Source organism: Macaca nemestrina, chromosome 17 (genome assembly GCF_043159975.1).
Source record: "Macaca nemestrina isolate mMacNem1 chromosome 17, mMacNem.hap1, whole genome shotgun sequence".
Lineage (NCBI taxonomy): Eukaryota > Metazoa > Chordata > Mammalia > Primates > Cercopithecidae > Macaca > Macaca nemestrina.
In genome coordinates, this window is record NC_092141.1 from 68,487,008 (window position 1) to 68,625,125 (window position 138,118).

General features: G+C 50.2%; 7 protein-coding genes across 19 annotated transcripts; 3 read left to right on the forward strand and 4 right to left on the reverse strand.

Moving 5' to 3' along the window:
• Positions 1-7,836: 7,836 nt before the first annotated feature.
• LOC105468901 (HIG1 hypoxia inducible domain family member 1B) lies at positions 7,837-13,184 on the forward strand. 5 transcript variants are annotated; one of them, XM_071083274.1, is made up of 4 exons: positions 7,837-7,853; positions 10,803-10,953; positions 11,947-12,081; positions 13,040-13,184. In XM_071083274.1, the coding sequence occupies exons 2-4, from the start codon at positions 10,854-10,856 to the stop codon at positions 13,102-13,104; spliced, it is 300 nt and encodes a 99-aa protein (XP_070939375.1). In that variant the 5' UTR covers positions 7,837-7,853; positions 10,803-10,853; the 3' UTR covers positions 13,105-13,184. The 5 variants fall into 5 exon arrangements, with proteins under 5 accessions (XP_070939375.1, XP_011717718.2, XP_011717723.2 ...); XM_011719416.3 differs by lacking the exon at positions 7,837-7,853 and adding an exon at positions 9,322-9,419 and having other exon boundaries at positions 10,761-10,953; XM_011719421.3 differs by lacking the exon at positions 7,837-7,853 and adding an exon at positions 9,331-9,419.
• A 441-nt stretch (positions 13,185-13,625) lies between these two features.
• LOC105468889 (elongation factor Tu GTP binding domain containing 2) lies at positions 13,626-56,793 on the reverse strand. Of its 4 annotated transcripts, XM_071083271.1 has the most exons (29): positions 56,636-56,756; positions 54,109-54,226; positions 52,012-52,120; positions 47,288-47,453; positions 45,640-45,718; positions 44,053-44,128; positions 43,514-43,579; positions 42,113-42,148; positions 40,981-41,071; positions 40,003-40,085; positions 36,081-36,247; positions 33,004-33,128; positions 30,404-30,467; positions 29,922-30,012; positions 26,716-26,851; positions 25,111-25,238; positions 24,169-24,362; positions 21,868-21,979; positions 21,341-21,481; positions 20,456-20,557; positions 18,498-18,580; positions 17,623-17,709; positions 17,260-17,386; positions 16,973-17,060; positions 16,234-16,352; positions 16,013-16,107; positions 15,122-15,275; positions 14,425-14,532; positions 13,626-14,084 (listed from the first exon to the last, which is right to left on the reverse strand). In XM_071083271.1, exons 3-29 carry the CDS (start codon positions 52,114-52,116, stop codon positions 13,989-13,991), a joined length of 2,919 nt encoding a protein of 972 aa, XP_070939372.1. In that variant the 5' UTR covers positions 52,117-52,120; positions 54,109-54,226; positions 56,636-56,756; the 3' UTR covers positions 13,626-13,988. The 4 variants fall into 4 exon arrangements, with proteins under 4 accessions (XP_070939372.1, XP_011717675.1, XP_011717683.1 ...); XM_011719373.3 differs by lacking the exon at positions 54,109-54,226 and having other exon boundaries at positions 56,636-56,793; XM_011719381.3 differs by lacking the exons at positions 54,109-54,226; positions 56,636-56,756 and adding an exon at positions 56,240-56,635.
• A 188-nt stretch (positions 56,794-56,981) lies between these two features.
• On the forward strand, positions 56,982-60,657 carry DNAAF19 (dynein axonemal assembly factor 19). 3 transcript variants are annotated; one of them, XM_011719368.3, is made up of 5 exons: positions 56,992-57,113; positions 57,980-58,173; positions 58,369-58,514; positions 58,889-59,021; positions 59,735-60,657. In XM_011719368.3, exons 3-5 carry the CDS (start codon positions 58,372-58,374, stop codon positions 60,185-60,187), a joined length of 729 nt encoding a protein of 242 aa, XP_011717670.2. In that variant the 5' UTR covers positions 56,992-57,113; positions 57,980-58,173; positions 58,369-58,371; the 3' UTR covers positions 60,188-60,657. The 3 variants fall into 3 exon arrangements, with proteins under 3 accessions (XP_011717657.2, XP_011717664.2, XP_011717670.2); XM_011719355.3 differs by lacking the exon at positions 57,980-58,173 and having other exon boundaries at positions 56,982-57,129; XM_011719362.3 differs by lacking the exon at positions 57,980-58,173 and having other exon boundaries at positions 56,982-57,113.
• Positions 60,658-60,800: 143 nt separating this feature from the next.
• Positions 60,801-62,461, forward strand: LOC105468866 (family with sequence similarity 187 member A). Its single transcript, XM_011719346.2, has one exon. The coding sequence runs from the start codon at positions 61,193-61,195 to the stop codon at positions 62,435-62,437; it is 1,245 nt and encodes a 414-aa protein (XP_011717648.2). The 5' UTR covers positions 60,801-61,192; the 3' UTR covers positions 62,438-62,461.
• Positions 62,462-63,008: 547 nt separating this feature from the next.
• GFA (glial fibrillary acidic protein) lies at positions 63,009-73,624 on the reverse strand. Of its 2 annotated transcripts, XM_011719296.3 has the most exons (10): positions 73,139-73,624; positions 72,129-72,189; positions 71,829-71,924; positions 71,195-71,356; positions 69,335-69,460; positions 68,901-69,121; positions 68,283-68,326; positions 67,807-67,926; positions 65,444-65,529; positions 63,009-64,767 (listed from the first exon to the last, which is right to left on the reverse strand). In XM_011719296.3, exons 1-10 carry the CDS (start codon positions 73,597-73,599, stop codon positions 64,726-64,728), a joined length of 1,419 nt encoding a protein of 472 aa, XP_011717598.2. In that variant the 5' UTR covers positions 73,600-73,624; the 3' UTR covers positions 63,009-64,725. The 2 variants fall into 2 exon arrangements, with proteins under 2 accessions (XP_011717598.2, XP_011717608.2); XM_011719306.3 differs by lacking the exon at positions 67,807-67,926.
• A 9,462-nt stretch (positions 73,625-83,086) lies between these two features.
• On the reverse strand, positions 83,087-106,044 carry LOC105468865 (kinesin family member 18B). Of its 3 annotated transcripts, XM_011719333.3 has the most exons (16): positions 105,915-106,044; positions 94,339-94,665; positions 93,566-93,723; positions 93,138-93,242; positions 92,814-92,924; positions 92,540-92,737; positions 92,228-92,404; positions 91,250-91,324; positions 91,018-91,118; positions 90,443-90,620; positions 89,988-90,115; positions 87,219-87,424; positions 86,429-86,984; positions 85,358-85,447; positions 84,785-84,870; positions 83,087-84,555 (listed from the first exon to the last, which is right to left on the reverse strand). In XM_011719333.3, the coding sequence occupies exons 2-16, from the start codon at positions 94,649-94,651 to the stop codon at positions 84,449-84,451; spliced, it is 2,589 nt and encodes an 862-aa protein (XP_011717635.2). In that variant the 5' UTR covers positions 94,652-94,665; positions 105,915-106,044; the 3' UTR covers positions 83,087-84,448. The 3 variants fall into 3 exon arrangements, with proteins under 3 accessions (XP_011717635.2, XP_070939376.1, XP_024644503.2); XM_071083275.1 differs by lacking the exon at positions 105,915-106,044 and having other exon boundaries at positions 86,429-86,957; positions 94,339-94,678; XM_024788735.2 differs by lacking the exon at positions 105,915-106,044 and having other exon boundaries at positions 94,339-94,678.
• A 12,344-nt stretch (positions 106,045-118,388) lies between these two features.
• On the reverse strand, positions 118,389-126,290 carry LOC105468850 (complement C1q like 1). Its single transcript, XM_011719285.3, has 2 exons — positions 125,438-126,290; positions 118,389-119,059 (listed from the first exon to the last, which is right to left on the reverse strand). Exons 1-2 carry the CDS (start codon positions 126,032-126,034, stop codon positions 118,880-118,882), a joined length of 777 nt encoding a protein of 258 aa, XP_011717587.1. The 5' UTR covers positions 126,035-126,290; the 3' UTR covers positions 118,389-118,879.
• Positions 126,291-138,118: the final 11,828 nt, after the last annotated feature.

A 138,118-nucleotide genomic window follows, 5' to 3' on the forward strand; every position in this document is an offset into this window, starting at 1 on the left:
GGGAGGCGGAGCTTGCAGTGAGCTGAGATCTGGCCACTGCACTCCAGCCTGGGCGACAGAGCGAGACTCCGTCTCAAAAAAAAAAAAAATAAATAAAATAAATAAATAAATAAATAAATATATATATAAATAAAATAAAATAAAAGTAGCCGGGAGTGGTTGCACATGCCTGTAATCCCAGCTACTTAGCATGAGAATCGCTTGAACCCGGGAGGCAGAGGTTGCAGTGAGCAAAGATCTCGCCACTGTACTCTAGCCTGGGCAAAAAAGAGAGACTGTCTCAAAAAACAACAGAAAGAAAAATCTGACACAGGAAAATTACAACAGTGAAAGAGATCTGATCTAACCGACTCCATCTTACTTTTAAACTCCAAACTGCCTTTGTTCATTCCTGGGAATAGGCTGAGTTCATGGGAGGAATTGACTTTATAGTTTAATTTGGAAACAAAGATAATAACAGTCTCTTCCCAAAATAAATCCCCTCTTTGCCTGGGGAACAGACTGCCTTTGTAAAACTAGCAAATCAGCCACAAGATTAGAAATTAGGGGTCAGCAGTCATGCAGCCAGAGGCCATAAGATTCCTAACATCTCCAATTGCTCCTTTGCTCCTATGGATGACATTACTATTATAAAACACAATATTGCCCAGCATGGTGACTCACGCATGTAATCCCAACGCTTTGAGAGGCCAGGGTGAGTGGAACACATGGGCCCAGGAGTTCGATACCAGCTTGGGCAATATGGTGAAACCCTGTTTTTACAAAAGAAATACAAAAATAGCTGGGCTTGGTGGTATGCATCTGTAGTCCCAGATACTTGGGAGGCAGAGCAGGGAGGATCTCCTAAGCCCAGGGAGGTCGAGGCTGCAGTGAGCCATGATCACACCACTGTACCCCAGCCTGGGCGACAGAGTGACAGCCTGTCTCAAAAAAAAAAAAAAAAAAAGAAAGGAAAAAGAAAAATCCTGAGATTGGTATGAGATATTTTTTTCAGATCCTGCATTCTGAGGCACCAGCTGGTACCACCCAGATCAGTAAACTGGCTCAACTAGTTCTGGATCCCACCCAGGAATGGAAGACAGCTTCAACCCCCTATGATTTCATCCCCAACCCAACCATCAGCATTCCCCACTCCCTAGCCCCCTGCCCGTCAAATTATCCTTAAAAAACCCTAGTCTCTGAATTTTGGGAGAGACTGATTTCAGTAATAAACTCCAGTCTCTCGTGTAGCCACCTCTACATTCATTCAATTCTTTCTCTATTGGGAAAACCTGCTGTTTGCAGTGCATCAGCTTTTCTGGGTAGCGGGCAAGATGAACTCTTCGGGTGGTTCACTGTTCTTGATCTGGGAGCTGAATACACAGGTGTGTTCAGTTAGTACACTGAACTGCACACTTGGTTGATTTGTTTTATTTTTCTTCTTTTTTTTGAGATGGACTCTCATTCTATCGCCCAGGCTTGAGTGCAATGGCGCAATCTCAGCTCACTGCAACCTCTGCCTCCCAGGTTCAAGCGATTCTCCTGCCTCAGGCTCCTGAGTAGCTGGGGACTACAGGTGCGCACCACCACACCCAGCTAATTTTTGTATTTTTAGTAGAGACGGGGTTTCGCCATGTTGGCCAGGATGGTCTCAAACTCCTGACCTCAGGTGATCCACCTGCCTCGGCCTCCCAAAGTGATAGGATTACACATGTGAGCCACTGAGCCTGGCCTGTTTGTTTTCTTGAGACAGGGTCTCATGCTATCACCCAGGCTGGAGTGCAGTGGCTCCATCTGGGATCACTGCAACCTCCACCTCCTGAGTTCAACTGATTCTCCTGTCTTAGCCTCCTGAGTAGCTTGATTACAGGTGTGTGCCACCACGCCCAGCTAATTTTTGTAATTTTAGTAAATACAGGGTTTCACCATGTTGGCCAGAGGTGATCTTCCGCCTGCCCCACTGCTGCCCCCCTCCCAAAGTGCTGGGATTACATGCATGAGCCACCACACCCGGCTGAGCTGCACACTTTTGATAGTGTGCTTTTCTGTGGCATATTAAGACAAATTAAAACCTTTAGTCCAGGCGTGAGACTCCGTCTCAAAAAAAAAAAAGAAAACCTTTAAGGCCAGGCACAGTGCCTCATGCCTATAATCCCAGCACTTTGGGAGGCCAAGGCGGGTATATCAAGTGAGCTCAGGAGTTCAAGACCAGCCTGGCCAACACAGCAAAACCCCGTCTACTAAAAATACAAAAAAGTTAGCCAGGCATGGTGATGCACGCCTCAGCTACTCGGGAGGCTGAGGCAGGACAATGGCTTGAACCCGGGAGGCAGAGGTTGGTTGCAGTGAGCCAAGATCACATCATTATACTCCAGCTTGGGCAACAGAGGGAGACTCTGTCTCAAAAAAAAAACTTGGCCGGGCACAGTGGCTCACGCCTGTAATCCCAGCACTTTGGGAGGCCAAGGCAGGTGAATCACGAGGTCAGAAGTTCGAGACCATCCTGGCCAACATGGTGAAACTCTGTATCTACTAAAAATACAAAAATTAGACGGGCGTGGTGGCACACGCCTGTAATCCCAGCTACTCGGGAGGCTGAGGCAGAAGAATCACTTGAACCAGGGAGTTGGAGGTTGCAGTGAGCCAAAATGGCATTAAAACATTTTTTTCTTTTTGTTTTCTTTGAGACAGGGACATGCAGCAGCATGATCACAGCTCACCGCAGCCTCAACCGCCCAAGCTCAAGTGATCCTCCCACTTCAGCCTTCCGAGTAGCTGGAACTACAGGCATGCGCCACCATGCCTGGCTAATTTTTTAATTTTTAATAGAGACAAGGTCTCCCTATGTTGTCCAGGCTGGTCTCGAACTTCTGAGCTCAGTCAATCCTCCTGTCTCCCCCTCCCAAAATGCATTCCCTACTCTTTCTTCCTAGAGATTGGGAACAATACATTTACTTTCTTTTTTCTTTCTTTCTTTCTTTTTTTTTTTTTTTTGAGATGGAATCTGGCTCCGTTGCCCAGGCTAGAGTGCAGTGGCATGATCTTGGCTCACTGCAAGCTCCGCCTCCTGGGTTCACACCATTCTCCTGCCTCAGCCTCCTGAGTAGCTGGGACTACAGGCACCTGCCACCACGCCCAGCTAATTTTTTGTATTTTTAGTAGAAACGGGGTTTCACCGTGTTAGCCAAAATGGTCTCAATCTCCTGACCTTGTGATCCACCCACCTTGGCCTCCCAAAGTGCTAGGATTGATTACAGGCAGGCTTGAGCCGCTGGGCCTGGTGATACATTTACTTTCTAATTTGTTACCTTATTACCAAGCCTGCAGCTCTCTCTCTTCTGGTAGAGCACCTTTTTGTTTGTTTGTTTGAGACGAGTTTTGCTCTTGTTGCCCAGGCTGGAGTGGAATAGTGTGATCTCAGCTCACTGCAACCTCCACCTTCTGGGGTCAAGCGATTCTCCTGCCTCAGCCTCCTGAATAGCTGATACTACAGGCATGCGCCACCATGCCAACTAATTTTGTATTTTTAGTAGAGATGGCATTTTGCCACGTTGGCCAGGCTGGTTTCGAACTCCTGACCTCAGGTGATCCACCCACCTCGGCCTCCCAGTGTTGGGATTATAGGCATGAGCCACCATACCTGGCCACCTGTAGATACTTTAAAAAACAAGTAGGCTGGCCATGGTGGCTCATGCTTATAATCTCAGCACTTTGGGAGGCCAAAGTGGGAGGATTGCTTAAGCCCAGGAGTTTGAGACCACCCTGGGCAATGTAGTGAAACCCTGTCTCTACAAAAAATGTAAAAATGAACAGGCGTGGTGGCCTGCACCTGTAGTCCCAGCTACTTGGGAGGATCACTTGAGCCCAGGAAGTTAACCTGCATTCTAGCCTGGGGCTGCACTCTAGCCTAGGCAACAGAGCAGAGCAAGGCCCTGTCTCAAAAACAAACAAACAAAAAACGTAAAAAACCCCAAAACCCCCAAACTGAAAATATAACCTAAGGCTCTTGTCTTCTAGTCAAGACTTCTTTCTCTCCTCTACCACCTTGGCAGCTAGTGATTTCCTTTAATCCCATTACTGATGGAGAAACTGAGGTCAGAATTCCAGGCTAGAGGCTCTTGGGTCCAGGCATTCGCCAGGATATGGAGCAAACCCGGGTGTCTGCTACAATGTGAGCTCCCCAAAGGCAGAGGCACTGTGTCCCAGCTCCTAGAACAGAGGCCAGCAAATTGTAGGTACTTAGGAAGTATATGCTGAGTGAATAAGTGAATGAAGGCTCACCATTCCTAGAACAAGACAGAGCGCTGCTGGAGGGAAGGGGAAAGAAGCTGTAAGTTTCAAACAGGGAAATGGGTCTCATTTCCAGCCTTTGGCAGGGAGTGGTACAGCTGGGTGCTGTGAGAACCACATCACTTTTAATCCACATGGGGCTCAGGCAGGAAAGGATCAAAACCCAATTTGAGAACTTGAGAGTTGCCCTGAGGCTCTGTGGTTTGGGAACAGTAGGGTCAATCTGAAGGCTGCAATGTGTCACTATTTCCATTACACACTTTCCAGGGTCCCCACTTGGCTGGTAAACTCAGAGCAGATTCTTCTGTCTTGGAAGATGGAAACAGGCCCAGAGAGGTAAAAAAAAAAATTTTTTTTGAGATGGAGTCTCGCTCTGTCACCCAGTCTGGAGTGCAATGACGGATCTTGGCTCACTGCAACCTCCGCCTCCCGGGTTCAAGCGATTCTCCAGCCTCAGACTCCTGAGTAGCTGGGATTACAGGCGCATGCTGCCATATTTGGCTAATTTTTTTGTATTTTTAGTAGAGATGGGGTTTCACCGTGTTCCCCAGGCTGGTCTTGAACTCCTGAGCTCAGGCAATCCACCCACCTCAGCCTCCCAAAGTGCTAGGATAACAGGCGTGAGCCACTGAGCCCGGCCCAGAAAAAGTTTTGAGAATGCTGCTTGTTGGGAACAGGGAGTTCTGCCTGCCCTAGACTGGCTGGATAATAAGAATTGCTAAAGAAGTTATTGATTACTCTTGCCGGGTGCGGTGCCTCACGCCTGTAATCCCAGCACTCTGGGAGGCCGAGGTGGGCGGATAATGAGGTCAGGAGTTCAAGACCAGTCTGTCCAATATAGTGAAACCCCTTCTCTACTAAAAATAGAAAAAAATTAGCCAGGTGTGGTGGTACGCACCTGTAATCCCAGCACTTTGTGAGGCCAAGCCGGGTGGATCACCTGAGATCAGGAGTTCAAGACCACCCTGGCCAACATGGTGACCATCTCTACGCAAAAAGACAAAAATTGGCTAGGTAGTCCCAGCTACTTGGGAGGTTGAGGCAGGAGAATTGCTTGAAGCCGAGAGGTGGAGGTTGCAATGAGCACTACTGCACTCCAGCCTGGGTGACAGAGTGAGACTCTGTCTCGGAAAAAAATATGTGAAGTCTTCTCAGAAAGATTAGTGGATACCAAAGGTACTTTCTGGCTTCAGGCCTGTGGCCCTTGGAGCTGTCCTTGGACAAATGCTAAGCGGTCCTTGGAACTCAATGCCTGTATAAAAGGGTGGGGGGTGGGGGTGGGGGTGTTACAGACTGCCTCCACCAGAAAGTGGCCTCAGCCTAGCCATATTATCTGGAAACTTTCACTGCCTGTTCCTGTTACTCCACTCCTTACCCTTTCAGTGCCCCAGACACAACTCTATCCCCTAATGTTTTCTCCCCTCTGATTCTCCCAGCCTTTCAACCCCATGTCTTCCCATTCCAACTCCAACTGGGAGCATCCTCTGTCCCTAGTCTAGTTCATTCTCCATCATGCCCTCACTCACAGCTCCCATTAGCTCAAGGCAAAAGCTGCATGTCCCTCCCCTCCCTGTCACTTGCTCCCTTGGGCTATAAATAGCATAGCTGTGCCTTAGATCGTGTTGAGAGCTTCAAGACTTAGTCCCCCTTCCCCCCATCCTTTCCTCTTTAACACAACAGGGAGAACAAGCCTGAAGCTTCCAGTTAGGGTGGGCAAGCCCAAGAAGGAGGGGGTCTGGGGGAAGGGAATGAGAAAGGCTGTGCTGAATTCGGAACCACACAGAATATGGTAACTTTGCCATCTGTTGTCAGGGACTCTCTGCTTTTCCCCCAGTCTGCTACCCATTCCCTGACACTTGCTCCTGGAGGAAGAGGAGCAGCAGGAGTTAGCAGAATTCTAACAATTCTCTTTTAACCCTTGCGATCATCCTATGGGCAGGTGCTACCTTGATTTTACCAACGAAGCCATAGACTCTAATAGATTAAATGGCATAACCCAATATTTAGAGTGGTTGGTCTGTGGGCTAATTGATCCCATGTCTGACTTTGGCCTACACTAAGTCTGTCTGCATCATTGATTTAGGCCCCTCTAAATCAGAATTTCTATCGATGTGACCTGATTTGGAAGAAAAAGAGGTCTACTAAACAAATTACTAATGTAGCAATGCATAAATGGAAAACATTAAAGTCTCGGCATGTTCACAAAAATGATGCTATCATAATTTTATCTTATCTGTTTACTAAAGCAGGACTCTACAAAAATCTGTTCCTTGAAGTTTTTTTTAGTTACTGTATGTTCTCAGAAGTTTTTGAAATACAAAGCAATTTTACTTCTTCTATTTCAAGACTTCCCCTCCACTTTACATTCTCTCAAGTTAGTCCTGAGTAGTGAGTTAGAAATCTGGCCTTTTTTCTATCACTTACTGTTGGGCAAAACGCTTAATGGAGCCCCAGTTTTTTGTCTGTGAAATGGGGATAATAATAGTACCTACCTCATTCCTATTGTGAGGATTAATCTACACAAAGGAGGCCAGGCATGGTGGCTCACGCCTATAATCCCAGCACTTTGGGAGGCCGAGGTGGGTGGATCACTTTGAGGCCAGGAGTTCGACACCAGCCTAGCCAACAGGGTGAAACCCCATCTTTACTAAAAATACAAAAATTAGCCAGGCATGGTGGCATGCACCTGTAATCCCAGCTACTCAGGAAGCTGAGGCTGGAGGATCCCTTGAGCCCAGGAGTTTGAGGCTGCAGTGTGCTATGATTACCACCGCACTCCAGCCTGGGTGACAGAGTGAGACTGTCTCAAAACAAAACAAAAACAAAGCAATTAGCACACTGCTTGGCCCAGAGAAGGTGCTCAGTAAATCATAGCAATTATTATTATTTCTCAGCTCTGGGCTGAGATGCTGTAGGAACATCACCATCATTTCAGTAGGGAGAAGCTGAACTTCACTATCCATGGTTTGGTTCCTGTTCTTCAAAGGACTTGGAGTTGATCCTGTTTCCTGCCCTGTCTTATCCAGACATTTTCATCCCCCTTCTTCTGACCTAGACCAGTAAGGGAATATACCGTCCATCTCCTGAGAATTCAAGCCACTTCTGGAACCTGGAGAGGCAGCACAGGAGGGTGTGTGTGAAAGGCTGGGAGGAGAGTTCCCATGGACACTGGGGACATGTGAAGGCCCTGGGGAGTTGCTGTGACCCTGGGTCTCTGCCTAGAGCAGTGAATGCTGGGGAGAAAAAAGGACATCAGCTGCCGAACAAATTTCCAGTGCTGCAAAGCCCCTTTAGGATAAACACACAGGGCTGAGTAATCTAGGGAAGGAACAAAGGCCTGGGATGGAGTGGGATCTCCCTAGCACACCCTATCTTCTTCCATTTGCTTAGCACGTACTTTTTCTTTTCCTAAACAAGGGTGCCAGGATCTACTAGCATTCCTAAGCTTCAGTATTCATCTGGAAAGGGTTTCCATTTAACCAGCCCCCTGGAGGTTAGCATTGCAGTCAGGAGTGTAAACACTGGAGCCAGCCTGACCTGGGTTCAGATGACAAAACTGCCATGTACTAGCTGTGTATCTTCAGGTAAGTTATTAAGCCTCTCTGAAGCTCCATTCCTTTGTGAACAAACTGCTATTTACCATATAGAATAGCTGAGAGTTTTGAAATATGCTGAGTACAGGGCTAGGCACGGTGGGGGTCATGCCTGTAATCCCAGCACTTTGGGAGGCCGAGGTGGGTGGATCAGCTGAGGTCAGGAGTTCGAGACCAGCCTGGCCAAACCCCATCTCTATTAAAAACACAAAAATTAGCTGGGCGTGGTGGCAGGCGCCTGTAATCCCAGCTACTTGGGAGGCTGAAGCAGGAGAATCACTTGAACCCGGGAGGTGGAGATTGCAGTAAGCTGAGATCGTGCTATTTGCACTCCAGCCTAGGCAACAAGAGTGAAACTCTGTCTCAAAAAAAAAAAAAAAAAAAAAAAAAAAAAAAAAGAAAAGAAATATACTGAGTACAGAAGAGCCCCAATCCTGGTCACTGTTATCCCTGCAACCTGAGTGAGCATCACCTCATAGGTAGTATAAAGAGTTCTGGAAGCTGGGCCCCGTAGCTTCCATCTGTAATCCCAGCACTTTGGGAGGTCAGTTCTGAGACCAGCCAGGGTAACATGGTGAAACTCTGTCTCTACCAAAAATATAAAAATGAGCCAAGTGCGGTGGTATGTGCCTGTGGTCCCAGCTAATTAGGAGGCTGAGTTGGGAGGGTTGCTTGAGCCTAGGAGTTTGAGGCTGCAGTGAGCCAAGATCACACAACCTAGGTGACAGAGGGAGACCCCATCTCAAAAACAAAACAAAACAAAAAACACCAAAAACTGGCTGGGTGTGGTGGCTCATGCTTGTAATCCCAGCACTTTGGGAGGTGAGGCGGGTGGATCATGAGGTCGGGATTTCGAGACCAGCCCGGTCAACATGGTGAAACGCCACCTCTACTAAAAATAAAAAAATTAGCTGGGTATGGTGGTGTGCACCTGTAATCCCAGCTACTCAGGAGGCTGAGGCAGGAGAATCGCTTGAACCCAGGAGGTGGAGGTTGCAGTGAGCTGAGATTGTGCCACTGCACTCCAGCCTGGGTGACAGAGCAAGACTCCGTCTTGGAAAAAAAAAAAAAAAAATTCCCAAACTAAAAGACAGCCCAGAGAGCCTGTCTCTCACAACTAGGGTATTTTATTCACATCCCACATTGTTCATAAGAGTATCCGAAGGAGTGTAACTTGGGGGACCCAGGCTTTCTGCTCATCCTTGTTCCTGTATCTCCATCTCCATTCTCCACATCAAGCCTCTCTCTGATCCAGACACTTAATTCCATGGGAATTAGAAGACTGAATCCAGTTAGGGGCCCCCCTCCATTCGGTCTTTCCTTACTCTGCAGTGCCTGGAGCTCTGACTTGGGACTCAGCGAACTGGGGGTTAAGACCGATCCCCTGTCCTTTCCCCTCCCCTCTCCATCCCTGACTTCAAAGTCTTCATAAAGCCCAAGTCACTGCTTCCCTGACCCCATAGTGGCAGCTCCATCTCAGCTTTTGGCTGGTTCAAAACAGCAGATGCTGAGCCGTGGCCTGGCCGCTCGCGCTCCTCGTTCTAGCCATCTCCTAGGGTAAGCACCAGCATGCCAATGACCTGGGGGGCCACCAGTCCTTGCTCCTCCAGGAAAGGAGGGATAACTAGGATAGAAGCTGACTCAAGGGCAGGTACAGTGGTTCATGCCTGTAATCCCAGCACTTTGGGAGGCCGTGGTGGGCAGATCATCTGAGCTCAGGAGTTCAAGACTGGCTGGGCGACATGGCAAAACTGTCTCTATAAAAAATACAAAAATTAGTTGGGCATGGTAGCACACACCTGTAGTTCCAGCTACTTGAGACACTGAGGTGGAAGCACTGCTTGAGTCTGGAGGGTCAAGTTTGCAGTGATTGCCACTGCACATCAGCCTGAGTGACAAAGTGAGACCCTGCCTCAAAAAAAAGAAAAAAAAGAAAAAAAGAAAAAAAGAAAAGAAAGTTTGTCCTATGGTTAGGCTTAGAAGGCATCCCATTGGACAGGGCATGGTGGCTCATACCTGTAATCCCAGCACTTTGGGAGGCCAAGGTGGGTGGATCAAGAGGTCTGGAGTTCAAGACCAGCCTGGCTAACAGCGTGAGACCCCGTCTCTACTAAAAAAATACACAAAATTACCTGGGCATGGTGCACACCTGTAATCCCAGCTACTTAGGAGGCTGAGGTGGAATTGCTTGAACAGGGAGGTGGAGGTTGCAGTGAGCCGAGATGGCTACTCCAGCTGGGGCTACAGAGCGAGACTCCGTCTCAAAAAAAAAAAAAAAAAACAGAAGGCATCCCATTGGCAGAACCCCTGTTTCCAGCCCAGGGATGAAGGTAGCCAGTTGGTAATTGTGAAGAACCTGTTTGGAAAGAGATGGACCTGGAAAAACGGGAGGAGCTCAGGAACCAGAATGTGTTCCTTTAGTACCACGTGCAAAATATATTCTAAATTACATGCAAATCAATGTCCGATCATTATAATCTCTGGCAATTTAGTAACCAATGCTGTGATACTATCTGGTCTAGGATGGTTCTGGCTCCCTGGGGCCAGATCCTGCTCTGTAGCTCCCACAGGAGCAACCATCACAGACCAAAGGCCAGCGGGGGCCGCAACACTCAAGGACTGTTTCTCCCACCGCCATCTGTGGATTTTTCCAGCTGTTCTCCTTGGCCCAAGGATCACACCCATAGGGATGCAGATGGGGGAAGGGGAAGCTGAGAAAACAGTGAAGTCAGAACGAGCTGGGGAAGAGACAGATGGTAGGAAATGGAGATGGAGAAATGGCACTAGTGGCCCGACCATCTGAGATGGGATACCTGGGAGGGACATCTTTTCAAGCAGAGGCTGTGTTAGGGCATGGTGAGAGAGGGTCTTAGCAGGTAACCTTCCTTTCCTCTCCAGACTGAGGAATCAGAGTTCTGATTGTGGAGTGCCTCTCTCTAGGACTGGGCTGCAGCCTGGGAGTCCCAGCTGCTTACATCCAGGTCCAGGATTATGTCTGCTAACAGACGCTGGTGGGTACCACCTGACAACAAAGACAGTATGTCTGAGAAGCTCCTGAGGAAGACTCGGGAATCTCCCCTGGTGCCTATAGGTAAGTGAAGAAAGGAATGGGGCGCAAGTAGGAGGCCTTCTCTGAGCAGTCATGTCTCCTGGTACCCTCCAAAGAGAATGAAGCAGAGGTCAGAAAACTCAAATGGTCCTACTCACGGAACAAGGGAACCAACAGCAAAGGTGCCAAGGGGCAAACCCTTACAATAAAATGAGGACGTCTGGACGGGTGGAGGTGGCGGCCAACCGAGCACATGGGATACAAGGAACCTGGAGCACCAACAAAGTGGGAAGGGTCAGAGAAACACCTTGGGGTCCCCCAGGGCTTCCTTCCTGACGGACCTGGTAGAGTAGGAAAACAGCTGTACCAGGAGGTGGGAGCCAGCAGTGTGGCTGGAGAAGGGCCCAGGGCGGAGCAAATTGGTGGGCAGGGGCTGTGTCGTGGTGATCAGCTATTTGTATTTGGGGGAGGGGCGTCACTGGTGGTGATCAGCTATTTGTATTTGGGGGAGGGGTGTCACTGGAGGGAGGCAGCCACTTTGAGAACGCCATTGAAGGGCAACAACTCAATATTATTATTTTTTTTGAGACGGAGTTTCACTCTTGTTGCCCCAGCTGGAGTGCAATGGCACAATCTCAGCTCGCCACAACCTCCACCTCCTGGGTTCAAGTGATTCTCCTGCATCAGCCTCCTGAGTAGCTGGGATTTACAGGCATGCACCACTACGCCCGGCTAATTTTGTATTTTTGGTAGAGACCGGGTTTCTCCATGTTGGTCAGGTTGGTCTCTAACTCCCAACCTCAGGTGATCTGTCTGCCTTGGTCTCAAAAAAGTGCTGGGATTATAGGCATGAGCCACCACACCCTGGCAATGACTCAATATTCTAATGATCCCCCTAGGTCCCCCGCAACCCCAACCACCAGATGCTGCATAAAAGCAGCTGTTTATCCAGGTGCCCAGCCTGCCTGGCATGTCTCATCAGGGGAGTGCTGTGCATTGTGGCCATGGCCCAGGGGCTGTGTTCTCTGCCCACAGGCTTAGGAGGCTGCTTGGTGGTAGCAGCATACCGGATTTACCGGCTGAGGTCTCGTGGTTCCACCAAGATGTCCATACACCTGATTCACACCCGAGTGGCAGCGCAGGCCTGTGCAGTGGGTGCAATCATGCTAGGTGAGTGGCTTTGTGGGGTCGCAGGAGAATGAGGGCAAAACCAATTACGCAGAGTCTGTAGGTCTTTAAGTCCCAACAGTTAAAGGGACTGTGACTTGGCTGCGTGTGGAGGTTCATGCCTGTAATCCCAACACTTTGGGAGGCTGAGGCGGGCAGATCATGAGGTCTGGAGATCGAGACCATCCTGGCCAACATGGTGAAACCCGGTCTCTACTAAAAATACAATCAGCTGGGCGTGTTAGCGGCAGACGCCTGTAGTCCCAGCTACTCGGGAGGCTGAGACAGGAGAATTGCTTGAACCTGGGAGGTGGAGGCTGCAGTGGGCAGAGATCCACCACTGCACTCCAGCCTGGGTGACAGAGTGAGAGTCTGTCTCAAAAATTAAAAAAATAAATTAAAAAAAAGGACTGTGACTTAGGTTCCTGTTCAGGGATCCACATCACGTCCTTGGTGAAGCCCCTATACTGAGCCATTTTCCCTGTTTAGGCTCCTGTGCCAGGCCTGTGAGGACAGTGCACAGTGTCTCATGACAGTTTGCCCTAGGGGTGAGAAAAACCATGCAACAGGACATATGCTGAATTTCTCTTCCTCTTGACATTAAAAAGCAGCCAGCCACTTGCTACCTGTGTGACAGTGGACAAATCTTTCCCACTGAGCCTGTTTCCTGATGTGTAATACGACAATAACCACCCCTGGCTTGCCTACCTCGCAGACTGCTGTAAGGTTTCTCAGATACACAATACATGTGAAAGTGTTTTGTGAATTGTCAGATGGGTGGTTTCCCCAGGCTGTGTGGTCAGATGCTTGGAGCAGCTGTTGGGACCTGGGGCAGAAAGATGAGCAGGAAGCTGGACTCTCAAGGGAGTAGCTAGAGGTGAACCCCTGGGACACCTGAGAGAGCCAGAGGACGGGTAAAGGGTTTGATGCCAAGGGGCACTATTTCTTTTCCCTCACACAGGTGCTGTGTACACAATGTACAGTGACTACATCAAGAGGATGGCACAGGATACTGGAGAGAAGTAGGACTCCTATAGGAGCCGGGGCCGTCCGACTCCCCTAAATCAATCCCTAGTACATTCCTAATAAAGTAGCTTTGAGGAAAATCAACTGACTCTTTTTCACTGGGGGAGAATAGAGTAAAGGATTGGCAGTGGCTGGGGAGAGGACCTGGAGTGTCTGGAAATCAAAGGGCTCTGGCCCCCTACTCCAGGACAAGGGAGATTCTTAGGGGAGGCAGTAGTTTCCTGAGGAGGTGGTGGGGTAGACCTCTGATCCCAAGAACCCAACAACTCCCAAGCCATCTTAGGTCCCACCCAGAAGCAGCACGGAGTGGGAGCAAGGGGGGCAATAATGGGGCCTTGGTGCTCATGGGAACACTGAATTAAAAGGCAGGCAGCTTCCCTGGGGACCCAGGCAGGAAGGAGGATGCAGCTGGAAGCAGAGGCAGTGAAGCCTCTTGGGAGATGACATATATTCAGAATGTAAGCACCAGCACCAGAAGGGGCAGGGGAGACGGGGATGAAAGAAGCAGAGCAACACAGAGGTCAGAATGTTCTGTTCACTTGCAAACCACGGCTAAGGTCAAACTTGTAGAAAATAAAATTCCATGTAAATCCCAAAGATAGGGCCCCTTGGGGTTTCATCCCTTTCTCTTTCTGTGAGCCCAAGCTCCTCTCTTTCCCTTGGAAAAGGAGCCTGGCAGAGGCCACAGAAGGAAGCAGGAAGCCAAATGCTCCTCTCTCACTGGGGCTCTGGGTTGGAGGTTGGTGAGTTGTTCAAGATGGCAGCAGCAGCTTCCAGACACTCTGACAACACCAAGGCCACGTCAACATCATACGAGGTCTCAGCTTCAAGTACAGGAGTTGCAGCCCACTGTAGGGAGCAGGAGCTCCCAGGAGTCCGTGCACTCACATGGGGTAATTGAGCACAACATCCTGTTTGGCAAGCTCCAGCAACATAGGATCATCGAAGAATTTGCTGATGCTCACATCTTCACTGAGGCCCTGCAGGGAATGGGGCAAATACAAGAAAGCCTGAGGTGGTCGCAGACTGAGCGGGGAGACCAACCAAGACCTGTGCTCAGTGGGGAGGCTAGTGGTGGCTGGAATGTAGGTGGTGGTGTTTCAGGAGTCCTGCCTTTAGGGTACTATCACATGGGAGGATAAGGCTCTCCTTTCCCAATGAGACTGGGGTCCAGGTTTGGTTGTCTAAGGAGTATACAGATCATATCTCTACACTGGAAAAGTGTCCCTTAGGAAAAGGGGCCAAAAGAAAGAGAGGGAGATCCTGCTTCTGAGAGTCCTAGGAGGTTAAGGGATGGCAACAGGCCCAAGGGAGACATACCTTCCTACGGCGGGTTTTGATCATGAATTCCCGGGCCAGATGAGGAGCCGGCTGTGGCTCCAAGGGGCGGATGACAATGCTCTTGTCCAGAGGATCACCAGGCACAATCTAAAAGGCAAAGGAATTTCAGATGGCCCAGGCAGAATTCCCAGAAGATTCAGGCCCAGAAGCAGGACTCTTCTTATTTATTTTAAAATTTATTACTTATTATTATTATTTTTTTGAGACAGAGTTTCGCTTGTCTCCCAGACTGGAGTACAATGGCATGATCTCGGCTCACTGCAACCTCCACCTCCCGGGTTCAAGTGATTCTCCTGCCTCAGCCTTCCAAGCAGCTGGGATTACAGGCATGCGCCACCACGCCCGGCTAATTTTGTATTTTTAGTAGAGATGGAGTTTCTCCACGTTGGTCAAGCTGGTCTTGAACTCCTGACCTCAGGTGACCTGCCCGCCTCGGCTTCCCAAAGTGCTGGGATTATAGGTGTGAGCCACCACAGCCGGCCCTATTATTTCTATCCTTTTTTATTTTAAACTGAGAGACACAGATTCAAGTTGCCCTGAATACATGTAACCCAGAAGAGGACTCTTCTGTAGGATGCTGTACACCTCACTTAAGGCTTGGAGAGGGATCAGGACAGAGGGGATGAGGCTTGCAGAGGTGGGAAGCCAAATCCGCCAGCTTGCATTGTTTTCTCACCTGCCAATGGTGGAAGACAGACAGAGAAAAGGCTTGTCCCTGGGTGTGAGTCCGAAGATCAGTCTCAAAGCCAAAAGAGTCGATGGCTGGGATAAAAGCTTTGATGGTGTACAGAGGGGAGCCTGGGATGGGTGCATCCTGAGTCACGTGACCCCTGAGAGAGAAAAACAAAGGCTGAGTCTCTAGCCACACACAGGCCAAAAGCCAAGAAGCAATCCAGCATTTGCTGTTCCCAAATGCATTCCACCCCAGAGTTACCATCAAAAAAAGAGTAACCAAGAATGTTCTACAGAAAGCAGAAAAGGCTCAGGGCTCTCAGTATAATTCCCTGTGGAAGTCAAAGTGGCAGCAATCTCTGAGCAGAGGACAGGAGTGGGACGGCGATGGGACAAGAGCCCAAAGACATTTCCATCGACTTGCCTCAGCACTTCCTCCAACAGCTCTGTGAGGAGGGGATCCCAAAGAAATGTCTATTTTTTTTTTTTTTTTGATATGGAGCCTCATACTTCACCCAGACTAGAGTGCAGTGGTGCCATCTTGGCTCACTGCAAGCTCCGCCTCCCGGGTTCACGCCATTCTCCTGCCTCAGCCTCCTGAGTAGCTGGGACTACAGGTGCCTGCTACCACACCCGGCTAATTTTTTGTATTTTTAGTAGAGACGGGGTTTCACCTTGTTAGCCAGGATGGAGAAATGTCAAATTTTAATCTGCAGAAAAGCTGGGGCTTGCCTCCCTCTGTTCCTACTTCTTTCTGGAAAATCAGCTCACAGGGTTTCTAGAGTGAGGAGGGTAGGGGAGGCCAACCTCTCCTCCCTGCAGGAGCCGAGGTGACTCTTGTTCTGCTCTTGCTCTCAGCACTCTTCCTAATATGCCTGGGGCTGGGGCTGCTCACCTGCGCCTGGCCAGGACAGTATAAACTGCAGAGACGCAATCTGCAGGGGCCTGGACCTCTACAAAGTAGTAAGGCTCCATCAGACGAGGAGTAGCCTGCAGCAGAGCAAGAAGAAAGGTCCCTCAGCTTAGGGAAGGCTGAGGGCCTATAGTCCCACTTGCTCCTTCACTTAGTCCACAGTCCAGCGAAGCAGATGGTCTCCTACAGCCCCATTCTCTTACCATGAGGAAGGCAGAGTAGACGACTCGCCTGGCTGTGGGGATGATCTGGCCCCCGCCCCGGTGTAGGGGCTCCTGGGCAACCACTGCATCCAGGATCTTAAACTTGACGTTCCGAATCACTGTAAAGGAGGTGGAGGCAGTGACTGGGGAGAGGTTCTGGGCCTGTCATGGGGCCATGGTGGAGTAGCAGTCTCCTGCAACACTGCAGCTGTCTTGCAGTCATGAAAGACATGATACAAAAATCACATGGGAGGTGGGCGTTCTAACTGAATAAGCAAGGCCCATGGCAGAGGTCAGAAGTTAAGCATAGGTTCTTAGTGTTTGCTTCAGGCCATGCTCAGACATAGAGCTTTCCTAGAAGTTTATTTCTTTCTTCTGCACATATTTACATTTTTGTGGATGTAGAATTCCAGAATTGTACATTTGGTGCACGAAGCCCAATCAAGGTCTATTAACCACTCCAATCTCATCATCCTCTTGGTATCTCTTCTCAAATATGTCCAAGGCCAAACCCTTCTCAGAAATGAGGAGCAAATGACAGTTTAGAAATGACTTAAATTTCCAGGCTACACCACCAGGATAAGGAAGAAGGGAAGAAGCTGGCCCAGGACACGGGATGGTCCTGTGTACCTCAAGCTGCTTCTCCTGCCGGGTCCTAATGATGGTGAGCCCATCCCACTCATATGCCTGGCTGCAAGGACCCTCGAGGACTGGGGTGGGGGAGTGCTGGTGGACTTACATTCATCACAGAGGGGGCCCTCCCTTGTTCCCCACTGGAAACCCTGAACGATGCTGTCCTTCACTGAGCCAAGAAGAGCCTTGTCCACCTACAGAGAAACATGAGGCCTCCTTAGCAGTCACCCTGACAACAGCTGAAGCGTTTAGAGGGAGAAGATAGATGTGCCTGTAAGGGGATACTGTCCTTCATCAGAGGACACAAGATACTTTTGGGAAAAGAACACTTTGTAGTTTCTTCCACTCCAGAGGTAAGAGACTGCCACCCGGTTCCCATCAGTTCTGCTGTACCTCAGAGGGCAGAGTATCATCCACCAGAATGTTGGGGCCAGTCGCATCAGGGCCAAAAGCCCAGATGGAACGGGCAGCTAGTAGATCCCAATCGTACTTGGTCTGGAAGAACTCTCCCAGCTTCTTCCTGGGGAAAGGAGGGGGACAATGGAGCTGTCGGCCAGCTCTGTGATTGCTGGTCCTGGAGCCATAGACCCTCCCTTCCTGGAAGACAGTCACCTCATCCTACCCACTGTGCCCAGAACAGGAGCAACGGCAAAGACATAAATGCTTCCCAGAAAGATGTGTGCTCTTAGAGACCCGGCAGGTAAGCTGCGGCATCCCCGCCTCCTTTCGATCCTGGTGTCAGAGCCCTCCTCTCACCTGTTCCATGTAATCTGGACCACCTCATTCTCTATGTCCTCTGCCAGGCCCTTCTCAAGAGGCTCAGCAATCATGGTGATCTTGTTCCTGGTCAGAATGGAAATGGGTGGTAAGGACGGCTAACAGAACAGCAGAAGAGGCATTCCTAAGAAAAGGGTAACAAGATGGACAGTTGAGGAAGTAATATCAGTGAAAGCCACGGGGGCCAAGTGTGGTGGCTCAGACCTATAATCCCAGCACTTTGGGAGGCCAAGGCAGGAGGATCACTTAAACCCAGGAATTTGAGGCTGCAGTGAGCTATGGCTCACACCACAGCACTCCAATCTGGGTGATACAGCAACACACTGCCTCTTAAAAACAAACAGCTGGGCGTAGTGGCTCATGCCTGTAATCCCGGCATTTTGGGAGGCCAAGGTGGGGGGAACACTTGGGCCCAAGAGTCCAAGACCAGACTGGACAACAAAAAATAAAAAAATTAACAGATGGCATGGTGTGTACCCACAGTCCTAGCTGCTGGACTGCTTCAGCCCAGCAAGTCGAGGCTGCACTCCAGCCTGTGTCAAAAAAAAAAAAACCCAAAAAACAAAAAGCGAGTAAGGTTTGGAGTAAACTTTTAAGATAGTTATTTTATAGAGGTGAAGTGGCAGTTATGAAACTCCTCTTGGGAATATCCAAGGTGAATAATCCCATGGCATCGCGTTCAAAGGCAGAAGGGCTGAGAGGGCTGGAGTGAAACTCAAGTATTGTAAGCACCCCCCATTCTGAGATGTAGGGGTCTCTGTGCACAGTGCTCATGGTGGGGGTGGAGGTGGAAGATAAAGGAGAGACAGTGTCCTGGAGGCTGCAGTCCCGGGGACACTGTGCTCCCAGCTTACTTCTTATTAGGAGTTTCAGCAAAGCACTTGAGGGAGGATGTTTCCACCACCGTCTCACAAAACGTGACAACTGGGTCAGCCACCTGGGAAATAGAAAATAAATTACTGAAGCGAGGTCTAATTTTGTTGGAAGGGCAACCATTTACCTAAGGGAATTCAGAAGCTCCCTTGACACTACCTCTGTGAAAATCCCAACTGCCTTAATCAGCACAAGTGACAAGTACAACAGCAGGTTAAAAGAGCTGTCCAAACCATCACCAAAAAGCCCGAGAAAATTTACTGTAGTAAAGAAATTAGATTCCTGAGCCAAGAATAAGTGGGATATCAAACTAGGGCCTTAATTCTAGTCTTCCAAGATAGCTCTCAGCATCCGTTTGGCCGTCCACCACCATTCACTGAACAACCCCCATGGGTCTGACAGAGCTGGTGCTAGAGACCCACTGGTGTGCACCCGTGCCATTCTCAACCCACAGTGTCTGAGTGAAGCTCTGCCCTGAAGCCCCAACATGGTCTGCTGCCCAGGAAACCTAGTGTTTTCTGCGACACCAGTGCTTCCTAGATACATCAGTAGAGAAGTCTAAGAGGAGTACCGAGGGTCTCCACAGGGCCTTGGAGAAAATACGTCTCAACTAGGACAAAGAGGCCAAGTAATATACGGTTTGAGGGGCTACATCAAGGCTTGACAAAGAATCCGGGAGAGACAGTCCCCACTCTCTCCTTGAAACCACCCACTCTGAGACCTAATCACCACCCATGGGTTAATTGTGCAATTACTTCCCTAACAAAGCACCAAGAATAACTTTGGCTTGGGAACTTTTATTTTTGAGACAGAGTCTCGCCCTATCACCCAGACTGGGGTGTAATGGTGCGATCTTGGCTCACTGCAACCTCTGCCACCCGGTTTCAAACAATTCTCCTGTCTCAGCCTCCCAAGTAGCTGGGATTACAGGTGCCCACCACCACGTTGGGCTGATTTTTGTATTTTTAGTAGAGATGGGGTTTCACCATGTTGGTCAGGCTGGTCTTGAACTCCTGACCTCAAGCAATCCAACCACGTTGGCCTTTCAAAGTGTTGGGGTTACAGGCGTGAGCCACCATGCGTGGCCTGTTTTATTATTTTTCAATGTATTTATTTTTTGAGACAAGGTCTTGCTCTGTCACCCATGCCAGAGTGCAGTGGCATGATCATAGCTTACCGCAGCCTCAAACTGCTGGGCTCAAGCAATCCTCCTGCTTCAGCCTCCGGAGTAGCTGGGATTATAGGTACAAGCCACCACACATAATTTTTATTTTTTAGTTTTGAGACAGGGTATGACTCCACCTCAAAAAGGAGAGCAATGGCACAATCATTGCTTATTGCAGCCATGACCTCCTGGGTTCAGGATGGAGAGCAATGGCATAATCATGGTTCATTGCAGACTCGACCTTCTAGGCTCAGGTGATCCTCCCACCTAAGCCCCCGAGTAGCTGGACTACAGGTATATGCCACTGCACTCGGCCAGTCTGCAGAGACGAGGTTTCATTATGTTGCCCAGATTGGTCTCAAATTGGGCTCAAGCAATCCTCCCACCTCAGTCTCCCAAAGTGTTGCGATTACAGGCATGGACCACCATGCCCGGCCTGGCTAATTCTTTTATTTTAATTTTTGTAGAGACAGGGTCTCACTTTGTTGCTCAGGTTGGTCTTGAATTCCTGGCTTCAAGCAATCCTCCCACCTCGGCCTCCCAAAGTGCTGAGAGTGAGCTACCAAGCATGGCTGTGCCTTGATTTTAAATGTATGACACAGCAGAAGGGGGCAAATCAGTTCTCAAAAACCTTCCCATATAAGGAGCAACAGATCATGGTTTTCACAAACACATGTACTCTCTCTTCCCTTGGAGCTTCCCAGGAATTCAAGGATTTGGTCACTTGTCAAAGTCTGGACTGTGAACCCAGCTCCTGGCCAGATATTGCTGTACCTTGATGTCTATCTCCGAGTACATCTTCCGCAAATCATGCATCACACAGTCCAGGTAGAGCTCCCCAGTGCCCAGGATCACATGCTCGCCAGACTCCTCCACCTGAAACACAACAGTCCTGGCAGTCACAGCCTGGATTCTCTTATGCCAGCAAAAACACATACAAACAAAATCAAGGTCAGAGCCCACAAGAAGGTGCCTATCAGAAACAGCTACTATTTAGCATCTGTTCCAGTCTCTTCAAGAAGGTTCAGTGAGGAGCATCTGCCTATGAGTGGGTCCCCAAGACACCAGGACCACTCGGCACGGTGCTACTAGGTGTGAAGTCAAAGATTTAATTCCCATCTTAATGATTTAGGTCAAACTCTACCGTACATCCATGGACGTAAACTAGCCCTTTAGCCCTCCTGGCCTGCTACCTGGAAAGGTACACTGGCAGGCTCATAGTGTACAAGGATCAGAGTAATAACTCACTTTTCCTTCTCTTCTCGAGAAAATCAATTCAAAGCATACTCATTAAGAAATATATTTTTTCCAGCTAAAGACATCTGGGGAACACAAATACATACACACACACACACACACATACACACACACACACCCCGCTTTGTCCTACACCCCTCCAATTGCCCCCTCCTGCACAGGTCTTGTTTTATGACACACACACACAAACACACACGTCTTGTGACAGGTCTTGTTTTATGACACACACACACACACGTCTTGTCCTGCCTTCACATGACAGCCACAGGCTGGGATTGCTCCTGACATGGGTTGCTGGAAGCAGCAGATCACGAACACCTGATGGATGTGAAGTGGCGTGGAGCTCCGCCCATTCAGCTGGGGACAGTGGGGCTTGAGGGCTGCTGCAGGTCATGGGCATACCTTGGTGGTGAGGGATGGATAGCTCTTGTTGACCTTGCGCAGGCCATCAAGCATCTTGGGCAGCTCTGAGGGGTTGACTGGCTCCACAGCAATCTTGATAACAGATGTGGTATTGAACTTCAAGGGCCGGAAAATCTGAGCCTGAGATCCAAAGCACAAAGGATTGAGGGCAACCGACATGAGCAGGCACAGAAAGTGCAGAGGTATGAGAGGAGAAGATGACTTGCTTAGGATCAGACTATGTATTCCCCAACCAGGAGCCTCGTGCTGAGTGGGGGTAACCCGAAGGGCCATTTCTTCACAGGTATTCTGGCAGAACAAAGAGAGGACGAAAAGAATAAAAGGCACCCGTCCTAATTCCTCGCATCTGAGCTGAGTACAGGGAGAATCCAGCAGGCTCATATCTAGAAGGCTAAGCCTGGAACCAGGACATGGCAATGACTCTGGATTAGTCCCGTTTGTGCCTATGTGTGTCCCTGGGACCATCTAGCTTAAGCCAACCCAGTTGGTCTTTTCAGAAACTCTACCTCCTCATTGCCTCGGGGTTCGGTTATGGTTGCTGTCTTCACAATTGGTTGATCAACACCTTCAATCAAAACCCAGTTGCCAGCAGGAACGCGGTTCACCTCGATGTGGTACCTGAAGCAATATCCAATAAGCAGCAGTGAAACTTAAGCAGAGCATTCATTCCCTAATTTTTTTTTTTTTTTGAGACAGGATCTCACTTTGTTACCAGGCTGGAGTGCAGTGGCACCATCTTGGCTCACTGCAGCCTCAAACTTCCAAGGTTCCAGTGATCCTTCTGCGTCACCCCCCAAGTAGCTGGGACTACAGGCACGCGCTACCATGCCCAACTAATTTTTGTATTTTTTGTAGAGATGGGGTTTTGTCATGTTGTCTAGGCTGGTCTTGAACTCCTGAGGTCAAGCGATCCTCCTGCCTCAGCCTTCCAAAGTGCTAGGATTACAAGTGTAAGCCACCACACCCGGCCTATTCCACAAAAATTTACTGAGTACTTGCTGCATGCCAAGAGCAGAGGTGAGCAAAACAGATACATTCTAGCAGGGGAGAGATACAGTAAACAATCATTATCCACACATGTATGTGGTTACAAACTGATGAGTATTACGAAAGAAAAGTACAAGGTATTTCTGTGAGGACATAACAGGAAAATCTTACTCCAACTGCAAGCTTATGGTAAAAAGCTGCTGCCCAAGGTGTCCACTGTAAGGGGCTAGCAAAAGCATCACAGAAGGCCAGGCGTGGTGGCTCATGCCTATAATCCCAGTGCTTTGGGAGGCTGAGGCGGGCAGGTGGATCACCTGAGGTCAGGAGTTTGAGACCAGCCTGGCCAACATGGTGAAACCTATCTCAACCAAAAATACAAAAAACTAGGTGGACGTGGTGGTGCAAACCTATAACCCTGGCTACTTGGGAAGCTGAGGCAGGAGAATTGCTTGAACCCGGCAGGCAGAGGTTGCAGGGAGCCAAGATCACGCCATTGCACTCCAGCCTGGGTGACAGAGCGAGAAAAATAAAAAATAAAAAAAGGCCGGGCACGGTGGCTCACGCCTTTAATCCCAGCACTTTGGGAAGCTGAGGCAGGCATCACAAGGCCAGGAGATCGAGACCATCCTGGCGAATATGGTGAAACCAGTCTCTACTAAAAATACAAAAAAATTAGCCAGGTATGGTGGTGGGTGCCTGTAGTCCCAGTCACATGGGAAGCTGAGCCAGGAGAATGGCGTGAACCCAGGAGGCGGAGCTTGCAGTAAGCTGAGATCGTAGCCACTGCACTCCAACTTGGGCGACAGAGTGAGACTGTCTCAAAAAAAAAAAAAAAAAAAAAAAGCATCACAGAAAACTTCCACTTTCCCAGCTCTTCAATATTCTGCCTTTTGGCATTTAGGGTGGATTTGACAAAAGGGGCCATCATTGAGGTAGAGTAGCCACCTTAGGGAACACAAATGTCTTGGTTTAACTTGTCAACTGGGAAGCCAAACTCATAAACTGACAAGTAGCCCAGAGGCCCAAGCTAAGTTTGACTCTGCAGATTGGGATGCTACAAGGTATCCAGTGAATCCTTCTCTCTTGGTCAAAGCATAGACAGTGGAGGTTGGGAAACAGTTTCTTTTGGGAAGAAACACAAAGATTATGACTTAAGGAACAGAGGAAAGGAAATGGAAAGAGAGTTAAAATGAGTAACAATGGAAATCTTGCTACAAAAGTTCATACAAGCTTCATGCTTTCAAAAGGGCTTTAAGACGGCCTGTGGTGGCTCACACCTGTAATCCCAACACTTTGAGAGGCTGTGGTGGGAGGATCACTTGAGCCCAGGAGTTGGAGACCAGTCTGGGCAATATAGTGAAACGTTGTCTCTACAAAAAAATTAAAAAATTAGCCAGACGTGGTAGTGTGTGCTTGTAGTTCCAGCTACTTGGGAGGCTGAGGTGGAAGGACTGCTTGAGCCCAGGAGGTGGAGGCTGTAGTGAGCTGAGATTGTGCCACTGCACTCTGGCCTAGGCAACAGAGTGAGACCCTGTCTCAAAACAAACAAACAAATAGGGCTAAAAAAAAAAGTTCACACAAGCCACCCAAAGTGCAAAGGCAAAGTTTCTGCCACTATTCCAACAGTAGGTGCCTTTGGCCCCAGCAAACCCTGGATAGGAAGAACTAGAAGTCAATAGCCCTGCAGATAGAGAGCCGCTTTACCCCCTCTTGCACAGAGCCTTGCAACTACTTCCAAGGAGGATCACCCCTTCCAGCTCCTTGGGGGCAGTCCCTGGACAGACACCGAGGCATACCCCTGGGGCTCTGGTTGGCAGTACCTGGCCACAGAGATCCAAAGGCGGCCCACAGTGCATATCTGGGAGTCTTCCTCATCCTCCAGGGTGTAGTTCTCCCCCAGTACCTTCACAGGCTGCCCAGCATGAATGGTGCCACTCAGCACCCGGCCAAAGGCATGAAATTGGACTCCATCATCTGTGCTGTACATCTTGGTAGTGTGGCACATCAGGGGGCCCTGGAAGAGGGGACAGGGTGCAGCTTCAACCACATCTACCCTCCGGGGAAGTACTACTCCCCACCATTTTCCTTGACAGCAAGGACATGAGCTCTATGAGGAGCTAGAGAAAGATGAGGTAATCTCATCTCCAAACTATGTTGTATCCCATCCCTCTAAGGAGGCTGAATAGGAGACATGGCAGAGCAAAAATATTCTCTTCCTTTTTTCTTTTTGGGAAGATAAGAGCATTGAGGAAGAGACGCAGATTTAAGATGGCAGACCGGCACTATTCACAAGATTGCTTACTGTCCCAAATTTCCTCTTAAGATGTAACTCAATTCTCAACTGGCTGTGTATTTATGACGAGAAACTAGACAGCCTAAGAAATGGCTGGCAAAGATGTTTTTAAAAGCCAGGACTGACAAGATTAGCTACCATTTGTTGAATCTTTAGTATCTGCCAGGCAACATGCTGAACACAATCGTAACACTTCCTTAATCTTATTTAAATCTCATAACAACCGCTCACATTTTATTATGCTCGTGTTATAGACCAAGGCCTTGAGGCTCAGGAAATGTGAGTAATGTTCGCAAGGTCATGGCACTAGCAGCGGCAACATTAGGCTTTGCATTCAGGCCTGACTGTGCCCATGGGGATGGGAAGGCAAGGGTGGCGAAGAGGGCATGACTCCTGTGACCAGAAATCAGTATCCCCACACAGGAAAGGAAAAAAAAAATCAGAGAACCAGGGAGCCACGTGCCCTTACATCAGGGTCACAGTCACTCATAGCCTCGCCGAGGTCGGAGTCCACACCGCCCGTGTAGGTGTGCTCAATCTTCGGCTTGGCGCCCACCTTTGGAGAAGGGATATGCTGCACACACATGTCCACAAAGCCTGTGGATGGAAAAGAGAAAGCCATTACTACATGCCCCCCCGGGAGCACGAGCAGGAGTTACTCAACCATTCACAATGGTCAGAAAGCTCAAAGTGCAGGGACTAAAAGCTCTGGCACTATGATTCTAGGGGCAAAGTTGATAGCCTGCTTTCTGGGAACGTGCTGCTAAAAGATGTGGAGTCACCCTGATGCCGGAAAAGAGCAAGAAGTAGGTATCAGTGGTACATGGTTCCTTGAAACTCCGCTGACAGCAAGTTTAAAGTACATCGATCTATGAACTTTTATTGGCTATACGCATTTACATGGAACAAAATAAGCACCCCATCTAACACCTACTTAAAACAATTCCTGACCTGACTCCCATTGAGAAACACCGCATGCATCTCTATTCAACAAGTTACCCGTTTTCCAAACACATTAATAAACCACACAAGTGGGAACCCCCGTGAGCACACTGGGATAGGTGTGTCTGCCTTCAATGGTATCTAGTGTGTCAGACTGGTGGGCAGACCAAAATAAGCTATTAAAACTACACACCAGGCCGGGCGCGGTGGCTCAAGCCTGTAATCCCAGCACTTTGGGAGGCCGAGACGGGTGGATCACAAGGTCAGGAGATCAAGACCATCCTGGCTAACATGGTGAAACCCTGTCTCTACTAAAAATACAAAAAAAAAAAAAAATTAGCCGGGCGTGGTAGCGGGCACCTGTAGTCCCAGCTACTCGGGAGGCTGAGGCAGGAGAATGGCGTGAACCCAGGAGGCGGAGCTTGTAGTGAGCCTAGATCACGCCACTGCACTCCAGCCTGGGTGACAGAGCAAAGACTCCGTCTCAAAAAAAACAAAAAAACAAAAAAACCCCAAAAACTACACACCTTGGGGGCCCAGACACCTCATTCCCACTGGACTTAGAATCAGAGACTGCTGAGAAGACCCTCAGCCATCACCCCTTACACTTCCCTGATTTTACAGATAACAAATGAGAGTCACGATGAATTAGGTGGCTTGCCCAGGGTCATCTCATGGAATGGCCAGGGCAGGATCGAGACAGGCTCAGGTGGTTTTTTTCAACCAGTCCAGTGTCTTTCTGCTGATCACCTGCCTTCTGTGTAACTAACCAAGTCTCCCAAATCCTAGCCTAGCATTTTTTGCACTATTTCATACCACCCAAGCATGCACGTTCCCGGCTGACCCCTGGAAAATACACCAGAACCACAGAGCCTGCCTCCCCATCTCATTTACTTGAACACTCCTCCTGGCAGGAAAATGTAATTCCTTTTGGTTCCCAAGATAGAATGTGTGCCATCATCCACTAAGGAAAGCAGCTAGGAAAAACACCAGTGTTCTGCATTTCCATCTGTAGTTTGTTGAAAAGATCCTCAGACCTCTGACCTCCATTGCAGCATGAGAAAAAGTTGCTGTGATACCTGTGGCAGGGCACGAGGATGACAGAGTTAAGGGGCCATAAGCACGTTACTACCTGTGAACTCGCCAAAGAACTTTTTGCAGACCAGCCTGAGCAGGGGGCGGATGTTCAGCTTCAGCTCCTCCTTTGTCAGGTGGATGCCAAGCTCATCTAGGGTCCGTGGGAGGCTGGTGTCCACGTCACCCACAACCTGTGAGGGTATAAGATACCATGTCAGCTGTAGTGAGAGCCTGAGCATGGTGCTAGAGGGAGACAAGGAAAGGCCAAAGAAATAGCTGAAGAACTCCTGCACAAGGCTCTCTTCTATGGAGACAAAGCTCTTGGCAAGGACAAAAGTTTTGTTTCAGCGGCATCTCTGCTACCTACCCTTCAAACCATAGGCAAAGCCAACTTGGTTACATACCCACCGCAGCTAATAAACCAAGCACTCAGATTGCTTACTCCTAGTGCTGCCCCCTGGTGTCTGAAAAGCAGCATCTCATCCCACTCAGGAACTTCCTCACCTATTAAATAGAAGTCTATTTACAGACTTCTCAGATTTAGAGGATCATTGTGCACTGGAAGGAACCAAAAAAGGTCACCTGGCTGTGGATCCTGTCAGGGCAGGGCCAAGCTAAATCATCCTCAGCAGACTCAAGGTCTCTACTGAGGCAGGCTCTATAAATTTTTTTTATTAATCCATTCCAGTCTGACATAAGATACTAAGTATTTTTCAGGACTAATAAATTTTAATCACTATTTTATCTTGTTGCTAGGTTTTGCTGTTTTGTCCACTGGAATGACCACACATATTTTGTATATGTGTGTGTCCACTGTGCTTATTAAACACCTGCGTATTTTATTACTATCTTGGGAGAAAGGTCTGTACAAAAATTCCTGTAATTTTTACCCTTTTAGTCCTATCTTTTAGGGAGTACAAATTCATATAAATGTCACATTATATTCTTTTTTTTACAGACAAGGTCTCACTCTGTCACGCAGGCTGGAGTGCAATGGTGTGATCATGGCTCACTGCAACCTCCGTCTCCCGGGCTCAAGTGATCCTCCTGCCTCAGCCCCCCAAGTAGTTGGGGCTATAGGCACGCACCACTACAACAGCTAATTCTATTTTGTGTGCAGACAGGGTTTAGCCATGTTGTCCAGGCTGGTCTTGAACTCTTGATCTCAAACGATCTGCCCACTGGGACCTCCCAAAGTGCTGGGATTATAGGCGTGAGCCACCACATCTGGCCAAGTTATATTCTTTGCTTCTCAGCATTCCACATGCTTAATTAAATCCTTACCATTTCCTGACAAATTATTTCAATCTGACAAGCATCACATTTTTTTTTTTTTTTTTTTGAGACGGAGTCTCGCTCTGTCACCCAGGCTGGAGTGCGGTGGCCGGATCTCAGCTCACTGCAAGCTCCGCCTCCCGGGTTTACGCCATTCTCCTGCCTCAGCCTCCCGAGTAGCTGGGACTACAGGTGCCTGCCACCTCGCCCGGCTAGTTTTTTTGTATTTTTTAGTAGAGACAGGGTTTCACCATGTTAGCCAGGATGGTCTCGATCTCCTGACCTCATGATCCACCCACCTCGGCCTCCCAAACTCCTGGGATTACAGGCTTGAGCCACCCCGCCCGGCCAAGCATCACATATTGTACAAACAGTTATGAAAGCAAAGTTCATACGAACACGCTTTATTTGTTTTTTTCTGAGACAGGGTCTCACTTCGCCACTCAGGCTGGAATGCAGTGGTGTGATCATAGATCACTGCAGTTTTGACCACCAGGGTTCAAGCAATCCTCTGGCCTCAGCCTCCTGAGTAGCTGGGACCACAGGTACACACCATCACTCCCAGTTGATTTTTTTTTTTTTTTTTTTGAGATGGAGTCTTGCTCTGTCACCCAGGCTGGAGTGCAGTGGCACGATCTCAGCTCACTGCAGCCTCAGCCTCAAGAGTAGCTGGGATTACAGGTATAAGCCACTATGTCTGGGTAATTTTTGTAATTTTAGTAGAGATGGGGTCTTGCCATGTTGCCCAGGCTGGTCTTAAACTCCTGGGCTCAAGTGATCCTCCTGCCTTGGCCTCCCAAAGCATCTGGATTACAGGGCTGAGCCACTATGCCCAGCCTAGACATACTTTTAGTGGTTGTAAAGTGGTTCATTTTATGGGATGTACCATCATTCATTTAATCAGATTAAGGAGCATAACTGACAAACATTTAACTTACTTCTTGTTTTTTCCCTTTTCCTGCCATCACAAACAATGCTATAAGCTGAGGTGGTAGACTCCTGCCTGTAATCCCAGCACTTTGGGAGGCCAAGGCAGGAGGATCACTTGAGGCTAGAAGTCTGAGACCGGCTTGGGGATAACAGCGAGACCTTATCGCTACAAAAAAGTTTTAAAAAGTGAGCCAGGCATGGTAGCTTGCGCCTGCAGTCCCAGCTTCTCAGGAGGCTGAGGTGGGAGGATTGCTCAAACCTAGGAGTTTGAAGCTGCAGTGAGCTATGATCGTGCTATTGTACTCCAGCCTGGGTGACAGAGTGGGACCCTATCTCTAAAAAACAAAAACAAACAACAACCAAAAATGCTATAAACACTTTGATTTATATAAGTAGCCAGGAGGACTCTCATAATTATATCTCTAAGTTAAATTCCCATAACTGAAATGATTAGTTCTAAGTGTCACATTCTTCTCAACAGTCAAGATATGTTCATAAACCTGCTCTAGGAGAAGACTTTTCTTTCATACCTCCTCCCTTTCCTTTGATTTTTTTTTTTTTTTTTTTTGGAGACAGAGTCTTGCTCTGTCGCCCAGGCGGAAGTGCAGTGGTGTGATCTTGGCTCACTGTAACCTCTCCCTCCCGGGTTTACGCCATTCTCCCGCCTCAGCCTCCCGAGTAGCTGGGACTACAGGCGTCCGCCACCATGCCCAGCTAATTTTTTGTATTTTAGTGGAGACGGGGTTTCACCATGTTGCCCAGGCTGGTCTCAAGCTCCTGAGCTCAGGCAATCTGCCCACCTCCACTTCCCAGAGTGCTAGGATTACAGGCATGAGCCACCATGCCCGGGCCCCTTTCCTTTGATTTTAATAGCACTTGGAGTACTGCAGTGTTCTGGATCTAGAAGATTACTTTTTGAACAATTGGTGACCAACAAGCACTCTTATACTTAACAGAAAACTGAGCAGGTTTAGGGACAGAGTGAAGTGAGTTCACCAGCTCTTTCACACTGTGCTTATAAGAGCAGATCTGCCCAGTGTGGCCTGACACACTCACCTGGGCGAGGATCTTATAAAGGGGCTCCAAGATAAACTCCACGAAACTTCTCTGGGAGCTGCTAGTTGGGGCCTTTTTGGTGAACTTTCGCCTAAAAGGAAAAATAAGAGTTCTGAGTGACCCGGGAGAAAAGGCACTATCACTGATCCCAAGAGGCATTGTCTAAGTGCTGAATCTGAACAGCAGCCCAGGCGAGGAATGTGTGTGTGACTGTAAAGTTTCCAGAGGCAGATTCCTGGAAGGATACATGGTTATGACCCTCCTGGATGCCTGAGCTGGGCTGTAAAGACTTCAGGAGAAAAAGTCTCTCACCAGATCAGAGCTTAGGAAGCCAACCCATTTAGGGGAGGAAAGACAGTAGTTTACATTAAAAAAAAAAAGTAGGTATTTTAATCTTTGAACTCAGAGAATTTCTCTATCTCTTCTCACTTACTGGGTAAATGATCACCCCTCTGGAAAGTCACGTCCCATACTCTACTTACGTCTTAGGGTTGAAGTAGATGTCACCCCAGAGTCTTTTAGCAAATTCTTGGTAATTAATGTCACCTATGGGAGAAGTCACACAATTATAATCTACCTAGCAAAGTGTTCAAAATTCTGTTTCAGGTGGCACAGGTGGTTCGCAGCTGAGAACTTCTACCACTTTCCTTTCCAGGGTCCACAAATTCCCTTCTAACCAGACAGGAAAACGGGGACACTGAGGCACAAAGTAGGACAAGACTGGTCCAAAGTTGACAAGGCTGTGCTGGAGCCAAAATGAGAACCCAAGCCTCTCCATCTCCACCAAGCACTAGGATTGAATTATGGACAACAGCATGTGTTACATGTTTTCCTTTGATGGAACAGGGTCACCTACTGTGTGGCATCCTCTATCTGCGTCTAAACCCTGTCTCTTCTGGAAGGGGAATTTAATGGTTCTTTCACCCCTTCCTGATGTAGACAAGCTCAACTCTGCTGCCAGTGTGGGCCACCTTCCAACTGCAGTGTCACCATAAGGCTCTGGCTAGCCCCAGGCCTCAAGTAAGCAATTACTGAGCCCTCTCGAGAGAAAACACCAAAGCCAACCTTTGGCTCATCTTTTACCAACTAGTTTTTAGTTTATTTTTAGTTCGACTATAACTGCTAATCCTGGTCAGACTATACCAAACAACTATGGCTTTAAAAAGTCAAGACATTGGGTAACATTCAGTTAGACAAGTGATACCACCAACTACCTCCTGGATATTTCTACTCAGATGTCAGACTGTCCCCTCTCCCCTTGTATGGGATAAAGGGAATGCATCAGCTTTTTCCTAAAGCCACATTCCCCTTCAGACTTCTCTGTCTCCATCAGTATGGTTATCACCAAAATTTCATCTAAACTCAAAATCTTTTTCTTCCTTACTCTGTTAATTACCAAATTCTCCCCCTTTCCCTCATTGTTAGTTACTGAAGCTTTCCTTCCTCTGAACCACTGAATGTTTATGCCCTCTGTTAATGATCAAATTCTCCCTTTCTTTCGCACACTGTTAGTTACCGAAACTTTCCTTCCTCTGAATCACTGAATGTTTATGCCCTCTGTTAATGATCAAATTCTCCCTTTCTTTCCCACATTGTTAGTTATCGAAACTTTCCTTCCTCTGAACCACTGAATGTTTACGCCCTCTGTTAATGCACTTACCATGTAGTATAATCACTGAACTTTTTTTCTTTGAGACAGGGTCTCACTCTGTCATCCACACTGGAGTGCAGTGGCATAACCTTGGCTCCCTGCAGCCTTGACCTCCCTAGCTCATGCAATCCTCCCACCTCTGCCTCCCGAGTAGCTGGGACTACAGGTGTGCGCCATCACGGCCAGCTAATTTTTTTTTTTTTTTAGACGGAGTCTCGCTCTATCGCCCAGGCTGGAGTGCAGTGGCGCGATCTCGGCTCACTGCAAGCTCCGCCTCCTGGGTTCCTGCCATTCTCCTGCCTCAGCCTCCCGAGTAGCTGGGACTACAGGCGCCCGCCACCTTGCCCGGCTAGTTTTTTGTATTTTTTAGTAGAGACGGGGTTTCACTGTGTTAGCCAGGATGGTCTCGATCTCCTGACCTCGTGATCCGCCCGTCTCGGCCTCCCAAAGTGCTGGGATTACAGGCTTGAGTCACCGCGCCCGGCCTAATTTTTTGTATTCTTTTGTAGAGATGGGGTTTTGCCATGTTGCCCAGGCTGGTCTCAAACTACTGGGCTCAAGTGATCCGCCTGCCTCAGATTCCCAAAGTCCTGGGATTATAGGTGTGAGCCACTGCACCCCGTCAAAAAAGACTGAACTTTAATCCCCCACTTTTTTTTCACAAGAGCAAAGGGCCCATGCTGAGAGTGCAGCAGGACAACTGACTGGCGAGAATAGAAACGCTGGTGCTCCACTGCCTACTGGTCATGAGACCTCTCACGGAGCCTGTCTGCTCGACCCTAAAAACGGTATAACAGTGACTTCCCTCTAAGGAACTGTAACATTGAACATAGGAAAGACTCTCAGTGCACGATTCCTATTGGAATCTGAGGTCACTGGGGAAGTGCAAAGATGAAGAGCCAGGGAGTCTCTCACAGTGGGAATCTGGTCTTAAAGATCTGGTGTTGAGGCTCCAGGAACCCATGATATTATGCGGCTGGGCATGTCAGCAGAGGCCTGTAGATGCTGGCTGCAAAGTCACCATGAGTTCTCAATTAGACCCATGAAATTGATGTCTGCCTCCATACGGCTAGCTAGAAGCACCAACGGTGAGAGAGATGTTACCTGTGAGGAGGTCTGAAAGTGCCTGTGGGCATGGATGATTCCTGTTTACAAAACCTGTCTCACCCTAGGAGAGCCTTTTATTCCTAAAATGACCTCCTTCTTCTCCCATGTCCTCCTATTCACTTTTATTTTTCTATTATTTAGAAACAACTTAGCCTGAAGAAAGGGTCTCAAGGCCAGAAAGACCCCCAAATGTGATAATAACAGGTGATAAAATGTTCCCCCAACAGGGTGCTCTGATACGAAGCCAATTTCTGAGCCATTCAGCAGGAAAGCCACACAGGACTCAGGGGAAGCTGGTGAGACAGACTGCCAGCCAGCACTTACCAAAGGTGTCGGCGTAGATCTTGGCAAAGGAGCCCAGCGTGAAGCAGATGCTGTACTGGGAGCTGGAGAAGCAGACGTTACCCAGGAGTGGGGAAAGGATCAGGTTCTCATCAGTGGAATACATGCTGAAACAGAGACAGTGGTAAGCACAGTGCCAGGCTGCAGCATCCCAGATGCACTGCCAAGGGGAAGGGCAGGAACTCAGTATCACAGTCACTCTCCAGTCCTCGGAAGGGACTTGTGCAGGACACTTAGTTTTGCCAACAGCCTGGTCCAAGAATGTGACATGATGGAGCTGTTTCCTAATTCTCAATAACAAGCTGATTTCCCAGAGTTGGGGACATTCTGCACAATCTTGGAAAAGTTAACTGCACCAGACAGACAAGGGGAAACCTAGAGGACAGAGACAAAAACCTTAGAACACAGGAAATGAATCTAATGTGGTAAGACAGAAATACAGAAATACATTTGAGGAAAAACCTCAATTTCACAAATATAAGCAGACATAAACATCACTTAAAAAAGAGAAAAGTGGCCGGGCGCGGTGGCTCAAGCCTGTAATCCCAGCACTTTGGGAGGCCGAGACAGGTGGATCACGAGGTCAGGAGATCGAGACCATCCTGGCTAACACAGTGAAACCCCGTCTCTACTAAAAAAATACAAAAAACTAGCCAGGCGAGGTGGCGGGTGCCTGTAGTCCCAGCTACTCGGGAGGCTGAGGCAGGAGAATGGCATAAACCCGGGAGGCGGAGCTTGCAGTGAGCTGAGATCCGGCCACTGCACTCCAGCCTGGGCGACAGAGCGAGACTCTGTCTCAAAAAAAAAAAAAAGAGAAAAGACAGGAAAAGAAGAAAAGCAACTCCGCTCTTTACTCTCACTGCCATACTCTTTATTCTTTTGTGTTTGGCTTTTACCATGTTAAAACTTTCAATCTTAAAAGCCATGCAGAAACCACAAGCATCTGAGTTCATTAACATTTATAAGAAAACCAGTTGTACAAGGGGATCAAATCCACAACCTTAGCCTTACTGGCACATTATCTTATGGAATTTCCCAATACAGAAATAAAAGTATGGCTTATAAAGAACAGCCCTCTACCCCCAAGTTATGCTCCCTAGAGGCAACTGCTTTCAACACTTTTAAAGCTGCTTTTAGAGTATTTACCTTCAGATTTCTAAGTAATATGTTTATGTTGCTTTTTCTTGCTTAGAGGTTCTTTTGTTTTTGAGACAGGGTCTTGCCTTGTTGCCCAGGCTGGAGCACAGTGGCAAATCACAATTCATTGTAGCCTCGACTCTCAGGCTCATGCAATCTTCCCTCCTCAGCCTCCCAAGTAGCTGGGACTGCAGGCATGAAGCACCAAGCCTGGCTAATTTTTGTAGAGATGAGATACAAATGCCATGTTGCCCAGGTTTGAACCTTGAACTCCTGGGCTCAAGCAATCTCCTGCCTCGGCCTCCCAAAGTGCTGGGATTCTAGGTATAAGCCACTGTGCCTGAGCTCTTGTTTAGAGGTTTGAAACATGACCTCTTGACTTCCTATTTTAGTAAATCTGGTTAAATTTAGCCCTATCCCACCTCCTGCCTTTTTTTTTTTTTTTTTTTAAAGAGACAGGGTCTCACTCTGTCACCCGCACTGGAGTGCAACAGCACAATCATAGCTCACTATAAGCCTGAACTCCTTGGCTCAAGTGATCCTTTTGCCTCTGCCTCCCAGGTAGCTAGGATTACAAACACATGCCACCATGCCAAGCTAATTTTAAAATCATTTTTTGTAGACAGAGTCTAGCTATGTTGCCCAGGCTGGTCTTGAACTCCTAGCCTCAAGCGATCCTCCCGCCTTGACCTCTCAAAGTGCTGGGATTACAGGCATAAGCTATCACGTTCAGTCGTTTTATTAAAAGATATTTGTCATTTCATCCTTTGGACTCATGGGGTCACGTTGGGCTCTAGTCATTGTCAGTCCTTGCAGAGATGGGGTGAAGATATTCCATTTGAAAAGTAGTGCTACACACTGGGAAGGCTCCTGAAGGTAAGCGTCTCTAGCCACACAGGTACCATCCCCAATCCTCAAATGGAAAGGCATTCTTTCAGTAGGACGGCCTCCTCACAGGCCCATTTAAGGGGCTGCAGGAAGTCATCTAGCACATCCTTCAGCCTGTAGTAAGACTGTCTTTAAGATATATTTAACCTCTCTTTCAAAGGCTCTTTGATATTATAAAGTATCATAACCATCACTCATATGTATTAATGCAAGCCCTAAATCTATCTTGTTGCGAAGATTATATCCACAGAAACACAGCAAACAGTTCTTAATTTATTTAGACTGTGTTAACTATAACAGCATCTAACATTATTCAGCGCATCAGCTGCTACATGGCAAGCACTGTGCTAAGTGTGTTCCATCAAATATCTATTTAATTTCTTATAACATCCCTTGTAAGTTACTATGTTAACTTATACTATACATGCCTAATAATATTTGCCATTATTGCTATTAGGCAAGTAACAACTGGGTGTAGTGGCTCACATCTGTAATGCTAGCACTTTGGAAGGCCAAGGTAGAAGAATTGCTTGAAGTCAGTTTAAGACCAGCTTGGGCAACATAGCAAGACTCCATCTCTACAAAAAATAAATAAATAAATAAAAATAAAAACAAAAATAAAAAAAATTAGCCAGGTATGGTGGCACATGCCTGTGGTCCCAGCTACTCAGAAGACTGAGGTGGGAGGATTGCTTGAGCCCAGAAGTTCGAGGCTGCAGTGAGCTGTGATTGTGACACTGCACTGTAGCTTGGGTAACAGAGATCCTATCTCTAAAAAGAGAAGAAGACATTAAATACAGTCCAAGTAATGATCATAATACTAAACAGAAGATGTGTTAAGCATCACAAGTGGTTAAGGCACAGAGGTAATAGTATGGAGTTGACCCCTGCAGAGTCCTAGAATGTGCCTCTAGTTTTGCCCAACAAACTCATCAACACATGTCAAGACATAAATCAGAGTTGTTCCCAGAGGTATTCAGGGTTAAAACCCAGAGTCTCTGAGGACAGGAAATCCACTCCCAGGGGTCTTCTACCTTATTAATCCATTGACCTCATCCACAATGTGGCGCAGCTTGTAATATGCATCAGTTGGAGGCAGCTTCAGCTCCAGGATCAGTCGGTCAATCTTGTTGATGCACACAGTGACCGCCAGCCTCTCCTGCACCGCATGCTTGATCAGCCGCTCTGTGTTCAGCATCACCTGAGAAACACAAGGCTCAGAAGGTGGTAAGAAGAACAAGGAGGGGAGAAAGTTCAAAGCAGAACCCAAGAAGGCACTATTTCAAGCCATGAAACCTGGGGAGAAAAAAAAGACCTGGGGAAATATTACTGGGTGGAAGCAGAGAGCCTCCTGCCTGAAGACAGACACAGGAACTTTAAGAGGGCACCTTGCAGGATTGAGAAATGAATAAACCCACGAACAATGATGTTGGAGCCAGGTTTCTCAGTGCTAGAGAAGGAACTAAGAAGGCTCGGAAGAGCCAGTGGTGCTGAAATGGAACTGGGGATACTAGGATTAATGCATGATTTTTAATATACGTGTGTAGAAATAGTTACAGATATGTACGAGTGTATATAACCCAGCTGTGCTCAGTGAGAGGGCCTAGAAGCAATGTACCCCAGTAGCATTCAAACCTTTGTTTCTAAATACTAGTCCCCACTGGCCAGGCACGGTGGCTCACGCCTGTAATCCCTGCACTTTGGGAGGCCAAGGTGGGCAGATCACGAGGTCAGGAGAGCGAGACCATCCTGGCTAACGTGGTGAAACCCTGTCTCAACTAAAAATACAAAAAAATTAGCCGGGCATGGTGGCAAGTGCCTGCAGTCCCGGCTACTCTGGAGGCTGAGGCAGAATGATGTACATCCATGAGGCAGAGCTTGCAGTGAGCCGAGATGGCGCCACTGCACTCCAGCCTGGGCGACAGAGTGAGACTCCGTCTCAAAAAAAAAACAAAAAACAAAACAAAACAAAAAAACAAAAACTAGTCCCCACTATAAGCCAGAGCTGCTAGGCTAGGTGCAGTCACTCACATCTGTAATCCCAGCATTTTGGGAGGCCAAGGCAGGAGGACTGCTTGAAGCCAGAAGTTCGAGACCATCCCAGGCAACAGAGCAAGATCCCGTCTCTTAAAAAAATCTTTAAAAATAAGCTGAGCATGGTGGCACATACCTGTAGTCCCAGCTATTTGGGAGGCTGAAGTGGGAGAATCACTAGAGCCCAGGAGCCTGAGAATGCTGTGAGGTATAATTGTACCACTGCACTCCAGTCTGGGCCAGAGAGCAAGATCCCATCTCTTTGAAGGAAAAAAAAAGCCAGAGCTCCTTGAAGAAATGGCTGAGTCCAGGATTGTGACAAGGAAAGATACGTCTAGAACATCTTTTTGTGCTTGAAGGTAAGGAAGTGCTCAAGAAACAATGAGATGTGAAAAGGATGATGGAATCACCCTAAAGGAGTTCTCAGTAGCCATATCTGGGATGAGAGCACTAGAGCACTGGAATGCATAAGGACAGTAACAGATTATAATTATAATTCACTGAATAAAATACAAACCCAAACATCCATAGTGATAATAAGCAAACGGGGGAGAAGCAAAAGCACTTCTTCACAACGTAATTCCAACCAATAGGCCAGGCGCAGTCGCTCACACCTGTAATCCCAGCACTTTGGGAGGCCAAGGCAGGTGGACTGCTTGAGGTCAGGAGTTCAAGACCAGCCTGACTGACATGGTGAAACTCCATTTCTACCAAAAATACAAAAATTAGCTGAGTGTGATGGCGGGCACCTGTACTCCCAGTTGCCCAGAAGGCTGAGGCAGGGGAATCGCCTGAACCTGGGAGGCAAAGGTTGCAGTGAGCCAAGATTGTGCCACTGCACTCCAGCCTGGGCGAAAGAGCGAGACTCCATCTCAAAAACACAAAACAAAGGCCGGGCGCGGTGGCTCAAGCCTGTAATCCCAGCACTTTGGGAGGCCGAGACGGGCGGATCACGAGGTCAGGAGATCGAGACCATCCTGGCTAACACGGTGAAACCCTGTCTCTACTAAAAAATACAAAAAACTAGCCGGGCGAGGTGGCGGGCGCCTGTAGTCCCAGCTACTCGGGAGGCTGAGGCAGGAGAATGGTCTAAACCCGGGAGGCGGAGCTTGCAGTGAGCTGAGATCCGGCCACTGCACCCCAGCCTGGGCGACAGAGCAAGACTCTGTCTCAAAAAAAAAAAAAAAACAACAACAACAACAACAACAACAACAACAACAACAAAAGCAATGGCCGGGCGCAGTGGCTCACGCCTGTAATCCCCACACTTTGGGAGGCCTAGGTGGGCGGATCACCTGAGGTCAGGAGTTCGAGACCAGTCTGGCCAACATGGTGAAACCCTGTCTGTACTAAAAATACAATAATTAGCTGGGCTTGGTGGCATGCACCTGTAATCCCAGCTACTTGGAGGCTGAGACAGGAGAATCGCTTGAACCCAAAAGGCAGATGTTGCAGTGAACCGAGATCACACCACTTCACTCCAGCCTGGGCGACAGAGCAAGACTCCATCTCAAAAACAAAACAAAACAGAAGGAATAAGAGTTAGAAGACTCACTATTTGCAACTATTGTAGGAATAAGCCAAGAATCATCAATGGATGACAAAACTAGTAAAGTCTGATAAGGAGCGGAATAACCAGATTCTAATAACCTAGCCTAATCATGAGGAAGTATTAGACAAACCCAAATTGAAAGACATTCTACAAAATAAATGCCCTGTACTTTTCAAAAGTGCCAATGTCATAAAAGACCAAGAGAGACTAAAGAACAGCTTCAATTCAGAGACTTGAAAATCATGAAAACTAAATGCTATGCATCACTATGGATTAGGGGAAATATTCTATAATGGAAATTGTTGGTATGATCAGTAAAACTGAATAAGGTCTGCAGAAAAGATCTGTACAACAGGATTGTATCAATTTTAAATTTTCTTATTTTGGCAACTGTACTGTGGTTATGTAGGTGAATGTCCTTATTCTTAGAAAATACATTCTGAAATATTTTACTTTCAAACGGTTCAAGGGGAAAACATACACACCTGTCTCTCTGTGTGTGTCTGAACGTGTAGAGAATTACGAAGTAAATGAGGGTGGGTCCTTTGAATAATTCTTGCAACTTTTCAGTTTGCTGTTATTCCAAAATGAAAAGTCAGTTAAAAAAAAAAACACACAAAAAGACAATTCTGGCTCCCTCTGCTGGCTGTCTCAGCAATGACAACACGTATGAGGATAGCCAAAGTGTTCCACCTCTCAATTCAGGAATACAGAAGACACCCTGGTCTTTTAACTCCAATCTCTTGGAAAAACGTAACTAATATTAAAAATCCACTTACAAGAACATACTCTCCTCCCTTCCTTTTATTTACATTTGTCATTTTATCTTTGTGTTTTCTGAATAGCAGTGAGTCTTATTTTGAGCTTCACTGAGCAGGAAGCAAGGGCACCCACAATGATTATTTTTTTCTTCGTTTTTTGAGAGAATGTCTCACTCTGTTGCCCAGGCTGGAGTGAAGTGGCACAATCTCGGCTCACTGCAACCTCCGACTCCCAGGCTCAAATGATTCTCCTGCTTCAGCCTAATGAGTAGCTGGGATAACAGGCAAGGGTCACCACACCTGGCTAATTTTTGTATTTTTTGGTAGAGACGGGATTTTGCCATGTTGGCCAGGCTGGTCCTGAACTCCTGACCTCAGGTGATCCACCCACCTAAGCCTCCCAAAGTGCTGGGATTACAGGTGCGAGCCACCACACCCGGTGAGAATTAATTTTGAACTTCATTTGCTGCTTTAATTTTAGAGCAAATTTGAGCCTTAATCCCAGAGAGTTTCAAGGTTCTCTGGCTCCCAGCTCACTTAGTGCTCTGGGTATTGCGGGGGGCAAACATAACAGGGTGGATGAGATTCTGGGAGCTGAGTCTGACTCACCCCCTCGGCAGCATCAATGAAAAGAACCACTCCATCTGAGATGCGCAAGCCAGCTGTGACCTCATCAGAGAAATTCACATGTCCTGAAAAGCAAATACTAAGTAAGTCATCACTTGGTGTAGGATAAAGCACAATTAACTGGTACGGTGAACTGAGGGGGCACTTCAAAGCCTGTGAACCTCCAAATACCCCCTTCCCCTCCTCGCCATAACCCGCTGCAGGATAAAAATATCCCCCATTAGAATCATATCCTTGCATTATGCTTTTCTACGGGAGGCTCCCTACCTAAAAAGAGGGAAGTGCCCAGGAGAGCATGAGTCCACATCACACACCAGCTTAGCCTAATCAGCAGTGAGCAGAGATCTGTGGGACTCAAGACAATCTGGAGGCAGGAGAAAAGGCAAAGGAGGACCTGGAGCACAGTGTGCTGTTCGAGGAAGGCAGTTCCTGCCGAGGTGCTATAGGGGCAGGGGCTGAGAGGTATCAGGACACTGGGCATCAGATGGTGCCAAGAAGGCAAATCAGCCAAAACCTAAAACCTTTCAGTTTTTAAAAACTCTGCCCCAGTTGGTCCTTCCAATAGGAGGAAGAGTCAGCCAAGGGGTCCTGTTCCCAAGGTCATCTGTATGTTCACCAGTCTCCTTTGAGAGTACTCGAGGCCAGGAACTGGGTCTGACTCACCTTTAGCTCCCCAGCAGATAGCATGGGGCCTGACGGGCTGAAATGAATAAATGAATACAATTCCCTAACATTTTTACATATTCAAAAGAGTAAAGACATGAATAGGAGGCCTGGAGTACGATGCTTGCTAAATTAACAGCCAGAAACAAAGGAGAGAGTCAAAACTGAAAATGGTGTCAATGAAGGTGAGGGAATGTAAAAACAAAGATGCACTGCTCTGTTCTGCTCTGGAAAGTGAGAGGACACACGCAAAACCAAGACAAGGTTCCAATAATCAAAAGCCAAAGGATGTCCTACCTGGAGTGTCCATGATATTGAAGAGATAAGATTTTCCTTTGGTGTCTGGCAAGACCACTGTCACAGGAGTGCTTTTGATGCCTACACCTCTCTGAAAGAAACAAAGAGTGGTCAAGACCTCTTCCTATGCAAGAGGGGTTCATTTTGCTTTTGGGGCTCCCCAACTGCTACTAAATTACACTGATGGCTCTCCTTATGGTGGGTGATTTTTATGTAGGCTTCTAGCCAGCATGACCTTGAAAATAAAATATCTTGGTGTTAGATAGTATTTTGTGGGGGCTTGTTTCAAGTATGAAAAGATGAAAATGAATTAATGCAAACAAAACAGTATTAAGCCCTATCAGAGAATCCAGGGTCCTAGAATCTCATCCTCTTTATACATGAGAAACAAAAATAGCTGAGCACCTTGAAAGTAAAAAGAAACAATCTGGGGTATTTTAGTTTTTTTTTTTTTAAAGAAATATAAAAGCTATGACAGGAATAAACATTTGTTTAAAATTCCAGTCAAACAAATATATAAATGCATTATAAAACAGTAACAGCTAACACTGCCTATCTATCTTTACTAATTCCAAGTGCCTTTAGTTAACCATACTTATTTATACTTAAAACTTCCATTAGGAAAAAGGGACAGAAATAAGAGGGGGGAAAGAGAAGGGGTCAGAGAGTAGAGAGAAAGATCCGGATGGAAAGACAAAAAGAGGAACACAAAGATATAGGAACCCATTTTCAAAGAGAAGCTACTCCTAGAAAGAGGTCATCATATGGATGGAGTCATCCTGCGGATTTTTAAAGGATGACGTCATTTAAAAAAAAATCACGTTGAGCTTCTGCGTAACTTAAAGCACAAATGCAGACATCACCTCTTAGTATTTGCCCTATATTAGGCCAAATTTAATCTAGTCAAGAACAGGAGGGTCCCCCTCCCAACCTACAGCTTGCCTACCCAGTTCTTTTTAAAGTTATAACCCTGGAGTAACTGGAGGAAGAAGGAGATGGGATGTGAGAAGTGGGGAGAAAGAAGTAGAGTACGAACTAAAATGCTATCATAAAGGCTCCTCTACATTCCCTACAAAACTATTACTGGGGGGTCTGGTGTAGGCAACAATCTGATTCCACAAGGCATGCTTACCTCTTGCTCTGTGAAGAGGATGTCAGTATAGCACAGCTGAAAAAAATTAACTGTTGTTACCACCTGAGTTCAGACTCCTCTCCCACAAACGAACCATCAATCACTTTCCCTCACCACCTCCCAGCTCAAGGGTTTCTTTGAGATTAAAGAGAGACAGAGAGCAGGGTGTCCCCACAGCAATTCCAGACAATGAGACCAGTGCCCTCCCAGCTGGAAATGCTCCTGGGTGCGTGGAGGGATTTTTTTATTTTTATTTTTTTGGAGACAGAGTTTCACTCTTGTTGCCCAGGCTGGAGTACAATGGCGCAATCTTGGCTCACTGAAACCTCCTTTGCCTCCCGGGTTCAAGAGATTCTCCTGTCTCAGCCTCCCAAGTAGCTGGGATTGCAGACGTGCGCCACCACGCTCAGCTAATTTTGTATTTTCAGTAGACACAGGGTTTCACCATGTTGGTCAGGCTGGTCTTGAACTCCTGACCTCATGTGATCCACCCAGCTCGGCCACCCAAAGTGCTGGGATTACAGGAGTGAGCCACCACGCCCGGCCGGGTTTTTCTTTTTGGTTGTGGTTTTGTCTTTTTTTGAGACATAGTCTCACTCGCCCAGGCTACAGGGTAGTGGCGTAATCTTGGGTGACTGCAACCTCTGCCTCCCAGGTTCAAGCGATTCTCCTGCCTCAGCCCCTCGAGTAGCTGGGACTACAGGTGCACATCACTGTGCCCACCCAGCTACATTTTGCATTTTTAGTAGAGATGGGGTTTCGCCATGTTGGCCAGGCTCGTCTCAAACTCCTGACCTCAAGTGATTCTCCTGTCCTGGCCTCCCAAAGTGCTGGGATTACAGGCATGAGCCACCGCTCTTTTTGAGTTGGGGGAGGTCACTAAAGACCAGGTATAGCTGAGAGCTAATTTATATCAAATGCACAGAATTCTTAGCATGGTAAAGGGAGACACATGTCAGCCTTCATGCTAGAGTGTTAAAACAATCAATCTGGCAGGGATTGAACATTTATTGCACTGAGACTTGCAGCCACAGTTGGCCTCATTCACAGGCATTTAAATTTACCATGAAAACCAGGTACAATTGTATCATATTTATAGAGCGGGCTATTAATACTATGATAGCAAAGAAGAGACTATAAAAGTCAGGACATATCATAACAGAGGAGGGATCCCAAGTGCAAAACGGATCATCCAAAAATACTGCAGCTCAATATTCTCTATGCTCCTGAGAAAGTTGAAATTATTTTCTTACAGCCTATTAATAGAGATCACAATTATAAAGCTGCACTTTGGAGGCGTCATTATTTATAGAGAACAGGAAGGGTGAAGGAAGGAGGAGAGAGACACCTCTATCTGTTCTGAATGGTTCATCCTAAACCCTCAACAGAAGTTCTACTTACATCTTGGTCATAGCGCTTTCTGATTTCCGGGTGAGTCTGCTCAATTAAACAATCTACAAAACACGTCTAAAAGGGAAGAAACAGTTAACACCTGCCAACCACAGAGGAAAATTTACTGTGCCCTTCCCCCAGCTCCCAATACACCACATAATTTAGGGATAAGGAGAGAAAAAGGAGAGCAAGGAGGGTTATGGGACAGCAAAGAATTAACACTGAAGCCACAGGATTATTTTCAAATAAAAGATGAAATCTTTCTTAGACAGGCATCCCTCAGGAAATGAAAACTTATAAAAATCAGAGTAAGGCTCAATTTCCCATCTTCTGTCCAGATGTAGACACAAGGCTCAGGAACAGGCTCCACCTGCTGCTTGGGAAAAGCCAGAATTTCACAGTATGGCTTCGTAACAGGCATGCAGTACCCCGAGTCAGTAGGTTGAGCCTTGCGACCTCAAACCTCAACCGCTGTGACTCTAAGGGCTAAAACATGAGCAGGCACAAAAGAGAAATCCTGTTCCAAGTAGCTGAAAGTTCTCTCTTACCTTGCCATGGTGGAGATGTCCACAAAGGGTCACATTTCTGATGAGCTCTGAGTTATCCATCAGATCTGCCAAGAAACTGAAAGGACAAAGGAAAAGAGAAAACAGACATTAGGAAAAGTTTCCAAATGAGGAGTGGAGTTTAAGGTTCAGGTATTTTTGGCCAGGAACAACTTTCAGACCAACTGGAGAGCCCTCAGGCAGATGCGAATGTCTATACTTACGTAGCAAGAAACTTATCCAAGAGGTAACACGATCTGTGAATGGACTATCACAGGGATTTAATAGTAAAATAGCAAGACTAAAAAAGGAAGAGGCTAGCCATGGTGGCTCACGCCTGTGATCCCAGCACTTTGGGAGGCTGAGGTGGGTGGATCACCTGAGGTCAGGAGTTCAAGACCAGCCTGGCCAACATGGTGAAACCCCGTCTCCACTAAAAATACGAAAAACTTAGGCCGGAAGCAGTGGCTCACGCCTGTAATCCCAACACTTTGGGAGGCCGAGGCCACCACGACCAGCTAATTTTTGCATTTTCAGCAGAGACAAGGTTTCACCATATTGGTCAGGCTGGTCTCAAACTCCTGACCCCCGGTGATCCACCTGCCCCGACCTCCCAAAGTGCTGCGATTACAAGCATGAGCCACCGCACTCAGCCAGGACTTCCAACATGGTGAAACCCCATCTCTACTAACAATACAAAAATCAGCTGAACATGGTGGCATGTGCCTGTAATCCCATCTACTCAGGAGGCTGAGGCAGGAGAATTACTTGAACCTGGAAGGTGGAAGTTGTAGAGAGCTGAGACCATGCCACTGCACTCTGGCCTGGGCAACAAAGTGAGACTCCGCATCGGAAAAAGAAAAAAAAAAAAAAGAGAGAGAGAGAGCACCTAAATGATCCTACACACATATCTACCTGCTTTTGCTCTCCTTTTCAAAATAAAGAGTTGAGGGCCAGGTATGGTGGCTCACGCCTGTAATCTCAGCACTTTGGGAAACTAAGGCAGGAGAATAATTTGAGCCCAGGAGTTTGAGACCAACTTGGGCAACATAGTGAAACCGTACAAAAATTAGCCAGGCGTGGTGGTGTGTTCCTGTAGTCCCAGCTACTCAGGAGGCTGAGGCAGACACATCTATTGAGCCTGGGAGGTCAAGGCTGCAATGAGCTGTGATTGTGCCACTGCACTCCAGCCTGAGCAACAAAATGAGACCTTATCTCAAAACAACAGCAACAAAAACAAAATAAAGAGCTAATATGTTCCTAAAATACTCAGCAGTCTTACTAAGTCCAAACAGGCTCTGGTGGACCCAACAGTGATAACTGTAATACCCAGATCTGTCTTAAAGGCTGGCTTTCAACATCAAACTAAAGACCTGGAAGAAGAGCAAACAGCTAACATCTGGATGAACACCAAGAGAAAAGTTAAGATTGAGCCCAAATATCCCAGCAGCCACACAAGCTGAAGGAGAATTTGAGAGCTATGTACGGCCACAATTTACTGGCTATTTCAGCCACAAACCACCTCCTATCTCTACAAAAACATGAACCCAGGGCATTCCTGCAGAGAAGCTGAGAAACCTTGTAACTTACTCCATCTCATACACTGTAACAGGTAATGTCTGCTCCATCAGAGTGAATTTCTTGGTTTTCACTGGCTTAATAATGGGTTCTAGAAGAAAAAAAAAAGGTAGTGATGTGTAGGTGGGCATAAAACATAAAAATACGGAGCACTATTCCATTAGACTGACCTTTCGGAATGTATGATGTATGACATCAATTTATTTTACTCTCAAGGTTCACTCATGTTGAGAAAGTTTTGGAAATGCTATTTGGCATGAGACAGTGAAGGACCTTGAATTGTGGAAAGAGGAGTCGGAGCATCAATTTGAGCAAGAGTGGGAGGGAGGGAGAGGGAATGGATGTAGGTTGAGGTCAATGTCAGTTCAAGATCTTTCCTCGCATTTATAAGATGCAATTACTTTCCAAAAGATCAATTAAAACTTTTTTTTTGGGGAGACAGGGTTTCACCCTGTTACCCAGGCTGAAGTGTACACATGGCACAATCAAGTGATCCTCCTGCCTCAGTCTCCCGAGATGCTGGGAGGCATCCACCATTGTGCTCGGCTAATTTCTGTACTTTTTTGTAGAGATGGGATTTCACCATGTTGCCCAGGTTGGTCTCAAACTGCTGGGCTCAAGCGATCCTCCCGCTCTGGCCTCCAAAAGTGCTGGGATTACAGGCATGAGCCACCACTTCCAGCCTATGAAAACTATTAAGATGCAGTGGCTCACGCCTGTAATTCCAGCTCTTTGGGAGGACAGGGCAGGCGGATCACTTGAGGTCAGGAGTTCAAGACAAGCCTGGCCAACATGGTGGTACCCCATTTCTACTAAAAATACAAAAATTAGGCCGGGCGCGGTGGCTCAAGCCTGTAATCCCAGCACTTTGGGAGGTCGAGACGGGTGGATCACGAGGTCAGGAGATCGAGACCATCCTGGCTAATACGGTGAAACCCTGTCTCTACGAAAAAATACAAAAAACTAGCCGGATGAGGGGGCAGGCGCCTGTAGTCCCAGCTACTCAGGAGGCTGAGGCAGGAGAATGGCGTAAACCCGGGAGTCGGAGCTTGCAGCGAGCTGAGATCCAGCCACTGCACTCCAGCCTGGGCGACAGAGCGAGACTCGGTCTCAAAAAACAAAAACAAACAAACAAACGAACAAAAAAACCCAAAAATTAGCCAGGCGTGGTGGCAGACGCCTATAATCCCAGCTACCAGGGAAGGTGAGGCAGGAGAATTGCTTGAACCAGGGAGGGGGAGGTTGCAGTGAGCCAAGACTGTGCCACTGCAATCCAGCATGGGCGACAGAGCAAGACTTCGTCTCAAAAAAAGGAAAATAAATGGACAATGCACGTTATGAGAACTGGTTAAAAGGGCTGGAGTTATTTGGATGGAAAAACATATCAGGCCACAGGGTAAATAAACTTAATGAGTCTTCATGCACCTAAACTGATAGCATATAAATAAGAAATAACTCTTATTTACCTAGAAACTAGTTAAGAGCTTTACTGAATATTAAAAGAGGATTAACTGAATCTTAAACCAGAAACAGTACCTGAAGGTAGTAAAGAAAAACTGATCAATTCATTTACTGAACTTTTAAGGTTTGCTGACAGCTATGAAATGAAGTTTCCAGGTTTCAATTCCACCTCCTCACAGCCCAGCCCCTCCTGACGTACCTGTGAGAGGCTGAGTGTCTTCCTCTTGAACTATGGTCTCCACCTCAGGGCCGTACACCTCCTCGGCTGTCGGGTAGTACTTCTTGTCCTCATGCAGCACCACCTCCATCCCGGGGTGGTCATCGTCATGATCTCCTATGTCATCGTCATCGTCATCATCATCCATCTGAAAGCAAGAGGGAGAAGGAGAATCGAAGAGGCACACGCCTTTCCTGTTTGATGTCTGACCACCTCCATGAGTGACAGCACTGACTGTACATGCTGGCCAGTTTCTTATTCTGACTTCTATGCCAGCGGGGCACGTTCCACTCCTTTGAGACCGTTCATAAAGAGAAGACTCTAAGCCGAGGCCATGGACAGTGCTCCTGGTTCAAACTTGCCCCTTCCTGAATGTGGGCCACTGGTCACAACTGAGTTGAGACTGGAGAAAACAAATCACAGCACTGCCCTTTAGGGGGAAAAAAGCAACTTTCTCCAAGGGCAGAAACCAGAAGACAGAGGTAAAAACTGGGGATAAGCCCATACCTTTAACATTTTCACTTATATCCACAGAATTGTTTTTGGAAAATAACTTTGTGATAGATAATAACAGGGGCCGGCAAGGATGTGGAGAAACTGAAACCTCACACACTGCTGATGGGAAACAGGTGCAGCTGCTTTGGAAAATAGTTTGGCAGTTCCTCAAAATGTTCAACACAGTTACGTATGACCCAGCAAGTCCACTCCTAAGTATATACCCAAGACAAATGAAAACTTATGGCCACACAAAAACTTAGAAATCAGTGTTCATAGTGGCATTATTTATAACAGCCAAAAAGTGGGAACAACCAAATGTCGATGAACTGATGACTGGATAAATGAAATGTGGTCCATCCATACAAAAAATTCGGCAACAAAAACAAACAAAATACCTGTACTTGCTATAGGTATACACATGCTACAACATAGATGAGCCTTGAAAACATGATGTGAGTAAAGAGGCCAGACTGAAAAACCTGCATATTATATGATTCCATTTATATGAAAATATTCAGAATAAGCAAATCTATATAGACAGAAAGCAGATTGCCCAGGGCTGGCAGGGTAGGTGTGGGTGGGAGGGCAATGGTTAAGGGGTATAGAGTTTTTTCTGAGATAATGAAAATGTTCTAAAATTGATTGTGATGACAGTTGCGTGACTCTATGAATACCCCTAAAAGCCATTAAATTGTACACTTTACAATTAAATAACTTCAATTCTACCTCCTTACAAATTAATCCATAGTCATATGCAGCATTAACGAAGTCATTCTCGCTTCTGCTAAAAAGTTTTCCAAATAATCTAAGGTGGCTACCAGATCACCCTTCATGTCCTAAAACACTTACTGAGCATGTAATATGTGCTAAGCTCTGTTCCAGGTGTTAGAACTAAGGCAATGAAGGAAAGAGAGGTACTACTGGAGCAAAAAATCTGCAGAGAGAGAATAACTTCTACAGGTATCTGGGGAAGAGGATTCTAGTCGGCTGATGAAACAGAATGCAAAGGCCCAAAGCCAAGAGCATGTGGCAACTTTGAGGTTTAGCAAGAAAGCCAATATGGCGAAAACGGAGCGAAGGATTGGGGAACAGGAAGCTGTGATCGCACGGGAGGCAAATACACAGGATCTTCGAGACCACTCTAAGAAATTGGACTTTACTTTTACTCTAGAGCAAAAGTAGCAGGGCAGGTGCCATTAGTATCCAGTGGGTAGAGGCCATGGATGCTGCTAAACATTCTACAACACACAGAATCCTCATAGAAAGAAGTATCTGGCCCCAATGTCAACAGTGCTGAGATGAAGAAACTCTGCACCAGGAGTTTGGAGCAGAGAAGTGATATGATCAGATTTCTGTTTTAAAAGAACCACTCCAGCCCCTATGCTGAGAATACACCAAAAACAAGGAGATTATGTAGGGAGCTACTGCAGTAATTCAGGAAAGAAAGAACAGTGATGGTGGCTTGGACTAGAGAGAGTAGGAACTGGGAAGGTGGTGAGGAGAGGCTGAATTCTGGATACATCACAAAGGTAGAGTCAAAACTGTTTTCTACTGAACTGAAAGGAGGTATGAGAAAAAAGAGAAGCAGCAAGGTTTTTGATCTGAGCACTGGAAAACAGCCTTGCCTTTATTGAGATGAGGAAGAAAGACTGTAAGAGCAGGTTAGGGGAGCAGGGCAGGGAAAGCTCAGTACTTAATGTGTGAGATAACGCCAGGTTTGAGATTCCCTGTCAGACATTAAGTAGAGACGCCATGTAGGAAGGTGGACATACAAACGTGACATTCAAGAGGAATGTCCAGATTGGAGATACAAATCTGAGTCGTCGTGAATACAAGTTATTTGATAGAATGGATGAGATCCCCAGAGGAGTGAGTGTAGACAGAGAAGAGGTCTGAGAAATGGAGCTCTGGGCCTGCTGACATTTGGAGGTCAGGGAGATGATGAGGAAGCAGCAGCAAAGGCTGAGAAGGGATGTCAGTGAGGAGGAAAACCAGGAGTTCTCTGAAAGCCAGAGGAAGAGAGTATTTTAAAGAGGGAATGATCAGCTGGGTCAGATGATGCAGGCAGGTCACGTAGGATGAGGGCTGGGAACTGACCTTGGGATTTAGCAAGGCAGAGGTCACTAGTGACCTTGACAAGAGCAGTCTGTGGAATGGGAGAGGCAAAAGGATGGAAGTGGGTTTGAAGGAAAATGGGAGGAGAGGATCTGGGACAGCAACTATGAACAACTCATTTGAGATGTGCTGCACTGCAAAGCAGGGAAAATCTGGAGGTAAATGAAGAGGGATATGGGGTCAAGAGAGAGTTTTAGGATGAAATGACATTTTTTCTGTGTATGCTGATGGGGATGAACTGGTAGACAGGGAAAACTGATGGCACAGGAGAGAGAGGGCAGAACTGCCAAAGGTCTTGAGAGGTGAGAAGGGATGGGATTAGTTTCTAGTAGACAGAAGCATGAACAAATAATTCATAAGAATGGAAGGGAAGGCATCGTATATGAGTACAGGTGTAGGCAGGTGGGTAGAGGGACTGCTGGGTGCTTGTTTTCCTTCACACAAATTACAGCATGCCAACCTCTTCCTTAAGAACACAAAACCCTCCAGTGGTAAGACTGGCTACCTCCTACCACCTTACACTCTACTTCTACTAAAGTGGCCTAAGATTACATTAGCTCTTTTGGCAGCCACATATATCTTACTGGTGGTGGCTCCAAAATAGCTATCAAGCCAGTTTTCTACTACCCCATACTGCTGAATATATTATGAATCTAACTGCAGGATTTTATATAATCATTTCTGACTGCCTGTAATTACCTCTACCGAGTCTACAGTAGCTCAACAAGTCTAAAATAAAACTAAACCAATATTCTTTTATCATTGTTTTTTAAAATTTTTAATTTTTTTTATTTTTTTGAGATGGAGTTTCACTGCAATCTCTACCTCCTGGGTTCAAGAGATTCTCCTGCCTTAGGCTCCGGAGTAGCTGGGGCTACAGGTGCATGCCACCATGCCCAGCTAATTTTTGTGTGTGTTTTTTTTTTTTTTTTTTTTTTGAGACGGAGTCTCGCTCTGTCTCCCAGGCTGGACTGCAGTGGCCGGATCTCAGCTCACTGCAAGCTCCGCCTCCTGGGTTCACGCCATTCTCCTGCCTCAGCCTCCCGAGTAGCTGGGACTACAGGCGCCCGCCACCTCGCTCGGCTGGTTTTTTGTATTTTTTAGTAGAGATGGGGTTTCACCGTGTTAGCCAGGATGGTCTCGATCTCTTGACCTCGTGATCCACCCGTCTCGGCCTCCCAAAGTGCTGGGATTACAGGCTTGAGCCACCGCACCCGGCCAATTTTTGTATTTTTAATAGAGATGGGGTTTCATCATGTTGGCCAGACTGGTCTCAAACTCTTGACCTCAGGTCATCCGCCCACCTCAGCCTCCCAAAGTGCTGGGATTACAGACATGAGCCAATGCGCCCAGTCTTAGAATGGACATCTTTCTTTCCTGTCTCCATTACCAAAATCTATGCATCTCTGTTATATACCTCAATATAATTAAAAAAAAATAAATCTGTCCAGGCGCGGTGGCTCACACCTGTAATCCCAATACTTTGGGAGGCCAAGGCATGTGGATTGCTTGAAGTCAGGAGTTCAAGACCAGCCTGGACAACATAGTGAAACCCCGTCTCTACTAAAAATACAAAAAACATTAGCCAGGCATGGTGGCACACACCTGTAATCCCAGCTACTTAGGAGGCGGAGGCATGAGAATCGCTTGGATCTGGGAGGCAGAGGCTGCAGTGAGCCAAGATGGTGCCACTGTGCTCCTGCCTGGGCAACAGGGTGAGGCTGTCTCAAAAAAAAAAAAAAAAAGAGAGAGAGAAAAAAGAAAAGAGGGGGCTGGGCATGGTAGCTCATGCCTGTAATCCCAGCACTTTGGGAGGCCAAGGCGGGTGGATTCTTGAGCTCAGGAGTTCGAGACCAGCCTGGGCAACATTTTGTCTCTATGAAAAATAAAAAAAATTAGCTGGGCATGGTGATGCATGCCTGTAGTCCCAGTTATTTGGGAGGCCAAGATGGGAGAATCACTTAAGCCCAGGAGGTGGAGGTTGCAGTGAGCTGAGATTGCGCCACTGCACTCAAGCCTGGCAACAGAGTGAGACCTTGTCTTAAATAAAAATAAGTAAGAGCGAGACGAAAAGAGCAATATATTTGCTTTACCTCATCAAGATCTTTGGTCTCTCTACCCAATTCATCGTCATCTTCATCAGAATCAAGCTCTGGTCCAATATAATTCCCAAACTCATCATATAAGTCGGTGTCCATGATGCTAAAATTCAAGGAAAGGAGTTAGATTCTGGCAAAGTAATCATGGCCTCCATGTGGTGGCCCCACCTACCTAGTCTTATAGTTGGCCATACCCCTTTCAGAACATGCCTCCTCCCAGTGACATCAATCTACTGAAGGCTCCTCCCAAAGACCAGTACTTTACCCAAGTCTCTGCCCTACTTGTCTCTATTTATGTAGTCTTCCCTCCACTTTTTTTTTTTTTTTTGGTTTCAAGCAGAGTTTAATAGGCAAGAAGGAAAGAAGACAGAAGGAAGAAGCTCCCCACTACAGAGATGGGGCGGGGTGCTCCAAAGCCAAAAGAGGAGGTCCCCTTCCTCCACTTCTTTAATACCAAATTTAATTTTAAAATAACTCAATGTCAAAAAGTGGCAAGAATAGTACAAACAACTTACTTTTTCCTAAATTATTTGAAAGTGAGCTGTTGACACAGTGGCTCATCACCTCCTAATACTTTAGTGTAAGGGTGTGCAAACTCTGGCCTGTGGCCAAATCTGGCCTCTCCAGCTGTTTCTGCGTGGCCCTCTAGCTAAGAATGCTTTTCAACATTTTTAAATTGTCAAAAGAAAAATATTTCACAATACATGAAAATTAATTATAAGGAATTCAAATGTCTGTGTCTACTTAAAAAATTTCATTGGGAGGCCTGGCGCAGTGGCTCACACCTGTAATCCCAGCACTTTGGGAGGCCAAGGCGGGCAGATCACCTGAGGTCAGGAGTTTGAGACCAGCCTGGTCAACATGGCAAAACCCTGTCTCTACTAAAAATACAAAAATTAGCTAGGTATGGTGGCATATGCCTGTAATCCCAGCTACTCAGGAGGCTGATGTAGGAGAATCCCTTGAACCCAGGGGGTGGACGTTGCAGTGAGCTGAGGTGGCACCACTGCACTCCAGCCTGGGAGACAAAACGAGACTCCATCTCAAAAAAAAAAAAAAAAAAAAAAAAAAGGTTCACTGGAAAACAGCCATGCATATTCATTTACATCATCTACAGTTGCCTTTACACTGTAATAGCAGAGTTGAGTAGTTGGGACTGAAACCATATGGCTCACAAAGCCTAAAATACTATCCAGTCCTTAACAGAAAAAGTTTGCCAACCTCTCCCTCACCTTGTGTGATTCCTACAAACAGGAACATTCTTCTACATAACCACAACACAACCATCAAAATCAGAAAATTAATATTCACACATTACTACCACCTAATTTACAGATCCCATTCAAGTTTCACAGAGTTCCAATATGTTTCACAGATTGTTCCAATAATATCTTACACGCCCAAGGATCCAATCCAGGATCATGTTTGCATTTGGTTGTCATGTCTTTAGTCTCTTTGGATTTACAATCTTCAGTCTTTCCTTCCAAGGACTGTCGTGACATCCTTAAGGATGTCCCTTGATTTGAGGTTGTCTGATGTTACCTTATGATAATATTCAGGTTATGTGTTTTAGGCAGGAATATCATAGAAGTGATGCTGTGAGAACATGTGAGAACTGTGGTTCTCAAAGCATTTCCTATCAGGTGATACATGATTTCAATTCGCCTCATTGGTGGTAACGTTAACTTTGATCACTTCATTAAGGTGATGTTTGCCAGGCCTCTCTATTGTAAAGTTACTCATTTTCCCTTTGTAAGTAAGTAGTGTTTTGTGGGTTTTTTCCACTTCAATTATTGAAATTCTATTCAAAGAAACAGTTCAAATGCCACCACCTCCTTCAAGCTTTCCTAGCTCCTCAATTTCTCATTCCCCTATCCTACTAGAGCTTTTTGCACCTTTATCAGTGTTTAATTTTGTCTTAAATAGTAGTTAACTGGCTGGGTGCAGTGGCTCACACCTGTAATTCCAGCACTTTGGGAGGGCAAGGTGGGCAGATCACAAGGTCAGGAGATCGACACCATCCTGGCTAACACAGTGAAACCCCATCTCTACTAAAAATACAAAAAATTAGCCAGGTGTGGTGGCACGCACCTGTAGTCCCAGCTACTCAGGAGGCTGAGGCAGGAGAATCACCTGAATCCAGGAGGCAGAGGTTGCAGTGAGCTGAGATTGCACCACTGCACTTTAGCCTGGGCGACGGAGCAAAACTCTGTCTCAAAATAAATAAATAAATAAATAAACAAATAGTAGTTAACTGTACTAATTACCATCACCAACTATAGTTTATAAGCAATAAATAACAGACTAGAGCATCAGGGCTCTGGAGTTGGAAGACTTAGATTCAAATTCTAACTTTGCCACTAACAACTATGTAACTTCAGGTAAGTTGCTTCATCTCTCCAAACCTGATTCTTATTCCTCAACTGGAAAATGGAATGAATAATCCTCACTGAATAAATGTTTATGAGGATTACAAAAAACACCCTGTGTAAAGAATTTACCAGAGTCCCAGGCTCAATAAACAGCTAGCATTATTTTTTGCCATCCTTGATCATGAGAACCCTGTGTTCCATGCATCTGCTTCTTCCCTTCACTTCTTTTATGATACTAAATTTAATTTTAAAATAATACCAAAAAGTGGCAAGAACAGTACAAATAACTTTCTTTTCCCCAAATATTTGACAGTAAGCTGCTGACACAATGCCTCTTCAGCTCCTACTACTTTAGGGCAAGAATTCACAAACTCTGACCTGTGGCCAAATCTGGCCCCTCCACCTGTTTTTGCATGGTCCTCCAGCTAAGAATGCATTTTACTTTTTTATTTTTTTGAGACAGAGTCCCACTCTGTTGCCCAGGCTGGAGTGCAGTGGCACCATCTTGACTCACTGCAACCTCCACCTCACAGGTTCAAGCGATTCTCCTGCCTCAACCTCCCAAGTAGCTGGGATTACAGGCACCCACCACCTCAGTTGGCTAATTTTTGTATTTTTAGTAGAGATGGGGTTTCACCACATTGGCCAGGCTAGTTTCGAATTCCTGACCTCAGGTGATTCGCCCGCCTCGGCCTCCCAAAGTGCTGAGATTACAGCTGTGAGCCACCGCACCCAGCTGCATTTTACATTTTTAAATAGTTGAGAAAAAAGTACCAATGCTAACACAGTCAACAGCCAAGACAGCACCTTGCATAAGTAGAAACTGGATAAATGTTAACTGAATGGGATGTTTAATTTTAAGATGCTGATATTTCTTGGATTAGACTGATACCTCCACCTCCCTCAATGCCATCTGCTGGGTGCTGAATGTAGAGAGAGAATCGGAGCTCCAAGGACCAATAACTAAATGTAAATTATTATGGAAACTTTGACATGCATACAGATTCTTTTTACTTCCAAAAAGCTATTATCGCATTTATGCTTATCTCATTCTCCCAAGACCCCAGTCAAGTGCTTGAAGAAATTATTTATCTATTTATTTTATATATATTTTTTGAGACAGAGTTTTGCTCTTGTTGCCCAGGCTGGAGTACAACGGGACGATCTTGGTTCACTGCAACCTCCGCCTCCTGGGTTCAAGATATTCTCCTGCCTCAGACTCCCGAGTAGCTGGGACTACAGGCGTGCACCACTACGCCCGGCTAATTTTTTTGTATTTTTAGTAGAGAGGGGGTTTCACCATTTTGGCCTCGAACTCCTGACCTCGGGTGATCCGCCCGAGTCTACCTCCCAAAGTGCTAGGATTACAGGCGTGAGCCACCGCGCCTGGCCGATTGAAAAAAATGTTATATAAAGCTGTTCATGGAACAAGCCAAGTTCAGTTCTGCCTCAGGGCCACTGCACTTGCCATTCTCTTGGTCCAAAACGCTCTTCCCTTTGATATTTTCACCTTGTCCCTTTATTTCAATCAAGTCTCCACTAAAATGTCACCTTCTCTGTCACTCTAAAAAGTCCCCCATACATACTCTCCAACTTCCCACTTTCACTGTTTTATTGTTATTCACAAATGTTATACATTTATCACTAGCTGACTTCTATCTAGTTGTTTACCGTTCATTTCCCCAACTACAGTTTAAGCAAGGGCTTGTTTTGTTTACTTAGAACAGTGCCTAGCGTAGACTAAGCCCTCAATAAGTATTTATCGAACTAATGAGTGACTCTAACATGGTACAGAGAATATAGCTGATTTGCCCACAGTTACACAAAACTAGCGACTCATGGTAACAAACCTCACTGCTGCTTCCCGCTACAATGCAGGCGCTCAAAGGGAACGTCGGAGGGAACTTGGCAGAGAACGGCTGAAGGCGGCACAGATGGAAAAGGGAATGAGCGACGGGACTGGACAGTTAGAGCAACACTCCTTCCTAGGGATACGATTTTACGGACTGAGGCTATAGAGGCAGCCCCGAAATCGAGGTGTGTGCGTGCGTGCGCGCTTCGAAAGCTTTGGGGAGGCACGCGGAGGAGAGGATCATCCATTATTTTTTCCGCTCCAGGCCTCAATTTACCCATCCGTAAAGCAAAAGGGGCAGATAGCATATAAGGCCTCTTCCAGATCTGACGCTCTTTAATTTCCTATCCCACCTGGAGCAACCATTCCTTGCCGCTAACCCGCTTCAACTTACCTCCCGCCTGCTCAGCTAAGAGTTCTGAGGCCGCCGCCGGAGAACGCGCTTCCGCCCCACGCCAAAGAAACGTCTGCGCCCGCCGCCAGGAAGGACCCCACAGACGCCGCTGTCGCCTTTCTGCCCGGGAGGACAACCCTCCGCCTGAGGACCAGTTCCGAGGTATGCCCTCGCGGAGACAGGAACTGGCAAGGCGGAGTAGCCGGTCCCCAAGACGAGTAGCCCAAGACGTGGGCTGCTCCAAAGAGGGTGAGACCTGAGGATGAACGAATCTGATCAGGCGCCTCGGGACTACCCTGAAATGGGGGGGGGGCCTTCCGGCAGATCACGTGGCCAGGCTGTTAGCGCAGTTGCTGGGCAACCACAGCTGCGGGAGTGGTCTGCGCGGGGCTGCTCTCATGTTGACTTATCAGGGGATCTCCAAAGAAAACAAGGGGACCAAGGACGGGGCTGCTGGGGTGAAGGTCCAGGAGGCTGAGTAAGGGGACAGAAGGGTTAGTAAATGCCTGGGGAGGGCTGAGAACTGGACACTTGAGTTCGGTTACTGGCCAGCCCAGCCCCTTCTTGGCGTTCAGATTCCCCACGTTGGGGTAGGGTGGCTGTGGGATTGGTTGGGGACCTCCTGCTTCCTTGCGCTAGGGCTGTTGGTGATGACCCCGCCACAAAAGCTAACTCAACTCACTAGGAGTTTGCAGTTCAGAGAGGTCCCACAACAAGTAAATGCCAGAGCCACGACTAGAACCCACGTAGAGAATCTCTCTGCAGGTGGCTCACGCCTGTAATCCCAGCACTTTGGGAGGCCGAGGCGCGCGGATCACTTGAGGTCGGGAGTTCGAGACCAGCCTGGCCAACATGATGAAACCCCGTCTCTCCTAAAAATACAAAAATTAGGCGGGCGTGGTGGTGCACGCCTGTAGTCCCAGCTCCTCGGGAGGCTGAGGCACGAAAATTGCTTGAACTCCGGAGGCAGAGGTTGCAATGAGCCGAGATCATGCCACTGCACTCCAGCCTGGGTAACAGAGCAAGACCCTGTCTAAAAAAAAGAAAAGAATATCTCTGTAGAAATCAGTCAGCCTCAGATACGCAGAAGCTACAGAAGTACAGTGGTAGAACTAAAGACATTGCCCAGGTACCTAGGGACCTCTGTTCCAGCCCTGGGCTGGACAGAGGGATTTGGGATCGGGTCATTGAGCTCCTTCCTCTGCCCCTTCTGCTTGATTTCCTGCTCAGTCATTGCGTGTGGTTTGGGTGAAAGTCTCCTTCTTCACTAAAGACATTCAATGAAGAATGAAACTTTATCCCTGAGCTCAAAGGTACCTAACAAGAGTTCTGCTTTTGTGTGAGGTCCCCTGTTGAAACGACTTGCTGTAGAACAATCCTATGGGGGAAGAGTGAAGAAACTGAATTCTGAGATCCAAATGCCTCCTCGACTGAAGCACCAAAATTAAAAGTATTTTTAGAGGCACAGAGCAAAATTAAGACAGAACTCCAAATTGAAAGTCAGGACTCTGTATTCTATTTTCAGCGACAAGTCTTGTGTAAGTCCTCACTGTGAAATTCAACTTGTCTGTATAAAATAGAAAACCAGATTTTTGTAACACCTCCCAGTGTGAGTGACATAATGTCCAGAGTGCTTTGGGGTCATTTGTGTTCTGGAGCATAATCCAATAACCCTCTTTCCCCTGATATTGACCGTCCACTGACGTGTATTCCCTTTGCCTTCCCGGGCACAGGCCATGGAAAGGAATGACATTATCGACTTCAACGCTTTGGAGAAAGAGCTGCAGGCTGCACTCACTGCTGATGAGAAGTACAAACGGGAGAATGCTGCCAAGTTACGGGCAGTGGAACAGAGGGTGGCTTCCTATGAGGAGTTCAGGTTGGCTCACTGCCATTTTTCTCAGGCCCTCCTGTTAATGGTGGACTATAGTAGTTAACCCTGAAAGCAAACCATTCTGGGCCCCACCCTCTACTATTTGATCTTATGCAATTTCCTTAACTTCTCTGAGTCTCAATTATTTATCTATAAAACAGTAACTGTTATAATTAAATGAGTTCTTGCACATAAGACTGAGCAAGTGTCTGATAACATGTGAAGTGCTTGAAAGCAGTCACCTATCGCTGTGGTTATTGTTATTATTATGGCTGTATTGGTCTGTAACAGGTTCATCCTATACCATGCAAAGTCTAGCTGCCTCACGCCCACAGACACAGCATTAAGTCCATTGCTTAGTTTCTGTCCTTTGCCCACAGGGGTATTGTCCTTGCATCACATCTGAAGCCACTGGAGCGGAAGGATAAGATGGGAGGAAAGAGAACTGTGCCCTGGAACTGTCACACTATTCAGGGAAGGACCTTCCAGGATGTGGCCACTGAAATCTCCCCGGTAGGTGAGGCCCTGCCTCTTTAGTCCAGCAGGATTCTCTGCCCTAAAGCTTCAATCCTGTTTTTTCGTTTTGTTTTGTTTTGTTTTGTTTTGTTTTAACCACACATACATTGTCTTTATTTGTCATGTTAAACCTACAGATAGGTTTCTGCCTCCAGTCCCAGAAAGAAAAACAAACAGCAGATGGCGAAGCTGAGTTGAACTGGGCAGAACGAGTCAGAAAGTTGGGCTAGGAAGCTCCACTTCCCTTAGACCTTTGACTTTCATTCTCAGATCAGATTTGGGTTGCTCTGCCTCTGGGTTGTATGGTGTCTAGTGTAATGATCCTATGGCAGTGTTGAGAGAGAGACCCCGACATTCAGATCCTTGAGTTCCTTTCTCTCTTCCTGAGATTTCCAATCAACCCATCCACACGACTTACAGTTAACCTCAACTTACTCTTGAAGGCCAGAGCTATGTCTCCATTCTTGAATAGGAAAAGTCCAGTATAAATGAGAATCTCAAATCATGGCGTGGATTCCTTGGGGGCCCTCCCTGTCTCATCCCCAGCTTCCTCATCTGAAAATGAGGCCCCCAAGGACCACAGCCTTCCCAGTGCTCAGAGAGTAGTAAGATGAAGAGAGTAAGATGAAGACCGACAGGTTCTCCTCACTGTCACTGTCGCAGAGCAGCTGGAAGAGCTCCTGACTCCCTTTCCTTCCTTTGTGATTCAGGAGAAAACCCCCCTCCAGCCCGAGACCTCTGCTGACTTCTACCGTAATTGGCGACGACACTTGCTAAGTGGGCCAGAGCGCTACCAGACTCTACTGCAGCTTGGGGGTCCAAAGCTGGGCCGCCTCTTCCAGACAGATGTGGGGTTTGGACTTCTCGGGGAGCTCCTGGTGGCACTGGCTGATCACGTGGGGCCGGCTGACCGGGCAGGGGTGCTGGGGATCCTACGCAGCCTGGCGAGCACTGGGCGCTTCACACTGAACCTGAGCCTGCTGAGCCAGGCAGAGAGAGAGAGCTGCAAGGGCTTGTTTCAGAAGCTGCAAGCCATGGGCGTCCCCAGATCCATGAAGGAGGGGCTCAGCTGGGAGGAGCAGGGTCTGGAGGAACAGTCTGGTGGGCTCCAGGAGGAGGAGAGGCTCCTGCAGGAGCTGCTGGAGCTGTACCAGGTTGACTGATGGGACAAGCTACTCTCAGAGGTCCCGGTGGTCACTGGAGGCAGTTTTTTGGTTGTTGTCTTGGGGGTTCTGCAGGACCATAATAAGAAATCCACACTTAGTTCCCTTCTCAACTTGGAATTTTCAGAGCAAAAATAGGAATCAAGTCTTCCCCACTTCTCCAGTCCCTCAGTGTCTCGCTATTTTGAACTTTGTGTATCCACGGGACAGTCAAGAACTCAGGAAGTTGAAAGCAGTTTTTCCCTACCCTTACAGTCTGCCAAGTCTCTAGCCCACTGGCCTTGAGAGATGAGAGTGTGCCCAACCAAATGCTGGCTATACCAGTTACAGCCTCCACTCAGAAAAAGAAAAAAGCAAAATCTTTATGGTAAACAAACACTGATCTCCACAGCTCTTAACAAGAATGTTTATAGCCCCAAACCAATGAATGGACATGTAATCAACAAATGATCAAATGCTACCTCATTTGAGGTGTTGAATTTTCCCCTAGAGACTCAGTTCTTGTGCAGGTTGGGCCTGGGAAAGTCCCAAGCCATCAGCTCAGGTCCAGCCAGCCTCCTGAATGGCCAGATATGCAGGAGAGCGGGTTTCCTCCATTTCCCGGATTGGTGAAAGGGAAGACTTTTCCACCAGGCTGGCAGGGCAGGGCCTGGAGCACTGAGGCAGAGATTTCCCTGCCTGAGCACCTTGGCCCCTTCTCATTCCGGTTTCCTTTGACCCATTCTTGGGTGAGTGCCAATGTTCTAGAAAGGGGAGTGAAGGCCAGGTTCTAGAATGGCTTTCCCCCAAGATCGGGTCTGGAATGTTAGAAGGGCATCTTGTACATCCACTGGGCATAAATCGCCTTGCATTTGGCAACTTCCTCTGCAGGTTGTTGCTGCTTTTCCTGGCTGCATAATCCTTTCCTCATCCAGAGGCCTCAGCTCATCAGTGCTTTCTGGGAGCCCTATGAGCCTTTAATGCCGTGGTTTTGCCCTGCCCCTCTGACCCCTCACTCCTTCAGGCATGCACCTGGCCCTCACCGCTGTGCTCCTGTGGGCATGGGGGGGTCTCCAGGCCTTTGAAATTGTAGAGAAGGAAAACATTTTTCAGAAGACCCCCTGCCCTGCTTTCCTGATGTTTGAAAATGCAGCCTACCTGGCCGACATGAGCTTTGAGCTTCCCTGTCACTGCAAACCCGAAGAGGTGCCAGCTGTAGTCTGGTTCTACCAAAAGCACCTAGGTAGCAGCCACACCAAAGTGCTGACGGACTTCGATGGGCGGGTGCTGACGGAGGCAGCCCAGGTACGTGTGGGCAGCGACATGCTGGCCCGCTTCAGCATCCGCATGTTCAGCCTGTTGGTTTTCAGGGCTCAGCCTGAGGACTCGGGCCTGTACTTCTGCGGCACCCGCAAGGGGGACTACTTTTACGCCTACGATGTGGACATCCAGAACAGTGAGGGAATGGTGGCCACTTTCCAGGACGAGGGCCAGGAGCCCTTTGCAGATGAATACTATGGGCACCTCCACGTCTTCACCACCTTCTGGGAATGGACCCCCTGTGACCGCTGCGGGGTGCGTGGGGAGCAGTGGCGCATCGGCCTCTGCTACCTGCAGAGCCCAGACCTCTCCCCACGCTACCTCAAGGCGGTGCCCGATGTGGTGTCCTGTGGCTCAAGGGCTGTGCCAAGGAAGCTGCAGACCAAGGCCAGGGACCACACCCCTGAGCTGCTGGTTCGGAGCTGCATAGTACCCTGTGAGAAGACAAAGACCATCCGGGAGGGTGTGCTGGCCATCGTTAACTATGTGTCCAAAGTGGGCAGCCGGCCCTGGGTGCCCCAGGTACCCATTCAGTTCCACCAGCAGAGACTGGGCCATGGACTCATCATCTCCTGTCCCGGGGCCCGGCCAGAGCATGCCGTGGCCTGGGACAAAGACCGCCAGCACCTCTACCGCACACAGTACCTGAAGGGTGTCAACAGGTCCATGAGGGTGTTCATTGACCACGGCAACCAGCTCCACATCCGCTTCACCCAGCTGGATGACCGGGGCATCTACTATTGCTGGAGGCAGGGTGTGCGAGTTGCTGGCTTCCGGCTGGGTGTGACATCTCGTGGGCGCTACCCAGCCTCATTGTCGGATCCCGAGACTCGCTCGGCTGTGGAGCTCACCCTGATAGGCTACCTGTTCATCACGGCAGTCTTCGTCGCCATTCACCTCTGTCGTTGCTGCTGTTACTTATTTCAGTGTTGTCCCAACTTCTCCCCTTAGGTTCTCTCTTTCCCCAGCTCTGAAGACCAGTTGTCCTTCAATGTGTTTGTTAAATGACACCAGATGTCTCTGGGTGGGTACCTTGGGGTGGGACGTGTGGTAGGAACATGCGGACAAATCTGTTAGTTATAGCCTGCTCCCCATTTTCATGGGCAGGTCTGGGGCCTGATCTGAGAAGTGGAGAGGCTTGAGGCTGGTGGGAGATTGGGGACTGAGGTCAGGATGGAAGTAGTTAGGGTACACGTGTTTCCTGACTTCACACTTAGGTCAGAGAAGGAAGGCGTGAACTCAGATTTATCCAGTGGTAAACACTGAGCAGTGTTGAATCGTGTTTGAGCTGCTTTACTTTCTTGCCTCTGAGGATTGTACTGGTTGAGTTGCAGGTAGCAGGGAAAGGAAGGAGGAAGAGAGTGGAGGGAGCTGCTGTATGTCCTCTTTGGCTGCGGGTGGGATTTGGTGAGGGCATGGGCTCCAGAGATGATCAGTAATAGGAAGTGAGTTGGTCTTGTCAAAGTTTACATCTTGGCCCCAGTCCCACCCTCTCATAAACAGATCCGAGTCCACTCTGGGGAAGGGCGCAGCATGTGTCTTTATTTTTCCTCAGCGACTAAAGGCAGCAGCAGTGCCCTGAAGATTAGCAGCAGCAGCAGCAGCAGGTGGCAGGAAGGAGTGGAGGGAAAGGACACCAAGTCTTGGGGAGGGGGAAGGACCCTTCTTCAGCCTTAGAGGGGAGAGGAGAACCCTGAAGTGGGCCCTCCCAGTCCCATTTCTGGGCACAGATCCCACCAGTCTGCTTACCAGTCTGCCCAGTTAAAAAGCAGAGTGGGTGCACTGGGGTGGACATGTCAGCCCTGAGCACCCGGCCTCCAGGCTGCAGGAATATGAACCAGTGTCTTCATTTTGCTCGTGCTTGTTTTACAAATTGTAAAATATGGCACTACCTAAAATACTGGGTACATTTTGTGTGTGAGTAAGAAGGGACCGCAAGAGGCCCTTGGCTTAGGGAAAAGCAGCCGCTCGCTATGGGGTGGAGAGGGTCAGACGTGTGGCAGTGGCTTACTGGGGTCAAGAAGCAGCAGTCCCAGGGGCTCAGAGGCTGGGGTGGCCTGGGATGACACAGCAAGGAAGAGGCCTTTAGAACTGGAACAAAGTCATGCCCTGCCCCCATGGATACATCCCCTTTCTCTCCTTTTTCAGCATCTTCAAGAGGATAAGTCACTTCCTTAATTCCCACAACCCAGAGGCCAAGTGCAACTGGTCACCCACAACCCCTACTTGGATGCCTAGCGCCATCCCAATTGCCTCCTCCACCATCTCTACCAGCATCCCTTCCAGTCTGCACGGGGCAGTCCTCCTGGGCTTGACCTCTCTGTACCCACCACTGGGGACCAGGCAGCCCCCCTGTATCCCTCCCAGCACCCCATCCCTCTCCACGTACACGACAGATCCCCCAAGTGCTGAGAATCAAGCTCCCACCTGCCCACAGCACGCCCACAGACAGGGTCCCTGGATGGCAGCTCAGGTGGACTGAGACACTTGAGTCATCACTCAGGAGGTCCCTCTGGGATCTGGGCAGGTGACTGCCCCATGTGGCAGGACATCCCCACCCATCTTAGACTGATCAGGGTCAGTCTAGAAGAGCAACCCTCTGAGCTGGGCATGGTGGCTCGAGCCTGTAATCCCAGCTACACAGGAGGCTGAGGTGGGAAGACTGCTTGAGCCCAGGAGTTCAAGGTCAGCCTGGGCAGCATAGGAGACCTCGCCTCATAAAAACCAAAAAACAAAACAAGCCTCTGGCCAGAGATACCTTGTCTGTGGGGCCTTCCCTTTCCTGTCTGAGTCTCAGTTTTCCTCCAGCAGCCTGAGGAAACTCAAAGGCACAGTTCCCAGATACCCTGAGAGAACCTCCAGCTCTGGCAACAGTTTCCATAACAACAGGTATCAGGGATGTGGAGGGCGATGTAGTAGGTCCCCCCCCACCCTCCTCCCCTTCTCTCCTTCCTCCTCATTCTAACCCAAGCTGCTGGCTATGCCCCTCCAGACTGCCCCTTGGGGGTGAGTTTCTTGTTAGTTGGAGTTGCTGGGTGCTGGGTGGGTGCCGTCTGGCAGGCCTAATACTGACGGAGCCTAGGGCAGCAAGCTGGCCTAGGGATAGAGGAGGGAGGGGAGCAGCTGGGGTGGCGGGGAGCTCAGGTGTGGGGAAATGCACCAGCAGAGGCGGAGCAACTATCCTGCTTCTGCTCGGGCTCCTCATGAGATGGGGCAGAGGCCACCAGGTGGGTCCTGCCTCACATCACATCCTTGTGCTCCTGCTTGGACTCCTTAATGACCTGCAGGGGACAGGGAACATGCACAGTGCAACAGTTAGGAGTTCACGCAGACCCCAGGTCCACCACCATGAAGCTGTGTAACCTTGGGCAAGTCCCCCGCTTCCCAGGTCTTTCTTTTCTTGACAGTAACCACAGCTGCCTTGCGTGGTGGTCAGAGTGGGTGGTGAGATAACACTGGGAAAGCATTTAGCATCGTGCCTGGCACGTAGTAAGCTGCTGCAGTAAGATGAGCTCCCACTGTGGTTGAAGTGGCCTGGGGGATACGCCAAATCCCCTCTTCCCATTCCCCTGGTAGTTTCCTTTTACTAAGCTGGAAATGGAAAGCCGTCCCCATCTCCAACTGTCTCCGCTAGAGTTGGAAGTGAAAGCTGCTAACCTTAATTCTCTTTTTATCCCTGGCAAGCCAGGCCCCCGGGTTTGAGGGTGAGAAAGAGACAGCGTGTGTTGGGACCCAATCTAGTGGCTTTCGTACCAAGGCTGCCCTTAGAACAGCCTATGGAGGGACTGAGGAAACGGAATTACATTCAGGTTCCTTGCTCTCCTCCAGAATTCCTTGGGGGGCTCCTGGGAGTTACTGGGGACCTTCTATGTGCCAGTCCCAGGCTTTCCTCCACGGCCTGGCCTTGAAAATCCCTGGGGCCAGCCAGAGCCTGACTGGGCCTGAATCCCTCTGTACCTCTCCATCCCGCATCTCCACGGTCTTCACCACGATGTTCCTCTTGAGGTGGCCTTCTGACACAGACTTGGTGTCCAGGCTGGTTTCTGCAGATGTGAGGAGAAGAGGCCTCTCATGGACTTTCAGGGCGTGAGTCATCCTCTCCCATGCCCAGCTTCCCCATCGCACCCCCCCCATCATGAGTATGAGAACCTATGCAACTGGGCAGAGAGAGCCTAGGCTCTTCCAAACGGGCTGGAGAGCCCCCAAATCCCAATAGTGCTGCTGCCCAAGTCCTGGCTGCTCTGTCCAGTTTGAGTCCTGGCTGCTCTGTCTTCTGGCCTGGCTTCATTTCAGCCCCTCTGCAAGCCCTGGCCTGGCACCTGGGTTTCTGAAAATCCAGCACGGCATCGAGGAAGGACATACAGGCTTTGAAATCAGGAGACCAGGCGGGGCGTGGTGGCTCACGCCTGTAATGCCAGCACTTTGGGAGGCCAAGACGGATGGATCACCTGAGGCCAGGAGTCTGAGACTACCCTGGCCAACATGGTGAAACCTCTACTAAAAATACAAAAAATAGGCCAGGCATGGTAGCTCACACCTGTAATCCCAGCACTTTGGGAAACCTAGGCAGGTGGATCGCCTGAGGTCAGGAGTTCGAGACCAGCCTGACCAATATGGTGAAACCCTGTCTCTACTAAAAATACAAAAATTAGCCGGGTATAGTGACGGGTGCCTGTAGTTCCAGCTACTCAGGAGGCTGACACAGGAGAATCACTTGAACCTGGGAGGCGGAGGTTGCAGTGAGCTGAGATCACACCACTGCACTCCAGTCTGAGCAACAGAGTAAGACTCTGTTTCAAAAAAAAAAGAAGAAGAAAAGAAAAAAGAAAGAAAGAAAGAAAAATTATCCCGGTGTGGTGGCTCACACCTGTAATCCCCACTACTCAGGAGATTGAGGCCCAAGAATTGCTTGAACCTGGGAGGTGGAGGTTGCAGTGAGTCAAGATTGCACCACTGTACTCCAGCCTGGGTGACAGAGGGATGCTCTGTGGAAGGAAGGAAGGGGAGGGGAGGGGAGGGAAGGAATCAGGAGACCAGAGCTCAAGAAGTCCCAACTTGGCCGGGCGCGGTGGCTCAAGCCTGTAATCCCAGCACTTTGGGAGGCCGAGACAGGTGGATCACGAGGTCAGGAGATCGAGACCATCCTGGCTAACACAGTGAAACCCCGTCTCTACTAAAAAATACAAAAAAAAACTAGCCAGGCGAGGTGGCGGGCGCCTATAGTCCCAGCTACTCGGGAGGCTGAGGCAGGAGAATGGTGTAAACCCGGGAAGCAGAGCTTGCAGTGAACTGAGATTCAGCCACTGCACTCTAGCCTGGGCGACAGAGTGAGACTCCATCTCAAAAAGAAAAAAAAAAAAAAAAGAAGTCCCAACTTAGCCACCAACCAGCCACATGACTCTGGGCAAGTTAATTGACCTCTCCCAGCCTCAGGTTCCTCATCTGTAAAATAAGGATGATGGGGCCTACTTCTGTAGGTGGGAGAGAGGAGACAATTAACTAAAATAAAGGCTGTTAAACATATGGCACATATTAGCGCTCAATACACATAGGTCCCTTTCCTGTCCCCTTTCCTCTTTCCTACTTCTCTCTGCCACTTATCTGTACCTTAGTGACCTGCGACTATCTGGGATTTGGCAGTGTTACCTCTACTAGTCAGCCTGGTTAACCTTTCTGATGCTGAATTAAGCCCTGGGTCATGCATATCTAGTGGTCCTAAATATTCTAGCCCAGAAGAAAAGGAATTTTGTTCTTTAGCTAAGAATCATTTGAGGGCCACATGCAAGTAAAAAGTAATTTAGCTCTTCCCCCCGCCTCAGAGGGAAAAATATAACATGTCACATTCACTAATATTTAACATTAAGAGCAGGGAACATAAAACTGTATTCACTGCAAGAGCAGCGGTCCTGAGGGAAAAATCCTCTGGACTGAGTCAGCACTGAGCTGAGCCATGGAGCCTCAGGGATGAAAGAATAAAGCAGAGAGCCTGGCCCTCAGGCACAGCGAGACCCAAGGGGCCCTCCCAGTGACGGGAAGAGGTGAGACAGAGGCTGCTGCTTGCTCAGAGGCCCTGGAGCAGCTCAGCTGCGCACCCAAGGACTCACCACCTTTACCACTAACCAGCTCTGTCGGTTTAATGTAAATTACTCTGTACCGCGTCCTGGCCTGGGCACTGCGGTTCCTGGGAAAATGTTGCAGTCCAGGCCCTTTAGGGGAACCCTGGGAGGAGGGAGCTCAGTAGGATTAGGAGGATGAGGTGCGTTAGGCTCACTCCCTGTCAAGCTGGGCAAAGCGCCGTGTCTGAGAGGCAGGCAGCTAACCGCGAGCTGGCGGTGCTCCATTTACAATCTGGTGAGCCTGTATTGGTATAACTCGTATTGTGAGGCTTTTGAGATGTCTTGTGACCTTGTGATTTTCCCCGTCTTTGGTGCTTTTGCCCCCTGTAGTGACAAGCAGTTAAAAAAACAAAAACAGAAAACACTCAGAAGGGCAGTGCTTGCTCAGGGATCTGCAGACAGGGCAGATGTCGAGATCTCACCCAGTTCTGCTGTGGAATGGGGTGCAGGGAGGGGAAGAGGGACCCAGGGCCTAGCAGGACAGGGGCAGCGGCAAGCCTCGCCTAGAAGTACCCTGGGATGATAGGCTCTGGCTAGGAGCGCTGCAGTGTCACGAAGGCCCCCAGGGAGAGCGTGGATCCCTTTGCCCTGGTCCTCAGTCCCAGTCCGGAGCAACCTACAGGCCCTGGAGGAGGGGGCAGGACTCCAGTGCCCTTCCCACGAGACCCTGCTCTACTGACCTCGGATCTGCAGGTTGGAGAAGGTCTGCACAGGAATGGTGATCCTGAAAGAAAGCAGAGGGAAAGGGCTGCCCAGGCTGCCTGGGACACCCCTAGGCTGGGTCTTGGTCCAGGGCCATCATGACAACTTAAACACCCTTTTCGTTGCCAGGAAAGTCTAACTCCATCTCCTAGCTTTCCCCAGCAGCCAACATGATATCTGGAATTCCAAAAGCCTGCAAGGGGCTTGAGTGTTATCTGGGAGGGGCGCACGTCTATCTGAAGGAAGATGGAAGAGGGAGGAGAAAGTGGTGAAAAACGTTCCAAGGAGGCAGAAGAAATGGGTGAGGTGCGGAGTCCAATCTTGGCTGGGAGGATGGGGAGTAAGCCTCTTAGTTTGGAGGGTGACCCAAGTCCTTGGCCTTGAGGCCTATTCAATATTGGTTGAATCCATCCATCCATTCATTCATCAAACATCTAGTGACTGCCTGCTGTGTGTGAGGCAGGCACTGTGCTGGGCATTGAGGTGGGAAGGGATCTGGACACAAGGCTGAAAAAGACTCAGTCTCTGAAGGGGGCAAGGGGAGCTCTACGGAGAGGCCACAGGGAGACGTCCCCAGGGCTGTGATCAGGGCTCACCGGTTCTCCTCGCCCTCCAGCAGCTTCCTGTAGGTGGCGATCTCGATGTCCAGGGCCAGCTTGACGTTGAGCAGCTCCTGGTACTCCTGCAAGTGGCGGGCCATCTCGTCCTTGAGGCTCTGCCCCTCTTCCTCCAGCCGCGCCAGCGCCTCTTGGTAACTGGCCGCCTCCCGCGCGTGGCGCTCCTCCTGCTCGCGCATCTGCCTCTCCAGGGACTCGTTCTGTGGGATGGAGCAGGCCAGTCCCGCGGAGCCCCACCCGACTTGGCGAGGCTTCCAGGCCCCGCCCCCGGCCCCAGGCCCCTCCTCTAGCCCGGGAGTAACGTTCGGGCCCCGCCCTCGACCCGGGTCCTCGCCCCGGTCCTTCTCCCCTGGCATCTCCTGGGGTGGCCGTCCCCGCTCCGCCTGTCCCCGTCCTGCCCTGGCCGCGCTCACCGTGCCTCGCAGAGACTCCAGGTCGCAGGTCAAGGACTGCAACTGGCGCCGGTAGTCGTTGGCCTCGTGCTTGGCCTGGCGGAGCAGCTCCGCGTTGCGGGCAGCAGCGTCTGTCAGGTCTGCAAACTAGATGGGGAGAGGGGCCATAGACTGAGGGCGGCCTGGGGCCGCGGGGCTGCGGGTGGAGGACACATATAGGGGACTGTGTGGGCCCATGGGCAGGCACAGGCTCTGGAAAATCAGGGAGGTGACCAGCACCCCAGTCAACCCCAGGACGTTGGCCCTGGCTGGGACTTTTCCCAACAACTGTGACCCATGGATGCGGGCAAGGTAGCGGCTGCCAGACCTCAGCACTTAGCACAACACTTGGTCAGCAAGCGAATGAATGAATAGTGCCACAGAATCCAGAACCTTCCACACTGACAGCTGTATCTGTGGGACCGAACGCTGTCGTCTGCCACAGTGGACAGTGGGTTTCGGCGAGCGAAGCCCTGGGTGTTTTTTTGTTTTTTTTTTTTGAGACGGAGTCTCCTCTTGTAGTCCAGGTTGGAGTGCAGTGGCACAATTTCGGGTCACTGCAACCTCTGTCTCCCAGGTTCAAGCAATTCTTCTGCCCCAGCCTCCCAAGTAGCTGGGATTACACAGGTGTGTGCCTCCGCGCCCGGCTAATTTTGTTTTGTTTTGTTTTTTCTTTTTTTTTTTTTTTTGAGACCGAGTCTCGCTCTGTCTCCCAGGCTGGAGTGCGGTGGCGCGATCTCCACTCCACTCACTCCACTCCACTCACTCCACTCACAGCTCCGCCTCCCGAGTTCACGCCATTCTCCTGCCTCAGCCTCCCGTGTGGCTGGGACTACAGGCGCCCGCCACCGCGCCCGGCTAATTTTTGTATTTTTAGTAGAGACAGGGTTTCACCATATCAGCCAGGCTAGTCTTGAACTGCTGACCTCAGGTGATCCGCCTGCCTCGGCCTCCCAAAGTGCTGGGATTACAGGTGTGAGCCACCATGCCTGGCCTCACCCTGGGTTCTAATAGCCCTTTCTCCCCCCACTGCAGGGAGGTCCTCCCAGCTCCATTGGGCCTTCACCCTGCTCAGACGCCAGTGGCTTCTACTACTTACACTCCTCAGCTAGGTGCGCTGGCTAGGCCAGCATCTTCGGGCTCTGCCTCTCTGTGCTTTTCTGACTCCAGGCTCTGTCCTCCACCAGAAATGGCCCTCCCTTCTTCTCTTCCTGTCCACAGCCTGCCTGTCCTGCCTAGCCCAAATGCCCCACCTACAGCGTCTTACCTGGCTCCCACACTACATATAAGCTCCGAGCTGTGGTGTTCTCTACCGGCACTATGTTTGGGTGCACGTCAACATCACACCTTCCAGCTCAGACACCTCTCTGTGTCCTGAGGGGGTGCCTGGCATACGGTAGAGGCTCAGTAACCCAAAACAGACTGGCAGAGGCATGGAATGCAGGCTCCCAAGTGAGATGGGCTAGAGTTGGAAATCCAACTCTACCACTTAGGAGCTGTGTGACTTTGAGCAAATTAGTTAACCTCTCTGGACTTCAGCTCTCTCATCTGTCAAAGAACAGCACCTACTTCATAGTGAGGTAATGCATGAAAAGCACAGAGCTTAGCACAGAACAGTATCAGCTACTACTACTAATAGCAATAGTAGCAGTAATAATAACGGGCACTTTTGAAAGCAGTAGTGCCTGTGTGGCCCTGGGCAAGTCATCTCACTTCTCTGGTGAAGGTCAGTCACCTGGAGAGGATATTCTCCCAGCTTCTTCCACCCTCCTTCCCCCATTCTCTTGTATGGAGCAAGAAGGGCTGCCTAGAGGAGGCAGGCTGGCCCACAGGCAGGGCTACCTTGGAACGGTACCACTCCTCAGCTTCATGCATGTTGCTGGACGCCATTGCCTCATACTGCGTGCGGATCTCTTTCAGGGCTGCGGTGAGGTCTGGCTTGGCCACGTCCAGCTCCACATGGACCTGCTGTCGGGCCAGCTGCTCCTGGAGTTCCCGAACCTCCTGGCCAGGGTGAGAGAAGGGGTACCAGGCCTCAGGGTACAGGCCACAGCTGCAGTTCCTCACAGCATCGTGTCCCCTTCTTCCTGCCCTTCGGCCAGGGGTTAGAATGTTCTCTCATCTCTTTCTGTCTCCCTTACTGCCTTTCTCTGTGTCTTTCATTTCCTGTCTCTACCTGCCAATCTCTGTTTCTCTCCTCTCTCTGAGTGTGTCTCTCAGAGACTGCAAGGGGCTTGAGTGTTATCTGGGAGGGGCGCATGTCTATCTGAAGGCAGATGGAAGAGGGAGGGCAAAGTGGTGACAAAAGTTCCAAGGAGGCAGAAGAGATGGGGAAGGTGAGGAGTCCAATCTTGACTGGGAGGATGGGGAGTAAGCCTGTTAAGCCTTGGACACAGGACAGCCTCTCTGTCTCTGTCTCTCCCTCTCTCAGTTGCAGTCTCTGTGTTGAGCTTTTCTTCCTCTGCCCTGGCCTCACCTCCTCGTGGATCTTCCTCAAGAACCGGATCTCCTCCTCCAGTGACTCAATCTTCCTCTCCAGATCCAGACGGGCCAGGGTGGCTTCATCTGCTTCCTGGAGTGGCAGGAGGGGTAAGGAGTAGAGGGCCACTCGGGCCCCAGGCTCCTCCTCCCCATTGCTCAGCCTTGCCTTACCCCTCCTTCTGGGTCAGTGGGGAGCAGCACATTGCTCTGGAGGGCTGAGCTTGGGGGCTGTGTTTGGGTGAGTGGCCATGAACCCTTGCCTCCCTCCCCTGCCCCTCCCCTCCACCTCCCTGACCTGTCTATAGGCAGCCAGGTTGTTCTCGGCTTCCAGCCTCAGGTTGGTTTCATCCTGGAGCCTGGAGTGGGGGGACACATTCCTGGGTCCAGGCTCTTCTGAGGACATTGGCTACCTGCCTCAATCTCCCTGGAGGCAGCTGTCACAGAGACCACCCCCACCCAGGACCAGTAGAGCAGCAGGAGGAGTAAGGGTTGGGGGGCCTTAGACAGAGGTCTTGTCTGGAGGATGAGCAGATGTGGGCTTTTGCCTTAACTCATTACTAAGGTGCCTTATCAGGGTTGGCGCACCTGCTTCTCCTCACACAGGCGCATGCACCAGCGTACACACACTGCTGCACACACACACACACACACACACGTCCTCCTGCACTTGAAGGCACACACGCATGTCCTGTCAGCTCAGCGAAGCGCCATGCCCCTGGGGATTCCTCTGATCCCAGGTAACCACCTTTTGAAATGAATTTTATTATGAGCTCCGCTTCACAGCTGTGCAAGTCAAAGTGACTTGACGGAGGTCACAAGCTGGTGGCAGGCAGTCACCTGTGCGCTGCACCCAGGCTTGCCTGCTCTTTCCCTCACTTCCTTTACCCCAGAATCCAATCTCCCTCATGGACACCAACCTTCTCTGCTTCCAACTCCTCCTTTATATGGACCCAGGCTCACAATAGGTGAGCTCGCTGCCCACAGTCACAAAGCCCAGCCATGAATGAAACGCAAGGGCCCAGCTGCTGGGGGCCCAGCCGCTCCTGCACTGCTTTCCCCAGTGGGGAGGTGCTGAGGGGACCCTGGCTCCCTGGCAGAAGGCATGTGGGAATCAGATCCCTGGGGTCCTGGGCCTGTTTCTGGTCCCTGCCATCATGTTGGGGTGCAAGGATAGTGCCCCATCAAGAGGTAGGGAGACCCAGGGAGCAGGGAGGCTCAGCCCTTGCCTGAGACTTCTCGGGCACTCTCTCTCGGGGGTTCAGCCCCCTCTGCTCACAAGGCCCCCTTTCCCCATCCCCTCCTCACTTCTGCCTCACGGTGCCCAGGTCCTGTGCCAGATTGTCCCTCTCGACCTCCAGCCGGGCACTGTTGGCGGTGAGTTGATCGAGCCGCAGTCGCAGCTCTCGCAGCTCAGCCTGGTAGACGTCGGCCAGCTTGGTGGGCTCCTTGGCCCGCAGCTGGTTCAGCTCAGCAGCCAGCGCCTTGTTTTGCTGTTCCAGGAAGCGAACCTTCTCGATGTAGCTGGCAAAGCGGTCATTGAGCTCCATCATCTCTGCCCGCTCACTGGCCCGGGTCTCCTTGAAGCCAGCATTGAGTGCTCCGGCCAGGGAGAAGTCCACCCGGGTCGGGAGTGGAGGGGGCATTCGAGCCAGGGAGAGGCGGGTGCCAGGACCCAGACGGCGGCCAGGAGCCAGGCCCCCCACCATCATCTCTCCCGAAGAGACGTAGGAGCGGCGAGCAGCGGAGGTGATGCGTCTCCTCTCCATCCTACCCTGGCTCTGCTCGCTCCTGGGATGCGAGGGCTTTATGAAGGAGTGGGCTGGACTGGCGATGCCCGGCTGCCCCTGGCAACGCCCCCTGGCATAGCCTGAGGGGGTGGGGTTGGGCCGCAGCCCAGCTATGGGGAGAGCTCCCCTCACCCCATTGAGGTAACTGTGCCCAGAGGCAGAGCTTCCTGGGCACGCCAGCTCCTGCATGAGGCAGGTGGTGCCTGGAGCCAGACCATGGGTCTGGGGCTGTGACCACTGAAGCAAGAGGACCCTCTCTCTAGGAAGGTGGGTCAAGAAGGGGTTGGTTGGACCGTGATGAATACTTACAATCGTTATGCATCAATTAAAAAGGAAGAAAAGGGCTGGGTGGGGTGGCTCATGCTTGTAATCCAAGCACTTTGGGAGGCTGAGGCTGGAGGATTGCTTGAGCCCAGTAGGTTGAGGCTGCAGTGAGCTGTGTTTGCGCCATTCCAGCCTGGGCAACAGAGAGAGACCCTGTCTCAAGAGGAAAAAAAGAAAAAAAAGGAAGGAAGGGCTGTACCAGATGACCTCTGACCTGCTTTCCAACTTTTTGATTTCATAACCCAGGCCTTCTTTCACTCAGCTGTAAGTACCTGCAAGATGCTGGGAATTTGGCGAAGAACAAACCTGTTCAGTACCCTCAAGGGGTGCCTATATCATCATTTCCTACTAGGCCCCATTCCCAGGACTCCTGGAGTCCTCCCCTCGAACACAGATGTCCCATATTCCTGCTCTCTGCCCATTCATTCCCTGGAGTTCTGGGGCTGGGGGCTGGGATTGGACACCAGCCCTTTGTCTAAGCATCAATCATGGCCTGTATGTGGCAGTGGAGGTCCTTATAGAGCAAGAGGGGGCTGGCACTCTCTTGCCCTATCAGGACTTTAGCCCCTGGGTCTGTCCCTCCGGGTCACTCCTTCCTTGCCTGGCCTCCCTGTGCCTCTTTCCCAGAGCCCAGGCCTTGACAGCTCCACAAAGCAGTTACGCATGAGCTGGCTGTGCTGGCTTGAGTCTTTATCCCTCCGTCTCCCACTGGAGATTTATTTCCTCGAGTTCCCACACATCAGCCTGGGGAGATGGGAAGGACCTCTGGGGATGGATAGGTTTGGAAACGCAGGAGCCACTGGGCCCAACTGGGAGCCTGAGACCTGGGCCCTGTTGTCCCTGGAGACTTCAGGTCCATCTACGCCCTCTACTCTGGTCCCACAGGGTCAGAACCCTGCCCAGTCCCCTCACCCATTTGTGTACTTGGACTTCTGGGAAGCAGACAGCCCTCCTCTTCCCGCCTGCCACCCACTGTCCATGCCTGGGCCTCCCCTGATCCCCTTTCCCGGGCACTTGCTGAATAGAGCCTTGTTCTCCACCGCCAGTGGCGCCACACAGCAAGGGCAGCCCCTAGGGGGCTGTGCTGCTTTTATCCCAAGATGCCAGGCTGTCAGGCTGGGGTGCAATGCAAGCCCCCTGCTCAATGGGCTTCTCGGAAGGCATTTGAGGGGGACTGGGGTGCGGCGGGAAGCAGGCAGTGTGCCCACCCCGACCATTGTGTCTGTGCCAAGGTGAGTCATTCACTGGGCATGAAGAGGAGGCCCTGGGGGGCCGCCAGCCCAGCACTGCCAGGTTTGCTTGCAGACAAGGCCTGGCTGTCTGCCTCCTCCCCAGCTCACAGAGCCAGCTCAGGCTCCCAAGCCTGTGAGAGCAATGTCCCCTACTCCATACCAGGATATTACCAGGATATGTTCTTTTTTTTTTTTTTTTTGTCTTTTGAGACAGGGTCTCACTGTCACCCTGGCTGGAGTGCAGTGGTACAACCACGACTCACTGCAGCCTCAACCTCCCAGCCTCAAGCGATCCTCCCACCTCAGCCTCCTGAATAGCTGGGACTACAGATGTGCATCACCATACCTGGCTAATTTTTTAACTTTTTTTGCAGAGATAGGGTCTTGCCATGTCACCCAGGCTGGTTTAGAACTTTTGGGCTTAAGCGATCCTCCCACATCAGCCTCCCAAAGTGCTGGGATTACAGTTGTGCGCCACTGTGCCCAACCTAGGGTATGCTCCTCATTTGGGCATGTGATGGACAGACTGCCTGCTGAGGTTCCCCTCTGTGAGTCCCAGCACAGAGAGGGAGGTGAGAGCCCCTTAGGCTCTAGTCGCGTCTGACTCTGGGCCTGAGCAGTGACATAGGGAGGGGAATCTTGAAGAGGGGGCGAGGGCCCAATGACCTTTGATCCTGCTATGAATTGGGGACCTGGGGAAGGACAGGAGGCTTTAAAGGAAGAGCAAGGCTGGGCGTAGTGGCTCATGTGTGTGATCCTAGCACTTTGGGAGGCCGAGGTGGGCGGATTGCTTGAGTCCAGGAGTTCGAGACCAGCCTGGGCAATGTGGTGAACCAAAAAATTAGCCAGGTATGGTGGTGCATTCCTGTGGTCCCAGCTATTCAGGAGGCTGAGGTGGGAGGATCACTTGAGCCCAGGAAGTGGAGACTGCAGTGAGCCAAGGTCGCATCACTGCACTCCGGCCTGGGTGACAGAGTGAGACTCTGTCTCAATAAATAAAAAAATAAAATAAACAAAATAGAAAAGGAAGCCTGGGGATGAGCTCTTGTCTCAACTCTCATCTCTGTGGCTAGGAGTGGCCCGCCTTTCCAGGCTGCCCAGCAAGTCACAGCGTGTGGTCTTCCCTTTTGGTTCAAGGGAAGTCTAGTTAAAATGAAGGCAAAGCTGTCCTGGAGAGAAAAGATGTGATAAGCAGGAGATGCTTGTCATTGAAGCTCAGTAAACTGTCCCTATGTACGTGAAACACAAGGTTGTTTCAACATCAGCAGTTGGAGTCCCCCAGCCCTTGCCATCAGCCACCTCCGTGGGCCCCTGTCACAGGCCCAGGTGCATCCTCCACCCCTTCTCAACCCTCAGACCTTTCCTCACACTCAACCCTTAACTATCTTGTTTTTGTTTTTTGAGACAGGGTCTTGCTCTGTTGCCCAGGCTAGAGTTCAGTGGTGCTATCACAGCTCACTGCAGCCTCAACCTCCCTGGCTGAAGCAATCCACCCACCTCAGCCTCCCAAGTAGCTGGGACCACAGAGGTACACCACCACACCCAGCTCATTTTTGTGTTTTTGTAGAGACAAGGTTTCACCATGTTGCCCAGGCTGGTCTCGAACTGTTGGGCTCGAGCGACCCTCCAACCTCTTCTTCCCAAAGTCCTGGGATTACAGGCGTGACTTGTACAACCGGTACATACAGATCATGCCTGGCCAACCCTTAACTATCTAAAGATGTCTGCACAGAGAACCAAAGATACAGACAGATTTGGTCATGGTTGTTTTCCAAACTTTCATTATCTTTTTAATTAAATATTCACTGTAGAAAAGTCAGAAACTATAGATAAACAATACAAAAAAATGTAATTAGCCATCATTTTGCCACCTGGAGGTAAACACTACCAGATTTTTTCCACACATATAAAATCATGTTTTTCAAAATGGGCTCATGCTGTACAAATTATTTTGTAATTTGGTTTTCTCACTCAACAATATGTTGTGAACATCTTTCCATATCAATAAATATTTGTCTGCATCATCATTTAACAGCTGCATGATTTTCCACTATATGCATTCATGTACCAAGCCCTAATGGTGGACAGTATGACAGTATGTTCTCTCCCTCTCTCTCTCTCTTTTTTTTTTTTCAGAGACAGGGTCTCACTCTGCCACCCAGAACCAGATTGCAGTGGTGCCATCATAGCCCACGGCAGCCTCAGACTTCTGAGCTCGAGCAATCCTCCTGCCGCAGCCTCCCAGGTAGCTGGGACTACAGGCACATGACCCTGCGCCCAAATAATTTTTTTTTTAAAGAGACCAAGTCTTGTTATGTTGCCCAGGCTGGTGTTGAACTCCTGGCCTCAAGTGATCCTCCGGCCTCAACCTCCCAAAGTGCTAGGATTACAGGTGTGAGCCGCTGTGCCTGTCCTCTCTGTTCTAAACTACACTCTGATTTGCATCTGCTGCAGGCAGCAGACAGAGAAGGGTAGGCCCTCAGCCCTTCCAGCCTCCACCCAGCCCCCTCCATCCTCCTAGCCTGGCTCAGACCCCATTCTCTGGGGTGCCTCCTTTCCTGCTTCCCCGAATGGAAGGCTCCAACTACTTCTTCTTTTTTTTTTTTTTTTTTTTTGAGACAGTCTCGCTCTGTCGCCCGGGCTGGAGTGCAGTGGCACGATCTCGGCTCACTGCAAGCTCCGCCTCCCAGGTTCACGCCATTCTCCTGCCTCAGCCTCCCGAGTAGCTGGGACTACAGGTCCCCCCGCCACCACGCCCAGCTAATTTTTCTGTATTTTTAGTAGAGACGGGGTTTCACCGTGTTAGCCAGGATGGTCTCAATCTCGTGACCTTGTGATCTGCCCGCCTCGGCCTCCCAAAGTGCTGGGATTACAGGCATGAGCCACCGCGCCCGGCCTGGAAGGCCCCAACTTCTAAAGCCTCAGGCCAAACCCTAGACTGGCGCCTAGACTGCACAACAGGATAGTACCAGCCATGGAGAGAGATGCCTGGATGCCCTTTCAAGGAGCCTACAGCCAAGCTGTTCCTGCTTCAAGCCGAGGTGGGGACAAGATGACCTCCCCGTGCCCTTCCCTTGCATCAGAATCTGCTAGATGACCTTCTGCTTACAGGGTAAAGCCCAGATGCCTCCTGGGACAGACCAACCCCGTATGTGGCATCAACCCTCACCCAAGGTGCCTGGTGTTTGCAAATAGGCCAGCCTCTAATTCAAACGGCAGTTTTACCACGTGACTGCTGCCCACTGGTTCTGCTTGGGCCCTTGGCCCTGGCCCAGTGCCTGGCACGGCGTGGTGGTCAGCAAGTTGGGTGAAGAGAACACAGTGTCTCTGGCTGAGCCTTGGTGACCAGCAAGTCTGTTCATCCATGACCCGTTCCTGTGGAAGGGAACTGAGCCTAGTGGCCACTAGATGGCGGTGCTCAGCTGGTCAGGTGTGAGCGGCCACAGCCACCGCAGTTTAGAGGCAGGGAGAAAGCCTGTCTGGTAGCTGCAGGTGGAGTTTTCTAAAACCCAGATTTGTTTCACCCAGAGGCATCACCCTCTTTGTTCTCTAGACTTGACTCTGACTGCTATAGCACTGTCCTCAAGGAGAGGGAGCAAAGCCTTGGCCACTCAATAGCTATGCAGTCTTTGATGACTTCAAGAACCTTGCCAGAGTCTTCATTTCTATGTCTGTAAAATGGGGATTCAGCCATGCCTGCTCCCCAGTTGTAAGAATAAAATCAGTGAAAGCTGGACACAGCAGGTGCTTGACAAATTAGAGCTTCCATTTCATAACACCTCCCAGGGGCTTTACCTATCGACATGTTAGGGGATCTTCGATGGGGTTGGCGGAGGGGCGGGAGCTGGGGCCTCTGAAGGGGCTCCTGTGTCCTGTTAACTCCTTTGGGAGTAAGTGGACATCCCTCCCCCAAGAGCAGTTACTTGGCAGTGTGGACGGGACAGAGGGCAGCAGCTGGTGAGGCACGGGGGAGAGCCAGCACTGTCTACTCCCAGACCACGAGCTGGTGGTGGCTTCGTCTCCACAAGCAAGTTCTCTCTGCCGGCTCAGAGCAGAGACTGCTTTCCCACCTGCTCTCTTGGCTCTCTGACTCCCCCAGTGGGTGCTGTTTTCTCCACCCTCACCCCTCCCCATCCCTAGACTTGAGCCCACAACTCCATCCAGTTTGAAAAGCTCTGTGTGTCACTCTCTCTCGGGTGTGGGTCTCATTTGCATCTCAGCCTGAAGCTTTACAAGGAGAGGGCCCGTGCCTTTCCCCCAACAGATGGGGACTTCCTGATGCTAGGACCTATGTCTTCCCAGCAAACTGGGGTCTCTCTAAGGACAGTGTTTCTCCCAATCCCAGGCTAAAGCACCCACAGGACAGGAGTCATCCTCTTCCCTTGGATAGGGGCTCCCGGGTTAGAACCCATGGCTCATTGTCAGATGGGAGCTCCTTGAGGGCAGGAGCTCCATTCTGTTGGAGAGGGGGCTGCCTCAGGGTAGGGCCCATTCCTTACCCGCATCCTCAGCCTGTGCCCAGCCAGGCTCTGCTGTCTAGAACCGACTCCTGTGGCTGCAGAATGGTTCCTGGCTGAACTCTGGGTCCCTTCCCCTTGCTCTTCCCTGGCCTTCTCAGCATTGGCTCACTCACCTTCACAGATCCCAGGCTGCTGCGCTGGGGTTGATAAGCTCAGGCCCATTCTTCCTTGCTTTTCCCCACCCAGCCAGGGCCTGCTCCAGCCTGCCCCCAACCTCCCAGCTTGTAACCCTGAGAGCAGCTTTTTAATTGCTTTCCCTGATCTGCTCTGTTCCCCACTCTCCTCAACCTCCCTGATTGGCTCCCTCTGGAGGGTGAAAGGCGAGGACCAGATGTGGCCCTGGTGGGAGGAGCGGCTGGCGGGTGGCCAACCCAGCAGTCCTCCAAATGGACAGGATGAGCCGGAGAACGGAGAACGGAGGCAGGAGGGCTGCATGCGAGCTGGGGGAAGCCCTCAGGGTGAGCTGGAAAACACAGCCACCATCTCTGGTGGGGCCCCTGTGGTGATTCCCCTGCCCCACATTCTTTTTTTTTTTTTTTTTTTGAGGTGGAGTCTTTCTCTGTCGCCCAGGCTGGAGTGCAGTGGCACAATCTCTCGGCTCACTGCAGCTTCTGCCTCTCAGGTTCAAGTGATTCTCCTGCCTCAGCCTCCCAAGTAGCTGGGATTACACCATGCCGGGCTCAATTTTTGTATTTTTAGTGGAGACGGGGTTTCACCATGTTGGCCAGGCTGGTCTTGAGCTCCTGACCTCAAGTGATCCTCCCACCTCGGCCTCCCAAAGTGCTGGGATTACAGGTGTGAACCACCATGCCGGCCCCCACATTCTTTATCTCAAGCCCTCCTGGATCCTTCTTCACAAAGAACCATGGAAGAAGGGAAGATGACCATGAACCAAATTCTGCCTGGGAGCTGGGATGCTCCAGACATGACCAAGAGCCAAGGGGACATTCTTAGGGGAATCTGGGGGTCTGGGAGGCAGCACTCCTGAGTTAGTACCTCAAAGAGGCTCCCCAGGTGGTGATGAAGTCCCCTTTGTGGGCCAAGCTGATAGCCATGTGTAAGGGGGACCCAGAGAGAAAACCCAACCCCTTCTCCTTGGCAGATACCAACACTGATTGAGATTTTGGCTTACACTCAGATGATAGGAACAGGTGCCATCCTGATTTTGTGCATGGAGGGACCATGTCTTGTTCTGTTTTCAGCCCGTGGCACTGAGCCTGGTTCTCTGAACTGGGCAGGATTTGTACCCCAGGGTGGGGACCCAAGTGTGAGCTGTGGGAACTGAGTCAAGCAAGGAGGTTGGCATAAAAGGCCTGAGGCATGAGGATTTCTAAACTCATAGAGGTGGAGTGAGAGGCTCTGCCAGGCCTTCGGGGTGGAAGAGGCAGGATGAGGCGGGGAGAGGGGGGCATTAGACAAGGCTGGGTCCTCAGCGGATGGGGAGCCATCGATCGCCGCTTCTCATGGATGACTCTTTACGTAAGAACAATCCAATCTGAGTCTCATCGCCGCCCACGGAGGTCAGCTGGGAGCTGGCTGTCAGCTTGCTGCACCCTGGAGCCCCTGCCAGCTCCCTGCGAAGCTCAAAGCTCAGACCAGCCAAGCTGCCTCCTGGCGTGGGGGACGCCACACTGTGAGTGAGCACTCTCAGCCCGACCTCCTGTGATTGAGGGCAGGAGCCGCACGTGCTTGACTCCATCAGCACAGAGTCTTTGTGAATTTAATGGGTCACCTGGGAGCACAGTTTGCACCACACAGCCACAAATGTTTGCCGAGTGAATGACCAGCTGTAGAACACGCTTGTCAAGAGTGACCTCTTCCACATGAGCTGCCCCCGGCCCAGGCAAAATTCTGCCCCATGCAACAGACCCTATTGGGTGAAGGTTGCCCTCCTGGCCCTCGTTACCAGCTGCCTTGCCCTGTGCCTGCTGCCTCCGCACTTGCAGGGGTGATGGTGATGATCAAATAAGATAATATATGTGAAAGCCCCGGGAAATGGCGGATGTTATTCAATTTGAATCCAACCAACACTCAGCAAGGCCTCCTGAGGTCAAGGCACCATGCCAGGGTGCTGGGGGCTATGATGATGTGAGTCTGTGACTGCTTCTCTGGAAATCATGGTACAGAGTGGGGGGAAACCTCATTAAGACTAATTGGAAAGGAGGGAACCCCAAGCACATGAAATGTCTGTCCTTTTCACTTCCCTCTAGAAGTGAGCAGACATTATTCACTTCTGGAGGAGAGCAGCTCGGTGTGAGGCAGAGAAGCAGACCTCAGATCCAGAAAGCTTGAGTCTAACTCTGGGCAAGTTTTGTGACCCTTTCGGAGCCTATCATTATCTCCCTTATGAGGTGACGCAGCTCGGTGAAGGGCCTGGCAGCCAGTGGGTGCTCGATGCTCCTGGCTATTCTTTTCTCTACTCCAAAAAGGGCTCAGCGGCCGGGCACGGTGGCTCATGCCTGTAGTCCTAGCACTTTGGGAAGCCGAGGTGGGTGGATCACTTGAGGTCAGGAGTTCAAGACCAGCCTGGCCAACACGGTGAAACCCTGTCTCTACTAAAAATAGAGGTGTGAGCCAGGTGTGGTAGCTCACACCTGTAGTCCCAGCACTTCGGGAGACTGAAGCAGGAGAATCGTTTGAACCAGTGAAGCAGAGCTTGCAGTATAAGTGGTGCGAGATCATACCACTGCACTACAGCCTGGGAGTTGCAGTGAGACTCTGTCTTAAAACAAAACAAAACAGAAACAAAAAGGGCTCAGAGCTGCAGGGCTGACCTGGTAGAGGCTGCTCCCCCAGAACAGCCAGGACTCAGTTGAAATTAGCCGCATTTATTTACGTGCTTCTTACAATGCTCTAAATACCTTTAACATGTTTGTTTTCAGAAGCAGGTTAAACACAGACTCCTGTAATTTTGTTTACACTATTAATTCATTCAGCCAACCATGTCTTCATGGGGAGAATGGAGGAAAACTTATGTGGCACTGTCGCACAATCCAAGGGAGTGGAGATGGAAGTCACGAACCAGGTGGAGGCATGGCGGCATAGCAGACTGCACTGGACTCAGGCCTGCGGGGTTTAGCTTGGAGCCTCACCTAAGACCTAGTGACCACTAAGAAGGCAGAACTCCTAGCAACCCACCCCCAAGGCTGGAGAAGGGTGGAAGAGACCTCCAGGTGCAATTACCCCCAAACCCACGGAGAAGAGGAGGCCCTTCAAGGTGTATTGGGCTGTGGAGTGAAGAGCCGGGCTCAGACCTCAGGCTCCAGGAGGAGGCAGAGTGAAAACTGTTTTCTGTATATACTCAGAAGTTTCCTGAGGTCTTAAGAGTAGGAAGGTGAGAAAGGGAAGGTGTTGCTATCCTATCTAGGTGTACAGAGAGACACACACACCAAGGATGGAGACGGTTTACTGTTATACCAAAAATATATGTATATATCTATATATATATATATATGCAGAAATAAAGGATCAGAAGGCTATAAACCCAAGTATCATTAGCATTTGTATCTGGGTGCAGCATTAAGGCTGAATTCCCCTTTCTTTACACTTTTACACTGAACGTGTATCCTATTTACAATAGAGTGAAACAATAAAGCTGTCTTCATTTGGAAATCAAGGCACCATTATCATCTACATCTTCACCAGGACTGTGGTTGGGGACTGAGGGGAGTAGGGATGAAGATGTCCGTCTCAGAAACCAGGAAGAGCCAAGCTGCGACTCCCCGCTCCCCAACCCATCCTCACTCCTCCTCCACTGCCCATGGCCAACACTGTGGGGCCTGTGTTAGAGACAGGTGGGGAAAAGAGCCCAAGAGCCGTCTGCCTGCACAGAGGGCATCATAAATGAGAGGGGAGGCCGGGCGCGGTGGCTCATGCCTGTAATCCCAGCACTTTGGGAGGCTGAGGCAGGTGGATCACGAGGTCAGGAGATCGAGACCATCCTGGCTAACACGGTGAAACCCCGTCTCTACTAAAAATACAAAAAAATTAGCTGGGCGTGGTGGCGGGGGGACCTGTAGTCCCAGCTACTAGGGAGGCTGAGGCAGGAGAGTAACCTGGGAGGCGGAGGTTGCAGTGAGCCGAGATCATGCAACTGCACTCCAGCCTGGGTCACAGAGCAAGATTCTGTCTCAAGCAAAATAAAAATTTAAAATGAGGGGGGAACATGGCAGCACCTTTAAAACAGCAACATGGGTCAGGCGCGGTGGCTCACGCCTATAATCTCAGCACTTTGGGAAGCTGAGGCAAGCGGATCACCTGAGGTCAGGAGTTCAAGACTAGCCTGGCCAACATGGCAAAACCCCATCTCTATTAAACAGATGAAAATTAGCTGGGCATGGTGGCGGGCACCTGTAATCCCAGCTACTTGGAAAGCTGAGGCAGGAGAATTACTTGAACCCAGGAGGCAGAGGTTGCAGTGAGCCGAGATCGTACCACTGCACTCCGGCCTGGGCGACAGAGTGAGACTCCATCTCAAAACCAAAACCAAAACCAAAACCAAAAAATAGCAGCACGTTAACACTCACAAATGAATATGTACATGCTAAGAAGCTGAGTGTAACAGGAGATTAACAGAGGGTGAGTAGCAGGATGGTGTCTGGGAAGGGATGTTAATACAGCGAAGGTGTGTTGGCACTAATTGCTCCCAGGTAAGGAAGGCAGGTCCAGCTCCTGGTGCAGGTGGCTCCAGGTCTATCCAGCATAGAGGGGCCGGTGGGTTAGGACACCTTGGTGATCAGGACATTCTCGCGGTCAGGACACCTTGGTGACGCCGTTCCCCGCTGACAGCACTCTCCCCACCCTGATGAGGTCCTTTCCACTCCTCTGGTTGCTAGGGCACAGGGGACTCAAGGGCAGCTCTGCAGGCCAGTTGGATGGTGGCGGGGAGTGCAGCGAGGAAGGAAAGTGAGGCTCTGTCCCCGTCCTCCAGCCCACTTCCCACCTGTCTCATCGGCAGTGTCCGTGAGATGCTTGGCAGTACCCTAGGCCCTCCTTTCTTCTGGGTCTCAGCACCCCCCTGCGCCCTCCTGCTTCTTGTCTTCATTGGCCTCCATGGTCCAGGCTATCCCTGTCCCTAGTGCCAGTCACCTGGGAGTACAAGGGGCCCAGCTGGCCTCTTCAAAGTGCTGCTGGGGAGGCGGGCGATGCGGCTGCGGCCACGGGAGACTGAGGAACTGAGGGAGGAAAGGAGGGAAGGTGGACGGTTACGGCCCTGTCTCTGGACTATGGGTGTGCATTGAGTGGGGCATGTAAATACTCAACACTAAGCTCTGAGAGCAAAGGATGCTGGGCGCCAGCAGGAGCTTCCAGAGCCGGATCTAAGGGCGGGAGAGGCAGTGTCTAGGGTTGGGGATATGAGAGGGAAGTAGCGGAGAGGATGGAGAGTCCCTTTGCTGGATTAATAGTGTGCAGCACCTCCCTCACGGACCAATGGGTGCTGAGCGCCTCCCTCGTGGATCAGCTCTGGGTGATCCTGGGATAGCAAGGGCCAAGGAAACCTCAGGTGGAGAACTAGATGCGCACCCTGCTCACAGGACCTCAGCTGCTTGCTCGGGGGGTCCAGAGACAGAGACACTGGGGGCCCAGAGTCGGCCCAGGTGTCTGCTGCCCTGCTGAGAGCGAGCTCCTTCTCCCAGACAACCAACCCCTCCAAAATCTCACCTCGCAATGCGCTTCTTCTGGCAGGCAGAGGTCCCAGGGAGGGAAGATGTTGGCTTGGGACCCTTCATGGTGAATAGGGGCATGGATCCCCTAGGGAGGGAGAGAGGGGAAGGAGGCCGATCAGCAGGGAACCAGAAGCAGGGCCAGCCGCTTCCTCCCTCCAGCCCCCAGCTCAGGCATGGGGGAGGGTGGTTGGACAAGATGACCTCTGAGGTTTCTTCTACAAAGAGGTGGATTCCTCTCCCTGCCTCACTCTGCCTGGCTGACAGCTGAGTGACAGGCCTGCTCTGGGAGGACATCCAGATGTCAGTTTCTGGTGCACCCAGGGAACTGGAGTTCAAACAGTTTCACCCTTCCACCTGCCTGGCTCTGCGCTTGTTACCAAGAGCTGCTTCTTGGGCTGTGGAAGGGGGCAGGGCACAGATAGGCAGAGCCTGCCAGCCTCTGCACCACAGGTGCAGGTCAGTCTGCCACTGGTTCTTGGCCTTGGACTGTCCCGAGCGGGCTGCTGTTCCCCTTCCCTGCCATGTGTGTGGAAAGGGGGAGTGAGAGCTTCATCTTCTCACTGGAAAATACTGAACTGAGTTTTCTAAGGACCCCCTTTCCTGTTCCAGATGCTGGGCCAGAGGCCAAAATCTAGAGTAGAAGTGGCAGAAAGAGGTATTTCCTAGTGGAACATAGAATGCAGCCCAGGTCAAAGAGCCCGAGTAAAGACAGGAACAGTAGTGTTGGGCTCCCCTAGTACGTTCCTGTTCCCTGCTGACTCTTTCCAAGTTGGGGTCCCATTAGCTACGCATGAGCATGCTACAAACCAGCACAGAGTGGGTGGCTTTGCAGCATGGACAGACCAGGCAGGCGCCCCGAGGGAAGTGACGCCTCCTTGGCAGCTGTATAGCTGTATAGGCTCTCCTGGGCCTGGGGAGCAAAGCGGATCACAACCAAAGGGGAACAGATAGGAACCGTCCCAGCTCCACGAGTCAGGCTGTCCTCCATATTTCTCAGCAGCACCAAGAAGTCCCTTGCTGACCAGTGACCCCGACGGAAGGGGTGGAGCGAGACTGGGAGACCCACCTGGGGATGAAGGGCTGGTCTAGCCTGCTCAGCTCCTGGGGGATTTTGTCCCAGCCAATGCATTCATGGAAACTGGGCTTTGAGGGAGGCTCCTCGGAGAGATCGAAGGTGGCGTTGAGGTCTCGAGTGGGCAGGGCCAGCGGGGTGGAGCAGTTCTGCATGGCGGAAGGGCCTAGGGGCACCCGGCTTTTGATGACTGTGGTTGGGCAAAAGTGAGGGGAATGGCAGGGGGAGGAGGCCCTTTCTCCTTTGGGGGTGCTGGGCCCCTGTAAAGGTTGGGCGTCAGGCAGAGACCCTCTCCTCAGGCAGGGCAGGAAGGACTGGCGCTGGCGCTTGGTGCCCCGCTTTGGGGCCATAGGACTGTCTGGCTCCAAGGGGCTTGGTCTCCTCCTCTTCTTCTTCTCCATGGGCCATCGGGATTCCTGGGCTGGTGTGTAGTTAGGTCCAGATGGGATCCCCAGCATGTGCAGGGGGCCACTCAGTCGCCTCGCCATGGTCCGGGTCACAGGGCCAGTGTATCCTGGAGGCTCTGGGTGGAGAGGAGACTGCACAGGGACTGCACAGAAGGAAGGAGAATTTGTAGAACTTGGGGAGCCAGACACTGGAGACATGAAGGAGCCCATAACCCCTCAGGTCTCCTGGGGCCACTCTGTGTGCAGAAGTCTAGGATCCCAGGGGCCCAGCCTCCTACAGCAGCAAAACCCAGTAACTGAGGCCCCTGGACACCCCTCAGCCCCGGTGGGGCCTTGAAGACAGCACCCATAGGCAGGGAGAGCAGGATGAGACTCACTTGACTCTGAACACAGCTCCTGAGTCAGAGGTGCCCCCCTGGCCAGGCCAGAAGTGCTAGAGGCCTCTGCCCCAGGCTCAGTTTTTTCCTCTTGCACCAGCTGCTGTAGGGTCTCAAACTCCGTGATCATGTCGGGGGTCAGGAGGTTGGCTGCTTGGAGCAGGGAGTACTGCCGCTGGGCCAGGCACAGCACCTTAAGGGCCAACCTGGAACAGAAGAAAGGGGATTCCCAGCCCTGCTCAGACCCCGCCTGACCAGGAGCCTCTATGCCATGCACCTGTCCTCATCACTCCAGCTGTGGCTGAGGAGCCTGAACTGGTCCCCTGGTTCCCTCCTGCCTTGCTCCAGATGGGCTGGCCAGGCTCACCACCCTCCCAGCCTGCTCTGCTCCTGCTCCCGCTCTGCTATACTTTTGCTGAAGGCCAAGGCTGGCCAGGATGGCCACAGGTAATGGTGGGAGGTGTCGCCCACTAAACACGTCCCATGACAAAGACAGTGATCTGAGAAATAAGGAAAGGGCACTGGATGGCCCTGGACTCAGAAGGTCTGAGTCTCCTCTTGGCTCTGCCACTTGCTAGTGCTGCAATCATGAGTTCATCTACCCTAAGGGCAGTGCAAGGGAGCAGTTAAGAGCCCAGCTCAAGTTAGACTGCCAGTTTCCTGCTCACATCCTGGCTCCAATACCTCCCAGGTTTGTGATCTTGGATGCACTGGTTAACCTCAGTCTCCACAACCTGAGAATGGGGATAACAAATGCACCCACCTCATCGGGTTATTGGAAAGACTGAATGAGTTACTTTACAGACAAAATGTTTAAAGAATACCTGGCATGTAATAAGCACTGTAGGTCTAGCTAACTATTGTTTCCTGTAAAATGGAAATAATACCATCTTGCTGGTTAGGATAAGAGGAGATTATGTAAGATAGGGTTTGTTCATCGTGATTCTAAGAAAACCCTCAAAAATACATTCAGTCCATGCTTTCTATTTAATGATTGGGATCCTGAAAAAGTATGTGTGAATCAAGGTGTATTTCACAGGCACTGGGGGGCTATTTAAAGGAAATGACGAGGGTAATGAGATTATTGAGGTTGTAAATTTAGATTCTAATAAAGCATATTTTCTTTCTGTAAGGCACACCTATGATAAAAGAATAAACACAATTATCTCAGTGGGAATTATCCATGGAAAATGATTTATCCTCAGGTAGTTCTACCAGCCTGGACATCTCTGAAGCCCCCACCACTGCCCTCAGTCAGGGTGCGCTCAGGGAACACAAACTCATTTTATAATGCAGCCTCGAGGCCTTTTTGAAAAAAGGCAGGATATAAATTAAAATGGACACAGTGGAAACTCATTCTATATCTGCACGAGCCACACATTACAAGGAAGATTAGACAATTGTGAAGCGTGGGCGTTTGGGGGAAATATCCAGGCTCTGGCCCCGTCCCTCTTGCTATGTGAGCCTGAACAAAGGCTCCAGTGCCCCGTCTGATAAATGGGGAGCTGGTCTAAATCAGGGGTTTTCAAATTAGGTTTCAAAAACCCATTAGACAGAGTAACTCTGTTTTGACTGTTCTATGCATTAGATTTCGTTGTAGCAAAAAACAATAAAAAAAAAAATCTGAAAAACCACTGAATTGGAAAATCTAAGATCTACTCAGTGCTCTAGTGATCCAAGATTCTAAATTCTAAAATCAAAGGGAAATATTTTCAATGATCTGGTGTTAGGAGGTTTCCAGCATGGAGATTTGTTACATTTTATTAGTATTTCATCCCCGAGAAGTAGGGAGACTGGGGACTATGATCCGCAAGTCAAGGCCAAGGTTGAAGCAATCTGTTGGAGACCACAAAGCCAGGGCAGAAATAAGGACCCTGGTGTCCTCTCTCCTCATAACAGGGGATCCCTAGCAGATGGGCCCTGGGTCATTGGTAGGAGCTCATGGTTGTTCCCTGGGAGATGAGGGGGACGTCCCAGCAGTGCATCATTTCCTCTCCAGGGCCCCGGGCAGGACCTGATAGCAGGAGACAGATAATGAGCTGCCGATTATTCAGACTGCAGCATTTTTGCTGAGTCGGGAACAGACACTCCCCAACAAGAAATAAAATTAAACAGGCCCTTCTGTCCAGAAGCTTTAAATACACTGCCTAGCGTGAAGCGTGCTGGGGAGGGAAGAGCGGGATGGCAGTAACAGAGCTAAGTGGCAGGGGATTTAGGAACTAGGGGCCAAGGAGAAAAATATTAGCAGCATCTTTCTATGAAGCATAGAAAGAATGGTCCAAAATCCATTTTTCTTTGGCTTTGAGTAGTGGTTGATATTTACTTCTGAGAATAAATAGCCACAGTCAATCCGTTGATGAAGACACACGATAAACACTGGCTCAGGAAGGCTGTCCTTTCCCCAGCCTGATGTTCAGCTTCCCTTGGCTGCCCCCTCCTCGCTGTAGATGGGCAGCCTGGCCTCAGACTGGAAAGCAAAGCGCAAGTCCCAGCTGCCCTGCTCTGACCCAGGGCCTGCTGGCTGCCTGGATGGACTCTGGCGTTTTGCTTCCCTCTCCTGCTGGGCAGCCAGCTATGTAGAGGAATACGTAGAGGTGATAAGCTAATTGAGTAGGTGATGATAACACCAAAGAGGTGAAACCCAGTAAAGGACAGTGCTGATGAAGAGACAGAGCTTTTGTGATGTGCTTAACACCAATTCCCACCCCCAGGGAGGCTGAACCCGTCACCTCCCACCTGGATTCCAGAATACAGCAAGAAGATACCTACTGTTTAGAACGATCCCATTCCAGTTCCTGTGCTGAGAGGTGGCCCACAACTGGGTTGGGCTGCAGGGTCAGGCCAGGGGACTCTGGTAGTGCATGTGTGGGGTTCTGCTCTGGCATCTGTGTTGGAACCTAAAGAGGAAGGAGAAGGCACAAGTAGAGGGGCCAGGATGGCCTCCCCACCTTTATAAACAGTTTCTAAAATCCTTCCCTCCTACAAGAGTGGAAATGACAGCTCCTAGAATGACCAGGTCTTGGTCACTTCCAAACACACAACGATCTGATGGATCATTTCTTTTTCCTGCCCAGAATCTGAAATCCTCCTAATGATGAAAGTGCAAGACATCCACATAGAGAGACGGGACTGAAGGGACTCTGAGTCAGGGAGAGGCATTTTTTCCAATATCCCACCAGCTCCAAGCCCTTCCGTTACCCAGGCCTCACACCCCCAAGTCCTACCTCCTCAGCTGGGCCTTCACCCTGGTCCTTTGGGGACTGCTCCTGGTCTGAAGAGTTCCCTTCCATGGCCCTCTCCACCTGGGCCTCTGTCCCCAGACTCTCCTCTTGAAGGGCTCTAGGCCCTGCAGGGAGCTCTGGGGTGCAGGGCTGGCTGGGAGGGTGGGGTGGCAAGGGGGAGCTGGGAAGGCTAAGAGGGAAAGGAGGGTTTGAGGGGCAGGATGTGGGCCAGGTGGGAGAGCAGGGAACGGGTGGGATCTCTGTGGCACCCAGGTCATATAGAGTCCATAAGGGACAGACGCTTAGGTGACAAATGGGCAGTAGCTGAGGGTAGGAGGGGTCAGGGATTTTCTGGTTTGCGAACACCCCTAAGTTCACCTTCTCTCAAATAGTAGGCCCTGCTCTTATGGGCTGGGGTGCCATTTACTCACTGGACACAGCACTGGGTGCGAACCCTTAACCCTAGGGATTGGAGCAGAAGCAAGGAGTCCTATTCTTCCAGAAACTGGAGAAGGGGGCCTGGCTCCCCATCCTGGCTGAGCTGCAGGGTGGGGGCGGGAATGGGCAGTGGAACTCACTGTTGTGGTGGTGGTCCCGACTTGGAGGATCTTGGGAGGTACTGTTTTGGGGGTTGGCCTCCCCCTTCATATACTTGGAGCTTCTTCCTCAGAGCGGCTACCTGGAACAGAAGCAGCCCAGCCCAGCCCCAGAGAACCCCGGCTAAGCACAGGAGGGGAGGGGCAGACAGAGCCCCGGTCACACCCTCAAGCTCCTGCCTCTGGCTCTGTGCCCCCAGGGCAGGCTTCTCACCTCAGCCTGGAGCTGTTGGCAGATGGTAGCATACTGGCTGATGTGACAGTCCAGGCTGGTCACGTTGCTCTTCAGCTGAGATGGGGAATAGGAGAGAGATTTATTTATTCATTCAAAGCAGCTTTTATCAGCTACCTCCGACAGCCAGGCACTGCGCTAGGTCTCACCCATGTCCCCATGACCCACCCTCGCAAGTGGGGAGACACAGCAGAGAAGGTCAGTATCGTGCCTAAGACCACAGCGAGGGGCAGAAGACCCCCGACTCCACGAATAAGACCTTCTTGCCAGGGTTAGGGTGTTCTTGCAGTGGTCCCAGGAGAGCCAGGGCTCCCTAGGGGAGGGAGGGAGGGAGATAGGGGTCAAGCAGATGTAGCAGAAAGCATGTATCAGTGTTTATGCTTTGCTGAAAATATGCTCCTGCTGCTAAAAACAAGTCTGAACTAGACCACTGGCCAATGAGAGGCCACCCTCCTGCTGTCTCCCTTGGTTTTGGAGACCATCTTGCCCCTCTTAGCTGGTGACTTCCCACCCAGGGATGAGGACTGTGTCGCTTCTATCACAAAGACTCTCTGAAGACAGAGGAACTTCTTTTTTTTTGAGACAGAGTCTAGCTGTTGCCCAGGCTGGAGTGCAGTGGCATTATCCCAGCTCATTGCAACCGTCACCTCTTAGGTTCAAATGATTCTTCTGCCTCAGCCTCCGGAGTAGCTGGGATTACAGGCGCCCACCACCATGCCCCGTAAATTTTTGTATTTTTAGTAGAGACGGGGGTTTCACTGTGCTGCCCAGGCTGGTCTCGAACTCCTGACCTCTGGTGATCTGCCCCCCTCGGCCTCCCAAAGTGCTGGGATTACAGGAATGAGCCACCATGCCCAGGCCAGAGGAACTTCTTTCCTTTGCCTTGGGGACACTTGGCCCAGGGATCTGTGGGAGCTGCTTGGGTCCCACCCTTCCCTGCTCCCCGGCGGAAGCACGCACCGAGAGCCTGATCTCCTTGGCCCGGTCGGCATATTTGAGGGTGTTGTATGTGTCCTCGTAGGCCAGGCTGGAGGGGCTGATGGCAGCGATCATCACTGTGCGGCAGTTGCCCCCGAGGGAGTCTTTGAGCAGGCGGGTCAGTTTGCTGTCCCGGTAGGGCACATGGGTCTTGCGGCCCTGGGGGGTGCAGTGAGCAGGTGTGGGGTGAGGAGGCTGATGGCACTGACCCAGGATGGGGCCCTGTGGCCTTTGGCCCTGGGTTCAGGTGCTCAGTTGCTATCCTAGGGGGAACACCGGCCTGCGCCGCTTTACCTTTGCGTCGGCCAAGGCGTTGAGGACGTTGATGAGAGCCAGCAGAGATCGGTTGATGTTGGCCCCCTCCCGCAGCCGCTCCCCCTTCGCATGGGTGCTGGATGCCCGCTCTGAGCCAGCTAGGTCAATCAGGCTCATCTTGGCCATCTGGACAGCCTGGGTCAGTCCTGGAACCCTGTCCTGCTGCTTCACAAAGATCTGAAGGGAGATGGCAGGGGTGAGGGGGAGCTAGGCATCAGGAGCCCTGGTTTCAGGCTCTGACCCATGACCTCACCTGGAAGATGGCATGGGAGCGGGAGGAAGTCGCATTGGCATCAGTGGGGTGCTGTGTGCGGTTACGGTTCCCCCTGGTCAGCATCTCCAGCAGCTGCTCAGCTGAGGCTGGCTACAGAGGAGAGGCCCAGGAACGGGGCTGTGGGTTCCCCGACCAGGACTTTTCCCCTAACAGGAAGGGCTGCTCTTCAGAACCTACATCACCCCCTTGATACCACCACCACTGCCACCACCATCACAGAACCTAGGGCATCCCCAAACAGTTTTGTGAGGGAACCCCAAGGACCCATGGGGCCGATCGTCCTACCCAAGCCCAATCCCACACCTGGTGGAAAGAAAGTCCTTGCACCACCACCCCCTTGTCGGGGTCCTCGCGGATGGCAAGGGGCCCCTTGGGTTCCAGGAGGTCATGGATCTGCTCATTGTACACCTGAGAAAGGAAGAAAGGAAGAGGCCTAAGGGAGAGCGGCCCATCAGGAAACCTCTCCCTAGCGGCTGGACAGGGGAGCTGAGGCCGGGGTGTATCTGAGACACCCACAGGAGTGGTGCTTCCCAGGACTGTGTTATATGACCACGGCAGGGTGAACAGGCGGGTGTCTCCAGTGCAGCCTCTCACTGAGCTGTATCTATCTCCTTGAGGGGCCCCAGCTCTCCATTTCCTGCCACCCTGTCCCACACCAGCTCACTCCACCCCATGGGCTCACTTCCCCCCAGGTGGTTGTGAGAACGAGGCCCAGGGCAGGGGCAGCCGACCTCCTGGTAGCTGATGAGCACCTCGAAGCACTTCTCCTGCTGGCGGGCCTCCAGGCGCCTGTACAGTTCCACGGTGGTCAGGTACATGATGCCGGGGTCCCCCTCCCTTCCCAGCATGGTGTGTGTCTTCCCAGCCCCGGTAGCCCCGTAGGCAAACACTGCAGAGGACAGAATAAGGAGGAGGACCCCAGTGCCTTGCCACCCAGCTCAGACCTTCCCTCGTCCCTCAAGCGCCTTTCCTTTGCCTCCTGTGTTCCCTGGTCCACTGCTCCCACTAATCGCACCCTCCATGTTCCCACTGCAGGGTTGGAGTTCTCTGTGTGTTTGTTCTGCTCCCCCATAGGCCAGTGGATTTGGGATGACCGGATCTCCACTATGGGTGTCGGCTATGCCTTCCTTCTGTAGGCGAGGCAGCTTTTGGTGTTGAAGGCCCACAGTTATCTCCGTCTTACCATTTACCCTGGTTTATCGCCACACACTGTGGGTGTGATCTGTGAGTGGTGTCTTCCCCCCTCTAGACTATGAGCACCGAGTGGACAGGAGCTGTCCTGTCTGATTTGCTGGTGCAGCCCTGGGCCCAGTAGAGTGCCTCCCCCATAGACTGAATGAATGAATGGGGGTCCCACAGAGCATGATGGGACATTGTACAAAACTCCTTAGTAAATCGTGCCCAGCCTGGGGGAGGCGGGCACATGCCAGAAGACACATGAAACCCTTCCCTTAGGAGGAGGCAGGGAGGCCAGACCACTGCCAGGCAGGGCTGAGGTTCTCACCTGAGCAGTTGTAGCCCTGAAGGAAGCTGTCCAGGATGCTGTGCGTGGTGTGCTGGAACACGTCCTGTTGGGTGGCTGCCTCGCCAAAGATCCGGTCAAAGACAAACGTCAGGTCTTTGCCCTTCTTCTTGGGGCCATCATGGGTGCCGCCCCACTTCAGGCTAGGGAGCCCTCCATCGGGCTCCTCAGGGTTAAACACCAGCACCCGCTCGTCCACCACCTGAACCACTGGCCGCCGCTGACCGTCCAGCTCCCGAGGAGTGGGGGGCCGCACCCGCACCACCACTTGCAGCGTGCTGTCCTCCACTGCCATCACCGTGGTGACACCTGGCCGAGACATGGTGGAGCTGAGGACCAATCCCACCCCAGGCCTGACCAGGTGCCCCCTCAGCACTCCAAGGCCCCCTCCACCCACTCCCAATGACTGGTCTCTGTTTTATGCCTCAAGAGAGTAAAAATATTGGTGCCGAAACCAATTATATCTCTTTTGCACTTGAAATACCATCTTTGTCATACTCAAATGACTATATATATATATTTTTTTGAGACGGACTCTCGCTCTGTCGCCCAGGCTGGAGTGCAATGGCGTGATCTCGGCTCACTGCAACCTCCGCCTCCCAGGTTCAAGCGATTCCCCTGCCTCAGCCTCCTGAGTAGCTGAGATTACAGGCACGTGCCACCATGCCCAGCTAATTTTTTGTGTGTATTTTTAGTAGAGATGGGGTTTCACCATGTTGGTCAGGCTGGTCTCGAAATTCTGACCTTGTGATCCACTCACCCCGGCCTCCTAAAGTGTTGGGATTATAGGCGTGAGCCACCACACCAGGCCTCAAATGACTATATTGTTGGAGGCCTCTTACTGGGCTTTCTACTATGTTCCATGAATCCATTTGTCTATTCTTTTTTTTTTCCCTTACTTTTCATAACCCTCATGTAGCTCTGTCTATCCTTGGGCCAGTGCCACACTGTTTCCATGATATTACTTTACAGTATGCTTTCCAGCTAGTAAGGCGAGAACCTCTTCATTACTCTTTCTTTTCTATAGCTTTCTCGGCTATTTTCAGGCATTTATTATGCTACTTGATTTTAAGAAAATTTTATCAAGTCTACCCCCAACTTGGAGCCCTCTCCTCCCTCAAAAACCCTATTGGGACTACAGTTTGAACTGTATTACATTTACATATTTATTATACTGAGCCTTTTATTTTTTTACTTTACATAAGCCTTTAGCAGCCAAGTGTATTAAACACTTTCAGGCAAGATTGTGGCTACTGCCTTTCTTTTTGTTCAGATATTTTTTATGTCCCTCAATAAGATTTTATAGTTTTCTATCTCTTCAGTTAGTTCTGTAATTGTCCTTTTAATATATTTCTCAGGTGTTTTATGTACTTAATTGCTCCTGTGGATGGAACACTTTTCCCCATTTACATTTCCAGCTGATAATTACTAGTATGGAGGAACACAACTAATTTTATATATTCACGCTATATCTACCACCCCCAAACTCTCTTATTAATTTCATTTATTTTTGTTAGAACTTACTGAGTTTTCCAAGTATACAATTATGTATCAGAAGAGGAAAAAGTTTTTACCTTTTCTTCTCTATATTCATACCCAATATTTCATTTCTTGTCTATTGCAGTCTCTAGAATTTCTAAAACAATGTTGAATAATTATGATAATGTGCATTCCTGTTTTGCTTCTGATTCTAAAGGAAATGGCTTTAGCGTTTCCCTATTTAAACATTAGTTTTATACAAGTAGTCTTTATCACATTAGCAATTTCTTCTATTTTTGTTTTACTTGGGGTTATTATTAGGAAAGTCTAGAATTTTATCAATGCTCTTTTAGTATTTCCATACACACACACACACACACACACACACACACACACACACACACACACATATATGTTTTTTTTTTTTTTTTTGAGACGGAGTTTCACTCTTTGTTGCCCAGGCTGGAGTGCAGTGGCATGATCTCAGCTCACTGCAACCTCCGCCTCCCAGGTTCAAGCAATTCTCCTGCCTCAGCTTCCCCAATAGCTGGGATTACAGGGGCCCGCCAGCAGGCCTGGCTAATTTTTGTGTTTTTAGTAGAGATGGTGTTTTGCCACGTTGGCCAGGCTGGTCTCGAACTCCTGACCTCAGGTGATCTGCCCACCTTGGCCTCCCAAAGTGCTAGGATGACAGGCGTGAGCCACCTCACCCGGCCATCCCAATATGTTTATGTGTTTTTTTCTCCCTTATTTTGTTGCTATGTTAATTTATTAGATATTATTCCTGGTATCAAACCAACCATGCATTCCTGGAAAAAATCCTACCCCGGCCATAGTGAAGTTTTTAACACTTAAATGGTCAAACATGTCAATCTTTTATTTTATAGCTTTTATGCCATACTTAAGAAGACATTTCTTCTACAAGGTAATAAACCCTCTTCTTATATTTCTGTCTAATACTTTTTCTTTCTCATATTGAGGTCATCATGGAGATGGAATTTTTTTTGTGTGTGAACTATGTGAGGAGGTTTCTAAATATATTTTCTTTCTAATTGGTAAGCAATTATCCTCAAGGTCATTTATTGAATAGTGCATTCTTCCTCCACCAATTTGAAATGCCAAATTTAACATAACTAAAGTCTCATAGAAACATGAATTTGTAGCTGGGTGTGGTAGCTCACACCTGTAATCCTAGAACTTTGGGAGGCCAAGGTGGGCAGATCACCTGAGGTTGGAAGTTCGAGACTGGCTTGACCAACATGAAGGAACCCCCTCTCTACAAAAAATACAAAATTAGCTGGGTGTGGTGGCACATACCTGTAGTCCCAGCTACTCAGGAGGCTGAGGCAGGAGAATCGCTTGAACCTGGGAGGTGGAGGTTGTGGTAAGCTGAGATCATGCCACTGCACTCCAGCCTGGGCAACAAGAGTGAAACTCCATTTCAAAAAAAAAAAAAAAAGGAACATGAGTTTGTGCCAGGTGCGGTGGCTCATGCCTGTAATCCTAGCACTTTGGGAGGTCACGCCTGTAATCCTAGCACTTTGGGAGGCTGAGGCTGGCAGATCACTTGAGGTCAGGAGTTTGAGACCAGCCTGGCCAATGTGGTGAAACTCCGTCTCTACTAAAAATACAAAAATTAGTCAGGCATGGTGGCAGGCGCCTGTAATCCCAGCTACTCAGGAGGCCGAGGTAGGAGAACCACTTGAATTTGGGAGGCAGAGGTTGCAGTGAGCTGAGGTCGCGCCATTGTAATCCAGCTTGGGTGACAGAGACAGACTCCATCTCAAAAAAAGAGAAAGAAACATGAATTTGTTTCTGGACTTTGTCTTCTGTTTCGTTATGTCCATTCCTTTTCCAGTACCTCACTCTTGTAATTACTGTGGTTTTATCATATATCACCTCATTGCTCTTTTTCTTGGCTATTTTTAGGCATCTTGTCTTACATATGGTTTTAGAATCAGCTTATGAACTTCTATGAAAAATCCTTTTAAGATTTTAATTTGGATTATTTTGAACTTATAGATTAATATGAGGAAAATTGGCATCTTTACAATATCAAGTGTTCCCACCTAGGAACTGATATCTCTTTCCATTTATTCACACCTTTACAGTCTTTAGTAAAATTTTATAATTTTCCTCACATGGGTATTATATATTTCCTGATAGGCTTATTACCAGTTATTACATGATCTTTGCTATATTATGTATAGAATCCTTGTTTTATTTTTATTTTTTTTGAGACTGAGTCTCGCTATCACCCAGGCTGGAGTGCAGTGGCACCATCTCGGCTCACTGCAACCTCCACCTCCCAGGTTCTCTTGCCTCAACCTTCTGAGCAGCTGGGACTACAGGTGTGCACCACCACGCCCTGCTAATTTTTGTATTTTTAGTAGAGGTGGGGGCTCCAACTCCTGACCTCAAGTGATCCATCCGCCTTGGCCTCCCAAAGTGCTGGGATTACAGGCGTGAGCCACTGCACCCACCCACTCCTTTTAAAATTACATTTTCAAACTCCTTTCTTCCAGAAGATAGGAAAGCTACTGATTTCTGCATGCAGATCTTGTATCTGGCCACATTGCTCAACTCCCTTATTGGTTCTAATAGATTGTCATTGATTCTCTTAAGTCTTTCAATTAAATGATGATATCGTTTGCAAATAATGACAGTTACTTTCTATTTTTAGCTCTTCTATTTCTTTTTTTTTTTTTTTTTTTTGAGATGGAGTCTTGCTCTGTCGCCTGGGCTGGAGTGCAGTGACCGGATCTCAGCTCACTGCAAGCTCTGCCTCCCGGGTTTACGCCATTCTCCTGCCTCAGCCTCCCGAGTAGCTGGGACTACAGGCGCCCGCCACCTCGCCCGGCTAGTTTTTTGTATTTTTTTGTAGAGACGGGGTTTCACCGGGTTAGCCAGGATGGTCTCGATCTCCTGACCTCGTGATCTGCCCGTCTCGGCCTCCCAAAGTGCTGGGATTACAGGCTTGAGCCACCGCGCCCAGCCAGCTCTTCTATATTTAGTTCCCCACCTCCACTGCCCATTAGGAAGGTAGGAATGGGTGTTGAATTTTATAAAATGCTTTTTGGCACTTGCTGAAGTGATCACACATATTTCTTCTTTAATCTATTAATGTAGAGTGTGACTCAACAGATTTCCTAATGTTGACTGGGTAATAATTCCAAACACATATTTACTCATATCTTATATCTTATATCTTACTTATATCTCCCCCAGACTCTCTCCTTGGTTTTTCATTTCTCTTTCAAAACAGTGTACCAAGGGTAGGGATGGAATTCTTGGAATGCAGCGTACCAAGGGAAGGGATGGAATTTTGGAATGTATCCTGGAAAAGTTCAGCCCAACTCCAGGGATATATTGACAAGAGGTGAGGAACGGGCTGTTCCTGGGCATTCTGAATAGATGCATGCCTTCCAGGTAAAGACTAGCTTCCACTGGTGGGTCGCAAATACCAAGGTCATTCAGCAAAGAAAAGTGGGGTTTCTACCTGACACTTTAGCAAATAGCTAAGGTTTTCCTTGGGGAATGAGACAGAACTGAGCTGATTTGAAACTCCTGTTCCCTCACCCCTAAACTTCTTAACTTCTTCCCCATATAAAATAAGAGAAAGATATCAACCAACCATAATCCTTTTACATGTATGTAATTCTATTCCTGTCCCAGCAATCAGATTGCCATAGTAAGCATATTAGCTAAGTGCTCACTGTGTCAGGAACTGTTCAAAGCACCTTACACATATCTCCTTTTATCCCCATTGCAATCTCACAAGATGGATACTATTATTATACTCATTTTTCAATGAAGAAATTGAGACAAAGAGGGTTAAGCAGTTTGCCTAAGGTCTCAATGCTAGTGAGTGATGGAGCCCGATTCCAACCCAGGCAGTCTGACTACACACCGGGCCATACTGCCTTACAGTGATATTACATATTATGCTACAATGATCACATTGTTGTAATAGTCCCTTATGTTTGTATAATAATTATAATCCCTTTTATGGAATTAGCATTCTGTATTCTATAAACACTTTCAAATAGATGGACTGTACCTAATTTTCTTTTTCTTTCTTTTTATTTTATTATTTTTGAGACAGAGTCTCGCTCTGTCGCCCAGACTGGAGTGCAATGGCGTGATCTCAGCTCACTGCAAAACCTTTGCCTCCCGGGTTCAAGCAATTCTCCTGCCTCAGCCTCCCGAGTAGCTGGGATTACAGGCGCCTACCAGCACAGCCAGGTAATTTTTGGATTTTTAGTAGAGACGAGGTTTCACCATGTTGGCCAGCTGGTCTCGAACTCCTGACCTCAGGTGATTCGCCTGCCTTGGCCTCCCAAAATGTTGGGATTACAGTCGTGAGCCACTGCGCCCGGCTGTACCTAATTTTCAACAGAGAGGGTTGCTGTCTCCTACTCTTGCAGACCTACCCCCAGGAAACCCCACTTTGGCACCCGGGGAAGTGAAGGCAGAGGATGCCTGGGTCCACATTTCCTGGCAGTCGCAGCTTCCCATGGGGAGGGCTTTAGCTGAGGAGGAGCCACGGAGCAGCCTAACATTCTAAGCAGGAAATTAAAAAGGGCACTGGCAAAGGAGTGCTCATAACCTTTACAGTTCTCTCCTCCCGCCTCCTGAGGGCCAGTGTGGCTGAGTCTGTTTGCCTAATGAGATGTTTTCCTTCTTGCTGAGATGGTGCTGGGGGCATGGGCACAAAGTGTGGATGACACTTGGCATAGCCGCTGCTAGGATGCCTGGGTCCTGGTCCCTGTTCAGCATCTGACCAAGGTGGAGGTCTTTCCACAAACCACACCAGGTCAATGTCGCGTCAGCTTCCCCCTTTGAGAACCAGAGAAAACAGCTACCGAGCTGCTCCCGCCCCAGGGGATGGGGAGATTAATGAGAGAACGTGTGTCAAGTTTGCTTTGATCCTTGGTTGGAAAGAGCAGTTCAGCCCAAAGTACAAGGGAGATGATTCTTTAATAAGATCTTCAGGATTCTCAGCCAGTCACAGTCACGTCCTGTTTCTAACCCAGGGCAGCTCATTAAAACCCAGAGGCTAGTGCTCTGCCAGGCTGAGGCTGGAAAACCAAGATTCTGTTGTTTTGGGGATGGCCTGCTCTGCCCACCCTAGTAGAGACAGGCCCAGTGAGCCCATGCTCCTCAGAAGTCCCTGGAGAAAAATTTCAGAGGACTTGAGGGAATCTCCCTGCAGACACTGGGAGCTGAAGAAGGTAGTAAGGGTGAGGGGGTAGGGGAAGAAGCCCAACCCCTGGATGCCCTAGTTTTACAGGTGATGCTGTAGCCCCCTTCATCTCTCCTTCACAACCCTCATGCACTTGTTTTTTTGTCCTTAAGCTCCAAGAGCAGGACCTTCTTCTGACATAGTCTGTGTACCCCAGGTGCCTGGGCACCCAGCCCAGCATGCAGCAGATGCTGAATTTGTCCTATGAATAAATAAGGGCCAGAGAAGAGCAGAGTCTGAATCCAAAAGTCTAAAAATAATTATTATTACAGCTAACATTTACTCAGTGCTTACTATGAATTAGACACTATGCTAAGTGCTTTACAAATGGTGTTTAACTTTCATAACAATTGTTACATCCCTACCCTACAAAAGGAACAGGAGGCACAGGAACTTGTCTCCCAAACGTGAAGTAGCAAGGCTAGAACTTGACCTCTGTCACCGGGGACACTACCCCATCCTTAGGCTGTTCTGCCCTGCAATTGGGCTTGGGCAGCTTCCATCTCCTCCTCACCTTGGTACCCACAAAAGAACAGCACCCCCGGGCCACTGGTTCTTCCTACATGTGGTCATGCAGAGGAAGAAATTGTGTTCTTTTGTTTTTTTAAATAGATAATCATAAGGCTGTAATTGATGATAGTGTTGTGAGTTTCTTCCTAATCTTAATTTATTTTTATTTATTTTTCTTGTCTTACATTTTCGGTTAGGACCTCCAGCACAATATTGAATAAAAGCAGTAATAGTGAGTATCCTCATCCCTTTCCTGATTTTATAAAGAATGCTTCCACTATTTCACACTTTGTTTGTTTAAGGAAATTTGTCTCCATTTCTAGTTTACCTATATATATTTAAAAGTCATGAATGGATATTGAATTTTATTAAATTCAATTTTCTTTTTCTTTTCCTTTTTTATTTTTTTAGACTGGGTCTCACATTGTTGCCCAGGCTGGAGTGCAGTGGTGGGATCACCGCTCACAGCAGCCTTGAACTCCTGGGCTTAAGCCATCTTCCCACTTTATCATATCACCTACCTCCCCAGTAGCTAGGACCACAGGTATGCCACCATCCCTGGCTAATTTTTAAATTTTTCGTAGAAATGATGTCTCACTATGCTGCCCAGGTAGATCTCCAACTCCTGAGCTCAAGCGATCCTCCCACCTCAGCCTCCCAAAGTGCTGGGAATATAGGAGTGAGCCACCACACCTGCTCCTATTGAATTGTATTTCTGTGCCTAATAGGATATGTTTGCTCTTTAAATCTCTAAATGTGTAAAGTGTATTAATAGATTTTCCAATATTAAACCATTCTTTCATTCTTGGGATAAATTCAACTTTGTCATAATCTAGTTTTTAAATACATAATTGGTTTCTGATTGCTAATATTTTATTAAGATTTTTACAACTACATTAATGAAACAGATTGACTTGTAGTTTTTTTTTTTTCTTTTTTGAAATGGAGTTTTGCTCTTGTTGCCCAGCAGGCTGGAGTGCAATGGCGTGGTCTCAGCTCACTGCAACCTCTGCCTCCCCGGTTCAAGCAATTCTCCTGCCTCAGTCTCCCTAGTAGCTGGGATTACAGGTGCCTGCCACCACGCCTGGCTATTTTTTGTATTTTTAGTAGAGATGGGGTTTCACCATGTTGGTCAGGCTGGTTTCAAACTCCCGACCTCAGGTGATCCACCCGCCTTGGCCTCCCAAAGTGCTGGGATTACAGGCATGAGCCACCGTGCCTGGCCTGACTTGTAATTTTCTTTGTGTCATTTTTGATCTCAAAAATACACTCAACATGTTTTCTCTTTTTTATAGGGAGAGTTTGCATAAGGTAGAATCATCTTTTTTAATTGCCTGTAAGTTTCTGGTGGAATTTGGTATAGATTTTTCATGCCTATGAAGATACATTTTAAACTAACTCAATTTTTTCTATGGAAAATTGAATTCCTCAACGGAGTAGTCCTAGATCTAGTCAAAATTCCCATAACTTCTTGAGTCAGTTTTGGCAAGTTGTTTTTTCCTAGAAAATTTTCCAAAGGCATTGTCAAAAAGAATGTTTCATTGCGTTTCTCTCTCTTTTAATCTCTGTAACTGAAGTATGTACCTATTTTTGCTCCTAAGATCTTTTTTTGTGTGTTTTATTTCTTTGTTTCTCCATAAGTATTGCCAGAGGTTTTTTTTTATTAGTCTTTTCTGGATACAGCTTTTGACTAAAATAATCCTCTATATTATATGATAAAACGCTATTTCATTGATTCTGCTTTTAGTTTATTTATTTATTTATTTATTTATTTATTTATTTATCGAGACAGTGTCACTCTGATGCCTACAGTGGAGTGCAGTGGCACGATCATGGCTCACTGTAGCCTCGACCTCCTAAGGCTCAAAAGATCCTCCCACCTCAGCCTCCTGAGTAGCTGGGATCACAGGCACACGCCACCATACTCCCCTAATTTTAAATTTTTAAAAAGAGATGGGGTTTCACCATATTGCCCAGGCTGGTCTTGAACTCCTGGACTCAAGCTGTCCACACACCTTGGCCTCCCAAAATGCTGGGATTACAGGGGTGAGCCACCACACCCAGTCTTATCTTCTTTTATATTCTACATATGTTCTCTACTGTTCTGTCTTATTAAAGTTTGGTATTTGCCTCATTAACTTTCAGTTTCTTAAACAAAATGTTCTAATATAAGCATTTAAGACTATAAATTGCCCTCTAAGTATCACTTTAACTGCGTCTCACAAGTTTTATAAATAGTATTTTTATAATTGTTCCATGCTAATTATCTTTTAATTACAATTATGATTCCCTATTTGACTGACTTAAGTGTATTCTTTAAAAATTTCAGGCCAGGCATGGTGGCTCATGCCTATAATCTTAGCACTTTGGGAGGCCGAGGCTGGTGGATCAGCTGATGTTAGGATTTTGAGACCAGCCTGGCCAACATGGTGAAACCCCGTCTCTACTAAAAATACAAAAAATTAGCCAGGCGTGGTGGCGGGTGCCTATAATGCCAGCTACTCTGGAGGCTGAGGCAGGAGAATTGCTTGAACTTGGAAGGTAAAGGTTGTAGTGAGCCAAAGTGGTGCCACTGCACTCTAGCCTGGGCAACAAGAGCGAAACTCTGTTTCAGGGGGAAAAAAAAAAATCCAAACATGAGCTGGGCACAGTAGCTCATGCCTGTAATCCCAGGACTTTGGGAGGCTGAGGTAGGAGAATAGCTTGAGGTCAGGAGTTCAAGACCAGCTTGGGCAACATAGGGAGAACTGTCTCTACTTCCAAAAAAAAAAAAATTGTAAATGTGGTATTTATAATTTAATTGCTTACGTAAAGAGATTATCTTTTATACAATATTCTGATAGTTGTTTAGATTTGTTTTGTGGCCAGGTATAAAAACAATTTATAAATTTATAAAATATGCTACATGTTTACTTTTTTTAACTTCTATTTTATTTTATTTTTTGCAACAGTATAAATGTATACTTTTTTTAAAAGGTATAAATGGAATTGGGTTAGATAATATAAAGACCAACATCTTAAAATAACTCTCTAGGGGTGGGGAAATTCAACAATGAAATAGGCAGAGAATGACTGGATACCTTTGTACTTGTTGAAGCATGGGATGCAGTGATTGGGGAAGAAATAGAATAGGGAGAAGATTGGAGAAAGCAATATAACATTGAGATGTTCTCCTCTAAACCAGGCTTAACATCTCTGAGCCTCAGTTTTCCAACCTGTAAATTGTAAATAACATTAGTATATACCCCATATATTTGTGAAGACTAAATGAGTTCATTCAAACCTGGTAAGTGCTCAATAGATATTAGCATTACTGTTAAATTATATGACATATGGCATTTTCCCATGATGCTAGAGGAACCAATGTCTTCAATAAAATCCCTTAAGTTCTGTGGCACAGACCAGGCTTAATCTTTTCCATGTCACTTCAGTTCCTTAGAAGGTCAAAGCTAAGGGGAGATGCATCCTAGGAGCAGTAACAGAGGCCTGGTCTTCTGTCATATAAATGTTCTTTCACTTGTTCCTTCATTCAGTCAAATATTTGGCCAGGCGCGGTGGCTCACATCTGTAATCCTAGCACTTTGGGAGGCCGAGGCAGGCGGATCACCTAAGGTCAGAAGTTCGATACCAGCCCAGCCAACCCTGTCTATACTAAAAATACAAAAATTAGCTGAGTGTGGTGGTAGGCGCCTTTAATCCCAGCTACTCGGGAGGCTGAGGTAGGAGAATCGCTTGAACCCGGGAGGCGGAGGTTGCAGTGAGCCAAGATCGTCCCATTGCACTCCAGCCTAAGAGACAGACAGAGAGACTCCAACTCCAAAAAAAAAAAAAAAAAAAAAAAAATTTACTGCGTGCTACAGCCACTGGCACGTGCAGCTCTGCAATCGGTTCAGTAAAGATGGGTGGAGAGGGGCTTACTTACTCCACACTGACATGCAGGGAGTCCCAGGCCTTTAGTTCTAGTGTGCATAAGAGCCCAATTCTTCCTCACTTGCGAGCAGGAGGACCTTTCACGGGGCCGACTTATAGAAGGCCAGGCCCCAGTGGCAGATGTGCAGGCCCAGTCTAGGTCCAGCATAGATAAGCAGAGGGGTCCCGACCACCCGTACGGGTGTGTAAGGAAGCGCCCCGCTTCCCGCCCAGTTTAAAGGGGTCCATGCAGGGCCTGCCGGGGCGGCGGCAAAGCTCAGTCTCCGCGCCGCACCTTGACGTCCAGCACAAAAGAGGCCTGGCTCAGGCCACCGCCCGGAGCAGCTGGGTCTGCGCGTCTGAGACCTGAGAGCAGGCGTTCGCGGGGTCGGCTTCGCAGTGGGCCAGGGCTTACCTTTTGTCGGTTCTCCGCCGCTGGCGTCGCTGCTTGCTCGCGGGTCCCACTGCCACAACACAGACAGGAGTACCCACCCCAGGGGAGTGCGCCCCACACTCTCCCCTACCCGCGCCAACCTCCACCTGGCGCCTCGCGTTCAAATTAGCCGGGGCGGCAAGACCGTGCTTCCCATTGGTCAGCTACCGGATCGCTGATTGGCTGTTTCCTAAGTAACAAAGTGTTGCGCGAGCCGTTCACAGTGCGCTTGCGCACTTCCTCTTGCTGGCTGCTGGAGGTTCCTAGGCTGTCTCTCGGGGCTGGGCACACGAGAGTAGCCGGCAGAAGCCAACCCAGGGTTCTGTTACGTTACGTGGAGCCACAGTCTCTGTGGTCCCCGGGGCTAGGCTTAGCACCAGTTACAGCAACCAGACATCCAACAGGTGTTTAAACCTGTTTTTTCTGTAGGCTAAATTCATATCGGTTTGTCAAGAGGGGATTGTCAACCGCTGTCAGCAGCGTCTTTCCACTGCGGGACCATCCCAAGATGAACAAGATGAACTTAAAGGACAACCTTGATGTGGCAAAGCCGGCGGACGCCAAGAATGGCAATTCCATCCTCTTGGCTTTGACAGTGTGAGAAGCTTGGTGCCTGATGATTACGTGTGAGGGTCGGCCTCTTACGGCAGCGGTGGGGTGCACTGCCTCCATAGTGCACCGCTGCCCGCTGCTTGGATTCTGGTGGGCTCACCTCATACTGATCTCCAACACTGGAGGTTGTGGGAGTCGAAGTGTTTCCAGTTGTGGCTCAGTCACTAACTAGTGCTGAGACCGCGAGGCACTTCAGCTCTCTGAGTGTCAGTTTCCTCATCTATAAAATGGGGCCGATATCCTGCTCTTCCTCCTCACCTAGGAGAGCGTGGGAATGAAAGCCCTCCAACGTCCCCAGCATATGTAAGGGATAACTTTTATACATTTGATTAGAACCAAATAGGTGAAGACTGCAAAGAGCCAGATGCTCATTACTTTCAGTAAATGTTCAGTACATCTGTTCCCACACTGGGACTATGAGCTGATTTGGGGCGTGTAAGACAAGGGGGAGGCAAAACTCCCTTATCAGACTTGCTATCACGATAAGGGTTACTATAAAACCTAGTTGACTTGGCCCAAACTCATTCACCTCCCTGGACCCCAACTGACCCCTATACAATAGAATAGCATTGCTGGTTTGGTGAGGTTAAAACCAGAAAATTACATGGAGGTGCTGGTCATTGTAAAGCTACGAGAAATTTGGAGTACTCTTGCCATCTCCACTACCCATGATAAATAAAAACAAAAAATAAAGGATGGCTTACAGCGTAAGGGTCTCTTCCTCTCTTACTGGGATGTGTGTTTTAACAGAGGTTTTGGCTCCCCAGGAGCCATCAGGGGAGCTTCTTGTGTCCTGTAAGCCAGGTCTTGCCCTGGGCCTCTTCTGGTTCAGATAATTAACTGTAGGTTAGGTGAACCAGGGTAAGGCAAGGGGCAGAGTCCGGCCCTGCTGCAGGTAGGGGACAGGAGACACTTACTTGCTGGATAATCTTGGGTAAGTCACCAGGTCTCTCGGAGCCTCAGTTTTGGAAGTTATAAAATAGGGAACAAAAGAATACTTAGCTTGTTACAAAGATTAGAAAAAAATGTAGATAAAGCACCTTGCTAACATTCAATAAAAGGGTAATGGGTGTTCTCATATTCATTTATTCAACAACTACTTACTAATATGAGACAGGTGGGCTCAGAGAATAGGCTGCTCAGTGATCAACACCCTCCTCCTACCCTCGTGGAGCTTGCAGCCTTTGGGAGAAATTAGACAATTAAATATGAACGATGATGTGAGATACAGACTATAATGAGAACATGCAGGGGGAAGCGGGGCTGGGAACTGGCATGCTAGCTGAGGGCTGAAGGGAGACTGGGAGCTTGCCTGGCAGGGGAGGCTGTTCCTTGAATCTCAGAAGACAAGGGAAGACAGTCTCACAGGTGAGAGGGTCAGCCTTGCCCAATAGTGCTGAGAGGTCTTGGTAGGGCCTGGCCAGGCCCGTCTTACTGAACACAAATGGAAAATTTCTGGGGCCTATACCACAGATGCTGATAAGGGGAGCTTGGTTTGGAATTGGCCTAACAAGAATTTCAAGGTTGGCCGGGCGCGGTGGCTCAAGCCTGTAATCCCAGCACTTTGGGAGGCCGAGACGGGCGGATCACGAGGTCAGGAGATCGAGACCATCCTGGCTAACACAATGAAATCCCGTCTCCACTAAAAATACAAAAAAATTAGCCGGGCGTGGTGGCGGGTGCCTGTAGTCCTAGCTACTCGGGAGGCTGAGGCAGGAGAATGGCGGGAACCCGGGAGGCGGAGCTTGCAGTGAGCCGAGATCGCGCCACTGCACTCCAGCCTGGGCGACAGAGCGAGACTCCGCCTCAAAAAAAAAAAAAAAAAAAAAAAAAAGAATTTCAAGGCCTAGAACCCTAACTTGAGGACTGGGTGCAGAATTTGTTTTCTTGTGTGGAGGCAGAAGGTGATTCTAGGCTGATGTGATTGGGGGTGTGAAAGGCAGCAGGCTCTGTCTTCTTGCGAGGTGTGTGGACATCTCACTACCTGTGAATTCTGAGACCACCGACCCCAGGTGCTCAAAGGAAGCAGAGGGAAGGCACATCCTCCCATCCTCCCACCTGTACCCTTATCATTGCAGAGCCGTTGCTGTACCCTTATCATTGCAGAGCCTTTGCACCATGGTACGGCGTTAGCTACTTTGTGTTTTTTTGTTTTGTTTTGTTTTTTTATTTTTAATTTATTTCTTTATTTTTTTGAGATAGTCTCGCTCTGTCACCCAGGCTGGAGTGCAGTGGCGCGATCTCAACTCACTGCAACCTCCGCCTCCCAGGTTCAAGCGATTCTCCTGCTTCAGCCTCCTAAGTAGCTGGGACTACAGGCGTGTGCCACCACGCCTGGCTACTTTTTGTATTTTTAGTAGAGACGGGGTTTCACTGTGTTGGCCAGGATGGTCTCAATCTCCTGTCCTCGTGATCTGCCTGCTTCGGCCTCCTAAAGTGCTGGGATTACAGATGTGAGCCACCGCGCCTGGCCCCGTTTTGTTTTGTTTTGAAATGGAGTCTGGCTCTTTCATCCAGGCTAGAGTGCAGTGGCACAATTTCAGCTCACTGCAACCTCTGCCTCCTGGGTTCAAGTGATTATCCTGCCTCAGCCTCCCAAATAGCTGAGACTACAGGCACGAACCACCACACCTGGCTAATTTTTGTAGTTTTAGTAGAGACAAGGTTTCACCATATTGGCCAGGGTGGTCTTGAACTCCTGACCTCGTGATTTGCCCGGCTCAGCCTCCCAAAGTGCTGGGATTACAGGCATGAGCCACTGCGCCTGGCCTACTTTGCATATAGACCAATTTTAAAAGCTCCTTGAATCAAGTATCCACTTGGTTACTTGGTTTAACAACAAGAGGTCATGGGTGGCCTTTTTTTTTTTTTTTTTTTTTGAGACAGGATCTCACTCTGTCATCCAGGCTGGAGTGCAGTGGCATGATCTCAGCTCACTACAGTCTCCACCTCCTGGACTCAAGTGATTCTCCCGCTTGAGCCTCCCAAGTAGCTGGGACCATAGGTGCACACCACCGTGCCTGGCTAATTTTTTTTTTTTTTTAAGAGATGGAGGTTTCACCATGTTGCCCAGGCTGGTCTTGAACTCCTGAGTGCAAGCCATACGCCTACCTCTGCCTCTCAAAATGCTGGGATTACAGACATGAGCCATGATGCCTGGCCTAGGGTGCCCTTGACAGGAGCAGGTTCAGAGGAGTGGCAACAGCCAAATGACAGTGGGATATGAGGATGTTGTAACAACTCTTAAGGTAATTTGGCTGTTAAGGGGAGCAGAGAAATGAAGTAGTAGCTGTAAGCGGGGTGGGGTCAAGGGAGGATTTTTTTTTTTTTTGAGACAGAGTTTCACTCTTATTGCCCAGACTACAGTACAATGGCAAGATCTCGGCTCACTGCAATCTCTGCCTTCCGGGTTCAAGAGATTCTCCTGCCTCAGCCTCCTGAGTAGCTGGGATTACAGGCATGTGCCACTATGCCCGGCTAATTTTGTATTTTTAGTAGAGACGGGGTTTCTCCATGTTGGTCAGACTGGTCTTGAACTTCTGACCTCAGGTGATCCACCTGCCTCAGCCTCCCAGAGTGCTGGGATTACAGGTGTGAGCCACTGCGGCCGGCCTCAAGGGAGGAGTTTTAGGGATAGGAGAGTTTTAAATGATGATGGGAAGGTGCCAATATAGAATGAGCAGCTAGGCTGAATGTGATGGTTCATGGCCATAATTCCAGCACTTTGGGAGGCCAAGGCAGGAGACTTGCTTGAGGCTAGGAGATAGAGGCAATATAGTGAGACCCCCATCTCTGAAAAAAAAAATTACTGTATGTTATACCTTGGTTGTGTAAGAAAAAAATATTTAAAAAAAAAAAAGAAAAATTAGCCTGGTATAGTGGCACATGCCCTGCAGTCCCAGCTACTTGGGAGGCTGAGGCAGGAGGATCATTTGAGCCCAGAAATTGGAGGCTTCAGTAAGGTATAATCATGCCACTTTACTCCAGCCTGGGCAACAGAGCAATACCATGTCTCAAATATACATATCAAGAGGTGTGGTTATCAATTAAGTGAAGTCCCCAAAAAGGTTGGAGACTTCTGCCAATCTTTTTCAACCATCCCAATTTATCTGGCTAGGACTGAGGGATTTCACAGGACTTTCAGTTTTAAACTGGAACAGTCCTGGACAAACAATGGCAAGCTTGTCACCCTGGCAGGAGGGCACAGAATACAGACAGAGCATCTTCCATGAAAACAAGAAAGGAGAAGAGGAGGGGCACAGGTGCAGGGAAGTTTGTGATTTTATGGTGGAAAGTTGTTGGAGTGAGGTTCTCTCTTGTGACTTCTGTCTTCTCTGTGGGGTAGGACATGTGATCACCCATTGGGTAGGCACCTGTACACTCTATCTCCTGCCCTTGCTGCTGGGCCTGCAAATCTATCTATCTGCATGTACTCAAAAGATATTGACTGAAAGAATCAGTGAATAAATGAGACTGGGGTAGATCTCACAGGTTGAGTTCTCTGTAGAGAGACCCTGGGACAGAGATCAGGGTGCAGGAAGTTTATTGGAGAGTGCTCTTGGAATTGACACCTTTGTTTTGTTTTGTGCCAGGGTCTCGCTCTACTGCCCAGACTGGAGTGCAGTAATGATTGCTCAGAGTAGCCTTGAACTTCCAGGCCCAAGTGATCCTCCCACGTCAGCCTCCTGAATAGCTGGGACCATACCATATGGTCCCATCATATGGCACACACCATCATGCCTGGCAAGGTTTTTTTTTTTTTTTTTTTTTTGAGACAGGGATCTCACTATGTCTCAGAGGCTGGTCTCAAACTTCTGGGCTCAAGCAATCCTCCCACCTTGGCCTCCCAAAGTGTTAAGATTACAGGCATGAGCCACTGCACCTGGCCAAATTAATACCTGTGGAAGAGAAGGAAACAGGATTGGGGAGAGGGAGAAGTTGAACTGGGAACTCTGAAGTAGGGAAGACACTTCAGAGCTGCCCTGAGTAGGGGGTGGAGGGCCCGGCAGATAAAACCCATGCTGATCAGTTATGGGAAGCAGGCTGCTCTGAGAAAGGGGCAGGACATTGAGGAAGGCAGCTCACATCAGCAGGGGAAATCCTGAAAGGGGGCTGGTAGCTGAGAGCCATCTGCTGGCAGCAGTCTCCGGAGCTTGGGGACTAGATCCTTCAGTTCTGAAGGAGACCTGGGCAGTGTGCATCGCAGCATCCATCACAGCAGAGAAAGGTGAAAGTTTAAGGAGAGTGAGAGATGGTGAAACAACCACTCTTATGGTAGAATGGCCATTATCTGGCCGGCACAGTGTTACAGTACTGAATGAGACAGCCCTACTGGGAAAATGCTCTCAGTCTAGCGTTGGCGGCTTTGGAGGCTTTGGAGCCTTTGGAGAGACACCTGCTGGGGAAGTGCAAAAAGGCTTCATGAAAGAGCAGGCAGTAGGCCTGGGCTTTAAAGAATGAACAGGCCTGGCCGGGCGCAGTGGCGCACTTTGGGAGGCCGAGGTTGGTGGATCCCCTGAGGTCAGGAGTTCGAGACCAGCCTGGCTAACCTGGTGAAACTCCATCTCTACTAAAAATACAAAAATTAGCTGGGCGTGGTGGCGGGCACCTGTAATCCCAGCTACTCACGAGGCTGAGGCAGGAGAATCACTTGAACCCGAGAGGTGGAGGTTGCTGTGAGCCGAGACTGCGCCATTGTACTCCAGCCTGGGCGACAGCGCGAGACTCCATCTCAACGACAAACAACAACAACAACAAAAAGAATGAGCAGGCATTCTGCAGGCAACAGAGTAGGCAAGGGCCTAGCAGACACATACCTGTCTCTGGTCAGGCAGGGAGAGGTCTGTAACTATCCTAGCCCAGGCACTTTTCCTAGTTCAGACCAGTGCTTACCACTCAAGGACCAAAGGCCTGTGCCTCGAGGGCCTGGGAAGGAGCCCTCACATTTTACTTTCATCATCTTGGAAGAGCAGGAGCCTCATCCCCTGAAGAAGCTGCTCCCTGGGTAGTTTCTTTCTTTCTTTTTCATTTTTATTTTTATTTTAAACAGAATCTAGCTGTCATCCAGGTTGGGGTGTAGTGGCACTATGATAGCTCACTGCAGCCTCAAACTCCTGGACTAAAGTGATCCTCTCACCTCAGACTCCTGACGAGCTGAGAATACAGGCTTGTGCCACCATGCCTGGCTAATTTAAATAACTTTTTTGTAGAGATGAGGTCTTGCTTTGCCATCCAGGCTGGTCTCAAATTCCTGGCTTCAAGTGATCCTCCCGTCTGAGCCTCACGAAGTGCTGGGATTACACGCGTGAGCCACCACACTTAGCTTGCTTTCTTTCTAAAATCCCACATATAATCATTCCCAATCTGGGTTATTTCTTTTTTCATTTTTTTTTCCTTTTTCTTTCTTTCTTTCTTTCTTTTTTTTTTTTTTTTGAGACGGAGTTTTACTCTTGTTGCCTAGGCTGGAGTGCAATGGCGCAATCTCGGCTCACTGCAACCTCTGTCTCCCAGGTTCAAGCGATTCTCCTGCCTCAGCCTCCCGAGTAGCTAGGATTACAGGCAACCATCACCACGCCCGGCTAGTTTTTTGTATTTTTAGTAGAGACAGGGTTTCACCATGTTGACCAGGCTGGTCTCAAACTCCTGACCTCAGGTGATCCACCCGCCTTGGCCTCCCAAAGTGCTGGATCACGGGCACAAGCCACTGTGCCTGGCCTTTTTTTTTTTTTTTTTTTTTTTGTGAGACAGGGTCTTGCTCTGTTGCACAGGCTGTAGTACAGTGGCACGATCCTGGCTCACTGCAACCTCTGCCTCCCGCCAGGTTCAAGCAATTTTTCTGCCTCAACCTCCGGAGTAGCTGGAATTACAGATGTGTACCACCACGCTCAGCTAATTTATGTATTTTTAGTAGAGACAGGGTTTCACCATGTTGGCCAGGCTGGTCTCGAACTCCTGACCTCAAGTGATCCACCTGCCTTGGTCTCCCAAAGTGCTGGGATTACAGGTGTGAGCCACTGCACCCGGCTGAACCCAGTTCTTCTGTCTTCACTTCTTGCGTGTCTACTGGGTCCTGCTCTCTCCTTTTCTAACTCTGCCCTGAACCAACCCAGTCAACTTTGGCTTCCTCTCTGGGTCTTAGTGTTTCTAAGCTGTGTAAGGGGAGTGGCCATTCTGTGGCATTGATTCTCAATTTTGGCAGATGGCACAAATGCATGGAGAGCATGGGGTAGGTAGCCCTCTGGCCCCTTTCTCCAGCCCCCATCTGCCCCCTCTTAGTATCCCTTCCAATCCCTTCCAGTTCCAAACATGTGTAGACTTTTCACTTCCACTTTATTATCACCTCATTTGTAGGATTTTAAGGTTTATTACCTAGAAGGGAGTGAGGAACTCACACCTTCAGTTCCGCTTTTCAAATATACGGTTATCATGTGTGAAAATAACCTTAGTAACAGCATCTAACCTGCTACAGTTTTGTCTGGAGGGCATCCACATAAATAAATGCAGAAGGAACCAGGGCATGGACAACAACACAGCTAGCTAGGGTAGTGCGGCCTCTGGACCCCTGGAACTTTCTTCTAGCCCTTGGGGGTCCTGGAGCTGTTGTCAGGGTCAGCAGAACTCAGACGAGACCCAGAGCAGCTTTGAGCAATTGGCCGCCTTCTCTGGGTCTCCGCCTCCTGCCTCCTCTGATGCTCAGAGCTCCTTCAGGAAAGAGCTCCTGGGTCTCCCCAGTTCCCCTGTCTCCTGGATGCTTGTCCAGGATTGATTCTCTGGGCAGCTCCCCTCCAAGCAGTAAATGAAATATTGGTTACCAGGAGTGAGGAGGGAGGCAATTAACCCTTAGACCTCACCATGGCAGATGTGTCTGTAGCAAGCTGAAGTGGAGAGCCAGGCACACCTGCCTGGCCTTCCTGCAAAGTCATCCAATTAGGGCAGCCCCCAGCAGTGGGCCCACTGCCCCCTCTGGTCCTCATAACCTTAGAAACCAGTGCAGCAGCAGCTCCTAGGGCTGGTGGCTGCCTCGGCATAAGATGGCCGGCCATTTCTCGTGTGGAAGAGCTCCAGGGGCACCTCCGTCCTCACACCCCTCCTGGCAGGGACATTATTCATTAATTAATCACACATCTTCCTAAAGGGGAGGCAGCCTGGGGAGGTTTGTTGCTTCTCCTCCAGAGTGGACATGCCCTTCTGTCTGTCCGGCACCTTCCCACCCCCACACAGCCCTGACCCCTGGAATGTTCCTGTGCCAGAAAAGAACCCTGACTGAAGAAGGGGGAGACAAATGCCCTGCTTTCAGGGAGCCCCCACTAGAAAAGACAGACATAGCCTCTGCTCTCAAAGTGCTCACAGTTAGATAAGAAGACAGTCTCTCCTTCAGGCAGCCCCCAGTCCGGGGGTGGAGACTGTCCCTTTCTCAGAAAGTCCTAGTTTAATAGAAGAAGCACAGTATCGGCCAGGCGCAGTGACTCATGCCTGTAATCCCAGCACTTTGGGAGGCCGAGATGGGCAGCTCACTTGAGGCCAGGAGTTCAAGACGACACTGGCCAACATGGTGAAATCCCGTCTCTACTAAAAATACAAAAATTAGCCAGGCATGGTGGTACACACATGTAGTCCCAGCTGCTCGGGAGGCTGAGGCAGGAGAATCGCTTGAACCCTGGAGGTAGAGGTTGCAGTGGGCCGAGATCATGCCACTGCACTCCAGCCTGGGTGACAGAGCAAGACTCTATCTCAAAAAAAAAAAAAAGGAAAGAAAAAGGAAAAGCACAGTATCTACCCCTTAGAACCACTCATGGAAGCCAGTCTTTGCATCAAGGAATCCCCAGATCCCTGGTCTGGGTGGAGATACACACCTCACCCTCAAGGAGCTGAGATTTGAAGAGAAAACGCAGTCTTTGTCTTTGAGGCCCCCAGTCTGATGGAGGAGATATGTGTCTTACCTTTAGGAAGCTTCCCAAACTGATGATGGAGACACAGTCTTTGCCCTCAGGTGTCCCAAGTCTAAGGAAAAAAATAGATTTGCCCTTGAGGAGCCCCTTTTTGATGGGGAGCATTTCCCTAGAAGGTTGCCCTGCAACTGGGATGTGGCTTGAGTGACAAGCAGCAGGAAAGCTGGCACTGCAGGACACTCCTGGTGCCCTTCAAAGGTCAAAAAAGTCCTTGGTTTCAGTCCAGCCCCAGTTGTGCCACAGCGTTACTGCATGACTGTGGGCAAGTCACGAATCTTCTTCAGACTATGATTTCTTTTCTTTTTCTTTTTTTTTTTTTTTGTTTTGAGACAGAGTCTCGCTCTGTGCCCCAGGCTGGAGTGCAGTGGTGCAATCTCGGCTCACTGCAAGCTCCGACTCACGGGTTCACGCCATTCTCCTGCCTCAGCCTCCCGAGTAGCTGGGACTATAGGCGCCCGCCACCGTGCCCGGCTAATTTTTTGTATTTTTAATAGAGATGGGGTTTCACTGTGGTCTCGATCTCCTGAGCTTGTGATCCGCCCACCTCGGCCTCCCAAAGTGCTGGGATTACAGGCGTGAGCCACCGCGCCCGGCCCAGACTATGATTTCTTCACCTACAAAATGGAGATGTTAGCCCCATCTCTCAAAATGACATGAGGATTGTCAAGTTACTAGAAAGAAAAGAAGCTAGGCCAGCCACTCAGCCAGCCTGCACGCACTACAGAAAAGATTAACATGGTTTTTCTTGTAACAGAGGTCATGGATCAGTCCCAGTGGCCTCTGGGAAGGGTGGGGAGCCCCTCAGGTGTGGTGGCTGGATAATTCCAGGCCTGAATGGCCATTAGAGAACCCGGGGCTGTGGGTAGCACTGGGGGGCCAGAGGAGTGCCCTCTAACCTAATCACTCTTCCCACCAAGATTCTCATTCCAGCCAGACCTGCCAGGGGTTTTATTGGGTTTGTGGGGACCCGCAGATTTCAATCTCCAGACCCCACAGGGAAGGAACAAGCATTAAACTAATTTTATTAAACGGCCACAGCTGGCAGTGGGGGAAGTAGGGAAGAGAAGGGAGGATAAAGAAAGTCATTCAAGTCTGCCAGCAATGACAAGGGTCTATACATGAGGCCTGGCCAGGAGGGAGGCCACCCCTCCTTCCTGTCTCTCCAGCTGAGCTAGACTGGGGAGGGGAGGCCAGATGGGACCTTTCCTCAATGAAGAGCTTTGGGATTCTCCAAGAGTCTCACCCCATGGCTGCTGCCCAGGGCAGATGCTTGTAAATACATCAGGCCTCTGCAGGGCAGGGGTGGGAGTGGAAGGGCTGGGCTCAGGCTGCCCTGATGCCATCCTCAGATCTGCTTTGGAGATCCCAACTCTATGAAATATGGTGTGCCAGGTAAGAGTATGGTCTTTGGTTCAAATACTGGCATGTGTCTGTTTTTAGCTCTGTGATCTTGGCAAGTTGTTTAACCTCTCTGAGTCTCAGTTTCCTCATCTAAAATGGATAAAATAACAGCATAATTTTAAAGGGCATGAGATAATTTCCTGTAGATCTACTGCCCACCCCCGCACACATATCCATGAGATAATATATATAAAGTTCTTACATAGTACCTGACATATAGTGGGTACTCTCTCAATATTAGCTGTTGTTATCTAGAAATGCCCTGTGTGACATGGCCCCTAGTTGCAGGAAGTGAGGATGGCAGTGGTGGGGTAAGGGGACTTGGTATGTCTTGGATTTTCTTTTTTTCTTTTTGAGATGGAGTCTTGCTCTGCTGCCCAGTGCAATGGCGCGATCTCAGCTCACTACAACCTCCGCCTCCAGAATTCCAGTGATTCTGCCTCAGCCTCCCAATCCCAGTAGCAGGGATTACAGGCGCCTGCCACCACGCCTAACTAATTTTTGTATTTTCAGTAGAGACAGGTTTTCACCATGTTGGCCAGGCTGGTCTCAAACTCCTGACCTCGGTGATCCTCCCACCTCGGCCTCCCAAAGTGCTGGGATTACAGGCATGAGCCACCGAGATGGCATACCTGAAAGCATTTTGCAACAGTTACAGATAAATAATAAAAGCTATGTTTATTGAGCACTTAACAATATAGCTCACTAATCCTCAATCAAGTGAGGTAGGTCTCCTTACCTAGTTTATTGATGAGGAAACCCAAGCACAGAGGTCAAGTGCGTAGACCTAGGTCAACCAGCCTTTAGTCTAAAATATGTTCCTTTCTATGGCTGTCATTAATCCTAAATTGAATTGAGAGGAGTGACTTGCCCAGGATCATACATGGTGGCCCAGGGCTGGACCTAGGTCTCCCAGTTTAAAGATCACCTGTGCCTGTGGAATGCTGATGCCACTTTCAGCGAGGCTCACACCTGTAATCCCAGCACTCTGGGAGGCTGAGGCAGGTGGATCACGAGGTCAGGAGGTTGAGACCAGCCTGGTCAACATGGTGAAACCCCATCTCTACTAAAAATACAAAAATTAGCTGGGCGTGGTGGTGCACGCCTGTATTCCTAGCTACTCAGGAGGCTGAGGCAGGAGAATCACTTGAACCTGGGAGGTGGAGGTTGCAGTGAGCCGAGTTCTTGCCACTGCACTCAAGCCTGGCGACACAGGGAGACTCCTCGGTCTCAAAAAAAAAAAAAAAAAAAAAAAAAGGAATTTGTCCACCATGGAAGATGATGAAGTAACTGGGCTGCTTCCCATCCCAGCTTTCCAGGCCCACTTGGGCTGTGGTGGGCATTGGACCCTTTGGCAACTTCCTCCTGGAGCAGCTCAAGTTCTGGCACCTGGTTTCCCCTAGAAACTTCCACCAGACCCCTTCCTAATCTGGAGGAGGGCACGGTCCGCGGTTCCCTCCCTCAACCCTCCCCAGGGCACACACTGAAACCCCCGCGGGGTGAAAATGTTTTTATTATAGCTTTGGTCAGACGGGGCACAGCCGGGCAGGGGCTCTGAGGGTGCTGGGAAGCAATCCAGTCCCCAACTCCCCCTTTCCCTGGGCGCGCCACCCCGGAGGGAGCCGAGGGCAGCTCATCTCAGAGCGCAGGAAGCAACCCCGCCGCCGCGACCTCTCCCCAGGCTGGGGTGGGCTGGCAGGCGGAGGTGGGCAGTAAACAGTCCTATTGTACAAATATATAGCGTGGGCCGGGCGGGGGCGGTCAACCCCGGCTCCCGGGCACGGGGACAGGGCGCGCTGGGCCCGGCTCTGCAGCGAGCCGGCGGGAGGGCCTAGCTGTGGCCCAGGCGGTGGTGAGCATGGGCCGGGGGCGTCATAGCCGGGGAGGGCCGGGCGGCGAGCGGGTGGGCAGGGGCGAGTCATCGTCTGCCCCGCCCGGAGGGGATCCCGCGGGGGTGAGGGACGTGGGTGGAGGGACACGGGGAGCTCAGTCGGAGTAGATGATGAAGCCAGAGAACGTGCTGTATTTGTTGCTGTTGCCGCCGTGTGCTTTGCCTCCATCGAGCTTGATGAAGACCTCGTCGCCGGCGTCCAGGTGCAGGATCACGCTGTTGCTGGCGTAGTCATAGTTCTGATCCGCGTCCTGGGCAATAGCACTGGCCCGCACCTGCGGGTAGGGGACACGGGAGGGAGGGCGAGAGAGGAGGGAGGATGAGAAGGGAGGGAGGTGAGGCAGTCCCGGGGAGGATCAGCAGACCCTGAAACCTGGCCTGCAGCCTCGCCTCATCCCACCCGGCCCCCTCCCAATCGTACAGAACTTGTTTCAGGAGAGGGGCGGAGACGAGCCCTGGATTTCTAGGGCAGGTCTGATCTGGGCCTGAATTGGGAGTCAAGGCAGAGTCTTCCTCCTTCACTCCTATAGAGCTTTCCATCCAGCTGGCCCAGAACCTCAATACCTCCAGGAAGCCTGGAAGCCGGTCCTTGCAAAGAGGAATTCTCTGGACCTCCAGGGGATGGAGGGCCTTCCCTTCTCTCATCATTCCTTCCTCTCTGCTTTCATAATGATGCCATCGTTTCAGCCACAGCCGCTGGATCGTATGTCAGTGGATGGACACAAGGGCACACCTTGGCCCCACAGGTCAGGCAGTTGGATCAATGCCAGGCTGCCAGTCAGCAACCATCCTGGAACCAGGGCCAGGTCTTCGGTCTGAAATGCATTCCAGAGTCTCCCCTGCTGCAGCAGTGAGACGGAAGGCCTGGTAATGCTTTCCCCTCCCAGGGCTTAGAAGGAGTATGGGTGCCAGTCTCCATGGAGCTATAGCTATATACCTGTCACTACCCACCCAAAGAGGACTTGTAGCTCCTCCTATCTCACCTCAGGGTGGTAGAAAGGAACTGGGTGGGAAGAAGGGAATCCAGCCCTACTTCCCTCTGGGATTCTCGGTCTGAAGTGACATCCTTGCTGGTCCCTGCCTTGATGGGGGATGGGGAGGGACAGGCAGGATAATGGGTCAAGGGAGCACCAGCATTTGGGTTTGGAGCCTGCTGTCACTTTTGGAGGCTCTGACTATAATCATAAGAGATTGTGTGTGGCTGGGCACGGTGGCTCATGCATGTAATCCCAGCACTTCGGAAGGCCCAGGTTGGTGGAAAATTTGAGGTCAGGAATTCGAGACCAGACTGGCCAACACGGTGAGACCCCCATCTCTACTAAAAATGCAAAAATTAGCTAGATGTAGTGGCGCATGCCTGTAATCCTAGTTCCTGGGGAGGCCGAGGCAGAATCACTTAAACCTGGAAGATGGAGGCTGCAGTGAGCCAAGATCACGCCACTGCACTCCAGCCTGGGCGACACAGTGAGACTCAGTCTCAAAAAGAAAAGAGAGAGACAGATTGTGTGGTGGTGAACAAATGATCTACAGACATTCCTCTAACAGGGATGGAAACATAAGTCCTGAGTTTGAGGATCGGGGCCTCTCCAGTGTATCCTGGGTAGAGACCTGGAAGAGAAGCGCCCTCTCCAGGACTGTGGCTTGTGGTGTGGGGAGGCTGCACTGAGTGGAGTTCTCTCAGGTTTCTCCACGGCCCCTCTCTATCCTGTCCCTTCACGGAAGGCAGCTCACCATCCCACCCTCCAGGGCTGAAGTGTGGGTAGAACCAAGCCAAATTAGGGGAGGGGCCCATCCTCTCTCCTGGACTGGAGGCAGCACTGCAGGTCAGCTGTGCCAGAGCTGCTGACTCAGCCGCGATGCTGCAATGAAGAGGACCCGACATATTTGCATGAGGGCCTCCCTTTAAAGCCCATCTCCAACCCCTTCTTCTCCTTCAACCTCTTCTTCCCAACCAGAGAAGAAAGTCTTCATGCGCTTAGCTGGGAAAACTGGTCTAGTTAAAGGTGGGAGGGAATAAATGAGAGGGGAGACGCTGTCTGCCAAGGAGCTCAGTTTCTGTGTCTAGAAAATGGATGAGAAGACTTTGCCTCACCACTGCCACCTCTGTAAAAGTCTTTTGATGATGAAGAAAAAAAACATTTAGATCTTGATGGGGCTTTGAGTTATTAGGGAAGAGCTGAAAGCAAACAGCCAACTTCTGTATTGTTCCCTGAGCCCTAATCCTGGTAGTATTTATTATTACACACGCATTTCATTATCTTTGCTAATAAATTACTACTAATAACAATTATTTTTATTGCCCAGATTAATTTAGCCTTAACTCATTAAAACAGTGTGCTCCTTAATAGCCAAATCCATTGGAACAGAGTCATCTGTCATCAGGAATCTCCTGGTGATGTGACTGTATCAGAACTGTTATGCTTATGTTTATTATTTATTCATCACCATGATTGTTGCCGTAATTATCCTAATTATCCATGGAGGCAGAGAGAATTTATGCCCTTCCATCCTTAGATGGTGGGGCATCCAGGGTTGGAACCCAGGGGTCCCAATTCTCTGCCTGACTGGAGACAGTTGAGGTCTGCAGCTCCTCCTGGGATCCAAGGGGAAGTGTGGGTAAACGAGGTTGCCAAGGAAGCAAGAAAGCAGGTTTAGGCCTTGTTATGAGGGAGCGCTGCAGAATCAGTTCCTCAAGGGCTGCCAGGAGGGGAAACTGAGGCAATGGTCTGACCAAGGGAACTGGGTGAGAGGGTATCCAGGAAACATGTTCCTGCCCTCAGATCAATGCTGGGGTCTTGGGTGTGCGGATGTGGCTCCCATAGGGGAGCCAGCGTAGCCCATGGGGGACGCTTGCATTTTCACATATTTACTGCATTCCTGCTGTGCCAGGCATTGTGCTCTGTGTTGTGAAAGGTATAGGGGCCAGAGAGGATAGCCAGGGGACCATCTGCCACCACCAGGGGAGAGGCTGATCTCCTTAGGTCTTTTTCCTTTTTGAGACAGAGTCTCGGTCTGTCACCTAGGATGGAGTGCAGAGGTGCAATCTCAGCTCACTGCAACTTCCGCTTCCCAGGTTCAAGTGATTCTCCTACCTCAGCCTTCCAAGTAGCTGGAATTACAGGCATCCACCACCACACCCAGCCTTTTTTTTTTTTCTTTTCTTTTTTTTTTTTTTTTTGTATTTTTAGTAGAGATAGGGTTTCACCATGTTGGACAGGCTGGTCTCCAACTCCTGACCTCTGGTGATCCGCCCGCCTCGGCCTCCCAAAGTGCTGGGATTACAAGAGTGAGCCACCGTGCCGGCCTTCTTAGGTCTTTATACCGCCACCTTGAATTTATATATGCCAGCACCTCTCGCTGCAGTCAGAGTCTGTTGTCAAACCCCTTGCCCATTGGTGATACTCACCTCCCCACAGCCTGCTACCCTGGATAAGCAGCACCCTGACCACAGGCCCTGGCACATCCTCACAAAGCCCCCTGCCCAGTTTATTAATTTTGTGTCCTCTCCAACCCACCTGAACTGTGGATCTTGGAGGCAGCTGCAGGCAACTCACCACACCCAGGGCCCCACTGCCAACCCAGAGTCCTTTCCCCAGGCTCCTCGCATCCTAATGGTCAGGACTTGGTGCCATCAGGGGTGTTGATGCAAGGCTACCCCTAAGGACAGGGGCCAGTGGGCCTCAGATAAGGACAGAGGGAGCCTCAGTGCCAGGCATGAAGGTGGCACTCCCCATCCCGAACTTGCCCAGAGAAGAGACAGAGCCCAGATTCAGCTCTGCCTCCCTAAAGAAATTCTGGAAGCCTCTCTACAGGCAGGAAGCCAGGAAGAAAAAGTGCAGTGCTCAGGATGGCCCCGGGTTCTGAAGTCACGGGAGATACAAGCTTCTCTCTTTTGTTCGCATCCATTGCCCGGTCCTGCCATTTTTTTCCTCTGCTTATTTAAATGTCCTCATCCACCTCTGAGCTGGCTTTCCCCTACACTTGACCTTTTATTTTCTCCCTAGTGGTATCTCCTCACCTTGGGGACCAAGGTTCACCATCTTCTTCCCTGCATCAGGTTGGTCTGCACCAGGGTAGGCCCTACTGAAGCACTCCCTCCCAGCCAACACATTTGGGGACCGAAGTCATCAATTGGGCTCCCAGCCCACCTTTAACACAGTACTCGTTGGGGTGTGTGATTGTACGTTACGAATGTTCCCCCTGCATAGGCCATGAGGTCTTGGAGGGCAAGTGGACTGAACTCCTACAAAGCCTCAAACCTGGCTCCTAGGAGGGGCTCAAAACTAACAAGTGGGATGACTAGTGAGATCAAATGAGTCTCTTGGGCAATTTGGAAGAAGTCATAAAGGACATGGGAGAGGGGCCTATAGGCCCCACTATTTCTCCTGGTTTTCTTTCTTTCTTTCTTTCTTTTTTTTTTTGAGACAGTCTCACTCTGTTGCCCAGGCTAGAGTACAGTGGTGAGATCTCACCTCATTGCAACCTCCACCTCCTGGGTTCAAGTGATTCTCTTGCCTCAGCCTCCTGAGTAACTGAGATTACAGGCATGCACCATCACACCCAGCTAATTTTTGTATTTTTAATAGAGATGGTGTTTCGCCGTGTTGACCAGGCTGATCTCAAACCCCTGACCTCAGCTGATCCACCTGCTTTCGCTTCCCAAAGTGCTGGGATTAGAGACGTGAGCCACTGCGCCCAGCCTCTCCTGGTTTTCTTTTGAGGGGGCTGGTTTGAGTAACTATTAAGTGCTAGGCCTTTGAAACCCCTAGTTAAAGTCACCTCCTTTTTTCCTATTAGCCTGAGGTCCCATCTCCAATGAGCACCCCTTCATCAGACTCTGTCAACACCCTGCCCCTGATGGAGGGAAAAGGAGCTTTTGAGATGGTTTTACCTCCCAGTGACTGACGCAAGTTCCCCACTCTAAGCACACAGCATCTCTGGGGACCTGTGGGGACTTCCTGAGGTGGTGCAGGGTCTAGGGCCAACCTGTGGCCTGATGACTGCCTCCCTATCCAGGCAAGCTGTCAATCCTCTGAAACCTCAGCTCTGTGTCAGCCCAAACTTCTTTGGGAAAGGAAGACATTCCATTGATGAAGGTGACATTGCTGCATCCCTTATTGGTGATTAATAGGGGAATCATGGGGCTGTCTGCAGAATGAGCCTTTGCTGGATACTGGGGCCTCCCATTTGGTCAGGAACCAAGGACAAAGAGGAGAGACACAGGGATGTCTGATAGACACACATGGGAGAGAGAGACATACAAGGAATAGAGAAGAGTGGGGTTAGACCCGGGGAGGAGAGGCCAGAAACCCAGGGAGAGACGGAAAAGGCAGACACAGGAGAGAGATGGATAAGAAACAGAAAAATAGAAGAAAGAGGCAGGGGAGAGGCAGAAACCAGAGAAAAGGTGTTGGGTGGGGGGGCAGCAGCCAGGCAGAAGAAAGAGAAGAGGGGCTGACTTACAAGAACCTGGCTGGCTATCTGCTCACTTTCCCTGCTTGCTCCTGTCCCTGCCCCCAAGACTTGCAGACCCTCAGGCTGGCAGAGCTTCAGGGCAGTGCTGCCGTGGGAAGGGTTCCAACAAGGTCTTGCATCTCAATCGTGGGAGATTCCTCCTCAACTTCACTAGCTCAGTTTTAGTTCTGACCAGCGGTCCCCTTCTTCCAAGAGAATGCTCGGCCTGACCACACCCCCAGGCCGCAGGCCACCATGAGTGGGAGCACTGGGAAGGGAGACGGTATCAAGATAGCTGGCTAAAATTGTCACCCCGGGGCGGGGCTGGGTGGAGGTTGGTCCTGGGGTCGGCCATTCCAAGGAGAGCTACAGGCACATGCGAGTCCCGGTACCAGAGTCCCCGACACACTCAGCGCTTTCCAGCTCCAGCGTCTGAGGTGGGGACAGAGAATGGAGAAGATCCCACATACCCCCGAGTCAGGAGGGGCTGGAGCGGGAGACCAAGAGGAGGCGGAGTTTCCATTTCCTCCCCCGCCTCAAGAGGAAAAACTACCCCTCCCCTCCAGACTGCCTTCTTGTTGGGGCAGCTCTGCTACAGTGGGAAAGAGCTCCCAACTCCCGGATTTTGCAAAGGGTGTCAGATCCGCCCAATGGTCCCTTCTCGAGAGCAGGGGACGCACTGCAGCCAGGGCTCTAAGCACCGGGCTCCCTTTGCCTTTGTGCCCCAAACATTTCCTGCAGCCACCTTTCTCCGCGTGCGCCCATGGCCACGCGCCTAGGCGCCCGCGGGTGCGGATTCTGCTTCTCCCTATTCCATGCGCCAGAGCTCATCCTTGCCCTCCCCTTATCGCCCGCTGGTGTCGGCCCTAATCCACTTCCCAAGGGGCAAGCCCCCAAGGGCAAGTCTGTGCACCTGTGAGCCCTGCGCTCTGACTAGTTGGGTTCGTTTCCCGCATTTCCAGCAGCGTTCCAGACGGTGCCCAGCAGCGTCTGTCTTGGAGCGGGAGCCCAGGAACTGAGGATCGGAGATGTCCGCTGGCTCCGACCATCCCCACACGTGATGCCCAAGCGGGGCAGTAGGGTGGGGTCTCCACCTGTGTCCGCCTGGTGCCCTCGCCAACTCCGATCAGGTACCCATTTGCCCCGGGCTCCCTGGGTGCCCTGCCCCCAGGCCAGCCCCATGCCCCCGCCTGGCCCACCTGGCCATTCTTGCAGAGGTCTGCCCACATACTGGTGCCGTCGCCGCCGCGCATGAGGACATGGTAGGTGAAAAAGTAGGTGCCGGGAATGTTGCATGTAAACTTGCCGCTGGCCGCGTCGTAGTTGTTGCCTAGGTTGGTGACCACGTCGTCAAACTTGAGCACCTCGTAACCCTCGTGGGGGTTCTTGAGGCCGGCGTAGAAGGCCACGCGCGGCACCGTGGTGTAGGTGGCCGTGCTGATGGCGCCGCTGCCTCCCGCGCCCGGCAGACCCGGAGGGCCCGGCTTGCCTGGCTCACCCTTCTCCCCCGGAGGCCCCACAGGGCCAGGAGGACCTGGGTCCCCGGGAGGCCCCGGAGGGCCGGGCTTGCCGGTGCGGCCCGGCTTCCCCTGGGGGCCCTGCACCAGCGTGGAAGGCGGGGGCGCGCCGCTCTGCTCGCTCAGGGCGTCGCCGCCGTCGGGTCGCGCGCCGGCGCCGGGGCCCCGCGCGGGGTAGGGGTCGCACACCATGCGGCAGGTACCCAGCATCTCATAGTGGCCGTCCGGGCCGCCCGAGCTCACCAGCACAGGGATGAGTACCACCAGCACCAGCAGCATCACCACGCCCGCGGCGGCCGCTAGCAGCGTCTTTCGGCCCGCGCGGAGCCTGGGGAGCGCCGGGCCGCCCGGCCGCGCCGTCGGGGCAATGGTGCCGGCGGGCGGGGGGCGCGGGCTAGACGCCCGCGCTCAAGGGCGGTCCGGCGGGGCTGCGGGCATGGGGCCGGGCCCGGGGCGCCGCGCTGCGCTGGCTGCGCTGCGGAGCCCAGCCGCCAACTCCTGCCTCGCGCCTCCCTCCTGCTGCGCTGCCGGACTGAGCGCTGCGGCCGCAGCCTCCCGCCTCCCGCCTCCCGCCTCCCCGCTGGCTCCTCCCGCCTCCTGGCGCCGGGGCCACCGCCCCCTCGGCCGGGCCCCGCCCCGCCCGCTCCGCGCGGCTCTGGGCTCACGAGGGGTGGGGCTGCGGGCGGGGCCGGCGCCTAATTGGGCCGCGGGCGCCTCGAGGTGGGCGGGGCAGAAGGGGGCGGGCCGCGGAGACCCCGGGCAGGAGCCGGGAGAGGAAAGGGGAGACTGAGTACGCGGAGACGGAGACTCGGAAATGGGATGGGGGCCGGGGTCCGAGAGACCCGAGAGGAGCTCCAAGGAAAGGGGAGAGTAGGGACCAAAGAGCGAATGGGAGAGAGGGCCACAGGGAGAGCTAGAGAGCGCCGAGGGGATCGGGAGAGGAGAGGCCTCGAGGGTCGGTCACCAGGAAAACAGAGGGACGCGGGTCGCGACGGGCCAAGACCCGTAGGGGGCGGAAGCGAGAGGATAGCGCCCGGGTCTGCAGGGGACAAAGAGAGTGATTGAGGGGAGGACGAAGGGGGGAGCGGGAAGGTAGGATGAGAAAGGGGTTGTGACGCGAAGAAGAGCTTACAGAGGGGACTATGTGGCACTCAGGCCTCACAGACCACCCGTCTGGGAGATCCGGGGATCGGATGAATGCCTGTCCCGGGGCCCAGCGGAGCCCGAGTCCTGAGGGCGGCCGCCTCCTCCTTTCTGGCTCTGACTGTTCGGGTACCCGCCTCCCCCGAGGGGGATCAGGAGCTTCAACCCCCTCCTCACCTCAGCCCCTTCCTCACCGAACTGTGGCCAGGCTGCTTTTTCCTGGGCCCTTTTCTTCCGTCTCCCTCTGCTCAATCCCTTTATCCCTGCCTCTGGACCAGGGAGAAAAGGGGATCCTAAAAAGGCGGGCACCCCCACATTATTTCTGCATGCTGACAGATGCAAATACGTCCCTGAGGGGTGACCCCCTTTTCCAGCCTCCAGGAGGAGGGGTGGATCTCATCCAGCCCCTCAGCCCCTCCTCCCTCACCCCCAGCCTCCTCCGCCGCCCCCCAACTCTTCTCCCCATCAGGCTGTGGGAGGCTCTCCTCTTCCTCAAGTGCAGCAAAGTGTTTAGGTTGCATAAACCGAAACGTGTCTGCTTCCATCAAAATATTTGTCACATTATCTGAGGCCCAGGTCGGGCTGCTCCACCGCTCCTCCTTCGCCCTCCTTTATCCGGCCCACCGGGGAGGATTCTGCCATTCGGAGGCGACTGGCGGCCGCTAAAGAATGACACCCCAGCCTCTCCTCTCCCAAGAGGCCCCTCCTGGCTCACACTCTCCCTATTGACCCTTCACCATGGCAAAATGATTCCCTGGCCTTCCCTACCCAAGGTTGAGGTCGCTCACCTCATCCAGGGCTGAGAGGAGAAGGACACGGGGACATCCAACGAGGGGGCTGTGAGAGAGGACCCTCCAAGCACTGATGGCTGAGGGGGTTAGAGTGACCCCACCGCCACCAAGGAGGGAGCTAAAAAACTTCAATAAGTAGCATTCATTCAGGGTTTACTCTGTGCTAGACCCTGTGTTGAATGTTTTACATACATGATCACGCTTGATCTTCACATCAATCCAAAGAAGTAAAGTCCAACATTATTTTAATTTTACAGATGGAGAACTGAGGCTCTGGGAAGTTAAGAGATTTGCTCAAAGTCACACAACTAATAAGTGGGAGAGCCGGGATTAAAACTCGTAGCCTGGCTCCAGGCTCTTCCAAGCTCAGCGCGATGGAGTCTCTAGGTACTGTTTACCGCCCAAAGCCCAGGGGTAGGGGGCTCAGGGCAGCCAGACCTCCCTGGGCTCGGGAAGAGTAGTCTTCAGCGTTCGGCTGTCAGGCAATCAGGCCCCCCGGTTCCTCACGGCGGTCTCCTCGGTGTGCCCCACCAAGAGCGACAGGGCTGGTGACCCGAGGGGCGCGTGCGCGGTCGTCAGCCTGGGATTTGCACGGACCCCCTTCTCCCTAGTACGCTCGCACGCGGGCCCCTCCTCTGCTACGCCGCTGGGGCTCGCCCGCCACCCACAGCACTCGCAGAGTCCTCCGGGCACACCGCGGCTAGCTGCCGGGGGCCAAGGAGCGGGCGGGAGCGCCCACCCACCCCCGCGCCGGCCGGGGCATCCAAGAGGCGCGCTCACAGCAGCACGGCGCCCCGCCTCCCGCTCTGAAAAAGCGCCTGCTCCCCTGACGCGGTGTGGCGTCTCCGTCAGCCCAGCCGGATTCTCCCCGCTTCGCTGGAGTGGAAAATAACGGCTTCAAACTTTGCAGAAAGGAGCTAGTGCCAGCACTTTAATTAACAGCCATCTTGGCCTGTGAGCCGGAGCCACCGGCTCGGCGCCTCCCCTGGGCTCGCCAAGCCCCGCCCCGGCTCCGCCCAGGCCCCCAAAGAAGCACTCCTTAACCCCCTACCCGACCCTCCACCCATCCCCTGCTCTCAGCGCCCCTCTTTCCGGGAGATGAGGGCTTGGCTGATTGGGGAGCAGGTGCTGCCTTGAGGGGCATCTCCCAGTCTAACGCCTGAAGACAGTCACAACCCCCCCATCCGCCATGCTGCCCCCCAACATTCTATGAAGCTGGACTGTTGAAGATTCTGATATTAAAGACCTGCGTGCCAGCTGGGTGCTGTGGCTTACGTCTGTAATCCCAGCACTTTGGGAGCCTGAGGCCCGAGGATCGCTTGAGCTCAGGAGTTCCAAACAAGCTTGGGCAACTTAGAGAGATCCTGGCATGGTGGCGCGTACCTGTAGTCCCAGCCACTCAGGAGGCTGAGGCGGGAGGATCGATTGAGCCTGGGAGGTCGAGGCTGCAATGAGCCGAGATCACGCCATTGCACTCCAGCCTGGGAAACAGAGCAAGACCCTGTCTCATTAACAAAACTGAAAAGGCTTGTGTGCCCATCCTATCCAGTAATTTTAGGTAAATAGCCTACCCGGCAGCGCCTGGCATCCTTTGGAAAAAGGTGGGTTGTGAGGATTAAATGAGATTTTATGCATGTAAAGTCTTGGGCTCAGTATCTGACCCTTATTATGCACCTCGTAAATGGTAGCTAATATAATTTTTTCACCTCAAGGCCAAGAAGGCCCTCTCAGGAGACCCCCAGGCCTCAGGTCTCCCTGGTCCTGCCAGCTTCCTACCAATTGCTGTGCTTGGCACTAGGAGAGGGGGACAATGGACCTAGGCTCCCAGGTTCAGAGATGGAACTGGATGAGTGAGGGAAGAACCCTGAAGTTTCGGCTTCCAGGCCTCTTCTTCAAACACCTGCTAAGAACAGGGACTCCGGTTTTCTTTCTTTCCTTTTTTTTTTTTCTTTTTGAGACTGAGTTTCACTCTTCTTGCCCAGGCTGAAGCCTAATGGCGCCATCTCGGCTCACCGCAACCTCCGCCTCCCAGGTTCCAGCGATTTTTCTGCCTCAGCCTCCCAAGTAGCTGGAATTACAGGCACGTGCCACCATGCCCAGCTAATTTTTGTATTTTTAGTAGAGACAGGGTTTCACCATGTTGGCCAGGCTGGTCTCAAACTCCTGACCTCAGGTGATCCGCCTGCCTGGGCCTCCCAAAGTGCTGGGATTACAGGCGTGAGCCACCATGCCTAGCCCGGGCCAGGACTCAGGTTTTCAGAAGCAGAAAGGGAAGGAGGGTTTTAAGGTAAGGAGGGCGGCTGCTCTCTCTGTAGCTGGGATGCTGTCAGCGGGGGGCTGAAGGTCTAGCTTTGCTTCCCCTTCTGTGAGTGTGAGGGGTCACTCCTACAGCCCCCATCTGGAATGACCCTACTGTAGGAACTCCTACAGTAAAGGGGTCGCTCCAATAGCCCCCGTCATTCCAGGCATTGAGGTATATTGTGGAGGGTACAGGGAAGAGCATAGGTAAGACTTTTTACCCTGGCATGGCTGGTGCTGACTTTAGGAACTGGGTGACTGTTCTGTGGTATTTTGGGGTTCTTTGAATGAATGTGAGTGGGTGTGAATGTGTAAGAGGCTGTTGGTGTTGCTGTGTGTCTGGGTTTGGGAGTGAGGAAGCGGGGTGCTGTGCCCTGAATCATCAGCTGCTGGATCTGCATTGAGTTGTTTTTACATTTACTGAAAACAGCAGCTAGGCCCTGCCTGGGTGAAAACACCTAGCTAGGCGACGATGCTGTGTCCTTAGATGGGTAGGACTAGAAGGCTGGACGGTGCCCCTGAGGAGTTCACTGTTTGGTGGGGGACACCCGTGCAGAAAGATCGGATACATTGCCAAAATGATTACTGTAGCTAACAGTTTTTGAGCACTTACTAAGTCCAAGATCTTGTTCTTTTTTTTTTTTTTTTTGAGGTGGAGTCTCCGTCTGTTGCCCAGGCTGGAGTGCAGTGACGCAATCTCGGCTCACTGCAAGCTCCTCCTCCTGGGTTCACGCCATTCTCCTGCCTCAGCCTCCTGAGTAGCTGGGACTACAGGCGCCCGCCACCACGCCCGGCTAATTTTTTTGTATTTTTAGTAGAGACGGGGTTTCACTGTGTTAGCCAGGATGGTCTCGATCTCCTGACCTTGTGATCCGCCCACCTCGGCCTCCCAAAGTGCTGGAATTATAGGCATGAGCCACCGGGCCCGGCCAAGATCCTGTTCTTAAGCACTTTTGTGGATTATCTCATTTACACTTAACCTATTATCATGGATTTAAAACTATTACATGGCTTATATCATGTACTAGTATTAACCTCATGAGGTACACTCTATCATTTTCCCCATTTTATGGCTGAGGAATCTAAGGCTTGGGTAGAGATTTGTAGGAGGTGTTACAAAGTCCAAATGATGCATAGATGAAGAATGTCCTGCCCAGGCTGGACACAGTGGCTCACTCCTACAATCCTAGCACTTTGGGAGGCCAAAAGGCAGGAGGATGACTTGAGTCCAGGAGTTTGAGACCAGCCTGGGCAACATAGGGAGACCCCCATCTCTACAAAAACCAAAAAATTTGTCGGGCCTATAGTCCCTCTGAGTTGGGAGGCTGAGGTGGGAGGATTGCTTGAGCTCAGGAGTTTGAGACTGCAGTGAGCCATGTTTGTACCACTGCACTTCAGCCTGGGCAACAGAGCGAGACCCTGTCTCAAAAATAAAAATTAAAAATAATCCCCTGCTGGGCGTGGTGGCTCACATTTATACTCCCAGCACTTTGGGAGGCCGAGGAGGGTGGATCACTTGAGCCCAGGAGTTCGAGACCAGCCTGGCCAACATGGTGAAACCCCGTCTCTGCTAAAAATACAAAAATTAGCCGGGTGTGGTGGCATGCACCTGTAGTCCCAGCTACTTGGGAGGCTGAGGCAGGAGAATCGCTTGAACCCAGGAGTTGGAGGTTGCAGTGAGCTGAGATCATGCCACTGCATTTCAGTCTGGGTGATAGAGCGAGACTTGTCAATAATAATAATAATAATAATGATAATAATAATAATAATAATGCCCTGCCCAGAGGAGTCCAAGAAGACTTTACAGAGGAGGTGTAATTTTTTTCTGTTTATCCATCCATTCATTCATCCTCCATCCATTCTATAAACCATATTAGCTGACTGCACACCACATCTCTTGTTATCACGGGACACAAAGATGAGCAAAAAAGACTTCTGTTTGGCTGGTAAGGTTGGGGAAAAAAAGAGAAAAGTCCCCTGACCTCATGTAGTTTACAGTGTATTGCTGAAACCTGGACAATTAAACAAGCAATTGCTATCTAGCCTGCCAAGCTCATTTAGAATGTGTGGAGTACTTTGGGAACACTCGGCAATGTCTCTTAAATTCATCTGGGGGCAGGGAATAATGGGAAACTTTCTGGAGGAGATGATATTTAAGGTAAGCCCTGAAAGGAGTCATCAAGGTGAAGAATATGGCCACTGGAAGTGGAGGAGGGAGGGAAAGAAAAAACTACAGGTAGAGGGAACAGCATGTGCTAAGGACCATGCTTGCAGAGCCTTGTGGGCTGTGACAAGGAGTTTATAATTTGTCCTAAGGGTAATTAGAGATTACTGGAGGGGCCGGGCACTGTGGTTCATGCCTGTAATCACCAGCACTTTGGGAGGCCGAGATGGGTGGATCACCTGAGTTCAGGAGTTTGAGACTAGCCTGGCCAACATGGTGAAACTCCGTCTCACTAAAAATAAAAAGAAATGACTCTGTGTGGTGGTGGGCACCTATAATCCCAGCTACATGGGAGGCTGAGGCAGGAGAATCGCTTGAACCCGGGAGGCGGAGGTTGGATTGAGCTGAGATCGCACCACTGCACTCCAGCCTGGACAACAGAGCGAGACTCTGTCTCAACAACAACAACAACAACAACAACAAAAGAAATTACTGGGGGGTGTTAAATGAATGAGTAATATAATCAGATTTTTCAGATTAGAATCATCACTCTGGCTACTGTGAGGGGAAAGGATTAAAATAGAGTAAGAGTGCTGGTAGGGAGACTTAGTACCAGGCAGTTGCAGTGGTTCAGGTGAAAGCTGATGGTGGCCTGACTTGGGAAGGTAGGAGGTGGAATTGACTGACTTATTAACAGATTGATTGGGGATGGGGATGGGGTATGGGGCAGGAGACTTCCAGGCTTCTGGAGGGATCTTGAGATGTTTATTGAATGAAAGATGGATGGATGCTATTGCTGTTGTCTGGGTACTGATATGTGCCAGGTGTTTCACATACTCTATTTCATTTACCCCTCACCAAAAGTCTAAGGAATAAGCATGATCTCCACATTGGAAATAAGGATGCTGAGGCTTAGAGAGGTTCAGTGATTGTCCCAGGATCATACAGCTGGTAAGAGGGAGAGCAGGATTGGAACTCAGGTCTGTTTGACCCCAGGTGGGGGCTTTTCATACCCCACTCTACCTAGCCCAGCAGGCACACACCTGGTGGGGAAGACAAGAAAAGGTACTTTAGGGTCAAGGCCCAGGAGTGTAAAGGGTATATTTTTGTTTTCTGGTTGAAGCCACCAGTCTACAGCCCTGGCTTGGGCAGGATGAGGAGCTGGGCACCAGGAGGCAGAGACCATCTCTCAAGGCCCAGTGAGGCTACCAGTTTGCCATGTGTGTTTGGGGATGTCTCATGATGCCCATCCATTTCTTTCTCTGGGCTGGGTAATTTTCTGGCTCTGAGAGGCTGTATTTCTTACATTAAAGACAGCTCACCACTGGCATCCATATATATATGTGTGTGTGTGTGTATATATATATATATATATATATATATATATATATATATATATATGTATGTGTGTGTGTGTGTATTTTTTTTTTAGACAGAGTCTTGCTCTGTTGCCTGGCTGGAGCACAGTGTCACGATCTCGGCTCACTGCAACCTCTGCCTCCTGGGTTCAAGCGATTCCCCTGCCTCAGTCTCCCAAGTAGCTGGGACTACAGATGCCTACCACCATGCCTGGCTAATTTTTTGTATTTTAGTAGAGTCGGGGTTTCACCATGTTGGCCAGGACGGTCTCGGTCTCCTGACCTTGTGATCCACCCACCTTGGCCTCCCAAAGTGTTGGGATTACAGGCATGAGCCACCATGCCCGGCCCATTTTAAACCCCAAGATCACTTTTGAGTTCAGACATTTCCAGATCCTTCTTATGAAAACCCTCCATCATTTCAGCATCCTTTTGGAGAGGGGCCTTTGGTCAGAAAGTATGGGAGAATGGAAGTTGAGTTGCGATTTGGGGTGGGGGTCAGGGGGCTGAACTAGGCTGGGTCTCAGAACTCCTGAGTCCAGACCAGGCCTCAGAGGTTGATGAGGGGACCTTGTTCAGGGGCCTCTCTTCCCAGCCCCATCTTCTGAGGAGGAGAGAGTGGGATTCAGGTGGCAGAGCCCAAGTATCCAGGTCACAGGCAGGTTTTCTTATGCCTCTCTCACCAGAGAACCCTGAGCCTTGTGTCTGGGGGTTCCAGGGACCTGCCCGGTCCTGGGGGGTCCTCCCTACCCATTCTGACTGGCAGCTGCCTGCTGCCCATTCCAAAGTCAGTTCCAGAGACACAGCTCCGAAAAGGCCCCACGGGAGGGAGGGAGAGACCTCAGGGGAGGGGCCATCTCCCCTCAGCCCAGCCTGCAGCTCCCAGCTGCATGTATAAGTGATGAGGCTCCGCAGCCCCAACAGGAACCAATATAATGGTGGGTGCGCCAGGTCAGCTGGAGAGACAGATAGCAGGCCGCAGGAGTGACAGGCGGTGCAATTATGCTGAGCCTCCTGCAAAGGCGGCAGAGAAGGCCCCGCCTGGCCAGCATGGCCCGAAGCCTCCCCACCCCCTCCCACAGGCCTTGACTCTTCCAGCCCCACCAGCCCCCACCCCCACTCCACGGTGAGGTGCGGGGAGGCAGAGGATCCAGAGCTAGTTGGGAGCAGCCGGTCTTCCTGATTTCTGGGTCTGAGGAGGGGGGCACCAGGGAGAAAGTCTTCTGCTCCCCAGAAAGCTTTCTCTTTGGAAGCCCTGTCCCTTCTAGGAAAAATGTCCCTTCTTCTTCCCACCTCAGGATGTCACAGGACTTAAGGTCCGTAGAGGTCTTAGAGACCCCACCTTTGACAGACGGGGAAACTGAGGTCCTGAGAGGGAAATAACTTGCCTAAGGTCATAGAACCAATCTGAGGCAGAGCCAGATGGGGATCCCAGGGGCTCTGTCCAGGATGGAAGAGAGACCCCAGGGTGAGGGGAGGAGGCCCGATTGCTGGCCTCTGTGCTTTGGGGAGCGGGGGAGTTCCTCACAGAGCCTCCAAGGGTGGGCATGGAGGCTCAGGGAGGTCTAACAGCTAGGTGTGTGGTTGGAACTATGACTGCAGCAGTATCCTTGCAGGGCCCCAATCAGCCAGGGTTGGGTGGTGGCCCAGCCCCCTTCCATGTTCAGAGAGGGGTCTTTGAGTACCTCATCTCCATACATTTGAGGACAGGGACAGAGAGGGGGTCTCCGGTGTGGCAGAGCCAGAAGAGCTGAGCAGTGGGTGCTTAGTAAATGTTCATTAAACTGAACTCCTGTACAGGGCTGGCTTCATAGATGTGCCACCTGCTGGTGGCAAGGGTCCCGCACACTAAAGGGACCTGAACTTGGTTTAGTGCTCTGCTATCACCACCTTGAGATTCTTAATGATTTTTGAACAACAAACTCCACATTTTCAGTTCCCACTGGGTCCCACAAGTTATGTAGCTGGGCCTGCCCCTGAAACAGAGATGTGGTTTGTTCTTTGGAGGGGCTCCCCTGCCTCATCCCTGCCCCAACCTCATCCCAAGATGCCCTAAGCGGAGGGGGACACAGAGCTAGGAAAAGCTGATGTTTGGTGAGCTTCTTGGAGGTCCCCCCCGAGTCAAGGCTGACCAAGCATGTGTCTGGGCAGGAGAACTTGGCTGCTCTGTCCTGGCAGCCTTGCTCCCATGCACAGGCCTGCATCTTGCCTGTCTGTCCATCTATGTACCCCCATCCTTGACCCTGGCCGGGGGCGGGGATGGAGGGCTATTGGGCCACAGGGCTCCTGGTCTCAGGGGGAATTCCCTGTTGTTTGGGGAGACTTGGCCCCTCTGGTCACTCCTACCCCTGCCCCCACTAGGATGGGAGGGTTGGTGGAGGGGGTGGGGTGGGAGGCTTAATTAGCAGCCGGAGGCAGGCAGCAGGCGGGGGAGGGGGGCACAGATCGGGCTGACTTTTCCCGCTATAGATCTGCTCTCCGGGAGAGGCACTAGCCGGCTGGCTTAGGCTCTGGCTTGGCTATTTTAGGAATATTCTTAACCCTTCCCATGCCACTGCCATCATCAGACTTCTCTTCCAGAGCACAGAACATCAGGCTGTCCCCTCTCCCTGTTCCCTCCTCCCCAGTCCCTGCTGTTCCTCCCTGGCAGCTGAGAAGGTCAGAGTTTTCTCAGTGGTGAGGCCAGTTGACTTTTGCCAAAGAAACCTCCTAGCCCCTGAACCCCCTTCTTTGTTCCGCCCTGTGCCTTCTCCCTTTCCACCTCATCACAGCTCTGGACTCAGAAAAACGGCAGACTGAGCATGGACTCAGCTCTTCTTCTCATTTTATAAAATTGGGAGGGTTAGACTCCCCGACCCGGGGGAAAACAGCTGACCTGGATCCCAAGAGTAAGATAGGAAGCGCAGTCCTGGCTTCCAGCCTCTGGCAGAGCAGCAACCCTGGCCTGCCTGACTTTGATGCCCCATTAGGGGCAAATTTCCAGGGGGTATCCCACACAGCAGCCAGAGCCCCTCAGTGTCATGGGGTTCTCTTTGCCTGATTTCTCTCCCACTCTAGGTCCTTCCCAGGGTGTCACTTCTTGGGAAAACCTAGGCCAGGATATAGGCACCGCCTGGGCAAGGCAAAGGGGAGTCTCATTGGGGACCAGGAGGGCTCAACATTAATAAATCTGAAATTCCAGCCAAGACAGGGAAAGAGATCTCGGCTCTCACTGTCAGGAGTCCCTGCATCCGGGATGGGCTTGCCTGAGCTGGGAGGCCCAGGACATCTGGGCGTTGTGGTGCCATCCCTCAGGCACATGCCTTCTGGGACTAGTAGTTGGAGTTTGCCACCAAGTGCTATTGAGAAAGCTTGCTTTGGAAATCCAGGCATATGGCTAATGACGCCACATAAATGCCCAAGGGCCTGGGGTGTGTCTGGCACTGTGCTGGGCACTGGGGATAGAGGACTGATAATCAAGAAGCATCCTCTGCCTGAGAAAGGAAGCTCTCAGAGGCTGGTTCTCCAGGTGTCTGACCGCCAGCCTGGGTCAAGTGTTGACGGGTTGGAGTGAGTGAGTCCTCCCCACAGGTGTCATGTAATTCTCCCTCCTCCAGATTGTCACAACCAGCCCAGCTCCAGAAGTGACAGGGCTGCCTGGGGGTAGGGGTGAGGCCAGAAAAAAATGCTTTGGTTCCTATCAGGGGCTACAGAGGGGGCTGTTGTGATGGGGGTCACTGAGCTGCAGGTCCTCCAGCTTCCAATCTAGAAAGAGCCTGATGGAGTGATCATGGGTCCAGGGAAAGATTTTGAGTTCAAAGAGGTAATATCCTCCAGGGACTCCAGGAGAATTTTCTGTGTCATGTAAAAAGTAAGAAGAGGCTGAGTGCGGTGGCTCAGCCTTGTAATCCCAGTCTTTTGGGAGGCAGAGGCAGGAGGATTGCTTGAAGCCAGGAGTTGAGATCACAGCCTGGGCAACATGGCAAGACTTTGTCTCTACAAAAAAAAAAAAAAAGGGCGAGAAGATCCCTCTCTTTGCCCCTAATTGAGAGATATGACTAGAAGACAGGAGGTTGGCTGTCAAGTGGGGAGTGCTTATCAGGTAGGGGTGGGGCAGGTTTCCACATTATCTCGGAAGGTATTTCTGGCTCTACAGTTCCTGATGAAGACATACTCGAGCACTGAGGCCAGCCTTTGGCAAAACTAGGAGCAGAACTCAGGAGTCCCGGATGCCTGCCTCTCCAGTCTCCAGTGCGGTCCCACCTCCCCTCCCCCATGCTCCTCGTTTGCTAGCTCCCTCCCCGCCAGTTTCCAGGCTGGGAGCCCCAGCTGGCGGACGATGTCTTGCTCCTCAGCAGCTGGGATTTGTAAATATTTATAGGAACATAGAACAGATCAGTGGCTGACAGGCCCGGGGAGCGGGCAGGGCCCTGCCCGGAGCTCAACAGCTTCACTCCCCCTTCCCACACCCTGGCCTGATTTGAGGGAGCCCAAGATGACAAAGATGGGGTGATCAAGCAGGGTATGGGGCCAGCAGCCTCCACATCCAGGGACACAAGCTTGAAGGATGCGTTTGTCCATCTGCCCTGGGCTCTGCTTCCACACCCGGTCACTCACATCCTTCCGCCCT

Coding starts and splice junctions, on each gene's coding strand:
- LOC105468901 (XM_011719399.2), top strand. Junction 10,954..11,946: donor ATCTCCCCTGGTGCCTATAG/GTAAGTGAAGAA, acceptor CTCTGCCCACAG/GCTTAGGAGGCTGCTTGGTG. Junction 12,082..13,039: donor AGTGGGTGCAATCATGCTAG/GTGAGTGGCTTT, acceptor TCCCTCACACAG/GTGCTGTGTACACAATGTAC.
- LOC105468889 (XM_011719373.3), bottom strand. CDS start 52,116: ATGGACACCGACTTATATGATGAGTTTGGGAATTATATTGGACCAGAG. Junction 45,719..47,287: donor AGACACTCAGCCTCTCACAG/GTACGTCAGGAG, acceptor TTTTTCTTCTAG/AACCCATTATTAAGCCAGTG. Junction 16,353..16,972: donor GGGCCCCCTCTGTGATGAAT/GTAAGTCCACCA, acceptor CCTCCTTTACAG/TGATTCGGAACGTCAAGTTT.
- DNAAF19 (XM_011719355.3), top strand. CDS start 58,372: ATGGAAAGGAATGACATTATCGACTTCAACGCTTTGGAGAAAGAGCTG. Junction 58,515..58,888: donor GCTTCCTATGAGGAGTTCAG/GTTGGCTCACTG, acceptor CTTTGCCCACAG/GGGTATTGTCCTTGCATCAC. Junction 59,022..59,734: donor TGGCCACTGAAATCTCCCCG/GTAGGTGAGGCC, acceptor TTTGTGATTCAG/GAGAAAACCCCCCTCCAGCC.
- LOC105468866 (XM_011719346.2), top strand. CDS start 61,193: ATGCACCTGGCCCTCACCGCTGTGCTCCTGTGGGCATGGGGGGGTCTC.
- GFA (XM_011719296.3), bottom strand. CDS start 73,599: ATGGAGAGGAGACGCATCACCTCCGCTGCTCGCCGCTCCTACGTCTCT. Junction 72,190..73,138: donor CTGGGCACCGTGAGGCAGAA/GTGAGGAGGGGA, acceptor CCCCCACTCCAG/GCTCCAGGATGAAACCAACC. Junction 68,327..68,900: donor CTGGAGGGCGAGGAGAACCG/GTGAGCCCTGAT, acceptor GCTTTCTTTCAG/GATCACCATTCCTGTGCAGA.
- LOC105468865 (XM_024788735.2), bottom strand. CDS start 94,678: ATGTCTCGGCCAGGTGTCACCACGGTGATGGCAGTGGAGGACAGCACG. Junction 92,405..92,539: donor ACGCCTTGGCCGACGCAAAG/GTAAAGCGGCGC, acceptor TGCACCCCCCAG/GGCCGCAAGACCCATGTGCC. Junction 85,448..86,428: donor GACCAGCCCTTCATCCCCAG/GTGGGTCTCCCA, acceptor CTCCCTCCCTAG/GGGATCCATGCCCCTATTCA.
- LOC105468850 (XM_011719285.3), bottom strand. CDS start 126,034: ATGCTGCTGGTGCTGGTGGTACTCATCCCTGTGCTGGTGAGCTCGGGC. Junction 119,060..125,437: donor ACCTCTGCAAGAATGGCCAG/GTGGGCCAGGCG, acceptor CCCTACCCGCAG/GTGCGGGCCAGTGCTATTGC.